Raw genomic sequence first — 144,179 nt, forward strand, 5'->3', positions numbered from 1 at the left:
TTTTCTGCTCCATTAGCAACATGCCCACTCGAAGTAAAACTACTTTTAAGGGCCTTTTAGACATGCTCTTCAATTTCTTTTTACCCTTAGTACATCATTATTTTCCTATTTTGAGAAGTGTTCACTTGAGACTTACAATCTGCTTAGGTGAAACTAGGTAATTATACTAGGTAATTATACATGTGCATAGTCAAGTTTGAAGCAGCTGTAAATTCCAATAGAATAGCATGAGTCTAGACTAGATTTTGCTTAGTGATTAACTGATAAAGGTACCAGAATTAACTCTATATCGAGGTTTGTGATGACAACCTAACAATTTGAGCTTCCTAAAATTTTAAGTCAGAGAGGATAAAGAAATAGATAGAGCAGAGGATTCTGAGGAAATGGAATGCAGCTCCATTTCTCTCCACTAATGATCCCAATAAAAGAGATGCCTTGGTTCTGTGAAAGTCCACCTGAGACTGAGCTTGCAGCCCCTGGCATAGAACCTTAAAGCTTGAACACTGGGGAAAATTACGCATTATGAGATCTGTGCATGCCTAGGGAATATTTGAGATCAGCCTACTATTAATATGTTTTAATATGTCCTATGTCTGTATCCCTCACCTCCAACATACCAAAATGGTGCTGAAAGATTGGTATTAGACTATTCTTCTGCAGTATGTGAAGCTAAAAGAGTGTAACTATATCCACAAGTCATAAAAAGGAGGCAGCAACTTTAGAATTCCACACTCAGCCAATGTATCATTCACCTATCTAGGAAAAATAAAAATACTGTGGACATTCAAGAATCCAAGGGAAACAAGAAAGGATTCTGACCAGATAACAAATGAATCAAAAACAGAGACCTTACCATAGATGAAAATGAAGAAATCAGAGAATAACAGTAAACAATGGCCCTTGATATATATATATATATATATATATATATATATATATATATATATATCTGTCAAGTGTGTGTGTATTTATATATAGTGTATATATAGTATATAATGTACTGTGTTTATATAGGGCATATGTTTTTATATATATAATATATATTTATAATATACCCAAACACATATGTGTATGTTGTACAATTAAATTTGAGTGTATAATCATATATTGTCTACAGGTATATAACTAAAGTATCAAATAAGAACACCAACATTTTTTTTTTTTTTTTTTTTTCTGCGGTACGCGGGCCACTGTTGTGGCCTCTCCCATTGCGGAGCACAGGCTCCGGACGTGCAGGCTCAGCGGCCATGGCTCACAGGCCCAGCCGCTCCGCGGCACGTGGGATCTTCCAGGACCGGGGCACGAACCCGTGTCCCCTGCATCGGCAGGCGGACTCTCAACCACTGTGCCACCAGGGAAGCCCGAACACAAACATTTTAAAGGTTTACTAATAGGAATATCTTCATCAGTTTGCAATATTATGCATTTCTTCTTTTAACTGATCGTTGGTCTGTTTATCTGTGGTTCCTCTTACTGAAAAGAGGCCTTTTATTTTCGTATAATCAAATCAACTATTTTTTCCACAAATTGCACATTTTAAAACATCTATTAAAATGCAGATGCTCAAAGAATTGTTCTATAGCATGTAATTGTTCACTATTTATACCACAGCAAGAAATGCCTAGCTAAGGATTCAAGGTGTGTGCTACAGATCACGGAGTGGTGGTGTGCTGTATCAAAATCAAGTGTGAAGATTTTTTTCCCTCTGAATTCCATTCCACACACGTACTATGAATTTTTATATACCTACCCCTGAAACCCAATCAAGAATCATAATCTAGTTAGCACTGATTACAGATAAAATCCATTATTCCTCACATTTGTCAAAACGGAAAAACAAAAGTTGCATCTGACTGGTTTGTGAGATGATGTCATAGTGTCGTAAGGGAAACCTACATGAGAAAGGTAAACAAATTTTGCTCACCAGAAAAGGAGAGTACATGGGAAAAGACACTGTATGGGGTGGAAGGTAGCATGATGGTGATGGCCACTGTGCAAGCTGCATGTTCAGTTCAATATGACAGCTAAACGAGCCACAGGAAGAAAGTCAGAAGCAAGGTGTTAAAGGCAAGAGAAGCAAGAAACGCTGAGAACTCACCTTGCTATTTGTCCTTAACCTGATCTTGACAGTTAAATGTCAATAGTATGTGAAGCCCATCAGAGGTACAAGAACTTTACTTGCTAAATGTTTTAAAAACTGAATTTTCTCTCTAGCTGGAAGTCCCATTTCATCTAGAAGTGTAAAATATAATCTTGCTAATTAAGGCTGAACTCGAACCCTTGAAAGTAAACTCAGTTTGTTCACATTGCATTTCCCTTCTTCTTCCTCTCTCAGTGTAGCATCTGCTTTGAGTGTGCTTATGGAGCACAGGGCCTAGAGGAAGAAATCTCCTTGGCAACTGTGAGAAAAGACCTCTCAGTTTCTCCAGCATCTCTTTCCAAGAGACCATTTTCAGTGCCTTACTCTTCTGTTCCATCTTTCCTCTCCCTCCTGAATTCAGAGGATCTTCATCTCTCCTGAAAGGAAAGGTGGTTCTGCTTGACTGCACAGTCTTCCAGTCTTTCTGTCTGACACCTGGACCACCGTTTTACAGCATAAAAGTAAAAAATGTGATATCTTTCTTCTCTGGTTATACAGTAATAAGTTTCCCTAAAGCAAAGGATCACTCATGTGTAACATCTGAAATGAGGAAGGGTCAAGGGACAAAAATGGAATGTGAAGAAGAAAACGAAACACCCCAAGTAATCCACAGAATATTTACACTATTATTTAGCCACATTCTCTTTACCTTCTACCTTAAATCTTTGCATCATGGTAAAGAAATTGTACTTTTCACTGAGATGTCCCCCTCTCCCACTGCCTCCCTTCAGAGAAAGTGGGGAAAGGGTCTTTCTCCAAATTCCATTGTTTCTGAAAACGCAATTTCCACACACAAACTAATACATAGCAGTATGGGTGTTAGGTCTTCCAGATTGCCCCCAATCATGTGAATAAGCCTGGATGCTGGCTAAAATGCATACTTTCCTCTAAGCATGCCATTCCAGGGGATGATACAAATAGCAATATGATTTGTCCATTGGAATAGACAATACGTACAGTAAGTTATGTTGTCATTACATAAAATGATGCCCTATGTAACATATTCTTTGTATGTTTCATTTTAAAAAATCAAATATATTTTTAAATAAAGTTTGATGAACTTTCATCAATTGCTCTCATGAAGCAGTCATAGTCATAGCATTTAGAAATTGGAAAAATTAAGGTAGGAAAATTAAATGATATCTAAAGAACAGTGTTGAAAGTAAAATTTAAAACCAGTGCCTAATAATACCTCGGGAACATTTGTATTAAATCATTTGGCTATTCTTGGGGAACAAGATGGAGAAATTCCAAAATAAGTCTGCATAATGACCATGTTCAATGTGAAGTATTTTTTTTCAGCTTGTAAAATGCCCTTGATAAAGAAATGTGGGTAATTTGATGTGAATAGATACACATAAATAGATTTTGAACAAACATCATGAACTTCCACAACGCTGTAATTTCTCTATTATGTTGTCTTTTTACTTATTCAATTGGTGTTAAGCCAGTCAACGATATATTACTTAAATGCCTAGTCAGAAAATACCATTATGATTCTTGAAAAAAATTCTCTTAATTTTTTTTTAGAACCAGTGTCTTTATATGACAATATGGTACCATTTTAATACAGGCATTTTTTGGAATAAAGATGACAAAATCAAGTCAAATTGTAAGCACTTGCTAAATGGGACTCAATTACCACATAGCCAATTTTACTTCTTTTATGCAGGACTCTGGGCCTGAAACTATCCGAAGCAGAATTATATATATCTAAAACTTGAAAGAACTCCATAAAGGAAATTCCCCAATGTCTTACAGAAGAGTATTCTAGCAAAGCTTAATTGGCGAAGCCAAGCCCATCAACAACTCAAACTCTATAGAAAGTAGTTAGTAAGACCACTATTTATAGAAACCCCCTGTCATCTGACAGCACTCTGAATGCTTATCTATATGAATGACCTTCTGGACTCTGGACTTTCTGACTTCTTTCAATTTTTATATATGCATACAGGATACTCTTATCTTCCAAATACTTCAAGATTCAGCCTGATTAAATCTTACAAAATTATAAATAAATAAATAGGTATGTAGGTACGTAGATAGAGCAAGCATGGACATGGTAGTAAAGCTTTCATTACACAGTAATTATATAAAAACTAATCGTACATTGCATAATTGGTTTTTCTGGAAATACATGGAAAATAAAATACTATAACTTTGCAGGAGGTACACTGGTCACTTTTCTGACATATGCTTAAAATTTATTAAACTTAAATAAGCTTATGAAGCTTAGAAGTCCACATTTTTTTCAATAGCTAGCTTTTGTGAAACCTATTAAGTACCAGCATTGTGGTGAAGACAAAACATTCAAGACATGGTTCCTACTCTCAAAAGCAAGATAAGGAGATGAAGATGCAAATGAAAATAACTTTACAGCAAATCAAAATATGGCATTAAAATATTGGAAACAATAATAAAGTACTGTAAGAGAACAATGAGAGAAAAAGAGAAAGTGCAATTAATGCTACAGCAGAGGTAAAATTGAGTTGGGTCCCGAAGACCAGGTAAAATTTCAACAGGCAAAAACAAAGGTGGCAAATGTGCCCCTGGCCTAATGAAATCTTCTGAGCCAATGCACAAAGAATGCAAAATGAAACATATACTCTGAAACTACCAAGTAGTCCAGTGGGGGTCAGAGCAGATTTATATTTCTAGCTTTTGCCTAAATCTTAAGGGAGTTTTCATATGATAGTTAGTAGCCAGTCATGCCAAACTTCAAATTCTGGAAACAATTATGTAAATTATTTTGTGGAATGCTGTGGTGATAGGGCTGCTGGTAATTTTTACCCATGTTTCACTTATGACTCTCCCAACTATCATTTCTTCTCATCTGTTATCATTTTGTGATTTCTTTTCTGTTTCTTCAGATAGTGCTCATATTTCAGTGTAAGTTGCTGGAAGACCATGGTCATAAATTTCTACTCTTCTGAAACTTTAAGAAGAAAATAAAACCAATTGAAAACAAGCAAACACACCTAGAGTATTCATCCCGCCAGGCACTGCCAACAAATGACCAACATTCTGAGGTTCCTAGTAACTTATGCCTTGATTCCTAAGCTTTGGACCAGAAGTTAAATATTATATGTTATGAATGATTCTTAGGCCTGAATCATTAAATGGTTTTAACGATTAAAACCATTAAATGGTTTTAACACCATTTCCAGCCCTGAATATCCCTGATGAGAAAGCATAGTGTATTATCTGTGTTCTTTAAAATCTCTATCTAGATGGATAATGGTAAACTAACAAGTCATATTAAAAATGTCACATTTATTTAAAAATCATAAATTAAGAGAGTAATAATATTTTAACAGTTTCCATACGCCGTGTAACAAGATGTTAAAAATGGAACTTACACTCTCTCAATTTCAACCAAAACCCCAATAGCCAAGAACAATATAAAGGATGCCAAGTACAACCACATTCTATAGCAAGGATCAGTCATTTTTCTGAAAAGGACTAAATAGTAAATATTTTAGACTTTTCAGTTCATAGCGTTTTAATCACTCAGCTGTACCATCATATGGAGAATGCAGCCACAGATAACATGCAAATGAACAGGCGTGGCTGTATTCCAATGAAAACTAACAGACATGGAAATTTGGATTGCTTATCATTTTACATATCACAAAATACTACTCTTTTCATTTTTCTCTTCTACTGTTTAAAAGTGTAAAACTCATTCTTGGAGCACAAGTCACACAAAAATACGTAGCAAGCTATATCTGGCCAGCAGGCTAAAGTTTGCCAACCTCTGTTCTACAGTGAGGTGCTAGACCGCCTATCTACAACATGCTAACAGACTATAAAATAAATTTTAACAGCACTTATGATCTCCCACCTCCAGAATATATGTGTTAGAGGTTTGACAGAGTGAGAAAATACACACACACAATAGCCCCACTTACCCACCAGGGATATGTTCCGAGACCCCCAGTGGATGCCTAAAACTGCAGACAATATGGAATCCTATATAGATTCTTCCTATACATACATAGATATGATAAAGTTTAATTTATAAGTTAAGCACAGTAAAAGATTAATAATAACTAATAAAATAAAACAAAACAGTATATTGTAATAAAAGTTATGTGAATGTGGTCTCTGTTGTTCCTAAAATCTTACTGTGCAGATTGAATGCCTTTTCGAGTTTAACTAAGCACTTATCATGAACCGTGGCTGTGACTTTTGCAGTTTGTGGGGCGACAGCAAAAGTAACATGAATTCTTTTTTCCTTCTTCACAATGTCATGGATAGAAGATTCATTCTTACTAGAGATTTTAGCAACCTCAGCGTACAATTATTTTTCCTTCCTTATTAAGTCAAGAACTTTCACCTTTTCACTTTGGGCTTCTGCTTAATGCCCTATAGGTTGCATCTTGTTCAATAAAAGAGTCAGAATGGTAATTGCCAAACTTCTTAAAATAATGTAATTATTTTTTCATTTGTACTTTTCTAATCCTTCATAACTGGCATGGAAATGACTGAAGTTCTTGAAATCAAGTAAAAAATTATCAAGTTATATACACAGTCCAACACCTTAATTGCACTTTGATTTCATATTGACATAACATGTTCCTCTCGAGTCTGGTAGTACACATTGATTATTTCAGAAGCAATTTCAATACTCTCTAAGTAAAAGTGATAAAAGAATCTAATGAGTTTCTCAAAAGCAGCCCATTTTTCAAAGGTGACTGAACTATCAAATATTTATTTTTCTGAACTTCACAGGTAGAAATGATTCATCCCTCACTTAGCATTACTGATGGAAGAAAATATGTAGCATTTTCAAGATCTTATTCTGACAATATTTTCAAACTATTAAATTTACAGTAAAATATAAATTTGCTAACAAGTTGTGACTGGCACAACTGTAGTAGTAATCACATTTTCCTATATTTTGAGAAGTTGCATAAATTCAGGAATTCTTACCATTCCTAAGAGAGCAAGTGTTTGTATGAGGGGTCACTTCACAACACGCCCTTCAAGGAAAATTAAGCTGATCGACTATCCAAATTCACAAGTAAGATTTATTTTGTCACCTGCTAGCCTGTATCAAATATAATGCACACTTTCTATACCTAAGTAAGATGAACACAGAATTAATCTTTTAAACCAAAGTGAAAGGAGGACACTACTAATTATTACATCAGAGACAACTTATGTAAATGGACTTTGCTGGACAAACTGTGTGTATGGTCACCTTGACTATAATGGACAGGCCATATGTAAGTTTCCCAAATGTCTTTTAAACAACTCACAATCTGCCAATAATGTATTCATAAATAAGCATCTTAAGAGTTCAGTTCATGAATTTCCAAATAATAAAACTGTGGACTTTATACATCTCACCACAGACATAAAATTTTGCCTTGACAAACTTTTTGTTTTGTGTTCGTTCTCTTTCTCCACTTTCAAACTCAGGTCTCCAGACAAACAGCAAGAACCTCCTGATGTGGGTTACTGCTGCTTTTTAATTCCCATAATGCGTGTCGGTAAATACAAGGAGATGGGAGAAAATACGCACTTTAGGCAAAGGGATGGGAGCTCTGCTGCTTCTGCAGCATTTTTCATTTTACTAGATGATTTGGGATTTGGGAAATTAAACATTTCAAAGATTAGCATGACTTGGGAAAACGATTTAATAATCATCAGAATCATTCCCACAACCTACTGCACAGCAAAATGTAGGTCTCATTAAATTCAGCCACAGATGAGTGAGCTGGAAAGACGTGGCTGAGCATCCAGCACAAAGGTGACTTGCTGCAGTTGCAAGCACACAGAATAAAAGCACTTTTCATCAGTTCCAAGTGAGCAACACTGAGACAAATTCCTTGCACTGAAATTGTGTCTAATTAGTTAATGGATACCTTAGAGGCTGATGTTACCAATTTGTTGATATAAATGGTTTTCCCATTTCCTCCCCCGTTGAAGCCCTTCCTTTATAACTCACAAACTTTTCAAACTGCACTGAAGGCTCAAGGCAGTTTGAACCTCAGCAGGAAATCGCCCATCCAAACAGACTCCTAGAATTGATCTGTATCTTGTAGGAGAAACTCAGGATTCTGTAAACTGGGTGACTGGGAGCCCCAGGCCTGTGAAAGCCTTTTGATGATCTGACTATTTCAACCTTCAGCTTTTCCTCAATGCTAATGGGCTCCTTACCACCTCCCTAAATTTTAATACTAAATTTTAAAAAAAGCTAGTGTCACACACCGTTCTTTTCATACGACCCCATTCAGCAGCTTTTCCCATTTCCCAAAATGGTTGTTCCAACCATTCATTAATATACTCAAGCCTACCATGTCGGAAAACTCTTCTTTTTACTAAAGAAGAAACTGAGGCCCCAAATTCTTTTCCTGCTCCTACACAAGTCATTATGTCTTCACCCGCAAGCCTCCCTGTTGCTAGTGCCTTCTACATTGCAAGAGCAATTTTTTTTTAACATCTTTATTGGAGTATAATTGCTTTACAATGGTGTGTTAGTTTCTGCTGTATAACAAAGTGAATCAGCTATACGTATACATATATTCCCATATCTCCTTCCTCTTGCGTCTCCCTCCCTCCCACCCTCCCTATCCCACCCCTCTAGGTGGTCACAAAGCACCGAGCTGATCTCCCTGTGCTATGCGCCGGCTTCCCACTAGCTATCTATTTTACATTTGGTAGTGTATATATGTCCATGCCGCTGGGACGAAGAGCAATTGTTTTGCCTTTGCTCAGATCCATACCCTCTGAGACTTACTCTTGGTTACTTTTTCCATCTCCTATAATTTCATGCTTTCTCTCTCTGCTGTATCCCTCATCTCACACTCCCACCACCTGTAAGCATGTGCAAATTTCTTCCGTCAAAAATTTTTTTAAAAATTAAAGAAACACATCAACTGAATAAGCGAAATCTCTCTTAATTTTGTTGACTTCCTGGTTCTCTTGCTCTCTTCCTCATAATAATAAAACTACATTTTCGTACCTACTCTTCAGGTCACCTCTACCTTAACTTCTAAAATTTCTCTTGTCTAAGTCTAATTTCTTTCATTCATTTATTAATTTATTCATTGCTCAAGCCATTGTCTTCAGTGTCAAACATTTCCCTTGACATCTAGGACGGCATTCTCCAGTCATTACATTTAATCTCATTGGTTACTGCTCAGTTTCCCTACAGATTCCTTTCCCTCTTATCACTCCTTCAATGTTTGTGTTCCTTAGAATGCACCACTCTCCATGTATATGCAGGGAATGGCCTCAATTTCTTGTTCTCTTCTGGTAATTCCGTACTATATATCCTGCTAAGCTTCTTTCTGAGATTCAAATCTGTATATTATACTTATTGCTGGATGCTTATACCTGGATGCTTCAACACAATATTTCCAACTCAACATATTGTAACTTAACTCATTCTTCCCCCCCAAACCTGTATTCACTATTTCTGAAGTGTCTTAACCAGCAGTCTAGAATCTGAGTTTAGAAACCCACAAGCTATCTGATATAATCTGCTTTAACTCATTATTCTCCCCATATTTAGCCAGAGTTTACCTCTAAAGCATTTCTCCGTTCCTTCACATTTAACCAACCCAACTTAATGCTGCCTTAATCTAGGGTATAATCATCTTTTGCTTGGACTAATAAACTTGATGGTATCCATATCCAAACTCACTCTTAACCCAGTAGCTTTTCTGATATAAGAGGAGGAAAAGACAAAGTCAACTACTTGATCCTTTAATACCAGCAACTCTGCCTGATAACAGACATGGAGAGTCGCTGTCCTGAAACTGTACCCAATCTTATCTACCACTGCTTCTCTGAGTTGAGAAAGGGAGGGATAGTTCTCTCCTCCCTTCAGTACCTTGATGATAAACATGAGGCTGAGCAACCCAGCTTTTGCTTTGTCTTTTGTCTGAATCCAGGTAATCAAGTCTGTATTAGCCTTTGTTATTCACCTGGTGATCATGTTAGTTTCACCTGTCACATTTAGGCAAGTTCCAGGCATGACAACATATTGTAAAAGTGTTCCCTGAGTTGAGTTCCCTATAGAGAATTTTAGAGTCTTCTAGGATTGATTTAAAATTAAGAGCAAGCCTTTGTTTCACTTTTCTATGAATTATTTAGATGACAAGAAACCAGGAAATGGCAGAATAGAAGGAATACAAATGATCAAAATCATGTGATAAAGATTCAGAGAAAACAAGAATGTAAGGATAGGGAGTATGGAGAACCATTTCAAGAGGGAGATGAAAATAATATTGTTCCTAATAGTTTTGAAAAAATATTTCAAAATACCTTAGAAAATTCTGAGAAGAGGCTGCGATGATAGCATTAGCCCTCTCTCACTAATGGAATTACTGCTGTGTTGAAAAATCTGTTAGGGGAAATCTGCTCCAACATTAAATCCAGCTATTCTCAATTATTATGAACAGAATGAAGTATTACTAAGAGAAAAATAGGAATTTGAAAGAAACCATTGGAAATATGAGAATCTGGTAACGGTGACCCCTTTAAATGTTCCTTAATTCATAATTCCCTGTAGTTGTCCATGCCTCTAAAATACAACTGGAAACTGATTAGGTAAAGTCCTGAGAAATTCTTCCTAAGACCTGGAGGTCATAAATCATTGTTCATCGTGCTGGAGCAAGTGGGGAACATGTAAAAAACTAAAAAGCCAATGTCTGCTTATAATGTGACACAATGAAAACTTGAGCGTAATGTGAGTTTGAGCTGTAAAGTCAATACCTCTCAGAAAGAGGTATTATTGTCCTCAGAGTCCAACAGAAGAGGTACTCAGAAGTCTGTAAGGCAGCACTCAATCTGTGTGATCATGTACAAATGAAGAAAGCTCTTGATTCTTTAGTTTGACTCAAGGGAAACAATAAAAATGTAAAAACAAAAATTAAAATGGGCATTTAAATGCAAGAAACTGTACGAGGCTGACTGACACTTAATCTAGTTGCATCCTCAGTCTCATGTACACAAAGACACTGAGTGTAAGAGAATTTGAAGAACGTGATTAGCTTCATACAGCTGTTAAGAACATGGCCATGGACCACCTTGGATGATGATGAGAGCTGTTCGCACTACTTCCAAGATATACCATGAGTAGCAAAAGAAGAAACACATAGAGATGCTAGCTTCCATTTCGTGTTCATATATATATATATATATATATATATATATATATATATATGAATATCTTCAGAGCATTGCTTGGTTTCAAAAGGAAAAGTTCATATGTTAAAAGCCAAATCCTTCTGACAGATCATTTTTTTACCTGAATTTTTTAAATTAAGCTAAAATTTAAATGTTGGGACATTATATGTAAAATTCCAGAGCACGGGCTACTCTTGAAATTTTAGCAGGGCTGGAGAATTAGTGCTGTTATTTCTACATGAAAATCATCACTTGGAGCTAAACAGTGACTTTGCTATGAATGCGGCATAAGGTCGCCACTTGATCCCCACCTGAGCAGTCTCCGTACTCTGTAGGATTAGAGTTTGTCACATCTTTTCCATCTTTGCCTACTATGTTAAGCACTTCATGAACTCTTTCATTGTACTCAGCGTTACGCTTTTTTTTTTTTTTTTTTGGCTACACATGTTTTTAAGGTTACACGGAAAAACATGATAAAACAACACAAATAGAACAGAAATAGCCACCTATCGCTAACTTCACAGGGAATACTTATTCAAGAACTAACTGGGAAAGAGATGAAGCAGAAATATCAGTAAGATCTAATGTGAACATTTCACTCGATTGCACTGACTGAATGGTAAGACATACCACATGATGACAGCAGGTGGAGCTCCCAAGAGCACTGTCTCTGAATCCAACAGAGGATGCGGCACACAAGGACTTCACCAGCCCTCTGAAACATCAGCTCAAAGTCTCCATTTGTTTTAAAGGAGAAAAACCCTGCAGATTTTACAGCATTCTCACCACCCCCAGAAAAAATAATCCTCCAGAAGCTTGGAGTTAGGAGGGTTCTACTCATTTTCAAGTGAAATGGTTTTGAAAACACAATCATGAGCTTCGACTCTGTGGGGAGCAACATGAGAAATAATAGAGAAAAACTGGTAGGATAATTTGAGTTTTTGCCTACATGTGTTTTTTGTTTGTTTGTTTAGACAGATGTGGAACTAAAATGGTAAATTAAATTGGGAAATTATAAAACAGATTTTAAAGATCATTTTATAGCAAAAGTATTTATTTTTTATTCATTCAGAAGAAAGACATCCTAAGAAATTGACATCTATTTTATGCTAGATATAGATGTTCTTCAAAAACTGTCATATCATCTTGGGATTTAAATTTTCTGCTTAGTATCAAATGAATGAATTATTGATATCACCTAGCAACTGCATTGCCTTTTATCTTGCTTAGCACTGGTCACTGCAAAATACCAAACTGAGTTTATCATCATCATGGAAAGGGGAAAATGATTAGAATTTATTCATTAAGGTTATACTAATTTGGGGCCACTACATGCATCTGTTTTTCTAAATTGATAACCTTGTTATTTCTCTCAGTAAGAGGTAATCTGAATCACACATATATTTATACTTATATTTATATTATTAATACTGGAATCAGAAGTTCAGGCTCAATATCTGTATACACTGACAATTCTGATAAGGTGAAAGATAACAAATTATTTAAAGTAATGGATAATTTTTAAGCACAGCAACATAAATTAAAATCCTTTGCCTTCAATTGACTCATTTTTGCTTCTAGTTTATAATTTTAGATATCAAGTATCTTTATGCTTAATTTCTAAACACACACACATACACACACAGTTACACACACACAAACCAGGATGACATTCGGAGTGCGGAAGGTATTAACGCAACCATACCACAAGCATTCACAGAACGACACGGACTGGATGGGTCCAAGGCTTCATCTTTAAGGAGCAATACTGTTGTACAGCAATACTGTACAACCACCGATCTGTTGTACAAACAGAAAAACTTTAAAATGTCATAAGTGAGAGAAACTAAAAAGTGTGTCAGTTGTCAGTAATGTGTTAATTTTTCAACACGAGAATTTAATTCTCTTACACTCTATTTTCAGGTTTCCTTTGAAGTTAATAGCAACCAAAATGGAGTAGTTTTAATATAGAATCAGCACATATTGCAATTGTTAATGCAGAGGATTTGGAGTACAAAGGAAATTAATGAGTCCTTTAAACTAACACAATTTTATGTTTTGCTTTGAACATGTCGTCACGTTGAAAGGCAACGTTTGTGCTAAACTGGTAAAAACAAGAAAGACAGAGCAAGTAGCAGGGTGTCTGTAGTTCAAAGAAATTCCACAGGGATCCTGCTTCAAACCACAAAATTCCTACTCCTCATTACCCATGTAGCAAAGAACTATTATTTGGGGGAGTGGAAAGCAGGGGTGCACACTGATGCAGGCTAAGAAGGAAGATAACTTACTTTCTGTTGAAAGAACGTCACAGTTCTGACACAGGGACAAATATCATATACCAGTGAACTCTTCAAAGTATCAGCCTACTCTCACACATTCTCATCTCTGTTTCCGGTAGTGTCTGCTTCACTACTGACACCCTAACTGGTAACTAATAAATTTATATTACGTTTCAGTGATACACCGAACATACCAACTGCTGGCTGTCGGTATTAAGAGCACATCTCCCTGCATAAAATTATTGCTTTTGAATAAGCCAACATACTCTGTCATATTACAACTCCTTTTGATTATTTTGGGGCCAACATATGTGACAAAGACTCAGTGAATTGAGATAAGTTGTCAACATCCTCAGGATCCCTTTTTGTTATACACTAAGAAATGGTTCCAGGTTGATACTCTGAGGTCTGTTTTTGTACATCTTTTATGAGAATTATACCTCCTTATGAAGCATCTTCTATTGGCCATACTCACAAACTAGCCCAATATATTGGGTTGGCCAAAAAGTTCATTCAGTGTCAATAAAAATAAAAGACACATTTTTAATTTCCACGAAGAACTTCATTGAACGTGTTCACTAACTGAATGAACTTTTTGGCCAAACCCATGTTACTAATTCCAATAATGTTGATCTCATTTATTGGAACATTCTGGTTCATTGTATTATGTTCAGTTCAGGAAAGCCTCCATCAGGATTCATTTCAAAATGTAAATATACCAGGAAAAATGGGAACCTGGAAAAACATTCTGCTTACTCTTCCTTCATGTTCATTTCTTGCACTGACCTAAATTAGTGATCAGCTATTTCTAGATAATTTCACATTAAATCAAACAACCATTTTTTTCTATAATTAGGTACTTGGCTTTGTTTATGGTATATCCAATAACTTAGTACAGTGGATCTTGACACTGTACGTTAGAATCTCCTAGAGAAATTAATACTAATGCCTGGGCTCCGACCCCAGAGACACTGATTTAACTGGTATAGAGTGAGATCCAAGCACCAAAATGTTTTAGAAGCACCCAAATTCACAGAAGCTACAGTCGGTGTTGATATCCTCTGTAAAAAGGGACATACTTGCTTATAGCTTGTGTAGCTGAGTAATCACAATTTTTATAATAATAGAAACAGAAATTAATAGGTGGCTACAATAAGCCAGAATGAATAACTTATTGCCATTATCGCAATAAATTCTCTTACCAACCCTGTCCATCAAGGGGGCAAATTGTTGCTGGAAACTCATTGCCCACACACCAGAGAGCACACTAGATCAAGGCTGAGTTGAAAATCTACTGAGCTTCAGGTTTACAACAGGCAGGCTTGACATCTAGAACAACAAGCAATAACTATAAAATAGTTTGAGCTGTCACCCAGATATTCTCAGTACTCAAAGGTCCCTTATTAAAAGTCACAACAGCATTTCTTTTCTTCCCAGTGTTTTCTTGCTTTAATGTTCACTTTTATCTGAAAGTAGAGTAAAAAGTGAGATGCAAAGGTACTTTAGGTTTCCTTTAGTGATTTTTTTGCAAAGAGCAAACCTACTTTCTTTTATTTCAGAAACCTGTTTACCTCCACGCAACACTCAAGTACAATACTTGGCACAGGAAGGTCAGTGATTCAGGATATGTCAGTGTTGACATATTCCACCCATAGTCCCTCCCCAGTAAAGAGTGATTCTGCACACACAGCTCCCTCAAAGATATGTAGGTTGTCACAGTCAGCAAGACTCTAAGGAAGTATATGGTTCGCCACACCACATGATTCCTGAATTCTTACTAAGCCCCTCAGTTTCTCCTTAAAGCCTCCAGTGACAGGAAACTCACTCACTAGTTTATGGTGAAATAGTCCATCTACAGAGAGCGCTAATTATTAAACAGTTCTTATTTGTTTTGAGGATAACTCCACTTAGTTTAATTAGAACCACTGGTCCTCATACTTCCTCCTCAGAGCCACCCAGAATCCTATTTTCAATAATACTTGAAGATGGTATTGTATTCCATTACTAGGTCTTTACTTCACGAGCTGGATTGAGTAAAGGCTTTTCCATACCTCCTCAGCTACTGTCTTCAGACACCTAATCATCTGAGTCACATTCCTTCAACATGCCTCACTGTGCCATCACTCCTCCTAAAGTGTAGCACCCAGAACAAATACAAAACACGGTGTGGTATGATGAGGGCAGAGTCACGTGGGACCATACTTTATAGGAGACATCTATTAAAAAGAGTTTTCTTTTTCCTATAAGCTTCTATTTAAACACTTTTCCCACAATCTATCTAAATAGTAGATTTCCCTTTTGTTCTTCTTCCTTATTACCTTACTTTCTTCCTTGTGCATCCAAGTTCAGAAGTATCCAAAATTAAAATTTGCTTTGAAAGTTCCTACAAAAATGGTTTATGATTTTCTCCCAGCCTAAGCATTTTCTCAGTTGGTATTTCTTGCCTTGGTGGCAACTGAAGAGAAGTTGCAAAAAACTTGAAGCCTTTTCCCCTTAGCAACTTGGCCAAATTAGTGTAAACTACCCTAAAATGGAGGAAAATCAGATGTCTATTAAGGGAGATACTATTTTTCTTCAAATTTTAATTACACTTTATTGTAAGAATATATCTGCGAACAGAGAGTCCTGTGTTAAAATACTGCATATACCGATCATAATTGTTTTATTATCCTTTCAAATATCACTCAATAAAGATGATATTGTTTCGTGGAAAAATACATTTCTATTGTTTCTAAATTCTCAAATCAATTGTTGGATTTAGAACCACATACATCCTGACTGGAAAAAGAGAGGTTTTTTTCACACTTTGATTGAATACTCTCATCAGAAATGAAACGGGTATTCATCTCTGAGGAGGAAATTCTGGAATCATACCAGACTGATCTATCTTCCCTGGTGTTTAGATTGTAAGGAGCTAAATGCACCACAGTATTAAAATGAAATGAATTATGCAGAACCTTTGACAGGCAGCATGTGTAATTTCTTCTTGAAAAACTCTTCAAATCATTCTGTTCCATCTTTGATTATGTGCTAGTTATGCTGAAAATAACTAACCCCTCAAATGTTTTAAAACACACATACATATGGATTGCATAAAATTATTATCTTTACCTTTACAAAAATCATTCCAGAAGCACATTTGCCAGTAAAATATATTTAAGGCCGTTTCGACACTTCCACTAAACTCTATTTTCAGAGGTTTATAATATGGTCATAAAAATTCATTCCAGGCTAAAATTCAGCACCAAAGAAAATGTGCTTTACACTTTGTAGATAACCATTTCCTCTTCTTTCATTTCTCATGACTGATTTGAAACAAACAAGTTTCCACTCAGTGTCTTTCAAAAGTTGAGACATTAGCCAAACTGGCAGGAATCAAAATCACAACTGACATGCTAGTCATTTTTTAATTTATTGCAAACTTTCCCCCTTCCTTCTCCCTCCCTTTCCCACCCTGCTTCCAAAACACACAGGTTGAAGAATTTTTCACATAAACCTGTATGTTTAAAGAGCATACATCAAAGACTACATGGTACCATGCTTCAGAAGGTTGGTATGGGCAATGTCCAGCTCTAACGGGCATTACGAAGACAAAGGTGCTTTTACAAAGATTCATTTCAAATTTTGTTAACATCCAGCCTCCATATGTAGCAAAGAAACACATGAGGGGCCACAGTTAGAAAATCATAAGTGCTTCTTGTTCAAAGAAGAATGAAATCATTTTCCTAGGCCTCTGCAGCTCATGAGTTGAAGCATAACTAGAACTGTGAAACCCATGAAGTAAAGATGGGTGTCAGCTGGAGAGGGAATGCCGGTCTAAACCCACACCATTTCTGGAACGCAGAACCAGATGTACCAATTCTTTTTCTAAAAGCTCACCTAGTTCATCTGATCCTAAAAGTAAAATTAAAGATCTGAATCTGAACTCTTTTCTGAGTCACCACTGGTTTTGTTCTCTCAGCAATAAAAAATTTTGCTCTGCTTTTGTTTATTTTTAACTGCCAAGCCCTTCCTACCCACAATCCTTGGGAGGATCTCTCTGAGTATATTTGGGAGATACTGTTATGGCATTTTCACCCTTGGTAATAAATGTATTAACCAAATGTGTGATTTTAAAAACTGCTGTCACAATATTATCTCACATCATCCTATAACAATTCTATGAGGGTGATTTTCCCAGGGTGTGTCTGGAATCAGAGTGATGAAGTTTTTAGTGACAGAAGAAAAAGTATAGCTCTGGTGTCTACTGAGGCTGAAGGACTTAAGGTGAGAACAAGTCGGCTCCCTTTCCATTCCACTGGAGGAAGACTGGACAGCCTCTCGCTTCATGCAATACCAGTCCCAAAACATGAAGCAATGCACCCATGCTGAAAACACGTTCAACCTCAACTGCCAGAGCTAGAAGCTGACCCACAGGAGTAAAAAGCTTGATAAATGGATCCAGAGATGGAGCAGAGGAGCAAAAATAAGATCACGGACTCAGTATTATTCCTCAATGTTTATTGTGCCCAGATAAGATTGATAAGTAGAGGTCCAATCTATTCAAAATGATACAATTTTAAAATATTTATTGAAAAAAATCTAGTCGCGTGTTATTTTCACATCAGTAACAATCAGATTTAATCCACATTTGAAACAGCTGGAGAGATCATGCTCCTTGACTTCAGAGTATACTACAAAGCTACAGTAATCAAAACAGTATCATACTAGCACCAACACAGACATATAGATCAGTGCAACAGAACAGAGAGCCCAGAAATAAACCCACACAAGTATGGTAATTGATTTATAACAGGAGGCAAGAGTATACAATGTAGAAGAGACATTCTCTTCAATAGAGGTGCTGGAAAAACTGGACGGCTACATGTAAAAAAATGAAATTAGAACATCTTCTCACACCATATACAAAAATAAACTCAAAATGGATTAAAGGCTTAAATATAAGACTGGAAACCATAAAACTTCCAGAAGAAAACTTGGGCAAAACACTCTATGACACAAATCTTAGTAATATTTTTTTGCCTCTGTCTCCTAAGGCAAAGGAAACAGAAGCAAAAATAAACAAATGGGACTTAATTAAACTTAAAAGCTTCTGCACAGCAAAAGAAACCAATAACAAAATAAAAAGACAACCTACTAAATGGGAGAAAACATTTGCAACTTATATGACTCATAAGGGGTTACTATCCAAAATATATAAACAGCTCATACAACTCAATGTCAAAAAACAAACAACTCAATTCAAAACGGGCAGAAGACCTGAATAGACATTTTTCCAAAGAAGACATACAGATGACCAACAGGCACATGAAAAAGTGCTCAACATCAGTAATCATCAGAGAAATGCAATTCAAAACCACAATGAGATATCACCTCACATCTGTCAGAATGGCTATCACCAAAAAGACCACAAATAAGAAGTGTCAATGAGAATCTGGAGAAAAGGGAAACCTTGTAGACTGTTGGTAGGAATGTAAATTGGTGCAGACACTGTGGAAAACAGTATGGAGGCTCCTCAAAAACTAAAAATACAACTATCATATGATCTAGTAATTCCACTCCTGGGGATATATCCAAAGAAAATGAAAACACTAATTCAAAAAGATACATGCACCTCAACATTCATAGCAGCATTGTTTACAATAGCCAAGATATGGAAGCAACCCGCATGTTGCAATCTATGAATAGATGAATGGATAGAGAAGACACAGTATTTATATACATGGAATATTACTGATCCACAATAAAGACTGTAATTTTGCCATTTGTAACAACACGGATGGACCTGGAGCATATTATGCTTAGTGAAACAAGTCAGACAGAGAAGGATAAATACTATATGTTATCACTTATATGTGGAATTTAAAAATAAAACTAATAAATTTAAAAAAACAGAAGCAGACTCACAGAGATAGAGAACAAACTTGTGGTTACCAGTGGGGAGAGGGAAGGAGGGAGGATCAAGACAGTGGTAAGGGAATAAGAAGTACAAACTACTATGTATAAAATAAGCTACAAGGATATATTGTACAGCACAGGGAATATAGCCAATATTTTATAATATCTTTAAATGGAATATAATCTAGAAAAAAATCAAATCACTAAGTTGTAACCTGAAACTTATATAACATTAGTATAATATTAGTATAAGAATATATTTCAATAAAGAAAAATAAAAAATAAGTAAATAAAATAAATAAGCAAAGGTATAGGTGGAACTCAACAAGGCATATTTGTGTATATCTTCTCACCACTGATCAAAACCAGACTTCAGATGGCAGACTGCCTAGGCAACCATCTCAGGTTTCTAACCAGTTTGGAAGCCCTGATAATTTTTTTCTCACTGTTAGTGTTTCTACATATTGCCAGTTAATGTCCTGCTCATGGGGAATAGGCACACTTGAAAAATTTCTCCTTTGTTGAACACATTCAAAAGGAAAAATAAAGGACAGATGTATCTCTGTTTTTATTACTGCTTAATGCTTTTCTTCCCTTAAAATGCCCATTTTTATGTAAACAGCTTTGCTTTTCAGTTATCTTTATACTAGACAATGGTGCTATTAATTTTTGAATGTCATTCCTTCTTTCCCTAGACAGTAAACTCCTGGGTGTCACTTTTAGCCATCTACCAGATGAGAATATTAATTTAAACAATGATAGGAAATTGATTTTCATAATCTCTGCAGAGTAGAAAACAGAAGGGGAGAAATCCCCGCTGCACTGCAGATTTCAGAGTGTGACAATATTTGTGCCACTTTACCCCCGTCCCTGTGTTATGCCTGTTTATTGTTGCTGGGTCACTGTTGATATACTAAGGATATGTGCAAGCAATATCCTCTTTTCCCCACCCTAAAAAGAACACATGAAATGTTTCTACCCATATGTCTTACTAATTAAAAAATAAGGATTCTTGCATAGTTATATTCCATTGAATACTGCTCACTTTAATCATATTGAAATGCTTGTGTGATAAGTTTTCATTGTGGGCACTAATGGTGGTACCACAGGTCGAAGGTTAATTTCTCAGTAGCTTTTCTGCTGTATTTCAGACTGATCATTTTTCCCCATAAGTCCCGTGAGTTATAGAGAAATTCTGTTCAAATCACCAAGCAAATGTATAAGAAACATTTGTTGAATATATTAACAACTGTTATGTAACTCTTCTGAATTTCTGTTAGATAACTTGATAGTTATTTTCTACAACTTAATTATTTAGATAATATGTTGAAATATAAAGCCACACAGTAAAGGCTAAACTCCTTGGCATGAAATATTGGGAGCTCCCAGAGTCTGCCTTCGTTGACTTGGTCAGCTTTGTATACCACTGCTGGCCCATTTGAAGGCAAAGTTCCATCCAACTAAAATTACTTAGTTTATTCAGTATTTTATGTTGATGTATTCTTCTCTGTATTAGCCCCTGCTATGTACTTCTTCTAACGGAAATGTTGTCCTTTGCTCAATCCACTTGGAAGATTCCTCTTTTTGTTTCAAAATCTAACTTCTGCTCCCTAGCGCCCCCTCACCTCTTTTGAGCCCTTGCTAGGATGTGGTGAAGTCATTTGTATATGTGTCTGTCCACTAGAGGGCTTGTGCTTTCCTCTGGGCATTCCCTGGGACTACCCCAAGGTTACACACAAATGGCAGGTACTCAGATACTCAGTAAATGCATCTTGTGTAAATGACTCAGTACAGCAGTGTGCAAGTGGAATCTTCATTATCTGCAATCCTTTGATTAATGTTAACATATTTTACTATAGAAAGAGTGTTGGCCCATTTTGAATTTACCAAATGATTAGAGAAATACTTGTTCTACTTTTTTTTTAGTTCTATCATAATGACTTCCAAAACAAAATATAACTTTCATGGATTACATAACCTTATGGGTAATATAAAAGGCACCAGACTAGATGTCAGGAGATGAGTTGTGGTTTCAGATGTGCCACTGACCAGGTGAATTCTGAGCAAGCAGCTTGATCTCTCTGGACTTCATTTTCACCACCAGTTAAATGTGGGAGTCTGTACAAGCTACAAACTCCGAAACACTTTTCCTCTGACATTCGGAACATCTGCCATGGGAAAGCTTCCAATAGGTCCCAGGCAGCACGTCTGCTGTCTGTTCAAACTTAGCTGAACATCTATTACTTGCCTGGCATAGTAACAGAGACCACAAGAGGGAAGGAACAGCACTAGTGCTGCCTCATTTCTAACCTCATAACCACCCACCCTATGGAGTAAATGCAGCTATTCTGGTTGCCAGATGAGAAAATGGAATCTTAACGTAGTTACATAAATGCACTAATTAGATGTATCTGATAAGTAAAAGAGCTCGGACTAAAACTCACATCTTTTGAATCACATGCTCTCCCAATCTACCTAAGCTGCTTCCATTCTGCCATAGTTTATTAGAAAAAAAAAAAAAGAAACAATGATGCTGTGCACTAGAAATAAACAGAAGTATTTCCAGGATATAAAATACATGTGTAAATCAAGTTGTTGAACAGGTAATGGAATAAAATTCTACTTTTTTTCCATTATGAATCCATTTTTGTAATGAGTTTTTATTTTCTGTTTTTCCAGTATAAAAGTGCTGTTAATTCAGAATGTTAAAAAACAAATGAATGAAGGGTGTAGTTTATTCATTTTTACCATACTATAATTTCTTCTACATTAATAATCATTTTTGGAAATTAGAGTTTAAAATTCCAACATGATTGTACCCACATATGCAAAGTGAAAAACTGAGACAAATATTGGGCTATAAAACTAAAAAATATATGTTTGGGGGAAGGAGGGGTGCATTGGATTATTTAGATTATTTAATCTAAAACATTCTCTCAACATTTCAACTCATTTTCTGGGCATAAATACGGCTTATGTGTTTTAGCCACTGGTATACTCCAGCTATATACTTGAGATAATGTAAGTAAAAATATTAGTAACAAGATTCAAGAGAAGTGTGTTCTTCCTGAATGTGTAGTCAGGAGCAAGCCCCCGAAAGAAATTGAAGAGGAACTGTGCAATTCAAACTGCAGGAAGATAAATGGTCAGGAGAGATTTTTTGTTTTGTTTTGTAAAGGCATTCAAACTTCGACAAAAAAAAAAGAAAAAATGCAACAAGGTTTTTGAAAGCTTTTGCTATGCCAATTAGAACCTCATACATCACCATAACTATGAACAGAGAGCAGGAGAAAAGAGAAGGGGTCAGAGCTATCTATTAGCCTTTAAACAAACACATCTACATACTACAGGTAGAACAGTACATAACATGAAGTACAGTCACAGACCTGCTGAAGTGCTGCTGCTCAGTACTTAAAATAAAAACTGAAGATTTATATTATACACTCTTCTTATCCTGCCACCTATCTATCTTCAGCTTTTCAGTCTGGGCCAAAGAAAATCACTTTATTTTTTAATCTATGAACAGAGATAATCTTCATTTCAAAATTTCTAGAGACTAAAAGATTCTAACGGGGATGGTTAAAAACCTTAAGTTCTTTGACCTGTTCAGAATTTGATCACACTGTTCCACCCAAACCGTAAATAAATCTATGTCTATAGGTATAACCAAAACAAATTCTATGTGCAGTTATAGGGTTATTCCCAGACTTTCATCTGGTTAACATGCGTCAATATATATATCTGGCATATATCTTATCAGATAATCTTTATTAGTAACGACAACTATTAGATAGTAATCAGCTAATTAGAAAATAGAACTTCAAGTTTATTGATAGAAATTCTAATAATATTTACGTCTGTCCCAGGAAGATGAAATTACAAATAACTGTATTTTTTCTTTCAGGAACTTTTAGACAATCTATTTACCTGATTCAACTAGGCATCATCAGCCCCTTTGCAGACAAAAGACTGCTCAGTTGGGCTTATCAAACAACTGTTGAGTCTTCAAGGTTTATTTTCAAACTCTCTCCTCGCTGTGTCCACTAGTCCTAAATTATTACATCTAAAAATGTGCACACAGGGAGATCAGCTCAGTGCTGTGTGACCACCTAGAGGGGTGGGATAGGGAGGGTGGTAGGGAGATGCAAGAGGGAGGGGGATATATGAATACATATAGCTGACTCACTTTGTTATACAGCAGAAACTAACACACCATTGTAAAGCAATTACACTCTAATAAAGATGTTAAAAAAATAAATAAATAAATAAAATAAAAATGTGCACAATTCCAATCAGGGTCTGTCCACTCCACCTCATATGAAAACACCTGCCTTAAACTACCAATAAACATTATGCATGTATCATCCAGTGATACCTCCTATTTTGGAGTCATTACTCAGACTCATCAGGGAACTGCTCTCTCTTGTTTGAGCAACAGGTTATTTTGGTGACCTGTCTGGAGACCTAACAGACACAATCTGTTAGCTAAAAGGGTAAGATATATGTTCTGCTCTTCTACAGATTTTAATAGTAAAATTAAGACAAAGGGATCATAATCCCGTACTTTTCATGTCAAGTGGGCTCTGGTTCCCAACAAAGTTTGATTCCAATTGACAGCTGGGTTTAGAGGAATCTGGTTTTGCCTTCTAACTTTATGATTTCCTTTCCCAACATATTATGGTTAATTTAAACAACTCATTTATGCCTGATTAAAAACCAGTCAGCTAATTAATATGGACAAGTTGGTTAATGTCTGTAGAAACAGCCAATAACTTTTTCAAGTGAATATTAATTTACAGTTATCATTAGGGGTGAATAAATTTATCTAAAAGAAAATTACTAAAGTGAAAAATTTAATACTGAATATAACTAAGGATTTATTTTACTGTCATTTGCTCTCAGTGGAATCTGCAAAAATATTTTAAGTTAAAAGTTAAAACTTAAGTTAACTTAAGTTTTAAGTTATCTTTTAACTTAAAAGATAACTTTCATCATTATATATGCCTTTTTAAAGTTAGCATGACATTAAGTTATGATCCTAAAGATTATCCTGATCTGTTTATCTATAATTAGAAAGAGAAGAATTTGTGATTTTTTTTTTAAACTCTTTTTCCCAGAGGCCCTGTTCAAAACACAATTTTGCTTTGGTGGAAGAATATCACTGAGTCTTTTATGTTTCACATTTCCAAATGAATACCTATTAGTTATTTATTTCTACTAAAAAGGAAAATCCCAGAAGGGAGTTGACAAACGGCCATTGGAATTAAATGGATTTAAAAATTTTATATATTGCAAAGGATGCAATAATTAAACATGCAAAGGAAAAAGATAAACTACTATGATTGACAAAATATTCCTGATTGTTTGAAAATATTTTCCCCACAGTATTGTATGCTCATCTACACTATTTTGTCAGATTCCAGAAAATGGTCAACAGAGCTGTGTAAAGGAGACAAAACACTCTATTCCATTGTTTTACAAGTCAGGTCCAAATAATCAAAGGGATATAAAAGTAAGAAAAATAAATCACATTGAAAACATATTCTAGCCTTACTTGTGTACATTATTAAAGAGATTAAAAGTTTCATCCACTGATGAGGGGTAAGTAGAGGGTATTTTAGGCAGTACCCTTCGTTTTTTTCAAATCTCAAGACAATGATTCTCCACTAGACAGGGCAGGAGAGGCTCTTACATGTCTATCCTTCACATAGCCTGACACATAACAAGCAATAATAAATGTTTCCTAAGAAATATTTGTTAACTATCATAGAGCTTTGACATACTCCAGTATTGTATTTTATAATTCCATGAAAAGTAATGATTTTCAAACTGTATGCAGAAAACTATAAGGCACTGATGAAAGAGATTAAAGATGATACAAATGGATGAAGAGATATACCATGTTCTTAGATTGGAAGAATCAATATTGTGAAAATGACTATACTACCCAAAGAAATCTACAGATTCAATGCAATCCCTATCAAACTACCAATGGCATTTTTCACAGAACTAGAACAAAAAATTTCACAATTTCTATGGAACCACAAAAGACCCCGAATAGCCAAAGCAATCTTGAGAAAGAAAAACAGAGCTGGAGGAATCAGGCTCCCTGACTTCAGACTCTACTACAAATCTAGAGTAAATAAGACAGTATGGTACTGGCACAAAAACAGAAAGACAGATCAATGGAACAGGATAGAAAGCCCAGAGATAAACCCACGCACATATGGTCACCTTATTTTTGATAAAGGAAGCAAGAATATACAGTGGAGGAACGAGAGCCTCTTCAATAAGTGGTGCTGGGAAAACTGGACAGCTACATGTAAAAGAATGAAATTAGAACACTCCCTAACACCATATACAAAAATAAACTCAAAATGGATTAAAGACCTGAATGTAAGGCCAGACACTATAAAACTCTTATAGGAAAGCATAGGCAGAACACTCTATGACATAAATCACAGCAAGATTCTTTTTGACTCACCTCCTAGAGAAATGGAAATAAAAACAAAAATAGACAAATGGGACCTAATGAAACTTAAAAGCTTTTGCACAGCAAAGGAAACAATAAACAGGACGAAAAGACAACCTCAGAATGGGAGAAAATATTTGCAAACGAAGCAACTGACAAAGGATTAATCTCCAAAATATACAAGCAGCTCATGCAGCTCAACATTAAAAAAACAAACAGCTCAATCCAAAAATGGGCAGAAGACCTAAATAGACATTTCTCCAAAGAAGATATACAGATTTCCAACAAACACAGGAAAGGATGGTCAACATCACTAATCATTAGAGAAATGCAAATCAAAACTACAATGAGGTATCCCCTCACACAGGTCAGAATAGCCATCAACAAAATAATTTACAAACAGTAAATGCTGGAGAGGGTGTGGGGAAAAGGGAACCCTATTGCTCTGTTGGTGAGAATGTAAATTGATACAGCCACTATGGAGAACAGTATGGAGGTTCCTTAAAAAACTAAAAATGGAACTACCATACGACCCAGCAATCCCACTACTGGGCATATACCCTGAGAAAACCATAATTCAAAAAGAGTCAGGTACCACAATGTTCATTTCAGCACTATTTACAATAGCCAGGACACGGAAGCAACCAAAGTGTCTATCGACAGATGAATGGATAAAGAAGATGTGGCAATATATACAATGGAATATTACTCAGCCATAAAAAGAAACAAAATTGAGTTATTTGTACTGAGGTGGATGGACCTAGAGACTGTCATACAGAGGGAAGTCAGTCAGAAAGAAAAATAAATACCGTATGCTAACACATATATATGGAATCTAAAAAAAAAAATGGTTCTGATGACCATAATTAAGACAAAGACGTAGAGAATGGACTTGAGGACACAGGGAGGGGGAAGGGTAAGCTGGGACAAAGGGAGAGAGTGGCATGGACATATATATACTACCAAATGTGAAATAGATAGCTAATGGGAAGCAGCCACAGGGAGATCAGCTCGGTGCTTTGCGACCACCTAGAGGGGTGGGATAGGGAGGTTGGAAGGGAGATGCGAGAGGGAGGAGATATGGGAACATATGTATATGTACAGCTGATTCACTTTGTTATACAGCAGAAACTAACACACCATTATAAAGCAATTATACTCCAATAAAGATGTTAAAAAAAAAAAACAATGATTTTCACCATTCAGAATATGGTACAAAAAAATTTCACATGTAACTCAGTTCAGGTAGTCCTTAGCTATGTATTATAGTAAGAAAAGAACTAGACTGAAAGCTGGCAAACTGAGGTTTTTGTCACTATTAACCATTCCCTTGAGTAAAGTTTACCTCTTATCGAATAAGACTGGATAAAAGAGAATCTTTCAGCTCACCCCTTCAGCAAGGGAGTTTGGCTCCTAACAGCTCTAGTGAAAATTAGGCTGTTTCACACTAAACTGCTGTCAAAAGCGACAGTTAAGTAGTGATGTTATTACTGGTACCTCAAGTGATTTTAAGTACTTTTTAAACTAAGTAAGATTCTCAAAACTCTCCTAGTAACCAAACACAATATAAATGGCTTAGTTTCTATACGGGAAAAAAAAAAAATCTATGTTCAAAATTACAATCTAAAATCTATCAACATAATATTTTATTCTTTTGCAATTGTATATATTCCCATGTAGCTCTGTCAGTAGAATTTATAGCTAAATAAGTCAAAAATCATAAAATCATTTCCTTAAATATCAGTGACCCAATCAAAATTTCATCCTATTTGTTGTAGTCTACGTAATAAACTGTCCTTTCTTTTTTTACTGAAATATAGTTGATTTACAATATTGTTTTAGTTTCGGGTATACAACATAGTGATTCATGTTTGGTTTTTTGTTTTTGTTTTTTGTTTTTTACAGATTATATTCCAGCATAGGCTATTACAAGATATTGGGTATAATTGCCTGTGCTATACAGTAAAACCTGGTGCTTATCTATTTTACATATAATAGTTTATATCTGTTAATCCCGTACTCCTAATTTGTCCCTCCCCCTGTCTTTTTCCTCTTTAGTAACCAGAATTTTTAAGCTGTCTTTTCTTAAATGAACAATTATGTTCATATCATAGAGGTTGAACAGGCTCAATCTACAAACTTAATACATATTTAGTTAGTATTCTATCTGTTAGGATAAAATGGAAAAAATTTATCATTGTACTTTTATGAGCTTTTTGCTTGATTTAGCTAAGAAAAGGGGCTCAGTCTAAACTTTAATTCATAGTCTTTTCTAGATTTAAACATTTTTATGATAAAAAGTTTATTTTTTAAAACTTTTGAATGTATTAATGTATGCATTTCACAATAAGAAACTAATCTCTAGTCAGAGCCTAATAGTTTAAAATAAAAAATCTATTTTTCTTTTAATAAATAAATAAAATATACTTTGAAAATAGAAATGTGAGGTTAAGATGAGTTTTCCATGCATCTACTTAATTCAAAAGATACTGAATACCTGTACAGGCTAGGCAGTGATGTGGTTCAAATCAGAAGGATGTATTTTACCTAAATTAAATTGCTTAGCAACTCATTACTAAGAAGGTATGATATGCAGACATTATAATGAGCCTTTGGTCATGTTAACTTGGAGTACAGAAGCAAAGATCTAGAGGTATGCTAAGCTGATTTTAAACTGAAAACTGACAAAACAGTACATTCTTGAAGATGCAGACACAATTACCAAGATATGAGATATTGACCTGTAACTCTAAGTAAGAGATAAAGCCAAATCTTCATAAAACTGGACTGCCACAAAATTCACAAGACCCCCCCCCCCACTTTGGGGAAGTGAGGGATAAAAATTTTTCTGGGACTTGCATTTTTAAAAGTTTGCCAAGTCCTGCGAAAGTCCTAGGGCTGGGCTATACCAGCCTGTTAGCTAGCAGTGGTGAGCAGATGATTACTAAAGGTGCCAGCTGTAAGGGATGCACTTTGAGAACAAGAAAGGTACAGAGATTCCAAGCATCCTGGAAAGCCCTGCTGAGCCACAGAAATGGCAGTGCTGAGGCTTTGAATATGTGACCCAATAGTTTTCAATGGTTTGGGGCAGGCCACCCTGATGTACGACAGCCTCCATTCCTAATGTCAATGCACAGAGAAGGTTGATACTGACAGAGTTGATGACTGCCAGGGAACCCTAATGGTTGGACAAGACTCCTCTCATTCACATGCACCCAGCAAGCCTTTTTAAATTAAAACATCCCAGGGAACATTTTTCACAAGTACTGAAGCTTCCGTTCCTCTTGTTTCCGACCACAGAGGGTTCATGGTTGTTCATTCATAATGGGATTCTGTCTCAAAGTTTTTCAGATCACAAATTCACCCTAAAATCAAGGGGCCCACTTTAAGTTGACATAAAGCATTTCTTTCAATCATACTATAAAATGTCACCCTCAGTTTTTCTTCCTTTCTTCACTACAGTTTTCTTTAGGTGGAATGTGAGTTTTATGTTGAGACAGATTTACACAGATACTGAGATAAATTAAGTGAAAATAGATTACAAATCTGAATTTAATACCCACTAATATTACTGAAAAAAGAACATTTGGGTGATGTCATTTTGTCTGCTTTCAAATCCTGTTTTGACAGAGATGAGTAATGTCAAAGTGGGAATGTGATCAGATTAAGTTCTTTCAGAAGTTAGTTTTCATTTAATTTTTTTGTTAAGACTGTATACATTTATAATCATTGACTAAAAGTTTTAAACCTGAAGGGAATTTACCTGTAATTTAGCACATAATTTCCTTTCTACCATTCATCACTTTTCTGCTGCATTATCTAGAATAGTTGAAAATTTGCCCCACCTTCCACTGTGTTAAACACAGTTTGATGTTACAATGTCAGGTAAGGATTTGAAGAAGACACTTGAATATCAGCAGCGACGGCTGCTCTGAGGCAAGATAAAAAATACTCAGGACATCTAAAATGCTGAAAAAGTGTTCATGTATCAAGAAATCTGTTTTTAAAAACAGGTTGGCAAGTTTGACACATAATATTAGATTAAACAATTTTATTGGCTTCTTATTTAATATTTAGTTGCATCTGTGTATGGGAGCAAGACATGGCAGGTGTACTGGAAGGCTCTTAACGTGAAATTAGAGAGAGAGGATCTTATTTCCCAGAAAAATGTATGGGCAGGGAAGGCAATCGGTTTCCACTGGCAGAGGGTTTTCAGATTCAGTGCTTTCATGACATTTCATCGTCACTACCTCCAGCCGTTAAGAGAGCATTTCATTGGCAAATGTTTACGCCTACTGGTATGTCTTCGGGGAAAGTTTTATTTACACTCTGAAAAGGTATACGTTTTTTGTGTAAAAGGCAATAGAGTATTTCTCAAACAAAATGATTATGGAGAAGGTTATCTATTGCTGAAGCTGGCTGATGCTGGGAATTACTAAGGATGACAAAGATCATGATCCAGCAGGGTTTGTATCTTATCTACGTCAGATAAATAGAACTGAAATGACTATTATAGGGTAGAATTTTGCTCCAAAGCAGAAATTCAATACTAAAGGGCCCAAAGTGTCAGAGTTAGACGGTAGATAAAGGAAGAAAAAAAGGATAACCTCAAGCTCAATTCCCATTCATCAATATATCATTAGTTCCTCTTAACAGAGCTGTCTCCATGCTAGAAATCTCTCTCATGAAAAGGCTCTTTTCTGAAACTTCAATATAACTCTTGGAATGTGTACATGAAGAAAGTACAGAAGGTACACATGTTTTTCTTTGTGAGTAAAGGAAAACAAAGAGGTGTCCTTTATAAGCTATAGTGGGAGGTTCTCTGGGAAACTAAGGCAGCAGATTAACTGGCCATAGGGCCCTTCGTAATAGTGCTCATGAAATATTCAAATAAATAATAATTGAGAAAATGCCTGGAAACAAAAATTGTCTACTTTAGACAATGTGCCCAAGTCCCGGGTAAGGGCAGGATGGCTGTTCACACTGAATGCACCTCCTATAGGGATTGATTCAAAAGTCCATTCTTTATCTAACCCTCTAGGCCAGGTCTGAAGGGCACTGACCAAACATGTTCCCTAAACCCTGTTAAGTGAGGGAAATATAAGCCCAGCGATTGAGTTCTAGTTCCTTAATGCAGTATCACCACTGCCCAATAAAAGGCTGCTATTCAAGTCCATGCAGTTTATCTCCAGATCAGCCAGATTCTAAGCCATTTCTGCTTCCCCTTGTTCTCATTAATTCTCATCCTACCGTCATTTAGAAACTACAACAGAATTTAATGACTGGAATAGCATAGGAGCACAGCGTCCAGAGTTTATGAATAAAAAGCTAACTGCTGAGTGTTCTGTTGCTTATTTAGGCCAGTGCTTATCAAATTATCTTTTGTGAAGAAACAGTTTATTCATTTTTTAAAATTTCCAATCTGTTTCTGTATGAAACTTTAAAAAATTACAGTGAAAATGAATCACTTGGAAATTAAACTAATCACCCATCATACAAAATAATTTATTTTAACTGTTAGATTCAACAGACATAAAATTCTTCTAATTGTGATTTTAAAAAAAGGTTTCAAAACCTTACTTTCCATTTCTTTACTGATCTTTTGTAGACCCTTAGCAAACATTTTACAAACTTGCACCAGTCTGTGAACCACACTTGGAGTAGAACTGAATTAGACAATTCAATACCCAGCACAGGAAAGTCTGTATCAGCCCAGTACTTTTCTTTTTTTTTTTTTAATGCAGTGACCGCTTGGCAGGGGATTCAAGTAGAACTGATGACATCTTCTTTTCCTTCAGGTTTAGATCTGAAAGCCTGAAGCTGTTAGCACCCCAATGGAAAGGAGCTGAGGATACTCCAACCTGCCAGTCTTTTGGGAAGCACTGGGATTAGATAAATTTCTTGCAGAGTATATAAGAAACACTAGGACAAAGGCAAGCAGGATATTTCTCCAAATCTATGAGGAAGTTCAACTTACAAGAAATATGATTTCAGAAGTCCACAAAAAAAAGAGAGAAATAACACAGGTAATTTTCAAATCAGGAACAAAGGGACACAAAAAATAACATGATGAGGTGAAATTCAAGGATTTGACTTAAGAGAAAAACAATAAAATCTGGAGTAAATTTATAATCTATTAAAGTTAGTAAAATGAATAGCTATTGGGGAATAAAAATCGCTATCACTTGTGTTAAGGATAAACATGTGCGTTATTCTAAAGGAAATAAAGAGACGAAAATAAGAGAAGATGAAAGATGTAGAGGAAAAAAAATGCAGATCCAGTCTAGGATTTCCAGATTTTCCTGAGGAAACAATAAAACAGAGGCTTATAGATCCAAAGGGCTAAGTTTCAGGAAACTTTCTAAGTAGGTAGTCAATATAAATATTGGATAAATGGGTAAATGATTGGCAACAGAAAGACAATTCTTCCAGTGACTTAGGTTAATCAAGTTCAAGCAACTATTTAGCTAGTCTCTAGAAACACCCTATTGAAATAAAATAAAAGCAAAGATGTAAGTAACATTCTAGTAATGTATGTGATGTACACCCTATTCCCTCACCACAAGTTAGTGGTGGGGGAGGATGGCCTATGGAAAGGAAATGTGCAAACACACACAGGCTCAACAGGAATGGCCCTCATGATGTCAAAGTACAAAGTGTCCGTTGAACTGTGCCATTTTGGTTTGCTTAACCTTTTTGTTACTTCCAGTGCCTGTAGCCAGCGCCTGGGTCACTAGAGAAAGCTCCAGAATTTCTTTAAGAAGCAGCTTAAGAACAGACATATGGGCATTTTTAGATTAGTTGCTGGTAACTTATAGAGGAAGGACTAATGGAGACTTTTTGTGGGCACCTTCTTTACCTCCCTCAGAGCTTTTCTTTGGTACTGTCACTGGAAGAATGATGGAGACATATTCTGACCCATCTCCATTTGTCCATGTGGGACACCCTTCCTGACTCTTCCACACTCAGGCCCCAACGTCTCCCCAATGTTTACATGGTTCCTATTTATTACTACAGATTATCTGAACACTAGCCCATTTGGTTATACTTCAAACCATTTTTATTTCTGACGGCATTCAGTCAGTATGCAACATTCCTCTAGGTATTTCTTTTCATAAAAAGTATATATTACAAGGTAAAAGTAAAAACAAAGGAAAAAAAACAACAACAAAGACTTGCTTACAGGAAGTCATTACATGGGCTTTTGGGGGAAAATGTGTGTGTGGGTAATACTGATTGGCCCACAGAATATGCTGCAGCTCCCCTTGGACCAGGAGCCTGCACACCTGAAAAAGTCTGAATAAGGGTAGATGTGGCCTGACATTGGTGTTTCCTGCTGGAAGTTACCTGGCTCATGACATTTACTTCATCACTGCTCTTCTTGGCCCCTTGCATCACAGGTATAATAGAAAAGAGAGAGGATAGTGGAGGGTCTAAATGGGAAGAAGAAATTTTGTAGAAAGAAAACATTATTAAAAGTATAAAATTAGGGTGTGGTCAGGAAAACCAAGTAGTCCAACTAGATTTCATCTGGATTACTGAGAGGCAAAACAAATAAATGATAAAAAAGACATACTGGGAAAGTGGCATACTGTACAGGCCATATTCAATGTCACACCAAGGAGTTTGACACAGACACAACAGAAGTTTCTGTGCAAAGAATCTTTGGACTAAAGTGAATTTAAATGAAGAAATTCCTAAAAAAAATATTACCCTTTACATAAGACTACTTGTGTTAAAAAGGAAGGAAGTGAAATATTCGAAAGGATTTTTTTAAGTGAGAATAAATAATGATGAAATTCCTTAAAAAGAAAAATGTCTATGAGCACATGTCTTATTCACAACACATTTACAGGGATAGGGTGGAGGAGCCCAAGTTTTAGTAGTATCTAGTAACATCCTTTGATAAATAGCCTAAAAATGAGATCTCTGAGGAAAAGGCTAAATATATTTAGCTATTGTGTCCTAAATGCTAAATATGACTAAAGGCCAAAGGTAAAATATCTTGTATAAATGGAATTACAAAAGTCTAAATGAGAAATAATAAAAGCTAAATCAAACTACTCTGGCAAAAACTGGACATTTTAAAAAATACTAAACAAATGAAAATGGCAAGATTAATAGTAGCAGAAAAAAATGCAAGACAAAAAATAAATAAAAGAGAAGCTAAAAATGAGCCAAGACAGATCCATGGAAATGGAAGGATTTGCCCATCTGACAAACAGTGCTGGGAGAAGACAGAACGTTTAAAGAACATGAAAAGAGAGTCTTTGTATTGGCATTTAATTGAAATTAATTAAATCATGGTGGAATAAAAGCAAGAGAAAATGATAGATGCACAGAATCTAAAGTTCTCTAGTATCTAGAAGAAAAGAAAGTTAACATCATCCGTAAAAAAATTACTTAAACTATATATTAAAATTAGATTGTGTAAAGCACAAGTGAAAAATTTCCAAGGCATTCATGCTCTGAGCCAAAGCCAATTTTAGAGACCTTTCCAATGTCCTTCCAACTACAAGAGCCACTCATTGTATTTAACTGTACTATATGAGGAGTCATTCTCTTCTGAAGGGCAGATTATATCCAAGTAGGCATCTCACACATTACCTTAAAAAGGGAAGAGAATGTGACCCATAGAGATGACAGGATCAAATTCCAAAGTAAAGAACTTCAGTATGTAGCAGGAAGTCCTTTAGCTGTTACACCAAATAGCAGAAGAAAGTGTCTGAGTACCCAACCAGTCCAACTATTTTATAGCGAAGACAATTTTTCCTGCCATTTTTGTTGCCACCCTTAAACATGTTGCATACACAATAGAGCAACAGAGCCCAACCAATTAACACACCAAAATGATTGGAAACGTGTTTGACCAATGAAATCAAATAAGACCACTTATTTGTGATCTAACCAATCATTTCATGATTATCTTGTAAACTAGCAAACAAAATAATGATGTTTAGTTAAGATTCTTTCATTAAACAATGAAAACAACTAAGTATTATATTGAGAAAAATGTGAAAATAAACCATGTGTCTTCAAACAAGAAATAAATATAAACAGCCATGTATAAAATTAAGAAAAGGAGATGAAAGGAGGGCAAACATTAAAATATCAGGAATTTAATATAACTTAGTCTAAAATTTAAGAGTACCTGAAATGATAATAAGATGAATGAAGACAGTGACAGGAAGATATTAATGATCATAAAATCAAATACAGAAAGAGGAGGTTTTAAAGGGTAAGCGTATTTAAATAGCTGTATTTTAGTGACTGCCTCTCAACTCTGAGCTCTATTTCAGACACTCTGAGCAAATTAAATGACTCGATGAAGCCAGAAGTTAAGACTGTATCTTTAGTAGAAAGCAAATTTTAATGACTGAAAAATAATCAGAGTGAGATGCAGCTGTAGCAATCAAGTAATTTTTAAAAGTAGTGCTGTTGTCAATGGAAAAGCAGTCCATAACTTGCAGGGAGAACATAGCAAGAGAAAGCTTAATTTATAGTAAAGCAGAAGAAAAATTACAACAAAGACAGTAGTCAAGAGGAGAAAAACGAGTGTAACAAATAGGGTAGGTCCACATTTCTAAGGGTCTACTCACAGAATAGTAAAAAAGGAAAATAAATATGGTCTGAAATTGATAACCTTCAAGAAAAACAAATATATTTAAAACTACACATATTTAAAAATTTACAATCATTTTCACATCGAGTTCTAGAAGGTTCAAAATTCAAACTAAAAGGATACAATACATATGAGCAAAAAAGATGTACAGAGAACTACATTACCAATTTTAAAGTGAAATTCAAAGTTTTCATTCTGCAATTATATTATGTGCATGTTTAGAACATTATCAATAATGGAAAATAATACCTCTAACTTTCTTCCTCATCACCCAATCATACACACTGGTACAAAGCAGATAGAGTTTGGAGGTGGTGAGAACTTAGTGGATAAAGCAAAGCACAAGCTTTGGCATCAGACAGACTGGAATCAATCTAGATCTGACACTTACTAGTGGTGTACTCTGAGTACATCAGTTAAGTCTCACTGTTCTCATCCTTAAAACAAAGATGATAACCCTACATTGTAAGACAGCTTTATGGCTTAAAAGAACTAGTATATGTAAAAGAGCTACAAGCCATGCCAGGCACATGGTAAGTGTTGCAAACCCATGACCAGCCAACCTTACCTCCCTCTCCTCTTTTTAGAATAGCACAACTGAGGAGCAGACAGTGACCCAGCATTAGGCAAAGACCCTTCCATCCCCAAGATTTAAGACTGAAGCACATGTCTAGGAGGCTAGGAACAGATGGGGTAGATAGGAGGAGGTAGCACAATTCCTTGGTGCAACTGGGGAACCCACTACTAGTAACTTTTTTGCTTGGGAACGCCTCAAAAAACACAGAGCATCGTAGTCATAAGGGAATGAAATTCTACAAAATCTGAGCTTTCAAGTCTCAGCCTCTAGCAGCCCACCTGTGCTCACAGAGAGGATCAAAGCCATGCTGCACTCTACTCAGCATTCAGTACATGCCGTTGCTTAAATCCCATCCCTGAAAAAGCTAACTTTAAAAAAAATTGAAATTAAACATCAGTGTCTGTGCACGCAGTAAAATAAATTCTGCACTTGCTCTGCTGCTTTCCAAAGCTCATCTGGGACTACAGCTCAAACTGAATTTCAACTTCATACCCAGATTAGGCCTTCAGCCTGAAAGGACAAGGTGAGAACTTGGCCCATTAAACATTATGGAGTAAGTCAAGTAGCCTAGAGTTGTACTCCAAGCATCTCCAGAATGGTTTCAGATTTTTTCAACAAAGACCTCTGAGGTTTGATTTCAACCCGAGGCTCTGAGTGGCGTGAGTTCACACTGCCACATTAGGAAAACATCAGGCGAACACCAGGGTACTCAGACAAAACCCTACTGCTTCCTATTAGGGCTCAGTGGTGCCTGTTCTCACATTACAATGGTTAACCTTGGATTAAAGAACATTTGGATAATAATGGCATAGACTTTTCACGGTTCACTTAAAACTTTATAAGGACTTGTTCTTTGTAGAGGAAAGTGCATTAATATATAAAACAAGCATGTTGTTTAGTTAAACTACTTGCCCATGTGTGTTTTCAGGGTCACTATTTCAGGAAAATATAGGTAATTTCAATGTTTTTTTTAATAAAGTGAGAGAAGGCAAACCTTTACAGTTCACTTGAATAAAGCTGTATGACCTACATACCATGTATTAAAAACAATTATTATGCTGTTTCCAGACAGTATGGGGTATATAATCAGAGCTCCCATCATTAGGCATGCCTCAGCATAGCTCTTAATCCAGATGGTGGTTTTCAACTTTATCTCCACAGCGTCCCCTTGAAGTATGCATTACAATCACAGTCTCCTTCTTCCTTCAAAGTTTTGTTGAGCAGACCCTACAGGAGAAGGGGCATCCTGCTGTTATTGGTGGGCTGTAACTGCACTGGCTATTACCCTAAACAGCCACCAAATGCCAGAGAACACTCCTGATCCACAAGAGCAAGTTTGTAGCCCGAGGGCAAAATTGGTACCTAGAGGAATTTCTCACATAAGGTAGACCTCCTTTTTTTTTTTTTTAATGACATTTTTGCTGCAATCCAAAGAAAATGAAGGTGAAGGACATGAATTTACAATTTGGTTTTTGATAAAAATGATTTCTAATCAGGTTTTAGTACAATGAGCAAAGAAATACTCCAATGGGAAAGAATGCTAAGATGAACTAAACCAACTGTGGGTCAAACTTGGGCCGTCTTCAGGGATAGAGTTAAGTTGGAAACATCTCCTGTGTATCTAAAAAAGGATTCTCACACATTAAGTGTAACTTTCTAAGTGGAATCATAATGGCACAATGGTTTCAGCTTGGAAATCATGGTGGAAGCTTTTCACTCTGCTGTGAAGTTTTGTGATATCTGTTTACATAGTTAACTTTGTACTGAGTTAAAACTATATGAGTTTGAGCTTTGCACAGTTCTAATATTGGCTTCTCTCTTAATTGGATTCATCATCAAACATTTGTGTCAACTAAACCTATAGAATATTTCATTAGATTTTTAAAACTATGACATTGTTGAATTAACAGTGTCAAAATTTTAAATGCACATGTTCTTTGACTCCAAAATTCATTTCCAATAATTCATACTATGCATGCTCTTTCACTTGTACACAAAACTATGTTCAAGCTAATTGAAATATTTTTGTTTGTAAAAAAAACAAAACAAAAAACTGTAAATAGAGAACTAGTGAAATTATTACGGAGCCTACAAATGAGTTAGGTCTGTATGTATTAATATGATAAGAGCTCCCAGATATAAGTTTTAAATAAATAAGATATAAACAATGGTGTATATAATATACAGCTAGCAATATTTCCTAATTGTTTCATCTGTAAATATGTTTACATCTATTTTTGGTTATGAATTAATTTAATATTTTTATACCTTTATTTCCATGGAATCCAAAGAGAGACAAGAGATGAATAATGGCAGAAGTGAGTACATGTATGAGTTGAAATCAGTTCACCTTAACTGTGTTTTCATAATATTAATTTTTAAAATAATTTTATTATTTTCCCAACTAAAGCATGAAAAAAAAGATGTGGTTTTTTTTTTTTTTGATATGTTATGTGAGTAGGATCTTATTTGCTATTGAGAAATTACATGATGACTCAGCATTAAGTCATAAAGCAATTGTCTGCACTCTGACCTCACAGGCCAGTGACTGACCTTTTCCCTCTTTTCCAGGACAGGGGAATTTAAATTAGGTCTTTCACCACATATATTTTAAAATTTATTTTTATTTATTTATTTTTTATAACACAGTAAGGTGATAAATTTTCCTGGTTGGGACAACCAGAAGACATAAGTATTAATAAGATTTCAGCACATCCCAAAGTTTTTTATTAATAATATAATGGGAAGAATTTAAAAATATTACAAAAGGGGGGAATCATTAACAGTTGTGTATAATTTCCTTTTTAAAAGATTATTTTCCAGGAGTTCCCTGGTGGTCTAGTAGTTAGTATTCTGGGCTTTCACTGCCACGGCCCAGGTTGAATCCCCGGTCGGGAACTGAGATCCCCGCAAGCTGAGCGATGTGGCCAAAAATAAAAAAAAGTTTTTTTAAGATTATTTTCCATTAATTTTTAATTAATTATTTTAGAGCAACTTTAGGGTTACAGAAAAATGAGTGTAAAGTACAGAGAGTTCTTATACACTTTCCCACCCCCATACACACACATACCAGTTTTCCCTACATCAATATGCTGCATATGTGTGGTGCATTTGTTAGTATTAATGAGCCAATACTGATATATTATTAATTAAAGTCTATAGTTTACATTATGTTTTACTTTTCGGGTTGTAAAGTCTATAAGTTTTGACAAAGGTGTAATATGTATCCACCATTACCTTTCAACAGTCTATTCATTTTTTTAACTTGCTCTAGCTATCTACTCAGGATTGACCTCAGAGCAAAAGACTGAAGTAGTGAAGACATTAAATATTTTTTTCTTATCACGTTCTGTCTAAAGTGCTCAGTGCTCTTTCACAGCCACAGGCTCTGCTGTCATAGATTACAACAATTTTGATTTATGGTCAGGAATCATAGCATCCTAATACATCTCTCTCCTCAGGAGAATCTGCAGTAGAAACCATTGTCTAGAGAGTTGAGCATTTAAGCCCAAAGGCAGCAACAACTTATATCGTACTTATAGGTGTATGAATTTGAAGGTGGCTGGGCCCTTCCATGCGGATTTACAAGGTATAGCACATTATCAACAAGCTCACTCTAATTGTAAACTATTTACTGCTGTTGATTCTTTTAAAATAGGCTTTAAAACCATCCAGAATCACTTTTCTATCAATAGAGATTTATCTGGACTCTAGTTGAATTTTTATTCACCAATTTCCATTTAGGAAGTTGATCCATTGTTTCCACTGTGTGACCTTGGAAGGTTCATGTTTTCTTTAACCATTTACTGTCCAACCATATTTGAATTTTGTGTTAAGAAAATAGGATAAATTATAAACTCAAATCATGTGGCATGAGGTCTACTCTACATGCACATCAAGTTTAGCAAACAAATTTGTTTTGGGTAAAAAAAAGAGAAAAGAACAAATTTATTCCTTTCTCTAACATAATATATTTACCTAGAATGACATGAAAGTCACCCCACAATATTATTGGAAAAATCTCATTCCTAAAAGTAAATTAGGTTTGGGATTTTTAAAGCAAACATAGAATAAAAATTAAACTTTGACCTGAGTTCTACTCCAATCACCAAATTGAGGCAAAATATAGTGCACAGTAGTATATAGACTTGAATGAAAATAAAATCTCAACTCAGAACCTGTAATTTAAATGAAATCACTTTTTACAATATAACTCATAGGACCTATGAATTATAATCCAGCTTAAAATGTTGTCAAGATGTGCCACCTTTGCCATTAAAATTTCATTGTGACACTCTACCAGAGCAAGCTGCTCATTTTTGAAGGGTGTTACTTAAGAAAAATGGCTAATTTTTGTTTGGTTAATCAAACAGTGGGAAGCCTTGTAACAGATAATTGGGCTAGCTGGGTCATCTTTATAATCTGACACTTACACAGGTCTTTGTATTTTCAAGTTCTTCTACGACCATTTTTCTTGGTTCCATAGATAAAACTTGGAGAAGTAAATTAATACTTCAATTCACGTTTTACAAGTGAGCACAAAGAAGCAAAGTAAGATTAAGCAAATCAGATGCAACGCCAAGATAAGAAATTTTTGCCCTGGCAGGCCTAATCCACTGCTTTTTGTCCCTCAAGGAATCCTAAACCTTTCTATTTGAAAATTTCCAAAGAGAATGAAGCTATCAAATACACACTCACAATCCAGATCCCTCACTTTTCTGGTCCAGGTAGTCCAGTTATAGATTTAACCTAAAGTAAGTTCAGATATTCAGATATAAAATAATATGGCAAGTAATAGTTACTACAGTATTAACAGTCTCTTATTTTAAAACAGCCTTCAAAGTTTAAAAATAACATGACTTTACTCGTGAGTAGATTTTCTTTCCAACTCTCCCCCTTCATTCTTTTTCTGTTCTCACTAGAACAATACTACCACTGTGCAGGTTCTGTTTGCAACACCCCAGGAAGTTCTCTGGGTCTGTCTCAATGTTACAGAAAAGAAATGAGAACAATAAAAATAGCATATAAATGTGGGGAAATAATAGGGCCATTATCTGACATTTAATTGAGAAACTTGATCAGAGGGCAGAATTCACATTATGTATATTTCCTTGCTCTCTAAATTGACTGAATAAAAACTGTTCTTTTCCATCTATTTGAGTGGCAGAGCTGTTTTCAGAAGTGGAGTGACACAGTTCCTTGAGTCAGCTAATGAAGCTTATATTTTATGGAGGCATAACTCTGATTTTTACTAGCCTTTTCTAAGTACATTAACAGTGTAAGCTATATTTTTGAAAGCATCTATAAATTATAAAATGGTATAGATGTAACAGTGTGTGCCTACAGTTACATACCTAAAAGCCTTAAGAACATACTGGTATACTCCCCCATCCCTATAAAAAAGCCAGAAGGATGCCCTTGAAATTCATTTTAACTCCTTCAAATTGACATGCACTGCATGTCAAGAATGAAAATCAATGGCAATTTATTTTATATGCACAAAGCACTATGCAATTACAAGGGCAATATAAAATGATTATCAATTTGTCATTTTCTCCCTTTTTTATTTTATCTTTTTGAAATTGCTTCCATAATATATCAAAGAAATGAGATAAGGGTAAATGTATAAACATTCAGGATTAAATGTTTCTAAATTTTAATAAGGATATATAGAAACTGATGTACTTACAAATGAATTCTACCACAAATTCTACCAGGTCTCTTTACCAGTCCTTTTCCCCACACTCCATCCTCAAGAAGATGACTCTAGTTCCAGATCCCATCTGCCATGCAAATAGTGTCTTCGGATATGAAGGGAATGAAATCTACACTCTTTTAATTTCTCCCAGAGTACTCCTTACTATACCCAGCACTTCCATAAGCTCTAAACTATGCTGCTGGTATTGCTAATGATGTGCATTGTTCATTTCAAAACATTCTTTTTGCCTCCATTTTGTAATGATATAATAAAGGTATTCAAGATGTAAAAGTCCATAATCATGGAAAGATAACACTAAAAGAGACCTTAGAGGTCACGAAGTCTAGAGTGGTGTTCTTCACCCATTCTTCCATATCACTCCCCAAGGAGACTTTCTAGGCATTGCTTTCCATGTTGCCCCCAGTTTTAACATTACAGATGTACTGTATATCTGTTTATGTATTCTATGTATATCTGTGCTTTATACATTAAAAGAGTAGGATTTCTGTCCCCCTAAGAAAAAATTTTTACCCCCTTGGGTAAAATCACCTAAGAGTTGAATATATTCTTCGGTTAAGGAAATATTACCAAAAAAGAGCTAGTAAAATGATAGTATATCCTGTCAAAATGGTATTAGTCAATTATAGTGAGGCAAAAGTTGTAGTTCCCACCTTTGAACATCATTAATGTGATACTGAGATACGTCATCTCTGGAAGAGAATCTAAGGGAAGAAATGATACTACTATTAATTATGTCTCCCTATCTAATATCTTCCCTTATTTCTCTTTCATTGATTATATGGACACTATTTCCTTTTGTCAAGCTGGTAACACTAAAAGAACATGTGGGCTTCCCTGGTGGTGCAGTGGTTGAGAGTCTCGCCTGCCGATGCAGGGGACACAGGTTCGTGCCCCGGTCTGGGAAGATCCCACATGCTGTGGAGCGGCTGGGCCCCTGAGCCATGGCCGCTGAGCCTGCGCGTCAGAAGCCTGTGCTCCACAACGAGAGAGGCCACAACAGTGAGAGGCCCACGTACCGCAAAATAAATAAATAAATAAACAAACATGTAACTTCTTTCTTTCTCAAACCTTTTATGACTTCTTTTTCATTTAATTTTTCTGTCTGTTTATCACAACAGTACCCTTTCATAGCATCTTTCATCAATAGCAAATCAGCTTAAAGATACATGATCATTCATAGTATGAAAGAACATATACACACATGTATAATACACACATAAATATGTGCACATATGCCATTCCAAAGTGAAGAAAGGCCACACATGGTGACATTCTGTATTGCTGAAGACCAGAGGCCACGGTAATATATAACAGATTGTAGAGATTGTTCATGATGACATTTAAACATTGCAGTTTCACACCCAATCATGACAAATTTGACTAATGCCATTCCTTTCAGTGCAGCTTATGGAACTAAACCAATTAATATTACAACAGTTGACAACGTAATAGTGAATAGTTCAGAAGCCTAATCAATAAAAATAGATCCTCAACCAGGGCAAAAAGCAATCGAGTAGATTCAGAAGTTTGTTTTAAAGCATGTTTCTGAAGGTTAAATTAGACTTAACAAATGAATTTCTACTTTTTAAGATGACAAACTACACACCTTCTCCTTGAGGAAAGAGTCAAAATAGAGCTTCCGATGAAGATTTCAACACAATTAGGTGGCATGTCTTTTTCACTGACCAAGACACTCTAGCTCATCCAAATTAGGTTCAACGTTAATTTTGCTTTTAGTCATTAATTTATTTCTTACTTTCTCAATTGTTCTCATTTCTTAATTGCTAGCAGGCAAAAGACTTCTGTGTAACCAAGTGTTTTTGACTTTGAGAAGCTAGACGTGAGAAGGGCCCATCTGTATGGGTCAAGCTGCTCTTCACTTGTCTTCTCTAGTCGGAAGCTTCTGATCAGTAGACTTAAGAGTTATTTCCAGTGACCTAGTGTAGAACTGAAAGTTGGAAGTTCTTTCAGCCAAGAGTGTCCAACAGGAATTCACGGACTGTAAACACGGTCTATCGAGTTGTCCCATGCTTCAGCAGTTTACAGGAAGCACAGATTATTAGAAGAGAGTCAGGCTCGATTTTTGCTTATGCCTCTGTCACAGTTTGTTGCTACTGATTTTTTAGAAGGCACAGATACTGTGTCTATCCACCCAAGTGATGGTTTAGGGGCATGCTTGGGCTCTATGAAGAAATGATCTTAATGGCTGATGCCAATTTTTCTCTAAAATATGTTTTATGTAACATTGGTGGTACCCAAGATAATTTTACTTGATAAATGATAAACAATGATTTCTAGTGTTGTTGTTATGTGCTCATTTTAATGTGTATTAGAATTATGTAACCAGCATTTCAGACCTATATTTCTTCTATGTCACTCTTCAAGACAAGGCTAATAAGAATACTTAGAAATGGCAAAACTATGTCTGTGATGCAAGCATAACCATTTTTTTGTCTTTTCACTTTCCAATATAACAAAGCTAATTATCAGGATATTCAGCTTGAGATCAAGATAAGTACATATGAGATTTTCAGAAAGAAAAGTTCCAGGGTGTTAATCAGTTCAAATGACTTGTGGATTTAGATTCAGCAAAGGTCAAATCATTTCTCCTGAAACATATCTGCATGCAGCAAAAAAAAAAAAAAAAAAAAAAAGGATATAACATAGTTAACCTATATACAGCTATAAACTTTGTTTCCAGGAACAGCAGCATAAAGAAGTACAACAGTCTTAGTCTGGTTTACCAAAAACATGAATATATTTCCAGGAGGCATTTTTCTAAATCTGACTCAAAAGAGTGGATATGTTGCTGAAAAAATAACTATATTTTAACTTAATTTCTGATTGTTTCACAAGGAAATGAGGACAAGGCCTCACTGCCGTATTTTTGTTCTCCTCCAAGAGCTTTCCTCTGCCCTTGAATAAAGCCGACCTCCATTCCATGGAACATAAAGCTCATCTGATCTAGCCTCTGTCTGTGCTCCAAGCTCACCCTTCTCCATCTTCCTCTTCATTCACTATAACTTGGACACCTGAGCTTTCTGCAATTCTGGGCTAAAAAACTCTTTCTCTAGGAACTTTTCACATACTATTCCCTGTGCCAGGAACACTTTTCCCTCAACTCTTTGCGTATCATTCTCTTCTCATCTTAACATATCAGCTTAAATTCATTCTCTCAAAGAGCATTCCCTATCATGCTATTCAAGAGAATACCTCCACTCTGTATCACTTTCTCTCTGTTTTTTGTCCATGTCCTTCATAAGAAATAGGTATTTGCTATTTTTTTCTTTAGTTACTTTGTGTATGTGTATGTATGTGTCTGTGTGCGTCTGTGTGTGTATTTCACTCTCTCTTTCCCTTGAATTAAAGCCATTAGGGCATGAACTGGTATTGTCTTATCCATCATATTTTCCCCTTAGTAGCATACCCAGTGTCTGCACACAATAGGTCCTTATTAAATATTTTTGAAAGGTTTAATAAGAACATATCTTATTGGTAATTTTCTCTATTTATTTTGAATATTTCAATCATCCTATTGATATTCTTCGAATAAATTCTTTTTTCAATGCAATATTAAAACATAAAATAGGGCAAATTATGCTTTGTCTCTTTTTATTCATTCAAAACTAAACTCGAGGCATGATTCTCAACACTCAGGTTTTGCACCTTAGCTTTGCATTGGGAGAGTATGATGAATCTCTCGCTTGAACACAAACTCATACCAATTTAAAATCCTAAACTCCAGGATGGCGGGAGCCATCCTCAATTTATAGTCTTAGCAGTGCAGTTTTTCTTACTGCAATGTGTTCTTTGATTAATTACCCAACTAGTAACTAACTAGCCAGTATTTTCTTCAGTTTTCTTTGTTGAAATCTATTTTTCTCTTTGACATTTAGGTTTTTCTATCTTCCTTGTGTGATTTTTCCATCGATCATTTTCTCTTTTATTTTCCTAATGAGTCACTTGAAAAGATCTTTTATCCGTCATCTTCCAGCACACGTGAAAGAAAATGTGTAGCATCTCAACCTGTGTGTTGAATTCATTTTTTTTCAGTTCCAATTATGTTCTCTGATTTATAAGTTGTGCATGTTTTACATGAAAATGTCTTCTTTCTTCACAAAGCCATACCATTCCAACTACCCCTATTGTATAAGTTAATCGCTTAATCAATTCAACAGATTTGTTCAACACCTACAACATGGCTGACACTGTCCTAGGCTCTGGGGAACAGCTGAGAACAAAATATTAAGTCCATGTTTCCATGGACTTCCAGCTGAGCAGGGACCTTCTAGTTAGAACATGTGTTCATGTACACACACACAAACACATCTACACACCTCTATCCTGCATGGGCCTGCTGAAATGTATGGATCCTATACAGGGGAAAAGGAGAGAATGTATATTGAGAGTTAATCAGCAATACTTGTTACATTATTATTGTATTTTATTAACTAAATCCAGGAAATAAATTATAAAAATGTCCAAATAATTAAGAATATACTATGTAATCTCTGGGATCCAGGAGCATATAATCCAGTTAGAAAGAAGAAACATAGGGTGATTTAACTAACAACATGATTTCTTATCATAGTATAATCCCCTTCAAAGCAGGATTTCCTCACTTCTGTCTCCAACCTCAATTCCAACTACTACGAGGACTTTATGCTCTAAGTGTTGACACTTTTCTGGGAAGTACCATGCCCTTTCACCATCCCATGCCTTTGCAGATGCTGTTCCAACTTTTTGGCATTGTATTCTTACCTGAAAAACTTTTCTTCATCCCTCAAGACCAAAGTCTAATGATAATACTCAGCTCAGACCCTGGTTCATAGAGGTTCTCAGTAAATGGTGTTGAATGAGTGAGTGAATATAGAAACAAACGTATGGTTGCTATGAATGCTGAATCAATGATGCAAATGCATAAGTCCTCTAGGTTCAAATTGAGAGAGAGAGAGTGCTCAGGATAAGTATACAGAAAGGAAAGGAACTATTCTTAAAAACTGTGTAAACAACTTTGTATGTCAGAGAGTGAGAAACCATTTACAGGAACAACACGAATGTGATTTAGAAGCATATGACAACATACTTACTTTCTTCACTCTTCGTATTTGTACTCTGCCTAATACCCATGATGAAATTACAATAGCAAGTTTCCCTTTGCACTGAAATGTCACTTAGGCTACCTACGGTATATATATATTAAGAAAAGGATCTAGTACGTAAAGTTTGTGACCTTTGTTTCCTTCTTGGAAAATACATTTGTTTCCCTCACCGCTAAGTGAATTTTCCAAATTAAAGACTCCTGATACATGTTGATAGGTTCAGTTCCAACTCTTAATCTTTAACACCCTTCCTGGTTATTTATAAAGAAAAACTAAAGAATAAACTTAAATATTTTAGATTTATCAATGCAGCCCATTTTGAATATACTCACCTCAACATATAATTAGCATAAAATGTTGAGGATGCCAATATTTACATATCACAGAAGCAACTACATGAATAACATAATAGAAATAAAGTCACAAAGTTATTTCAACCTTCTCAAGGTAAAAGCTTATGAAAGTGGAGGCAGATTGGTGCTTGGGTTGGGTCAATGTGTTCACACAGTTCTCTATCAGCAGAATGCATTTTTTGTCTATTCCAAACATTCTCTGCTTAGATTTATAAAATTTCTGTATTTTCCACTAACATGTAAAACTCTAGTTCAAGCCAGAGTTTTCTTGCTTTAAGACTGAGACCTAATTTGAGCCTTGGAATTGCCTCCAAATCTGTAAATCCCATGCTGGATGATTCTGAGCTTGTTAGTGGAGCTGCTGCATCCTGTGCAATGTGAGGAGAAGTATGGAGGCAAGTCATGACCTCTGGAGTCTGCTCATGCAACTCCAGAATTCTGTGGTTCTGTGAGTGGTTTTATAAGCCCAGATCAATATGTTGTTAAATGATTATTTTCCCCAAAATGGTAATGTCATGACTCATACAAATATATAATGAACACTTATAAACATTTTAATTTATTCATTAATGTGGGATTCAGCAAGATGTTACTACCAATAAAATGTTGACCTCATTTATATAGGTCAATCAAAATTCTGAAACACATTAATAAAAAGATGCAAGACTGTCCTTCCATGGGTTAATGATCAATTGCATTCCATCAGACAAGACTGACTTATATTTCTATGAACAAAAGTTATTTGCATTATTATTAGTTTTCCACAAATATCATTGTAAAACCACTGAAAGACAATAAAAGGTGGAGACAGAAAGATGCTCAAGATAGAAGACTGAGTATTCTTTGAGAATATATTTCACAACTTTTCCATACAGAGATCCCTCAACTTAATTAGAAAATCACATCCCTTTTTTTATCCTAAGTTATTCAATCACCTTGCAAATTTTAACACATATGCTTCTTATCCAAATAGATATTGTCAGAAATTTCAAATTTGAGAGATGATAGAATATTCATTTCATTTAAAGTATCTCGTTTCAGATTGATTTTAGAAACAGAATCTTTTGTTCAGGCAAAATGTAAATCACTTAAAGATGGAGCTCCCCTGGTTAAAGTGGGGGTTTGGAGAGTTTTTAAAGCATATAAATAGCCAAAAGGTGGAAACCACCCAAATGGCCATCAACAGAAGAAGAGATAAGCAAAATGTGGTATACACATACGATGGAATATTATTCAGCCATAAAAAAGGAATGAAATTCTAGTACATGCTCAATATGGATCAATCTTGAAAACATTCTTCTAAGTAAAATAAGTCAGACATGAAAGTACAAATATTATATGACTCTACTTATATGAGGTATCCAGAACAGACAAATTCATAGAGACAGAAAGTACAATTGTCATTATTAGGGACTGAGGGGATGGGGGAAATGGGGAGTGATTACTTAATGAATACAGAGTTTCTGCCTGGGATAATAAAAACAATTCTGGAAATGGATAGTGGCACTGGTTTCACAACATAGTGAATGTACTAATGTCAATGAATTGTACACTTAAAATACAGTTAAAATGTAAAATTTTATGCATATTTTACTACAGTAAAAATACCAAAAAGTGTGGTTATAGTTTTAAATCCTGACTCATAATAAGGAGTGTATAAAAGATATCTCATCTTTATTGACAGTTTATTTTACTTACTACTACTACTAAGTCCAACACACTGCCAGTTAGTTACAAACCTAAATCCCTCCTTGTACCCAGATTTTCTAACTCCTAACCTTTATTCTTATTGAGATCCTATATAGATCTTAACTTTTTTTACTCCAGATCTCAAGGCTTTATAAGACAGTAATAAAAAATCCCATGTATCCACCCAATATTAAGGCTTACTATATAGCCATAGTAACCATATAGTACTATATAGAATAGTAGTATTGGCAAAGGGATAGACATGTAGGTGAAAGGAACCAATACAGAAATAAGAAACAGTCCCACACAAATGTGCCAAACTCATTTTCTACAAAAGTAGAATAGCCGTTCAATAGAGGAAGAATAACCTTTTTTACCAAATGCTGCTGGAACAACTGCACATCCATAGGCAAAAATACAAACACTAACCTAAACTTCACACTTCATTCAAAACTCAAAATGGATTACAAACTTAAAACATACAATATTTTTAAAAATTATAGAAGAAAATCTTCAAGATCTAGGGCTAGGCAAGGAGTTCTTAGACTTGACACCAAAATTATAATCCATAAAAAGAAAATCTGACAAATTAGACTTCATCATTTGCACTTTGAAAGTCCACATAAAGAGGATGAAGAGGTAAATTATAAACTGGGAGAAAATTTTTACAAACCACATATCCAAAAAGGAGTAGTGGGCTTCCCTGGTGGCGCAGTGGTTGAGAGTCCGCCTGCCCATGCAGGGGACACAGGTTCATGCCCCAGTCCAGGAAGATCCCACATGCCGCGGAGCGGCTGGGCCCATGAACCATGGCCACTGAGCCTGCGTGTCCAGAGCCTGTGCCCCACAACGGGAGAGGCCACAACAGTGAGAGGCCCGTGTACCGCAAAAAAAAAAAAAAAAAAAAAAAAAAAAGGAGTAGTATTTAGATTATATAAGGAATCCTCAAAGCTCTACAGTAAGAAAACAAACAATCCAATTATGAAGTGGGCAAAAGACATAAAGAGATATTTCAATGAAGAAGACTGCCAACAAGCCATAAAAAGATGTTCCACTTCATAGTCATCAGGAAAATATGAAACGAAAACCACACTGAGACTGCACTGCACACCCATTAGAATAGCTAAAGTAAAAAAATGGTGACAACCCAAATTCTGGCAAGACTGAAGAGAAACCAGATCACTCACATGTTAGTGATCCAAATATAAGACAGTAGAGACGCTCTGAGAAACAGCTTAGCAGGTTCTTTTCAAATTAACAATTACCATATGACCTAGCAATTACACTCCTAGGCGTTTATCCTAGAGAAATGAAAACTCATATTTACATAACAGGCTGTACATGAATGTTCATAGGAGCTCTATTTGTAATAGCCAAGAAATGGATTCTTACCAGGTGCCATTCAACAGGTGAATAGTTAAGCAAATGGTGGTAGAGCCATAGCATTGGATACGACTAAGCAGTAAAAGGAATGAACTACTGATACACACAATAACTTGAATGAATCTCAAAGGCATTATTCTTAGTGGAAAAGGTCAGCCTCAAAAAGATACACAGTGTATAACTATATTCATATAATTTTAGAAATGGAGGTTAGAGAAGTAGGGGGAGATAGGTTTGGTTATAAAAGTGCAACACAAGGCATCCCTGTAGTGAAGGAACTTTACTGTGGAGGTACTATACATGTGAGAAAATCTTACAGAACTAAATCCACATCCACACAAGTACAAGTAAACCTGAGAAAATCTGAATTCACTGGGTGGATTATATCGATCTTAATATCATAACTGAAATTATTCTATAGTTCAACAAAATATTACCATTGGAGGGAACCAAGTAAAGTGTGTATGACAACTCTGCAGTTTTTCTTACAACTGCATATAAATCTACAATTATCTCAATGAAAAATTTCAGTTTAAACATAAGAAGAGACATCTACAAAAAAGAACATTCAAAATAAGGGAAGTATCTAGGAAGTTACAAAAGCAGTATCAGAAATTAAAACAAAAAATCAACAGAAAAGTTGAAGTAAAAAATTGGGGGAAAAGTCAAGGAATTAACAGTTCTGTCCAGAAGGTCAAACATCCAAATATTATGAGTCTAGAAAGAGCAGAGAAAATACAGAGAGGAAACTATTAAATAAATAACAACAAAAAAAATTCCCTGGACTGAAAACCTCAAAATAATTCAAAACAAATGTGATGTATAAACACACAGAACAATAAGTAAAAAATACCAGCAGCAAGGCATGCCCTGCTGATTTTTCAGAAATATCAAGAATAAATTCAGGATTCTACAACACTTTATCGTGAGAAAAATTAGGTCACATACAAGAGACTGGGAATCAAAACACCATAATTCTCACTCAAAAGTAAAAAACAAGTAATACTACAAAATTCCAAGAGGAAATATTTTATCGTCTAAATTCTGTACCTAGTTAGACTATCAATCAAGCATAAAAGTAAAATAAAGGCATTTTCAGGCATTTGACCTAACAAAAAGTTTAACCTGTGGTACAACCTTTTTTTAAGGAAGTTACTGGAGAATGTGCTCTACTGAAACAAGGCAATAAGCAAAAGGAAGTCACAGGAACCAGGAAATAGGCCCCATCACCAAAAGGAAAAAAAAAAAATGGTGAAGGAAATTGCCAGGATGCTTAGAACCCACCACAGAAGAAAGAGTCCAGTCCAAATTGGAGCAGAAGGAAATACTCTGTAAACATCCCTCTAAGACATCCCTCTAAACAGACAGTTGAACTGATATGTTTGACCCACCCTGTGAGAGGCTTACCATTCTAACAGAGTTCAGGAATTAATTAGCGGTAAGTAGAAATAAGCATAAGCCAATGATGACAAGACAGTTAATACATTCTGGTACACTAGAGGATTGAGCTTTGAACAATACAGACAGAGACAGTATACATAGTCATCACAATGCAATCCCTGTGTAGGCATTTAACCAAGACAAACAAATGAAAGACAATCACACTGGCAGGCTGAAAGGAGGGAAAGTATGAGAGGGTGAGAGTGTGTGTGTGGTGGTGGGGGGAATGTGGGGTGAAGGTCATGGTAATAATGCCAAAGCCTCATCTTTCATATTTAGCAATCAGTAGAAAATAGCTGCAACTGAAATGTTTTTCAATAGCAGTATAAATATATTTTCATGTTTTAAATATGGATGTAAATAGAACAAATAGACAAATGTGTTGGGAATGAAGACTTTGAGGATAGCAATGTGGAGTGGGGAAGTGTGGAGCAGAGGCTACTATTTTTCATTATCAGCCCTTTAGCATCATCTTAATTTTTAACCATTCATATGTCTTACTTTAATAACACAATAGTTTCTTTTAATATAATGCAAATAGTTTTGAAAGTTTACAAAACACAGAAAAAAATTAAAATTACTGCTATAATCCTGCAACCCACAGGGCACCACTGCTAAAATTGGGGTCTATTTTCTAAAATGATGGTACAAACTTAGAAAAAAGAAATAGCTGATTCAAACAAACACAAAACATTCAATTATAGGATTTTAAATCTTCATTTGGAAAATAGTGCTTAATCTTCAAGCACTCTTCTGAAAACACTAACAATTACAATTGACATTGTAATTGACACTAGGGAAATCTTGGCAGGAATTGAACTGAGTAGCTTGGAAAGGAATCACCCACAGCTGTCCCTGCCTGCATGTATTCAAATTTGACCATTAAACATGAGAAAAACGGAGGACTAACTAATTGAGAATGATAATGAACAATCTACCTTAGGGTCACTTTTGTGGAAGCTAATTCATTTTGATTAAACCTCCAAACTATCAGTGTTAAGCTTGAAGCAATACTGCACACACCTGCTATTTCCCTCTAATAGATTATATCATGACATGTTTTTTAGTCTTTTAAATTCAAAAATGTTATATATATATATATATATATATATATCTTATAACCAGTTACTTTTATACCATATATTTAAAATGTTCCAACTTACTGCAATATTACTACACCCTAATATCCCATCTGCACAAGTAACAGATCTTACCTCATCTTATCTTTTTTTACAAGTAATTTATAAACATATTGGCTGCACTTTTGTTCAGATGACCGCTGATTTAAAAGTGCAGTTAATATGCCCCATTCTTTCCCCTTTAACAGAATTTTGTCACTTCCTTGCCATTAGTTGTAGAATAACCTAACTTATTTTCCAGCCTCAGGTTTAAGATGTTAACTTCCTTACTTAATGTTGCCATCAGTGATCATAAGGTAGAAACTTTTTTTTTTTTTTTTGCGGTATGGGGGCTTCTCACTGTTGTGGCCTCTCCCACTGCGGAGCACAGGCTCCGGACGCGCAGGCTCAGCGGCCATGGCTCACGGGCCCAGGCGCTGAGGGATCCTCCCGGACCGGAGCACGAACCCGCGTCCCCTGCATCAGCAGGCGGACTGTCAACCACTGCGCCACCAGGGAAGCCCAGGTAGAAACTATTTTATCCCTGTCTACCAGTGCAGATATTTCAATCTAGGCAGGGCAACTTTATTGAGGATTTTGGGACTTTGGGGCCATTTCTAAACATCTCCCATAGTCCTGAGAGTGAAAACGTGTTTTTAACAGTACAAGATCAACAAAACACCGAAAAGTTAGCCTGCCAACATTTTTCTACTTGTTAGATTTGTATTTGATTGCTGCCTGGGGATACTGTATAAATTTCCTTAATTTATGCAAACAATGCTAAACAAATCACACAACAAAAACAATCATATTAGGGCTTCCCTGGTGGCGCAGTGGTTGAGAGTCCGCCTGCCGATGCAGGGGATGTGGGTTCGTGCCCCAGCCTGGGAAGACCCCACATGCCGCGCAGCAGCTGGGCCCCTGAGCCATGGCCGCTGAGCCTGCGTGTCCGGAGCCTGTGCTCCGCAACGGGAGAGGCCACAACAGTGAGAGGCCCGCGTACTGCAAAAAAACAAAAAAAAAGAAAAAACAATCATATTAATGATAAAATAAATTTTCTTGAGCACTGGCACTTGGAATCAATTTTTTATTACTGGATATATAAACGTATAGTTAAAGAAGTATATAAGCACACATAGATTAATATTTGCTATTATCAGAAATATACTTTCTCATCCCAGAAGTTATATCCTTTGATTAAATGATAAGGTATCAGTCTGGTGGGAAAGGGATTCGGAAGTAGGTAAGTTTATCTACCCACAAGCTAGTCCACCTAGCAAAGTCTTGGTTCAAAAATGTACCTAAAAGGACATTAAACAGAACAGAAGAAATTTATTACCACAAAGGTCCTATATGTAGAATATCTTTGAGTTTCTATCATAAGTCCTATTCTGATCACATTTTGAACACATATGATTTTACCCAATTTGAGGAGTCCAGATGTAACTTTTGTGAGAATGTTATACTTTTGAGGAATTTGTAACACACAAGGGGTCCTATGATGACTCTATATTTCTGTACGCCCAGCCCTGGGCTATGTTTTTATTGCCTACTTAGCCCAGAGAAATAGAAATAAAAGCTCAATAGATGTTTCCCTGACCAAAGGTACAGAATGGTACTACAGGGCTGCAGCAAACAAGGTTTCCATACAAGCCTCTTCACAATTAAAGCCCAAGGGTAGCCACATCACAGAGGTTTCTCAAATAACCTACAAATAGTCAGAAATATACCATCAGGTCTTTTCTGTTGTTTTTGTTCATTCTGGGCGAAAAAATAAACTAGCTTAAAAGGACCACTTGCATACCCATAACTGTCTCTCTTCTTGGCTCCAGACCAGCATAGCCAGCTGCTGATTCAACACATACCTCAAAGTCAATGTACCCTTAAAATTTAATTCATGAGTTCTCCCACCCCACCCTGGCCCTCTCCCTGTGTCCACTATCTTATTAAATGACAGTCTCTGAAGTGGAAACCTGAAAGTCATAGTGATTTCTCCATTTCCCAAAACACCCACATCAAATTAAATCCATCCACTATACCATCTTCTCGCTCATTACCAAAGTCCAGGTCACCACTCAGTTTCATGTGGAAAATTATAATAACTGTCCCTTTTCGCTTGAAAAGCCTTCAATAGCTTCTATTGTTCCTAAGAAAATGCCTAAAACACTAATAAAACCTGTTGATGAAAAAATTAATTGACAGTCAATGTAAGAAAGAAATGGAAAATTTTATTTGAGCCAACCTGAGGATTATAACCTGGAAAACAGTCTTTCAGAAAGCACTGAGGACTGCTCCATCCACTAGAAGTCAAAGAACAGTAATATAAGTTATTACTTATATATATGTATAAGGGTTATACATATATATACATATATACACATATACATATATATATACATATACATATATATATACACATATACATATATATATATATATATATATGTATAAGGGTTATACATCAAAGTAACATACTGACAGTTTACATAATCCAACAAGGTGAGTAGTGGGTCATCCAGACACCTTAGAGAATTGAGAAAGGAAGAGGATTGAGAAAGGAATGTTTTCTCCTTAGGAGTTACCTTGCTGGCTTCAGGAGGAAATTGTTTTTGGTTTTGAGTAGGCATTCCTGTATCTTCCAAGGGGCTCTAGTTAATGTATAACACAGATACATAATGCACACTAAAGGGGAGGGTGTAGTGGCTCAAATGGGCAGAGAGAATTTTATGTTTAAAAATTTTCTTGTCCTGCCTTAAAAATAATTTTGTTTCATCAAAACTAATAACCTTTGTGTCATCTGGCCCTTGCTTACCTCTCTAGCCACATTTTGTGCCATTCTAACTTTCTCTACTTCAGATACAGGATCCTTCTTCCTGTTCCTGTATTGTGCTAAGCTGACCCTTTGCATGTGCTGTCTCTTTGCCCCAAATGCTCTAGTGAACATTTTCTCTCTCCTTCCCTTAACTTGTAAGACTTACACATTCCTAAATGCCCATTAAACCAAAAGCCATTCCCTCAGACAAGAAATACCTCCCATGATTACACTCTGAGACCTTCAATTCTTGCTTCTCAGAGACCCTACTTAGTTGAATTTTTGAATTTAAGCGCTTAAGGTGTCTGTCTTCTGTTATACCTTTTCTATAAATGACTTGTGAGTAAATATATTAGGATTTGCTGGGCATATGGTCTTTGTTTCAAATATTAAACTTTGCCCTTGAGAAAGAAAGCATCCATAGACAATAAGTAAACAAATGGGTGTGGCTCTGTTCCAACAGCTTTCAGCCATCGTTTGCTCATCCTCTCATTACATGGTGTAAACGCCATGAAGGTACTGGGTGTGTTTTGTTTCATTCACTGTTGTATCTCAGTACTCACTGCAATACCCACAGTGGTATTGGAGGATGTAAATATATTATCAGTTATGAGGGTGTAACTGTATTTTCAGTTACGCTTCTAATCTACAAGACAAAAATTAAAAAGAAATTGTTTGACAAAGGAGGTTCCTCCTAAATGATCTAGTGATTATTCAGACTTGCTCTTGATATGCCTGAGTCTCATTAAAATTCAAAGCACAAAAGTTTAACTAATTAGTGAGGGTACCTGTACCTGTCCAGAAGGTCCTTAAAGAGAACAGAAATGGGAACTAAAGAAAGGAACTCTGTTCCAATATTCTGTTTTCACCTAGCAGGAAAACTGACTGGAGCAACTAGAGAAATCTTCCTTTTTTAAACTACTGGACTGAACACAGAGATAGTAATTGTAAAAAGAACAGCTACAACAAAGAATCATAAAGACATTCACTCCAAAGGATGCCCAAAAACTTCAGTAGTAGTCATTAGGCACTTAAGCTTCACTTTAAAAGTTTTGTTTTGTTTTCCCAGAAGATAATAGTTTCTGGGATTACCAGTCAAGATGATGAATTGAGCTAACACAGGTATATCCATCTCTTCTCAATTAAGGCTGTTTGGGGGAAATATACAAACAAGCTTGAAGGTAAAGGAGGAAAATATCCATGTATCAGAAACCCAGCAAGGACCGAAGCTATGTGAACCATGGAGAAAGGGGACTAGATATATGCCCTAGGGGCTGAAGTTTTAAGCCAATCTTGAAAGACAACAGATTCAGAAGATCTTATTTCTCAAGTCAGGGAAATAGCACTTGGCTCCCTCTATAAAACTGGGGTCTAGGAAATGGCTATTACTTAAGTGAATGGTGACTTGAAATTTTCTTTTCAGCCACCAAGTTCTAGCAGCCTGAAACGTGTGTGAACATGTGTGGAAAAAGAGAATGCCCTACCCACACCAAATAAGAACCATAGGACAAGCAGTGAGCAATGTTGGGGGTGGGGCACAGGCAGGCAGTGGCAGGTGGGGTGGTGTAAATTGACCCCACCCTTCAGTTACAGAGCCCTTAAACTGAGAAACAAACCTAAATATTGGTTCAGATCTGATGAAACCTATAGGGTCACTGGCAAAGGGAATGAGGAAATTCTCCAGAGTATACCTATGGAAGAAAACTACATATTAATAAAACAAAATAGAGTCCATAGAATCAATAAACTAGAAAATTTACAGTCAAAGAACTAGACTACAGAACAATTTGAAAGGGATTTTTGAAGTTAGTAGGTTTCTTTCTTTTTTTGTTATTTTTATTGGAGTAGAGTTTATTTACAATGTTGTGTTAGTTTCAGTATATATATATATATACACATATATATATGTATGTATATATACACACACAATGGAATATTACTCAGCCATATAAAAGAATGATATAACGGCATTTGCAGCAACATGGATGGACCTGGAGATTATCATACTAAGTGAAGTAAGTCAGAAAGAGAAAGACAAATGTTATATGATATTTCTTATATGTGGAATCTAAAAAAGGGATACAAAAATAAAATAAGTAGGTTTCAAGAGAGCAAAAATAGAATCCAAAAAAAGAGAATGTTATAAAAGGCAGGCAGATATAAAAAATAATCAAGGAAAAATAATATATAAAACATACTTATTTAAATAAAACATTCAATAACTACAACTGTAGAGATGCTGAAGAATTACTATAATGAAATAAAAAATCACAAGTCACTCATAGAGTAGCAGAAAGTTATAAACAGTATAAAAAAGAAGGTAAGAAAAAGAGAATAAGTAGAAATTCCAGAAGGAAATATTAGTGAGAATGGGAGAAAAATATACAGATAATTACAGAATAAAAATGTTTAATAATTGGAAATATAATTCTTCAGACCAAAAGTACTTTGGACTAAAAGAATTCCAACGATGAGTTTTTATACATTGACCTAGATGTAAAAATTATTAGCAAAAAATTCTTAACATTTTCCACATGGGGAAAAAAAGGCAATACTCAGAAATGGGTACCTGAGGACCACACCTGTCAGAATGAACACAGGTCCATTCAAACTGGATAGCAAATTCATCATCAAAACCAGAAATGAGATAACAATAAAATAATAATACTGTCAAAGTGCCAAGGAAATATGTATATCAGCCTAAAATCCCAACAAACAAGCATGAAAATAAAATGAAGATGTGTTCAGACATAAGATATGCCAAAGAATTTCTACACACTAATGTGCATGCACTGAAGGGATTACTAAAATATATATTCAGGAAGGATAAAAATTATTCCACAAATGGAGACTGAGAAAAAAAAAGAGTATAAAAATAAAATTTACCAAACATCTAAGGAAGGAATGATACCAATTCTCTATAATCTCTTCCAGAAAATAGAAGCAGAGAGACTTGAGTTACTTCGTAACTCAATCTATGAGGCCAGCACTACCCTAAGTCCAAAAACAAAGATATTACAAAAAAATTAAAACTACAAACCATTCTCTCATGAACACATGAAGATGCCATCAGAAACTTACTAGAGCTAATCAATGAATTTGGCAAAGTTGCAGGATACAAAATTAATGCACAGAAATCTCTGGCATTCCTATACACTAACAACGAAAGATCAGAAAGAGAAATTAAGTAAACAATCCCACTCACCACTGCAACAAAAAGAATAAAATACCTAGGAATAAACCTATCTAAGGAGGCAAAAGACCTGCAGTCAGAAAACTATAAGACACTGATGAAAGAAATCAAAGATGACACAAACAGATGGAGAGATATACCATGTTCTTGGATTGGAAGAATCAATACTGTGAAAATGACTATACTACCCAAAGCAATCTACAGATTCGACGCAATCCCTATCAAATTACCAATGGCATTTTTTACAGAGCTAGAACAAAAAATCTTAAAATTTGTATGGTGACACAAAAGACCCCAAACAGCCAAAGAAATCTTGAGGGGAAAAAAATGGAGCTGGAGGAATCAGACTCCCTGACTTCAGACTATACTACAAAGCTACAGTCATCAAGACAATATGGTACCGGCACAAAAACAGAACTATAGATCAATGGAACAGGATAGAAAGCCCACAGATAAATCCATACATCGATGGTCAACTAATCTATGACAAAGGAGGCAAGGATATACAATGGAGAAAAGACAGTCTCTTCAATAAGTGGTGCTGGGAAAACTGAACAGCTACATGTAAAAGAATAAAATTAGAACACTTCCTAAAACCATATACAAAAATAAACTCAAAATGGCTTAAAGACCTAAATATAAGACCGGACACTATAAAACTCTTAGAGGAAAACATAGGCAGAACACTCTTTGACATAAATCACAGCAAAATCTTTTTTGAGCCACCTCCTAGAGTAATGGAAATAAAAACAAAAATAAACAAATGGGACCTAATGAAACTTAAAAGCTTTTGCACAACAAAGGAAACTATAAACAAGAAGAAAAGACAAACCTCAGAATGGGAGAACATATTTGCAAACGAATCAACGGACAAAGGATTAATCTCCAAAATATATAAACAGCTCATGCAGCTCAATATTAGAAAAACAAACAACCCAGTCAAAAAATGGGCAGAAGACCTAAATAGACATTTCTCCAAAGACATACAGATGGCCAAGAGGTACACGAAAAGCTGCTTGACATCACTAATTATTAGAGAAATGCCAATCAAAACTACAATGAGGGATCACCTCACATCAGTTAGAATGGGTATCATCAGAAAATCTACAAACAACAAATGCTAGAGAGGGTGTGGAGAAAAGGGAACCCTCTTGCACTGTTGGTGGGGATGTAAATTGATACAGCCACTATGGAGAACAGTATGGAGGTTCCTTAAAAAACTAAAAATAGAATTACCATATGACACAGCAATCCCACTACTGGGTGTATACCCAGAGAAAACCATAATTCAGAAAGACATATGCACCCCAATGTTCACTGCAGCACTATTTACAGTAGCCATGTCATGGAAGCAACCTAAATGCCCATCAACAGGCGAATGGGTAAAGAAGATGTGGTACATATATGCAATGGAATATTACTCAGCCATAAAAAGGAATGGAATTGGTTCATTTGTAGAGACGTGGATGGACCTAGTGACTGTCATACAGAGTGCAGTCAGAAAGAGAAAAACAAATACTGTATATTAATGCATATATGTGGAATCTAGAAAAATGGTACAGGTGAACCAGTTTGCAAGGCAGAAATAGAGACATAGTTGTAGAGAACCAATATATGGACACCAAGGGGGGAAAGCAGGGGCAGGGGCGGTGGTGGGATGAATTGGGAGACTGGGATTGACATATATACACTAATATGTATAAAATAGATAACTAATAAGAACCTGTTGTATAAAAACTAAATAAAATAAAATTCATATTTAAAAAAAAAGTATTACAACATGTGTAACAGCCAAAGAATTGGTATCCATCTCTTTAGTTCAGAGTTAACACATTTAGATTTTCTGGTGATATCTGCAATCTTATCTACATCACATACCATCTAAAGCTAGGGGAGCATCAGCTGAGCTAGATTCTTCAATAGATCAAACAATGTGTGGCATCCTCTAGAAAATAACATTGACATTTTTAACTGCTGTGAGACTCACCCCTAGCCAAAGTCAAATTCCTCCCTAAAGTGGGCCCAAAGCCACTGGGAGAAAGGGAGCTCTAGAAGAGAGATGGAGATGTCTATGTTAGTTGGTGCCATTTTCATCACTGATGCGATTCATGCCACCACCAATCATGCCGGCTGAACGTAATCAGCTTCATCCCGAGCTAAGAAGGAACCAGAATCTGTATTGCTCTTGGCTTTCAGAGCCAACCAAAATTAGTGCTGCTTTCTCTATAGAATTAATCTGCAGAAGAATGAAGAAAGCTATTTGAAATAGTTTTATCACTATTCTAATAAACTGATGTATTGATACTTTAAAAAAAAGAAAGAAAAACTTAAACCCCATCCTTATTAGTAAATAGTAGCTCCTGCTTCTAGTTTCTCAAGCCAAAAGCATTAAGACTTATTCCTTAACGCCTCTAAACTCTAGATTTTGTAAAGAGCACCTACAAATCAATAATTTAAAAAATAGTCAATCAGAAAAGAGATGAAAAGTGGAAACCAGAACAGCCAATAAATTATGAAAAGTCATCCAACCTCACTAATAATATTGAAGAAATGAATTATTAACACAACAACATTTCACTTAATTTACTGAAATAGTAAAAACTGGTATGTCTGATAATATCAACTATTGGGAAGATCTGGGGAAAAAATGGTACTCTCAGATATAGCTTGTAGAAGCATAAATGGATACAGTCACTTAGAGGATAATTTGGCACTCAGCAGTGAATTTAAGAACATGTGTACCACATGGCTCAATGCAGCATTTGCAATCTGAGTGCATACCTAATAGAACTCTTACACATGTATACAAAGAGACACACACAAAGCAGCATTTCTCCTTAACAGCAAAATTAAGGGAATAACCTCTGTGTGTACAAGTAGAGAAATGGATAAAAACATTCATATGTTAGGACATGATCTCAGGATGGAACATTATAAAGCAGAGAAACTATGGATACATCTCAAAAATATAATGCTGCAAGAAGTAAAATGATCTATACATCATCTTTTAATGTGTGGCAATTAAAAAATACACCAAAAAGAATACTCTTGGATTGTTTGTGAATGCATTCCTCTATGGGTGAAATGGCATAAAATGATAAATACTAAATGTATGGTATTGGTTGCCTCTGGAGTTGAAGAAGAATAGGAATGTAGATGTTGGTAAAAGGAAAGGTTAGTCATATCTATAATAGCCATAGTATATAGTAATAATAATCTCTTTAGATTAAAAACATCTAGAAGCAAATATGAAGAAATGTCAACCACTATTAACTCTAGGTGTTGGATATATTATTGTTTGTAATTCTGTGTACATTATCTTCCTCAAAAAATAAAAATAGTACCTTCTCTACATAAAATTTACTCTTGCTTTTGTATTCATTGAGCCTTAAGAAATAAGCATCCTTGACTATTATCAAGTTTTCCTTCTATCACATATGTATTTTTATGTGTACTCATTTCCCTATAGATGACAGATGTAAAAACAACACAAAGTGAATACTGAAGGTGAATGTAAAGCACAATAAAATGAATATTAAGATAGTGTAATTTATCTTAACTTACTGGTGTGAATCAGGCAGGTGTGAGAGAGAGGGGTGAGGGAGAGACCTAATCAATGATACATCTATATATGGGACATGGAAGGGCAGTTTCTTCCCCCTGATTGCTAAGTTTTCAAGGACAGCAGAATCTTCTACTGTGCTTTGAGTCTCAGTATCAGAGAAATTATTGAAGAGCACAGACTCAATAACCACAGGAAACGGTTGTGCTGTGCTTCTCTCTCACCCGTTCAGGGTCTATTTATGCACTAAGCGCTCTTCTGCAGAGATGGGCCCAGAAACCACAGATGGGAGATGACTCAGGAGAGCAGGATGGGCAAGAATTGCCTCATTTAAACTATGTGCTCAATCAGATCCCACAGTTCTCTCAGGCTGGAAGAGTAAACAAGCTTCTCCAGGAGCTAGCCTGTTGTCCATGAAGTAGGTTATTCTCATTAAGGTTTTCTATGTCAGTATAAAGGACCAAACACCAGCTGGAAATCAATACAACTGGTGTGCCAATCTGACATTGCTCGTTATGCAAACTCTAGCCTCCCTGGGCTCAGTTTTTTCTTTATAATGACAATTAGAAGAGTTGATACTCAGTCTGCAATCTATTCTCAAAATGACAAGAAGAGAGTTTTCATTTTGTTTCTGTTATTAATATACTGTGAGAGGAGGATACCATTTTAGATCATTGATCATTTAGATCATTGATTTAGATCACTGATAACAGACTGATGATAGATCAACATATGTATGTGTGTATACACACATATATATGTAAGTGTACATATATGCATGATTGAATGTGTGTGTATATATCTCTATTGTAAAATGGATGTAACAATGAATGATGTACCTTCTTTGGTAGAGTGTGATGACAACAAAATTAAGTAACAGTTAAAATGCTAAGGAACTATATTGAAATAGTACTTTTGGCTGGATTTTGTAGTATAAAAATTGGTCTGGAGTAATATTTGCTAATCAGAAATAGTTTAAAAACATGTATACCGGTTTTTCAATTACAAAAATAAGCATTTCATTTTTATCAGCATCTTCACATTAATTATTCCTTTTACATGTGTTTCTTACCAATCACTTGAGAGAATTTTCCATTTGATTTCTGCTTTTTCATATGACTACAGAAAGATTCATATTTCTCATGTTTCTCCAAGTTTCCCTTCCTTCCCTTCCCCCTCCACCCTAATTTTTCTCTCCTCCTTTACCAATATGTAGACTTAGCTATAGGAGATACTGGGAATACTTTTCTTCCAGCAGATTTCCTAGAATAAAAACGGCAGTATTCTGGACTCCTGAAACAAGATGTAATTCTTCGCTAAAATCTTTTACTAAAGTATGAATTTGGATACCTATCTAGCTTCCCTTTATGTAATCCTGCTTTCTTTCCCTTGCTTTCTATCACAAATCAACTCTCAGGAATACGTTTGATAAGTTCATTGATGGATATAATGGGTAAACAATATATAAAAGGGATAAATACATATGTTCACTGCAAGGGTTGATTCATCTGTTGCTAATATTCACCCACAGTAGTAACTTAAAAATAATTCTGAGCTTGTATCCATGCTCACTAGGATTTTAAGACATGAGTTACAATAACTCCTTTCACGGACATTGGCTGAAGTCATCCTCTCCCAACAGTGTTTGCATTCTTTCAAGGTAGCAATAAATGGTGTGTTAGACCCCTACTAGCTGATGGAGAAGATATTTGAGAGGAAAGAACTTTCTTAGGTTCTCCCATCCTTCCTAATCTTTTTAAAATTCTGGTTTCTTAAACACACAAATCTTTCCTAAAATAAATTAACTGTTTTTCGTTTCCATAAAATTAAATCACTAATTTAGTAAATATTCTTCCTAGCACCTTTATGTAAAAATAAAGATAGAAATCTCATAACTTGTAAGCCCAATATGACGGTCCTCCAAGTAAAGCAGCTGACAGGCTACTTCACCGTCGTTCAGAGTTTTATATGTTAGCACTGGCATCTTTGACGTTTTTTGTCTGTCTTATAAACAGCTCCAGAAAAATACTGCTTTTAGTCTGACAAATACGCTCTCCGAATGCTCCACATCATCTTCATAATTATCTGAGCCAATAAAGGGAAGCGAGTTTTAAGCAAAAATACCGCGGCATCACACATATGATGTGTTCAAGATGCAACCATATGTCAGGTTGTCTAACTGAAAACCATGAGGTTATAGGGTTTATTAAATGTCCCTGTTCCGTGAGGCGTTCCCTGACCAACATATCTCAAATAGCACCCAGGCAACCCTTACTATCCATCCTCGCTGGCACGTTTTGCTTTCTAACACAAATCACTATCTCCATAAATATTCCATTATTTAACAAAATATATTATATTCACTTATACTATTAATTATCTGTCTACTTGGTGAGAATATAAACTTGCATGACTAGAGCTCTGTGTTTTGTCTGCTCTTGCAGCCACAGCACCTAGAACATTAACAGTCAGAATAGGCTTGTGGTAATTTTTTGTTAAATGAATGAGTCCCATCAACATTATTAAAGTATTATAGTCTGGCTCTTAGCAGAGAAGCCCTGGATCTCTCTGTTTCTCTTTCTCTGTTCTTATCAGGATTCTGGCAAAAATAAGGTAGTAATCAAGGCTGCTTCCTCCGGAATAAGCCCCAGACATTTCTTTTCATTCTTGGTCTTTCCTCTTCTCTGAAATGAAAGCCTGGCAGCTGGGTCCTGGCTTAACAGGCCTGGGCAGCTGACTTAGCTCCAGAGTATATGTGCACTTGAATGCTCCCTTCCTGTTTCTTCATTCCTATGTTTTTGACACTCGCAGGTGTGTTCTGGACTAGCTTTATGGTCTCCAATGATGGCTGATATTTAGGTGTTATTTTAGAAGGAAAAAAATGGTCATTATATTTTAATTTATTTAAGCCAAACGGAATACGGAAACAGAAGTCTTACCAAAAGTCCAGCATAAACATTGGGGTTCTCTCTGGCATTTAGAATGAAAGCCCAGGCAAGGATAATTTATAAATAACTTAGGGTTATAAGTGTAAAAATATAGCATAAGAACACCAGAGATAGCTTTTTTGTCTGAATTTGGGTCAGGAAAAGCCCTCCAAAGTATTATTTAAGGCCATCAATGAAAAGACTGGTGGATCAACTAATTAAAATTTTAAATTTCTGAGGAGTAGGATGTATAATGAAAGCACGATTAGAAACCTGGGTAAAATACATCAATGAGCAAGTCTCAAAAAGATATACTGTGATCAATGGAAAATAAAATATGTTTAATCTCACTAATAATTGAATACATCAAACTAGAATAGCAGTGAAATATCAATCTTTTAAATCTTTACACATCCAGAAAATAATGATAAATTTCAATGCTGACTTTGATATAAAAGGGCACTCTCATAAACTCTTTTCTGGTCAGACTGTAAATTAATATTAGCTTTTCTAGAGGATAATATGTAAGTATGTATCCAAATTAAAATATGTATATTGTCTGAATTTAATCTATAAAGAAATCACAGATAAGAACAAATATGTATATATATATAAGAATGTTCACTGTAATATTGTTTACATGAAAAAAATGTATGTAGCAACTTTCCAACAGCAGTAGTGGGTGGGTTAAAAATTAACTTAGTACTTTTATATAATCAGGTATCATTGCAGCCAATATAATGAACAAGAAATGGACATGGAAAGATGTTCATGGTGTTGAATAAGCTATCAGCTTATAGTTTACACCTCTAGGTATGTTTACAGATGAATTAAAAAGTCTTGGTAAGGTATTTACAAATATGTACAGGAGCAGGACCCTACGGGGCTGTCCCAAGAAAGACTCCCCCCCCCCACACACCCATGTTCTCCACCTTCCTCTTGTCTGTAGAAAACTTTAGTCAAAAAATAAATTTAATCAAAGAAGTGAGAAAATGCAGAAGCAAAGGAAAGCAGGCAAACATGACTTAGCCATTAAACAAAGCTGAGGACCTTTAGTTCCTCCTCAAGGGCTCTAGAGAATATTCTGAGCCATCTCCTTGGAGCTGTTTTACAGAGATTGAAATCCTCACCAGGTGAAAAAAGTTAACTCTATGATGAACAGACTGGAGCCATGACATAAGCTGCTCCATCTTACACCATTCCAAGAACAGGCCTCAAGGAAATGGGAACAAACCATCCCCAGAGTTGAAGATTAACTGTACCTAAAACAATCAAGATGACACTGATCAGACCACTGCATGACCGATTTCAAGATGACTGTCAGAGCTGACTATGTTGTTCTGCATGTAGCCTTCTCTCCCCACTTATATGCCCCCGAAACTCCCCTGTAAAAGCTCTTGTCCCCTGATGGGCAGTGAGGAGTTGATGCTATGGGACATGAGTCCACCTTCTCCCCAGGACTGCTGGCTTCCTCAATTAAGTGATCTTGCCTTTTACCCAATACTTTGTCTCTCAGTATTGGATTCTTGAGCGATGAGCAGCCAAACCTGAGTTTGGTGACAAATATACATGTACTAGTAATGGCTGTGTCTCAGTAAAAAGATCAGTGGTTGCCAGGGATTGGAGGGGGGAAGCAATAAATAGGTGGAGCACAAAGGATTTTTAGGGCAATGAAGACCCTCTGTATGACACTGTAATGGTGCATACATATCATTATACAGCTGTCAAAACCCACAGGATGTACACCACCAAGGGTGAACTCTAATGTAAACTCTGGACTTTGGATGATAATAATGTGTCGGTGTCAGTCCATCAATTGTAATAAATGTATCACTCTGATGGGGGAATGTTGATAGTGGAGAAGGCTATGTTATGTGTTAGGCAGAGATATGTAGGAAGTCCCTGTATCTTCTCACTCAATTTTGCTGTGAATCTAAAACTGCTCACAAAAATAAATTCTCTTGGTGATAATAATAATAATAATAATGGTTGTCTCTGAGGAGTAAAGTTATGGGGACTGGGAGAGAATTTAATTTTCCGTGTCGAATATTTTTGGTTGGACCTAACTTTTATATCAGACATTTATACTTTTAGATTTTAAAGGATATCTCCATTTTGAAAATATTATTAGCAGAAGAGGACAAAAGGCAGATGACCTAAGTGAGAAACCAAATCCAGGAGCAGGTGAAAGCTGGCTTGTCCATGTGTTTCTTAATACTATTCTCATTTCATGCATGTCACCTAAATGTCAGAATCTACTTCCCCTATAAATGCTCTCATTAACATCCAGCAACCCTTTGTTTTCTGAGACTCCTGAACTATTTGCCTTTGTTTTGCACTAGATTTTCATTCTTTCCCCCTCTCTCCCTCCAGCCAGCAGCTGCACAATGATTCAGACAGGAACAAAGGAGGTCTCCCCCAGGAGAGCCAAGCCAAAGGCAGCTCCTCTATGTCCAGGGAAGGGGGTTGCTAAACACACTGCAGTTTGGAAGCACTGGGCTTAGGAGGAATGAGCTTGTCAGTAGTTCTCTGATTGCCCACTTACAGTTAGGCTGGATTCTTTGGAACAATGAGGTCGTCTAGTCTCTAGAAGGTAAATCCTAATCATTCCTGAGCACACATGACATATTCCTTATATTATCCAGTGGATGTGAAAATTGGGCTATATCTTTTGGTGGTGTCTTTTATTTCCTAGAGTTTTTTTTTTTTTTGTTCATCTTGTATTTCTAACTCTTCCTTTTATACTATATGCTATAGGTAGGTTTTTCTTGCAAAAAAATAATAGCTCCAAAGTTGCTTACGAATGTATTTCTATTCTTTTATCTTCAGATAAACAATCCTTTGAAAGTAAGCAAAAGAACTTCCCACTGTTATGTTTTTAGCTTTCGCTGTTCCTTAGTAGAGAAGCTTGACACAAACCCTTCAGTCAGACATGTAGGAACACAACATGAAATGAGGCTTGAGAAATCTGGCTACTGTTGAGAGATTATAAAGAACTACCATACAGTCCATTTTTTTTAAAGTGGTGAGCTATAATATCTGGGGATGACAAATAAACTTCACAGTGAATATATCTGTAAAAACCATATAGAGGTATAATTATATACTTGTGGATTAATAAGAATACAGACAGGGACTTCTCTACTTAAATTGTCAACTTCTGGGCTTCCCTGGTGGCGCAGTGGTTGGGAGTCCGCCTGCCGATGCATGGGACGCAGGTTCGTGCCCCGGTCTGGGAGGATCCCATGTGCCGCGGAGCGGCAGGGCCCATGAGCCATGGCCACTGGGCCTGCGCGTCCGGAGCCTGTGCTCCGGGACGGGAAAGGCCACAGCGTTGAGAGGCCCGCATACCGAAAAAAAAAAAAAAAAAAATTGTCAACTTCTACATTTTCATAAATACCAACCAAATTATATTCATTTCACTCTATCAGAAAAGGAGGTCAATCTGCCCACTTCCTAGAGATGGCATTAGCATTAGTGCCTGTAATTTCAGAATCTTTATAGATTTGTACATTGGTCCTTATCTACAGAATACTACTCAGTGCTTGGCTTCGTCTTGAGATGTTTTGCAAGCATTATTTGTCCTATCCTTTGTAACTCTTAGTAAAACAAAACAAAACAAAAAGACATACTCAGAAGATGTAAAGTTCTACTAAGAGGAGGCTTACAATCTCAACAGGAAAGAGAGCTGGTGAAAAAATAGCAAATACCTTCCATGTATATGGGGATAAATCTTTCAGTAGTGAGAATGACTCTTAAGGACAGCAAGCAAATCTTTGAACAAGTATGGGGCACTGTGCCTGTGCCACCAGCAATGGCAATAAGGCCACAACCTCCCAATCTGTCCTCTTCTGTGTTTACCTCCACCCTCCATTCTCATTCTGAACACAGCAACAGACTGATCCCAACACAATAACACGTCACTCCCCTACTCAAAATCTTCCAGTGTCTTCTTTTCTCATTCAAAGATCTAATAACTGCCCCCCAGCCCCAGTTGCCCCATCTGGTACTTTTTGCCCCACCTAGTACTCGGCTTCCTCTTGCTCAAGCTGTTTCGCCACACTGGTGTCCTAACTATTCCAAGAACTCACTGGGCACACTCCCACCTCTGTGCCTTTGCACATAAGACTTCCTTTCCTTGGACCAATTTTGTTCCACATACACACATGGCTTGTTCCCTTACCTACTTTGAGCTTTTCCTCTGATATCATCTTTTCAAAGAGGCTCTGACATTCAGTCAAAACCATATTACTCCTTTCTTCCCCGTCTAACTCAGTGTATCCTCTCCACCTTCTTGCTTTAGTCTTCTCCACAGTGCTTACCAGCACATGGTAAATGATATACATTTACTCATCTATTTGGTTTCTCTCTCCTTCCTTGGGAAGTAATTTGCCTGAGGGTGAAATTCTGTCTGTTTTGCTTAGTCCTAGATACCTAGCACACAGTAAGTAGACACTCTATAAATATTTGTTAGAGGGATAAATATTTGTTGAATGAGTTAATTAATGAAGGATGAGTCAGCAATAAAGGAATATGATTTGTGAACTGGATTTTATGAGTAGAGCTAGAAGATAAAGGGCCATTTGAGCACCTATTAGCTTAATGATAATTTAAGAGAGGGCTACGGCTCTAAGGAAGAGCAGGCCACGTGGCGAAGGTCAAAGAACAGCAGAGATCATCTGGGGGTGTTTACCAAGCTTAATAGATTTTTCAGAGCAGACAAAACTACTCTATTATATATTTTTAAAGCCTAAAAATATATATTGGCTCAAGAATAACAACATCTGAAAATACTCAGCTTGAAAATATTGAGATGGAAATTCTCAGACTATTGTCAGTTGCCAGTCTCTAACCCACATCCAATCTACCAACAAAATCTAATTACTTCTTACCAGTTTCACCATTATCCCACCAGTCGAACCCACTACCATCTCTAGTTGAGATGTACATTAGTCTCCTAAATAAAGTCTGTGCTTGTACTTTTACATTCCTAAACTCAGCAGCCAGAGTGATAACACTTAGAATCCTAAGCCCTCACCACGCCTAGAAGGACCTACATGATACAGAGCCTGACTACAGCTCTGACTTCATTTTCATACCTTTTCCCCTTCCCTCACGGCCATTCAACGCGCTAAACACAGCCATGCCTTAAGCTGTTCACACCCATGGTTTCCCTTCTCTGTAACATTAATCCTCCAGATATATACACAGTTAACACCCTCACTTTATTCATCACCTCACTCATGTTTTTGTTCAAATATCACCTCCTCGGAAAACTCTTTCCTGACCACCAAATGTAAAACTACAGCCCCTATCATTCTTTAGGTCATTCCATATTTTACTTTTATTTATAGTCATTCTCATTTCCTAACATTAAAGATAGATCTCTTTCTATACTTTTATTGCTGTGTCCTCAATGGCCATGACTGTACCAAGTTCAGAGTAGATGCTCCAAAAATATTTATTGAAGGCATGAGTACTGAATGTAACTCATGGAGCACCAGCAAGGTGAAGTTCATTTTAGTCACTATTCATAGGAATAAATGAACTTTAAAAATGGATTTATAGGGCTTCCCTGGTGGCGCAGTGGTTGAGAGTCCGCCTGCTGATGCAGGGGACACGGGTTCATGCCCTGGTCCGGGAAGATCCCACATGCCGCAGAGCGGCTGGGCCCGTGAGCCATGGCCGCTGAGCCTGCACGTCCAGAGCCTGTGCTCCGCAATGGGAGTGGCCACAACAGTGAGAGGCCCGCGTACAGCAAAAAAAAAAAAAAAAAAAAAAAAGATTTATAGCTTTTCAGAGCCCAACATGGTCATAATTAGAAAACTTTTTCACATGCTTAGGTTCACGATGACTTCCTGCTCTATGGGAAAACATTCAGAACCACTATAAAAGTTGCTGGAGCTTTCAATTCTGCAGGATTACTGAAGGGTCATATGGGAACGTATCTACTTTTTCCTCAGTCCTAGCTTAGACTAAGTAAAACTGACTCAACACAAGCAAACAAAACAAGCCAAAAAACTTCACATTCCAAATTAAACAGTCTCTCCTCATCTGTATTTAAAAACAACCTTGTTTGTGACCAAAATCTTATCCATGTGTTTCCAGAAAAATGTGCATTTATGAAAAGACAGAAATATTCAGGAGGAAATCAGGCATTTAAATCCCAAAATCTCCTTATAGGAAGCATTCTCTAATCTTATATAACCTACATAAAATGTTCCCCTAATCTCCTACTGTATAATGATGTCTTACATTTAAGGTAATAAAAAGGGAATTAAGTTGCATGTTTTCCATACTAATTTGGGTCTACTTTAAAAAAGGAATCAGAGAAATAGAATACTATACATATCTAATGTGTGTTCTTTCTTAAATTGCTGTTTTCCTATATTCTAACTTTTACAATAATAAAATAAATCTGCATATTCTTTCTCCCCAATCTGAATAAAAAGTTCTGTGCAAGTACTTAAGGAAACTTCTGTGACTGTAAAATGTCAAGATCTCATAAAGCATGTTTCCAAAGCAGAGACAGGCGTTTCTGAATATGTTTGAACTAGGGCAGAAATGAAAACACCCAGATTCCCCAATCCTTATAAAACCTCTCTAGTCAGTGAGTGCTGCTGCTATTTTTCTATCACAAGTAGAATTTCCAATAGATTTTTCCCACTGGAAAAGAAGAGCAAAGACATCACTGTATATCATGTAGCTGGCTCCAGCTACACTTGCATGGACTTTAATTGATAAACAGCTACATTGTAAACGATCTCCGTGTTCATTTTACATAAAATTATTGATGATGCTTTTATGAGTACTCTTTAAAATAAATTGCAACGTATTGCCTGAATAGTAAAACATTTTCCACGCAAGTTCTTCTTCTGCTTTTAACCAAACATTCTCAGTATAATGTCAAAATAACAAGGTCTGTCATCATTCAGTTTTTACAGTATCACTTCTAATAAACAGGAACGTAAACAACATAAAATCCATAAGGCAAACATTTACACATTTGTCTTGACCACTTCAGGATATTCTTGGAAAATCAGGACAACACTGTGACTCTCAACTATTAATATAAACTGGTGAATTGACAGGTAGGCTGACATTGCCTATCCATAGAGCCTGAAGGGTTCAAGAACACCACTTGCAAATGTATTTTCCAAATTTTCATAGGTGCTTACTACATGCCACGCCCAGTCGTAGGCATCAAGACTACACTACTGATTGAACAGACATGGCTACTGCACTCAAGGATTCCAAGCCATCACTGCATGACTTCTCATTACAATTACATGTAGAGACAGACAGACAGACAGACACACACACACACACACACACACACACACACACACACACCTCTCCACACAGGTGTTTTTTGATCTGTTTCAAAGGAAAGAATTGGGCAGTTTCAAAGTCAATGCTTACTGCTCAGAAAAGCAGAGGTCATGAATGTTTCATTGATACAGCTCAGATGTTATCTTTTATGAATGAAGTGTTTCTGTGCAACTTGACTGTGAAAATTATCTGCCTACGGGAATTCAGAGAAAAATGAAAACTATTTTAAGTGGGTGTTTCCTGCATGAAAAAAGGATTATGATGCTGCATTGTCAATTTCAAAACTGCAGTTTTTGAAAAAGTCACGCCCACAACCACAGCAATGAAAATGCCATCAGTCATGTACTCTTCTTACACCATGAAACTTGGCCTGAAATTAATTTTTGGCTACATCTACATTTCTGATTAATTTTTCCAATGCAGAAAGTGTACACTCATGACATTTAAAGAAATGAACATTGACGCATATTGCCTCAACTTAGAGAAACAAGTAAGAGCAAATTTCATCATGTTATAATATATATAACAAAACAGTGTTTTTGTGTGAATGATCAGTTAAAGGGTTTCCAAATGCATTTTACTTTTCTTTGATATGCATTCACAAACCCTGTTGACATTAATGAGAATTACTCAAGTGTATTGAGAAAGAGTAGGCCTTCTGTGTATACTCATACACTGAAGCCATAAATTTTCATACTTTTAAAGAAACCCATTTGATTGTTTTAGTGTGAAGCTGAGTTAAAATCACTGGCACACATTGCACGAGGTAGAGAGAAAAATATGGTTAACAGGGAGAAAAGGTTCAAGGCATTAAGTACCTCAAGATACACTTCCGTAAATTGTGAGTTTTCCTTAACCACCCAGGACAGGAACTGGTTCCTTAATTATTTTTTCTTACTAAATGAGAATTATGTTGTCACTGTGTGGAGAGAGGAAGGACCACAAGATGGTCTCAGTGGCTCCTTCCTGGCTGTCTGGCAAGAAACTGCAGCAGGAGAGACTGCCCATGGACTCAACTTTCCACAAGGTCTCCAGGTGCTGGAAGGAAGCTCCATCTGCAAGGCCCCTGTCTTGGTTTGCAAGACTCTTCTCATGCTTACAAAGACCTCCTCTTTATGCCCATCCTATAAAGAAATGGAGTGTAACGAGAGCTGGATATATCCAGCACATGGGCCTAAGTGCTCCTATCCATAAGACTATGAGACCACGTGAGCTTCGGGCATCCCTGACCCCTCTACCAGTGACCCCAGCTGGTATCACGGGACAGTTGCCCAAGCCTTCCACTAACACCACCTGCCTCAGAATCTTTTTCCAGAGAATAGTTAATTTTTCTTGGTGAGTATTTTACAAGTTCATTAGATGAAAGTTCGTCTGTAAACAGAGAGAACTTTCAGTAGAAAAATAATTATACCTAACTTGGTTTTCTCCATCCTAGGAAATCAGAGGCTCTGCCACCTACATATTTTTAATCAGGACATAGGCTTCTAACAGAAGGAACAGTGAGAAGAGAAATTGGGGTGAGTGACAGCAAGCATAAAACTAAAAACTTACACATTTGCCGTTACATAGGATTTGCTTATTGCAGTTTTTAGCATCTTTGTGATGCAAATAGAAACAAAAAGATTGAATGCCAGGCAAGCTGTTGGAGAGAGTCTGGGACAGTCAACGTTATCTACAAATACTTTTGAGATAAATAAAATTACTTCAAATAAATATATCTGAACCCTTTAGAATGAATATCTCCTGTTCCATATGCAGAATTAAGATGAAATACTAATCAGCCTTTCAGGTTTTCTACTTAATTACTCAAAATCAAAACAAACGGCTAATCTTTGATTAAGCAGAATTCAGCCGAGCAGGATTTGACACTGATGCTTGAGCCACATGTCTGAGGACACCAAAGCCACAGCCCTCATCTAAAACAATTCAGTATATTCATTTATTTCAGTGTGCCCATTTGGACAAATGACTGATGATCCTTCAGCTGCCGTTTTAAATCACAGCATTTCACGGTACAGTATGATGGCAGCGTACATCTTTTGATAGAGTTTTCTACTAGGAAGACCTACCACAATTATGCAGTTCCCAAGAAATGCAGAGGAAAGATGTTGCTACATCCCAAGGCAGAGCGAAACTCTGATGCACCTATGTGAAAACCTGCCAGTACTTCATGATTCATTATTTTACTAACTACAAAATTAAGTCTTAGCACCTAAATGGCCATATGATGTTTTATGCATTTGGATTCTCCCTTCCGCACTACATACTAAAAACAGGAGAAAGTCTCTGCTGAAGGCATCTGTAGATTCAGTACTTTGAGGCTGATGATGGCTACTTTGGGCTCCAATTGCTGTGGTGATACGTAGTGATCCCCAACCTTCTCAGCCATCTATGACTATTCTACTATCTGCTTTAATTACGAGCACGGAGAGGAATTACTTTTAGGAAGGTATGTGCTAAGAAACCGTTATTTCCTTCAGTTTCCAACATCTCAACAGTAATGCAATTTGCTGCAGTTGCCAGTTTCCCAAGACTGTAAGCAGAGAAACCTGGAAGATCATCACATCTGCAGGCATTTGAACCATGAAAAAGTTACTATGTAGCAAAGTGCTGAAGAATCTAAAGAGGTTGATAAATCCAAGGGACTTCTGCCCACATACAGACAGATAATGGCAGTGCAGTTTATTTCATCTACTAACTGAACTGAATGTATTAAAACTAGAAAGATTGTGGCCTTGAAGAGTCAGACACAACTGGGGAGACAAACTCACTCTGCTACTCATGGGTTAAATGACCTTGGGTTAACCAAAGATGCAGTTTTCTCACCTGCAAAATGTATGTAAGTGTATTTCTTTCATGAAGTTTTTTAAAAAAATATGAGGGATAGGGATTCTGGCACTAGAGAAGGTGAAATAATTCTGTGCAATAAGTAAACTCAGACCCATTGAAGCTAAGTGAGAGATTGTTTACGATGGAGCCAGAGCAAGATCCCAGATCCCTATATGGGGTATAGTCCTCCCTGTAGTATACAGAACTACTGCATGTGTGCATGCATGCGTGTGTGTGCATTTAATTCAGAGGACCTGAGGCTGGTGCCACTTCTACTTAGCCAAGATGGTTATCTCATCCCCAGCACCACTTCCTCCTTTCTCTGAATCTTTTGGATTCCCTTTGTCTTATAAGGAAACTTGAGATTGTCTTGGCTAGGAACACTGACACTTGATCCTGTTCTGAAACATGTATGCTTTTCTTTCTTGGACATCTCCACAGTGGGAAACCCTCCTGTCTATGGTGTCATGACTAAGCATCGCCATATTAACAATAAACAACTAATTTGGGTAATTTTGGTCAAGTCCCTTGGCTTCTGTAAGCCTTGGTTTCCTCATTCTTAGAACTCAGGGATTTTTTTTTTTATAAAATCCATCATTAGCCAGAAAAATTTAATATTAATACACCATATCAAATTTTTCACTACAGGTGCATCAAAGAACTACATATAAAAGGAAAAAATATAAAATTTTTAAAATAAATCTAGGAGAATATTTTATAACCTTACACTTCAGGAGATCTTAAATAACAGTAGATACTCATAAGCCAAAAAAGAAAATGTAGATATCTCTCCATGAAGAAATATATATATATATAAGGCCATAGACCCCATAAGCAAAGTCAAAAGATAAATAAAATATTAGAGGAAAACACTTTAAAAACCTACAATATCCCAAATAAACAAAAAAGTTCTAAAATGGATAAGCTACCCACTATAAAAATGGACAAATGCTATGAAAAGGTGTTTTACATATCATAAAATGCTAAAGAATCACAATCTCAGTAATAGAGAAATATGCAAATTACAAAAACAAGTAAGTACCAAACTTTTGTCCAATAATTTGACAAGATCTTTAAAGACACAACATTCAGCCCTGGTAAAGGCATAGGAAAATATTTTCTCCCAGACACTCTTATTAAGCTTACAAATTGTGACAAATTTTTGGGAAAAATCATCTGGAAATATCTATTAAACTTTAAAATTGCCTACCCTTTGCACCAAAAAACCTACTCTGGGAAAGTATCCAACTGAAATGAAAGTACAAGTACTTCAAGATAGGTAGATGGATGGATAGATGTATGGATAGACAGGTAGATAGACAGATATAGATAGATTTATAGTAGCATTATAAGTAATAGGAAAAAAACTGGGGACAGTCTGAAGTACCCATTTATAAAGAAATATTTTGATTAATTAGGTCATATCCATTTAAAAAATTCTCTGAGCTCTTAAAGAGGATTAGACAGATTTGTATGTATCAACTGGGAAAAAAGATTACTGTTGTTGAAAACAATACAAGTTTATATATATATATTATTTGATCATGACATTGTTTTTAACTATATGCGTAAATGTATTTTATATTTTTATAAGCAAAGAATATAATAATGGAAATTTGGGGATTTGTACAAGTCAGTCCCTAAGGAATTCCCTTTGAGAGGTAGGCTTAAAAGAACAAAATGGGAACATATCTGTTTACAGCAGGCATTCCTATATTGTTTGGATTTTTGCTACAAGTGTGTAAGACTTTGAAACAAATAATTTGTAAAAAACATACACATAGTGTAGTAAGGACTTGAGCAGATATATGTGCAGAAGGCTAATGGAGCACAAGAGGAGCGATTCACATTTCTGGAGAAGTCAGGGAAGTTATCATACTGAAGGTAGCCTTTGAGCTGAATCCTAGGAAAACTTTAGGAATGTAACTTTCATTGGTTTATAATTTTGGAGCTATGGGATGCAGGCCTGACCCTCTCATTAACTCCTTTGATATTTTGATTTTACCTTCTAAATATCTCTCAAATATACCCCCTTCTGCAATCCAATAACTTTTAAGCATATATATATATATATATATATATATATATGTACTCAAACTCACTCATAATAATCAAATTCAAATTCAAATGGTATATCACACATCCAATTCAGATTGGAAAAGTCTGATCATCAACATCAAAAAGTCTGAAGGTAACAGTGTTTGGATAAGAGATGAGGAAAAAAAGGCAATCATATCCTGTGGGTGGGAGCATAAATTTATACAAACTCTATGGAGGGCTGTTTGGCAAAATCTGGGGAATTTAAGATTTGATACTACATTCAATTTCTAGGAAAGTATCCCACAAATATACTTACATAGGTATACAAATGCACATGGTCAAAAATCTTTGTGGCAGAACTCTTTGTATTAGCAAAGGGTTAGAAATAATGTAAATATCTATCCTTGTGAATAAGTTAAGTAAATTATATCCGTAACAGAATACTATCTAATCTAAAAAAGAAGAGGAAGGCAGAATTATCTACTGATGTACTACATAAAAAACAAAGAACAGTGTATAGTCTAATTTTAAAATATATATATGTATATCTATACTTATCTATTTCTAAGTACATACACAAATACCTACATATAAACATGTATACAGAAACATTTGTATAAACATAGACTCTCTCCCTGAATAGATTTATAACAACCTATTTACTGCTTAAAGAACTTCAGTAGCTTCTCACTACTTCCGAGGAAAAAAACAGTAAATCTCTACCACATTAGCATGATCTCTCATGTCTTGATAACTGATAAATATCAAATTAAGACACTACTCAGCAATCGTCTTTAAAGAATTTCAGATATATTCAATACATTGGAATATAGACACACCAATCTCCCGCAGACCTCTACTTCCCACACAGATTTGCTCTCTCCACCGCTATTCTGTTCTTTATTCATCCACCCTCTATCATGTCTACTTCTGATGACTAGACTTCTGAAAGACTGGTTTATAAACCAATAAACCATATAAAACTGCATCTTCATTAAACAAACCACAATCGCTATCATAATGTCTATTTTATTTTCTTACTGCTATGTATAACTATCTGAAATTAATGTGTTTAATATCCTCACTGGCCACTAGAATGCATGTTTCATAAGGGCAAGGACCGTATCTGCATTAGTGTATCCCCATTGCTTAGAACAGTGTCTAGCAGATGGTAGATGTTTCTTCTATCTTTACTGAATGAATAAATAGGAATAGACCAAAATTTTTTAAAGAACTATATAAAATAATTTGAGCAATGGAAAGAATAGAAGCAGGAAAAAATGAAGGCTAGAATGAGGTTTTTAGTGGGTGATGAAATAAAATTCATATTTTATGGCAAAACAAGAAAAATTTAAAGTTTTTCTTTGCCCATTTGGGACTCCTCCCTTCCCTTTAGTGTATATTGTGCATCCGCACTAACCAGATCTCCTTAGGAGATAACCTTCCTTCCACGATGACCCATGACCCACCACTTGCTTTGTATGTGTGGATCTGGATTGTGGAAACTGTCAATAACGTACAGCCCTCTGTTTCAAAAACTTATATAACTGTGCTTTCACCTCTAAGGGGCAGAACGGTTCTCACAGCTTTATGAAAGGCAGTTCCCAGGTTATAATCCTCAGTTTGGCTCTAATAAAATTTTCCATTTTGTTCTTAGGATCGACTGATTTATTTTGCATCTACATGGGTGATGTTTTGCCCAACCAGATTCCCTTTACCAGGCCAGCACACCCATCCCTCACCCTGCTACAGATGTTGGTTGCTCACAGCTCACAGCTGCCTCTTATCCAGAGTTTCACCCTGACTAAACGGGAGCCAACAAGCTACTTGACTCACCCCAGGGCAGTCCACAGCCAGCCTCTGGCCCTTTTGCTCCCCAAAGGATCTGGCTAAAGCTAGAATCCAAAGGAAACTACATATGTGTTTAGCTCCTTGCCATGCCCTTTCCTAACTTCTCTCACTCTTTTTCTTCTGAGGGCTCTTGAGAGTCCCGAGAATAAAGGAATGGGAAATTTCAGAAAGGGTTATTTGAGAAGATGCACTTGAGAAACAAACTGCAGATTCACCTGAACCCTCTGTTCATGCGGAAGTGAACTAGCTTTCACCTCTTGTTAGAAGATAAAGTCATCTCCCCTCAACCCCACCCTTGCTTGAAGACGACTTAAATACCTCAAATGAAGCAAGGTTGCTCCTAAGACAAGGCGTGCCCTCTGCAGGATTTGTCCCTCCTTCCCCCTTGGCCATCAGATCCATAAATAGGGTAAAGTCATAGCATGGCCCAAATCAGAAATGCTGGGTGTACCAAAGAAGGAGAGGATTACATGTTGAAAGATCTGTAGGACCTAACCTGTATCTAGCAACAAAAACCAGGAGAGTATCCCCAGGAGTGAACCTTGAGGATGCTAGATCAAGAGTGAAGTACTATAAAAGCTGGGTAAGAGAGTTTATCAATTAGGGATTCTCTTCCATGACACTGCCATTAACATACCACCCTCTCAGTTTCTTACTGGGCCATTTTTCCCCTTTCATCTACCTATTTCTCCTAAGGGAATCATCCTGATCAAATGAATAAATGAATGAGTGGCCTACAGCCCCTATCAATGGTGGTTCAATGGAGACTACCTAGAGCCACTGAACATGGGGAAGAATGCTCCCTCAGGAAATATCCTTATAGAGAGAGTAACACAAATTAAATAGTGCTTGATAAACCTATTTAGCAACAGAATCCTTTCCTACACAGCAAACGCATTCAAAATCTACCTCAGTTGTCACCTTTTCATGGTCCTTATTCTCAACCCCTGAAGAATAACTTGTTCTTTCATTTGGTTTCCCACAGCATTTTATTCTAACCTATTTATACCACTTAAAACACATTATATAGTTACAGATGATGTCTAATCACCTTTATATTCCCAGCATTTAACATGGCATGTAGAAAGTGTCATATACCTTCTTATTAAATTGAAATATATGCCCTCATGTTATCAATAATAACAAAGTTAACATGTGTCAAGAATTAATAGGTAGGTTTCGTTGTTGTTTTGTTAGATATCTCCCCCACCCCCAACCTGTTTTTTTTGCATTGATACTTTATTAGAGTTACATGAGTTTTTAGTTCATGACCCTATAATGTATTAACTGGTAGAGTTTGACCAACCATGTTGGCAGCCTTTTCTAAAGCAAGAAAAAAAAAATTATTTTACCTATTTTTTGGAATTTTTTATTTGAAAAATTTCAAGCATTAGCAAAGGTAAAGAGAAAATTATGACGACTGTCCTTCTTCAACAATGACCAACTTCTGGCCAGTCTTGTTTCACATATTTCCCAATTACCCCCCCACATAGTTATTTTGAAGCAAATTACAGACGTCATATTATGTCACCCATAAATATTTCTGTACATACCTCTAAATATTAAGGACTATCTTTTTAAAAAAACTGCTAAAAAACAGAATTCAACTTAGTAAATTTTAAAGATCATATTGGCTTTATTCAGTAAAACATGAATCAGGCAGCATTTAATCTAGCATATAGAAAGGAGCTCCCAGGAACGGTACAAAATGAAACACTTTTATGGGTAGAAAGGAGCAGGAACAAGGAAGTTACACTACGCAGAAAAGAAGATTGGTTATGGCAAGATCACTTTCCTTTAGGGGATGACGGGGTCTATCAGGCCAATTACCTAACTAGTGCTGATGAGATGATTCCTGACCTATGACTCCATTTCTGAGACAGCCAAAACTATAATTAAGCATCAGTTTGGTGACATAGGATTTAGCACAAGCAACTCCATTTGGGGCACGTTGTCTTGTTTTTAACAAAACATAACCGCAATACCATTATCACTTCTAAAAAGCATACCTCAGTTCATTCTTAATATTATCAAACATTCAGTCAGTGTCCAATCTTGGGGGGTACTTTTGGACATTTCAGTTATATAATGGAGAGAAGAAGGTAAATGTCTGCTCATTTTGCACAAACTAGAGTGAGAATATATTCATTGTAGCCAAGGACGTAGCTTATTGAATTCAAATAATTCTGCAGTGGAATTATTCACAATAAGAAGTTAATATACCACTTTCATTATCACATCAGAAAGAGAGAAACAAGAATAGAAGTGAATGTTCGAGGTTCTCAGCTGGGATTTCCAGGGAGTCCCAGAGAGATGGTATTCAAACTTCCCCCTCCACTGATGATCACAGTCAAGGGCTGTTTATAATACAGGAATGTGGTAGTTACATATTTGTGCTAAACACCCAATTTGACCTCTTTATTATGTAATTACTGATTATTGGAAACTAAAGCTAATAAAGAAATGCTAAGATTCTCTTCCCCATAGGAGTATAGTAACAACTCTGAATTATGCAGTATTTTAGAAAATGGATTAAAAAATATCTTATTTGCAATTTAAATACTCAACAGTCCTCACATTTCTATTGTATGATGGAGTAACAACCATCTTTACAATGAACATACCATAAAAGAAGGAATTAACACAAATATCTTACCTCCTCGGATTCTTCCTCGTGGACGTGCTCTGGAGCTGAGAATGCTGAATCTATTACTCCCCTACCCAAAGTAATATTTTAAGAAAAGGAAAGCCATTCAATTAACCATGATTAACTATATGTTCCCCTAATAACAAACAGAGTTATCTGAATATTCTACTCTTCAGCCTTTTGTCTTGACATCAGATGGACACAGCTCAAAACACAGGTAGGAATAATGGCTTTCCAAGTGAGAAAATTAGTTAAACAAGTAGAAATAAAAATAGTATCTGGTGGTGGTGGGAAAAGAGAGCCAGAACTGCAATCTCTTCTGTTCTTTGCTACTTACCAGTTTTGCGATTCAACGAAGTCTCCTCTGGATCTGATTCCTTGCCTGTAAAACAATTGTAGGCAATGAATTAGGTCATTTGTAAGGACTATTTCAACTAAGGAGTTTTAGTTAGATTTTTGACTCTATTATCCATAATTCTTTACTTCTCATTTTCTTTCTCAATATCAAAAGATACTCCATTAGAAAAGCTGTTAGAATATCATCTTAAACCATACTCAGGACTCGCCAAAAAAGGAGGATCAGGTTGACTCATCCATTGGACTAGAAACTTCATCTATTCTTCTAATTGGCATATTTGAATAACATTGTTTCATAAAGAATCTTGTTTCTTGTCACTGTCAAATGATACACAGTACAAAGACTCATTAATATAAGTTCTAGGTGGGCAGCAGAAAAAAAAATTATAATTAATGTCAACCCTTTAAAATTGATTGCTGTACTAGTTCATCTCAGATAGCAAACTGACTTACTAAGGGTGCATAGATTCCCAACTACACAGAACACTTTTCCAGATTAAACTTTTCTTCTGCATAATGGTTTTTCTTTGTTATTTTTACTGATATATTTTTCATATGGAAAAGATATTTTAATAAGAAAAAGTACAACCCATCCCACAAATATGAGTCATTGAATAAAACACAACCACACTGACTTTGAATTATGATTACAAAGCAAATAAAATAGTACACGGGCTTAAAGGAAAGTTTATACCCGCTTAATTGGGAAGAAAGGGAAAAAGCAGGGAAGGAGAAAATCTTCACAGAGAAAACCATGCTTGAGATCAGTCTTGGCAAATGAATAAAAAAGCAAAACTTAAAGATAGTTCAAGGAAAGGAGTGAGCACAGGGAAGAAATGATGGAAGAGAGAAAAGTAGAGACATCCTACTAGATATTTTCAATAGATACTTGTTTTATATTCACAGCAATCTAGGTATGATTATTATAATTTTGTAGATGAAGTAACTGAGGTGCAGAGAGATTAATTAACTTGCCCAAGGTTACACACCTAAAAAATAGCAGAGTCAGCCTTCAAGCCTAGTTTAAATAACTTCAGAGCCACATTATACTGGGATATTCATTTATTCAAAAAACCATTTATTGAGCACTCACTGTGTATCAAAGAACATATTAAAACCAGTGATACAAAGGGGTCTAAGATATAGTCTCTGCTTGTAAGGAGCCTGTTGGGCTCTTGGACTGAGTTGGGAAACAGTGAGCTGCCGAGTTGATCTGCAGTAATCTCGCCAGCCTCTTGATTTCTGCTCTCCACAGTACTGCACAGGGTACCCTAAGTTCATTCTCACTGGGACCAAACTGCAGGTCCCTGTTCTCCACTAATCTGGCTTGAGACAAGGATTTTTCTGGTGCAAGTAGGAGCCAGCAGAGGGCTGCTTGGAAAAACAGCTAAGAGATGCTTCTATCTTGAAGGAGTTGCCACCGTCCCTAGAGAAAAGTCCAGACTCAACTGTCTTGCTCCTCCAGCTTCCTACATAGACCCTAGACACCTTGAATATATACTCAGGAGCAGAAATACCCCATTCTGTTTCCCTTTCCTGGAGCAAAAGTGCCCAGAAAAAGGATGAATCCCCCTCTCACCCTTGCCTGGTGAAGATCTAGGAGGCCAAAGTAAAGTAATAGCTCCTCATAGCTTTCTTCTCTTTTATTTTTTTATTTTTATTATTTTTATTTTTTTTGCGGTACGCAGGCCTCTCACTGTCGTGGCGTCTCCCGTTGCGGAGCACAGGCTCCGGACGCGCAGGCTCAGCGGCCATGGCCCACGGGCCCAGCCACTCCGCAGCATGTGGGATCTTCCCGGACCGGGGCACGAACCTGTGTCCCGTGCATCGGCAGGCGGACTCAACCACTGTGCCACCAGGGAAGCCCGCTTTCTACTCTTTGACGTTCTCTTTGTCCCTAACAATGCACTTCTCCCCACTCCTTATTTTCATGTTTCTTGATGTGCTAACAGATAAAGCAAACCGCCCTCCTTCTTAAGAATGCTAAACTAGAAACACCACTGTGTTTCCTAGTCTTGCAAAGCTTACTCACCTCCTCCGATCTCAAAGCACATTGAGTCTAGCGTGTGCCCAATCTCTGTATGTCTTGAGCATTTCTCGGGACCTAAGAGAACAAGGCTTGTCTATAGGCTTTGAGCACTGAGCAGAAGGGATGTCCAGATCTCAGAGTCTAGTGATATAATATGGAGGTACTTCCCATTCTAGATGACCATTAATAAGGATAATTTCTGCAGAACACTGCCCTGCAGTGCAATTATCAACCGGATAGGAAACCTAATTGTCCCTTATCATCTTTAACTGGATTTGGAGAAAAGAAATGCCTCAGCCAGAGACTAGGAAAAGACTGCATAAACTGAGTATTTAATAAAAGATATATACACACACATTTTTAATCTGTTTGGCAAATACCTTACTATCATGCTTTTATCTTCCTTTTTTTTAGGAAAATGGGAGAGACCTTCAATATTGCTCTTAGGATACGACTGTGAATGTGAGGGGGGCGAGAGTGAGATTAGAGGTGGTCTACAGCCTAAAACTAGAATTCATTTAAATTTTCCTTTTCATTCCTTAGATGAAGCTTAGGTCACTTCAAAAAAAAATCTGTATATACCTGTTTCTTCCTGATTGATTTATTAATATATATTGGAAGAGCTTGATACATTTTGATTGCTAGAGGTGCACTACTAACCTATGAAAAATCAAAGTCAAAATCACCTTAGCAACTGCTTAAAAATGTCCTGAAGTTTATTAGCTGTAAATATTGCAAAGCTGTGTTTATTTGGTTTCTAACTTTTAATATAGCCCAAAAAACAAATTAAGAGCTATTAAACCCTGACTTATTTTGAATCTCTCTCAGAAGTCCATTCTATTATCAAAATAAAATGGGACCCAACAGTTCAAAGACATAAAGTTTGCCTTACCTCAAACAAAGATAGCTAAAATATTAGAAACGAGGAAGAAGTAAGAATTTTCTGGAAAGGCTTAATATTTTCTTACCAGCCAGCACACTTGCTTTGCAAAACCTTTCAACTGAACAATGGTTTGTAGTATCCTCAGCCTTCAGTTTTCTTTCAAATGCTCTTTTGTAGGCATTTCCTAGCTCTCTCAACACTGCTTGACAGTTTTGTTGTTTCAGGCTGATTTTCTGCAATTTTACTTCTCTGCTGTCTGGATGATTTTATTATTTGCCATATTCTCTCTTTCAGATTGGGGGTTTTATTCTGGTTTTGGCTTGCTGGGATTTTGGCAGGCTACTGCTCTAAAATACAAGAGCTTTGGAAGCTATGCAGATGGCAAATGTAGTGTTTGTGTGCTCTCATTCATGATGGGCTTCCGTCTTTCTATAACACGTGGGAAAACTGCCAACTCTTATTTCCTGTGCCCACTTCTGACATATTTAAGCAAAACTGCAGTAGTGACTCACAGAGCTGAAGGCTTTTTAGTTTGGGTAGGCTCTGGTGCTTGGAATCTAAAAGAAAAAGTTTCTGTTGATACTTAGCATTAATCTTCTTACATTTGTTTTCTATCTCAGTACGTATTTGATGAGTCCATTTACCTTTGAAGTTAACATCTTCTTCCTTTTAGAAGAGTTAAATGATTATCTAATATTTTCTTTTGGTTTTTACTGTTTGTTCTTCCCTAAGCCAGTACACAGAACAATTACATTTATTTTCCAAAGACCATCTTGCCAAGTATTACCATTAAAATAATAAGACCGACTCTCTCAATTGAAGTTTAATGACCTTGTTTCCAGAAATGGCACCTTGAAGAAAAGTATTCATTTTGGTATGTAGATTCAAAAGCATAAACTTAGATAAAATATTCCTTTTCAGAAAAGGGTGAACAATTTTTCCACACCATGGATCAGATATTTAGGACCCGCGAGCAAACCAAGGGTGTTCAAAGTACAATCTCATAGCAATAGTGAAATACTGTTTGGAATTCTTAAGCAAAGGCCATATTTTTGCCATGTCACTACTGCAGTGTGAGAACTGGAAATAATAAAGTTCTGCCAATGGCTCAGTTTCCCTTGACTGTGGCTTTTTTCTCCTGCAGGAAGATGCATTGGGGAAAACATAATTTTAATTAATTTCTGTTCAATCTGAAAGTCCAGCACAAAAATATATAAGCACTCAGCATAAGAAAACAGACCTTCACAAATATAACTTCATATTCTCTGGAATACTACATAGTGTTTATTGATTTATGGACTCTACTATAAAAAGGCACACAACTTTGCTCCTGGTCACACATAAATAATATGACAAATAAGCAACTGGTCTGATTTGAATTATGCCCTCACTCAATAGGAATCTAAATTCAGTGGGAATTCTGCATGAATAATTAATGGAATCTTAACCATGGAACACAAAAACAAGGAATCCAGATATCCTGAGAGACTTCCAATACCTCACCCAGAACTTGGGCAATACAATTCTCCATCACGAGGACTCTCCTTCTAGCAAGACATTTGCTTTCCTAGTCTTGTCTACAAAATGGTAACAGTGCTCTCCCCCCTGTTTATATGTCAAACAAAAAAACACCTCTACCTACTACCAGATGCCCCATGAATGGCAAGGTACCACTCCCATTTGAGAACCACTGTACACAACGCTGCCCTGGAGGGTCTTCTAACCTAGGACACCAAAGTGACAAAGACAGTTCTGTTACACATTAAGTAAAGGAGCCCAACCACAAGGCCTGCACAAGCTTCAGGTAGGTTGTTTTTCTTTTGTATGAACTGACATTTTGCATTATTAAATATTCAATTTATTTAACTTGATCAAAATAATACAGACGTTTATGCAGATAAAAATATAAGGTAAAGAAAATAAAACTAAATATGAACTTTTGCTCAGGTTCTGATGCATTTTAAGGCATAGATACTTGTATTTAATTGCACGTGCAGTGAAATTGAAACAAGGAATGGCAATACAAGGGCTAAAGATTACCTTGAATATTTTTCAATAGAAACTTACTTATCATGACAGACATCCATTGACTTCATATCAATCAATGTGAATATTTCAAGTTAGAAAGTTCAGCTCACTTGTCAATATAACTAAGGAAGTGTGGCTATAGTAACATGTTTTATTAAATGCTTTACTTAAAATAATATTTTATTGTAAAACATTCCTAAAATACACAAAAATATATGTGAAGAAGGGAAAATACATTCCATGTTCTTGAACAGAAAAACACATTACGAAGATTGTAATTTTCTCTAAATTACTTTATAAATTTAATACAACCTCAATAAAGATACCATAAGAATTGTTTCTAAAGTTATACAAGTTCATTTTAAAGTCTGTATGTAAAAATAATCAAATAATAGCCAGAGAAATCCTAAGAAGTGGGGGAAGGGTACTTCTTCCAGATATTAAAATACATTATAAATCTTATATAATTAAACTATATGGTATTGGCACATGAATGACCAGACTTATTAGGAGAATGGAACAGAAAGTCCAAAAATGAATCCTAGTCCATAGGGAAGCTTAAAATATAATAAACACAGCAACTCAAATCAGCTTAGAAAATTGTACAGTCACATGGAATAGTATATATTTGGATCATTCCTCACATCATGATAAATTTCAAATGCATCAGAGACTGAAATGTAAAAAAAAAAACTAACCATACATGTGCTAGAATAAAATGGGTAACTTTCTTTATAATCCAGACTGGAGAACACTTTCCTAATTATGATCAATGTCTAAAATCAATATAGAGATGTGACTAGTAAATTTCTGTAAATTTAAAAAATAATGTCTGCATAGCAAACACACACACCCCATAAGAATAAAAACTGTGACTAGAAAATAAAATATCAATAACATATCATAGATAAAAGTTTAATACCCTAGGAAATACAAAGAACATTAAACATTTGAGAAGAATAAAGACCAAAAACTCCCTTGAGAATTTGTTAAAAAAAAAAAAAGAATGAAAGAATAAAGATGCTCATCCTCATTCAAATAAAAAATGCAAATTAAACTTATTCTCAGATATCATTTCTCACCAATTCAATTGGCAAACATCTAAAATTTTGACATTCTCTGTGGTTGTCCTGCAGGGAATCAGGCACTCTCATACACTGCTGGTGGGAATGCAAAATGATATAATCCAAGGGAATTTGATGTCTAGCAAAATTATGTATACAATTACCCTTATCTCAGCAATCCCACCACTAGGAAGTTTCTTAAAAATACACTGACAGTAGTACAAAATGTCATATACAAAGATTATTCATTGTAACAGTATTTGTAATAAGCAAATACTGGAGAAAAATCAATGTCCATAATTAGGAGACTGCTTGAATAAAACACTAATGGAGTACTCCGTAGCTAGAAAAATGAATGAGGACAACCTCGCTCTACTGTCATACAGTGATCACCAAGACAAGTTGTTGGGTGGGGGTGGGGTTGGAAGAGTGAGTGAGTGTGTGTGTGTGTGTGTGTGTGTGTGTGTGTGTGTGTGTGTGTAGGTACAAACATACCCACATGTGTGGGTATTGAGTCAATGCACACGTATATTCACATACATATATACTATATATACTATGTGTGTGCATACATATTATTTAAAAAAAAAGAAAGATATACCAAAGCTACCAAAAATTGTTACATATAAGAGGAGCAAGGATAAGAATGAAAGTTGTACTTCTATTTTGAGTTTTTACTTGGGAGCATTGTAAATGTTTTACATAACTAATAAAACTAAAGTTAAACAACAAAAAAGCATCCTTGTATTTTGAAAAGAAATTGAAGCAAATGAATTTACCTGTATGTTAGGTTGGTGGAACAACCATACAAAGCAATGATATTGAGAGATTAAAAATAAAATGTTTTCGTTATACAGTCCTTGTGGGTTATATCTTAAGGACACAAAGAATGAGAAAGAAATCTTAAATTGTACTCAGTGGTCTTATTATTAGTAGAAATGCTGGCATGTTATTTTGAAACTATTATGAGCATATTGTAGGATAAAAGAACCAAGTAATTATGCCACTAGGAACCAAGATTTTCAAACTAAAAGGAGAAGATATGAATATAAAAATCAAAGCTAAGTAACCTAATATCTGAAATTTGAATTACCACTATTTCTATGAACTCATGAAATATTTTCTCTATACAGTAGTCCCACCTTATCCATGGAGGATATGTTTCCAAGACTGCCCAGTGGAAGCCTGAAACTATGGATAGTACCAAACCGTATACATACTACGTTTTTTCCTATACTAATGAATGAATAGTGTGTACAGCATGGGTACGCAAGACAAAGGGATGATTCACATTCCAGGTGGGAGGGAGCAGGACAGCGTAAGATTTCATTATATAATTTAGAATGCCACGCCATTTAAAACTTACGAATTGTTTATTTCTGGAGTTTTCCATTTAGTATGTTCAGACCATGGTTGTCTATGGGTAACTGAAACCATAAAAAGTGAAACTGCAGATAAGGGGAGACTACTGTATAAAGAAGTTCGGGTGTCAAGTCCTGTTCACTGAACAGGAATTAAAAAAAAAAGGTAATTTAGAAACAATGGGCAAATTTAGCGTCCTCATTTTCAAATCAAACTCTCATTTCCTACAAAAAGAACAAAGGTTATTTGGTAAAAATGGGTGATTCCAGGTCCGGGAATATCCAAAATGAGGCTGGGACATCTTGTGGCAAAGAACAAGAAAGACTGTAAAGATTATTGGAGACTAGAGACATAAAAAAAGATACAAGAGCCAAAAAGCTCCTCTTGGTCCAAAATTGGGTAATTTGAGCACCAGAAAGAAAAATGTCTGAAACTGATTAGAGCACATCAAAATTTTTTTTAAATCTCTAGTCAACTTTAAAGATGTTAAAGTATGAACTCATTACACTGCAAGTTGATAAAGACGTGTAATCAAATCTTTATTCTGCATTCTTGTTAAAACTGTATTTTGAGGTAACAATATTATATGAAGGAAAGTTATTCTCTACAGAGGAATTTTAGTGATAACTGCAGAAGAAATTATAAAATTAAAATCACCATACTGTAACCTCTAAAGAAGAAAAGGATCTTGGCAGTGATTATTAACGGGTAATCATTAGGTGAAAGGCTGATGAGAAACCTTATAATACACTTATGGGGATGAGAACACTAACCCATCTTAGCACCACTAAAAGTGGGGCTTCCTCTCAGCGTGATGCACTAGAAAGTTCACAGCACTTCCTAGAGTACCATCTGAAGTTCTTTAGCTAAAAGAAAAAAAAAAAAGGGAGAGAGAACCTAATCAAATTAATACTTTAGATTGACCTTTTTTTTTTTTTTGACTAGGAATTGAACCCACGCCCTCAGCAGTGAAAGCATGGTGGAGTCCTAACCACTGGACTGCCAGGGAATTCCCTAGATTGACCCTTTACAGGAAATACAGAGAATGAATGAAAAAGATAAATTAGTAAATGATGTCACAAAGGAACAGGCAGTCAAATCCAGAATGTAAAAAATTCTTCCAAATCTAGTTCATTTTTCCACAAATAAATGGCAAGGAGAAAAAAAGGAGAGGAGAAACTGCCATAGAGAATAAAAAATTATAAACATTGAGGATGTGTAATGTATGTACTTTGTTTAAATTTTGACTTAAACCAATAGTAAAAAGATGTTTTAAGTAATTAGGCAAATTAAACATGGACTAGTTATTAGATATTAATATTATTAGTCATGATAATTGCAATATATTTATGCAAAAATGATTACCCATTAGTAATAATATTCTAAAGAATTTATGGTATCTGGAATTTGTTTTTAAATAATTTAGAAAAAAATTGGGAAGACAGATGAAACAGCATTGCAAAACGTTGATGACTGTTGAGGCTGGAGGATGTGTACATGGCAGTTTATTATGCTATTTTCTACTCTTGTTTGAAAATTACAATAAACATTTATAGAAGTCTATTGACTCTGGCAATTTCTATCTTATGTAACTACTAGTTACTACTCCCCTTGTGCAAGGACTGCAGGAACTATCTTCCAGCATGAGACGCAGATTACATAAATTTCTACTGTTTGTTTTTAAAAACTGGTATTTATTCTTTGATCAGGCCTGGTGCGTTTGCCGGCAGAGTTTTCAATAAGTTCTATGTCTTAGGCTTTCTTAATCCATTAAGTAATATTATACAGGAATTTTCTGTATTATCTTTGCAGTGAAACATGAAACAAAATCTGTGAAGGGTCCCCCGTTTTTATTCGATATTTTATCTGAGCGATTCCCAACCTGCAGATCCTGAACCTCTGGCAGACCAGACCACAGAGAAAACCATGAGACTATGAAACACTGTGTGTAGCCTAAATACTATTTACACATAAAAGTAGTATTATATATAAAGTTCACTGAAATACCTTTATGATTGATAAAATTAAAAATTTCAATTAATGAATACTTAAATTATGACTCCTTTTATGTAGATTGTAGGGTTTTTTTTATACTAACAAACAATGCCCTAATTCTTGACAATACTGAGGATGTCTGTCTACTTGGTTCTGATATTACACAGTGTTTAATTGTCATGCATTTTAGGAACAGCAGCAATTTTTTGTCTTTGAGGAGAATAATTTCCAAAGGGTCCTTATTAAAAAGATTCCTTGAGGATTCATCATCAGTGGTCCCTCATTCTCCCTATGTCTAACTCCTCCCTATAAATTGTCAAGAGGTTGAGAAACCCTGCTCCAGTCTATATAAGTAGAATATCATGTGAGCGGGGCCCCCTGGAGTTATCCAACATAATCACTGAACACTGGAACTTTTGTCCCTATGGCTACAGAATGCAAAAATACTATCCTATTTATACCACATATAGTATAAAACCGTGCCCTCCTATGGCATAAACAATCTCTACTGGATTTTACCTAAATCTGACCTCCAGGGTAAGTGACTATAGGATGTCAGAGGAACAGGACTGAGAGAAGAAAATGTGCTGGAGCCAAGTGACTCCACATGCTGGTGGCTGGCTGCATATTTATGATGGTTGAGTATTATTTATACCATATGAAACCCTGATTCGCTTTTCTACATGCTTAACTGTTTTGTAAATGTCAACAGTGAATTGTTTATACTGTTCTTAAGAACACGGTAACTTCAATTTGAGATTTTTCTTTTCCTTTGATACTCTCTTCCAAATGTTTTCCCTTTCTTAAAATGAGACTTGTCAGGTGTAGTTATGAGTGTGTGAAGGCATAATGCTTTACCAAATAAAATGCTGGGTTCTTGTTCTTGGTCCTTCATTTTTATGAAATATTAAATCAAATACCATGGGTGGGTGATATGTGTATATGAGGGGAGGATGTACATGAGCTTTACTGTGGAGCTTCCTCTCTCCATAGGCCAAGATAATTTTGGAGAAATCCTGGGTCTAAAACCTTACATGCCAATGGCACCATTGCAATCAGAATGAAATGCAGAAAAATATTGAAGTTAGATAAAGAGATAGGGACTTCCCTCGCGGTCCAGTGGTTAAGACTCTGCACTTCCAATGCAGGGGGCGTGAGTTCGATCCCTGCTTGGGGAACTAAGATCCCACATGCTGCACAGTGCAGCCAAAAAAATAAATAAATAAGTTTAAGAAAAAAATAAGATAAAGAGAGAAATCTATCACTATTTCAAAGAAATCTGAAAATAGAATATTGGTACTATCACTGAGACCCATATTAATTCTCTCCCTGGTCCTCTGTTCATACTTGTTATACTGTTTTGCTTAAACAATTCTTTGCCTGGGTCTCTGTCTATGCTTGGTTTTGTTTGTTTCTTTGTTTTTGAGATAGTAAAAGGTAAAGAAACTCATTACTAGGAGATATCTCTAGATATGAAAATCCTTACTTCATCTGTCAAGAACCAGTTATCTATCTTTAATTTTGTCTGTAGCCAAAGAAATTTTTAACATTTAATATTTATAGCTAAATTAATTTAAGATCATAGATGGAAGGGAAGTTTTTCTAGAGACAGAGCAGATAAGAGACTCAGCAACATACCCACTGATTTTACCTGTAATGACCAGACCTCTGGGTCACTTTGATAAACCTGATAACTATAAATTCAGAGGTAAAATGAAGAGTGATAAGAAGAGTAACATGAACCTAAGATTAAAGTGACTACCTAAGAGACTAGTTAAAATAGATTAGTTCCCCTGTAGCACTCATCAGTTACATTTCAAAGAACAGATAGACCAATGCTGTCTGATAGAGGTGACACTTAAGATGGGTTTTATTGTTTTGGTTTTGTCTCAGAAGCAAAAACTCTCTGCTCATACCCATTTGTGTCATAACTGACTAAACCAATAAATTGGCACAGAAAATTTGAAAGAGATGGAGGGACTGGAGGAGTTATCTGATCCAATACCCCTATTTTACATCTGAAGAAATGGAAGGTCATCAAATCACTTCAAGGACCAATTCAAGATCTCAGAAGTACAAGGTTATTTTTCCTTCACTTCAAGTTAGTGACAAACATGATTCACCTTTGCCAGCTTTAGCAACCATGATTTACCATCCATTACCTAAGATGATGTGATCCTATTGCCATTTGGAAGAGTAGAATGGGTCAGTCTGTTATTTATAAGCCCTCACAATTAAACCATCAAGCATACACAAAATTTTATTTTTGTGTTCTTTTCTTTTTCTCCCCAGTCATCCCTCAGTCCATTCAGAGCCCACTTCTGCAGGCCTCAGAGAGAAGCTACTCTCCAACATCATCCCCCACCTCTGTCCCCTATATGTGCCCTCAAGACTTTTCACTGCCCAGTCCAGAGGGTCTTACTCCTTTTGTCCTCACGGCCGTTGCCCTCAGCTGCCATTAAGGCTGGTTTTTTGCCCAATGGAATGGGTAGGAGTTGGGGCTATTCCAGAATCTCTACACAGATGTTATTTAGGAGCAGTAATCTTTTAAATGATGGTGGAGTGGGAGGTGGAGCCTAGTAGACCTATTAAAGCTTCATTTATGAAACAAGCATTTCATTAACAAACAGGGTTTTCTTGCTTGTTTGTTGTGGTTTATTGCGGCTTTGAGAGTAGGGGCTGATGGGCATTATGGGGTTAGGATTACTAAAATGCTCATTTGCCTCCTTTTGGCGGGGGTGGTCCACCTTTCAGGTCTCACCTATAGGGGGAAGAAATGAAGAAAAATGGTCCTTTCAGACCTAACCTCAAAATGAAACAGCTACTACAGAAACTCATCTTTCTCTGACTAATATTGTCTATCACTTTCAGTAAGACTCTGGTATATCATGCTAAAACAATCTATTTTTTTTCTCTCTAGCAAAAGCCCCTTGTATTATCTTATCTTCATATGGACTGTGGCCCCAGAGAAGAGGGGGAAAGGGTCTTATTCCAAGAAGGGTGAAGCGAAGAGAAAAACATGAGAAAACAACAGAAACAACATATGCAAAACCCGTCAACCATACCACACTACATAATGTAAGGAAAACATCATATAGGCCCATTGCTCCCTGAAAGTTTTTCTCTAGTCAAATGGTAACAGGAGTACATCTGCAAATAAATTGCCAAGTTGCTGTGGGTTTATGGGAGCTAGGGAAGACAGGGAGGGGGAGAATCAAAGGATTATCTCCTGGAAATGCTTTTATTGTCTTGAGAGGAGGGACAGTACGTAGCTCTGTTCAGGAAACTGAGCTCTTCTGAGGATCTTACCAATTTATACTCTATCTCTCACCTCTTCCTCTCTGGGGTATTTCATAGGTAGCTTTGCTAACTGCCTGCACAACTACAAATAGACTCTGTCGCTTTAGATATGGGGCTGTCCTTTTACGGGCACATTGATGGACTAGATGTCAAGGCTTTAGAACAGTAGCATGACTGGGACAGACACCATCCCCCATAAATCCAATATTGACAAATGTCCTACCCAGTCCAGATGATTCTGTTTCTCAAAGTTGACTTTATCAAGGCATAACGGCAAAGCAAAGGACACAGAAAATAATTGACAAGTTCTGGGAAATGAGCTATCGAGCCCATCATTTAAAGAGGAAAATATTGATGAACAATTGAGTATTACAAATTATTGTTAAGAATCTCTTAATTGCATCTCTCAGCCTCCAAAAAAAATGCCAATAATTCTTGACTATCTAATAAACAGAGATCAACCTGGGTCTACAGATTCTTAAACTGGAGAATTTTTATTTGTAGCTTCTGTTTCATTTCTCAGTTCACTGAAGAAAAAGTGAGTTAGCAATGTTGAATAAACTGTAAACTCCGCAACATAATCAAAAGCTTGAAATGCATCTCATGGGAATTCAAACTTAAGAAGACTGAATGAAAATTTTTTGAGAAAATAATTTATATGTCATTATAAAAACACTGCTTTGGGGTCCCCCCCAAAAAATATGGGTTATTTATCAAAAAGCATCACAATCAAGGAATGCCCAACCAACAGTTCTTATTTTATAACCCTAACTCCAATATTGGCACTAAATGTCCATTTCCCTTTTCCACGTGATGGCCCTTTACCTGTTATTAGATGTTAGCCCTGTTCACTAATGATTTTCAGCAATATAAAGTGTCATCAATTATAAAATACACCATTATTTTACATACTACTAAGAAAAAACCACAATGACAATTGTTAAGACACATTCCCATTTCAGAGACATCATTACAATATTGAAAATGCGCTTCCCCAAACTGAAGAAAAAGTATCTCTGGATCTTCACAGAACATTAGTATTAGAAGTAGCTAAGGAGATAAAGTGGAGTACAGTAGGTGACATTTTCTTGCTATTTCTCATATCAAAGTGCATTCATATTTTAGAATTCAGGAAGAGATGTTTATCGGATTTCCGCTTTCCATAGAAAAGAATAAGTAATATAAGGCAAGCCCAACACATCCTATCTACTCAATGTTGAAATTTTGCTAAATGTTTGAAAAACAAATTCAGATTAAGGGAGAACCATCCAGGCATAAATAAACAAGCTATAAACTAGGACCTCATGAAAATAATCATTGCCCTATTCATGCCACAGGACAAAGAAAATCCCCAACTTTGCACTGCCCATTTTAAATACGCTCAGTTTGAACTCTCTTTGAAAATACCATTTGTGTTTGGGCAGCTGTCATCTTTCAGAAGTTCGTACTCACCTTGCACCCTTCCTGTTGCCAAGGGCAGACTAAGCTGAACATGCTTTAAACAACATTCTCCTTGAACTTCTGTAGAACTGTACTGACTGATGTCAGAGCAATGAAATCTTAGAATGTGAGATCCTGTGGCTGAATGTATCCAAAAGAAAAAAAGCCTAAGAATGGACTTCTCCCTCTCCTGACACTAGGAAGGACATTTCATTAGAAACATAAACAATTTTGTTATTTTCTGAGAAGAAACACATGAATCCCTAATGAGTCTTTAAACAGCAGAAACTCCCCGTTCAGGCTTCTACCACAAAAACAAACTTTGGCCCCAGATTTATTTATGGAAACAAACCTCCACCGAAGCCTTTGGCTAGTGTGCACACCAACATTATATAACTTCTCCTGTGAGTTCTGAACTTCATATATCCATCTTTCTACTTGACATCTCCCCTGGGATGTCTAAAACATGCCACGATTTTAACATGGCCAAATCATTGTGTCCTAACACGTTCCCGTTGTCTTCCCTATCATTTACTGTCATATAGATGACACTGCCATCCACCTAGTTGTTCAAACAAACCCAGAAGTCAGACTTAACTTCTCATTTAATTTCACCTATGTCCACTCCAGTAGAAGGTACAAAATATAACAAACCCTTTCGTTCAATTTCCCCTTTTATTAATAATACCCTAGAACGGTCTACCATCGTCTCTTGCCTGGATGTTCTAGCTGGTTTCTCCCACAGCCCCTAATCTATTTTCCACACAGAAGCCACAGTGCTATTTTTAAAATCAGATTGTGTTACTCCTCTGCTCTAATTCCTCCAGTTGTTTCCCACTGCATTCCAATAACTCGTTACTTTACTCTCTGTGCTTTGGTTTTCTCACCTATAAAATGAGACTAGTAATGATACTACCTCATTCGATAGCTATGAAGATGAATGACATATATAAAGTTGTATCAACAGTGCTTGGCACACAGATAGTGTCATATAGAGCTGTGTGGTGGTGTTGTTTACAAATGAAATGTCAAGCCCTTATCAAGTCTGACCCTCATGCCCCTCTCCCACCTCATCTCTTACCATTGTCTCGTTCCCCCGCACATCTGGTCTCTGTCTCTCTCAAGCACGCTAGCTTCATTTCCTTCTTAAGTCCCCTGACCTTCTGTCCTTCCTATGAGACTCAGCCCCCAACCCTCTCTGACCTGGTTCCTTTTAATCGACCAAGTCTCCGATTCTGTGCCACTTCTTTATGAGATTATCTTGACCACCTGAAGTAAATTAGCACTCCTTCCAGGGATGCTATCACATCACCTTGTTTTATTCCCTTCATAGCACTTTTTAATCTCTGAATTTGTTGCTTATGTATCTGTAAACTTCTTTATCACTTCCAGCTTTGTATAAGTCTATGACAGCAGGGCACATTGCTGTTACTTGCTCTCTGACTTTGGGCAAGTATTTAACCTCTTTGGGTTACAATTCCTCACATGCAAACTGGGTTAATGAATACCTCCATCTTAGCATTATGAGAGTTAAAGCAGTTAGTCCATGTCAAGCACCTACTAGTGCCTGGCAAATAGGTAGTCATCACACACTGTGTTCTTTAAAAGAAAAACTAACTAAAGTGTGTTGTATAAAGCCAATCTACATCTGAGGAGAGCACTCAGAAGTGGAGACTGATGGAGCATTGGCCTGGTACCCAGAAAAGGCTGCTCTGAGAGCAGCTTCACATGTTGGGGCAGGAAGAGTACAGGACCTATCTGCCAGAAGCCTGAGAATTTCCAAGTCCACGTAGTGAATTATGATTTTAATCCAGTAAGACACAAAATGTTGGTCTCAGAAGAAAACTGATGGGGACTTTTTGATCTCCTTCCCTGAAGCCTGCTCCAGCTAGACTCGATGGCTAGAGAAATACAGCAAGGTCTCTGGTTGATGTTAGTGACCTTGGTATAAAACTCCCAAAATAAGCTCCCAAAGTCTCCCAAGATTGTCTTATGGGCCTGGAGATAACCTGTTACAACTACTTTTACTTAGTAAACTGTTTCCTCCACACCCACTTGGACTAGTCTAAACCTCTGTAAGTCGGTCAATGCAGGGGTAGGGTTCCCCTATTGGAGGGCTCCTTGTAGCACATCCAACCTGCTGGCGGGGAAAACGTTCTTAGATGAACAACAACCCAGGCTTGAGCTATCTCATTCCTCCTGCTGATACTCTGCTCCTAAGTCAATAAATCTTACCATGGCTCACACAGCATGTCATTAGTGGTGTGGGACATTATACTCTTGCACAAAGCCCAAGAAAATTTTACCACTTTTCAATATAGATCTTTTGACACAACTAGTGAAGCCATCATCCATTTATGCCTGAGATACAGCCAACACTACAAAAAACAGATTGCAGTGGGAGGTCATTCATTCTAGCATAAGCCTGGGATTGCTCTGTGATATCTCATTTTAATTACAGAAGTCATAATTAATAAATTTGCATCTTGGTTACTCTCAATCTGTCCATGGTATAAATTTTCCCTTTGACTTGTGTCTAAATGAAAGAGCAACTTTTAGTAAGGAGAAACTCTGTATTCAGAGGTAAACACATTCATCTTCCCATTAGTTCTGATGAAATCTATCCACAGGCAGGTTATATGCCAGGACACTGATATATACCATGAGGATGCACTGCTATGAACTCCATCTCAGCAAAGTCTTCCAGATGGAAAATAAATGAGAAAGCTTCCTCCAGAGAAAAAGAGCTAACAGGAAAGATTTGAGTCTCTTAGTTTAGGAGCTTTGCCTAGAGTTAGTTCCTCTTGGGGAAATTCAGTGAATGTGTTCTTAGCAATTCTAGGAAGTCTTGAGATCTTTCAAGACAAACATTATGGTCTTATGTAAATTCAAGTAAACTTTCTTTGGGAATATAGCCCAGGGAAGTAGATTTGCAAATAAGTTTTAAGAGTTCATTGCAACTTGACTCTTAAAAGGAAAAATACATGCATATTTACTCTTCCTTGACTTTAGATGAATTCTAACTAGGAATACAGAAGATGTGTAAAATAAAGTGACGAAAAAACTGGAAATTATCTTCAAGTTTTAGGAGTACATAAAAGTAGCAACGTCATGCAAGATGGTCTCAGAAACATAAAGAAGGATATATTAGAATATTTATACCCTCCAAGCAGGATCTAGAAACATGGTCTAAATCAACAGTTACCCATGAACAAGGAACCCACAAGAATGTCATTCTAAATGAGTGATTCCTTAATGTGTCAATGCTAAATTCAAGCAATGACAACCTTTTAGCAGGAGCACGCCATTTCACCCAGTTTTACATCAGGTTGATAACAAACACTACTTCTTCATACAACCTCTCATGTGTTATCTGACTCAAACAGACTCACATTAGGAGCCCACAAACCAATTATCTCTATTTCTATTTGGCAAGGTAACAAAATGCCTTTATCCTCAGAAATAACTTAACAATGGCATCGACATCAATGACATTTTTTATATTGACTGCAGCATAAATTCAGCACACAATTAACAAGGGATAAGCAGAGATTTAAAATGGAAAAAAAAACTTTCAATAAAAACATATTAAAGGAGAAAGATGGTGTAGATAATACTTTTCCATATTTCTACTGCTAAGCATAACTAAAAATCCTGGACATTGTATATAACACAAACATAAGAAGACTGAAAGCTGGAGAAAATAACGTAGACGGTCTAGGGACCTCAGGGCCCAGAAATCAACAGAATCGTGAGTTTCCTGGTTTGTTTTGTTCTGTTTTTACTTCATATATCCCCAGACTTGGAACTGAAGAAGCCATTAAACCAGAAATGCCACCAAGCACAGGCAAACAAAAGCCTGCCCTCTCTAGCCAAATAATTAGGGAAAGGATAGCTTAGCAAGATAGAAAACTTTATAGACAACAGCCACTCTAACCCAGCCAAACAGCACAGAAAGAACTGTGACCCCACCCCCACGCATGCCAGCCAAGGCTGGGTGGAGTGCCTAGACCCCCAACATGGTCAGGCGATAATGAGGCACCACCATCCCCTGCTGGATTGTGAAAAATGAGGAAGAAGCTGGAACTTTCACCACCAATGGAAGGGAACCAGTCCCTCCCCAACAGGGTTGTTGTCAGCGGAAATCATATGCGGGTCCTGGACTTCCACCTCCATCTGGCATTGATGAGGAGCCCCCACCTTCCAGCCCTTGGGTGTCAACAGAGGGCTACTGGGGAAACTGGACATTTATCCACACTTGAAAAGAATGAGATGGCATGCTTCCATCTCAGATGTAGTGTCAGAGAAAGCCAGTTAAAACAGAAGAGTTGAATAAAACTGAGGTACACATAATGTAACACTAAATTGTGTAACTTTTAACCAAAAATCACTCCTCGTACCAAGAATCGGGAAGATCACAAGCTTAACAATAAAAGACAATCAATAGATGCTAACACTGAGATGACAAGATGTTGGAATTATCTGACAAAGATGTGAAAACAGTCATGAGGGAAAAAAAAAAGGTCTTCAATAAGCAATTACCATTACACAATAATCAATAAACAAATGAGAAAAAAAAGTAGAAAGCCTCAGCAAAGAAATAGAAAGTATCAGCAAAGAACTAAATGGAAATTATACAATTATACAACTGGAAAATACAATAACTGAAATAAAAAGCTTAGTGGAAGGACTCAACAGTAGAATGCAATGAACAAATGAAGCAGTGAACGTGAAGACAGAACAATAGAAAGAACCCATTCTCAAGAACATAGGAAAGATAGACTGTGAGAAAGAAATGAACAGCACATTAGGGACCTGTGTGACATAAATATATCATCAATACTGTCAGAATATATTATGTCATAAGAAAGGAGAGGAGAAACAGAGTAAAGCTAAAAAGTACCCATACAAATAATACCTGAAAATGTCTCACATTTAGCAAGAGACATAAACCTACAGATTCAATAAATTTAGTGAACACCAATAGGATATTACAAGGAAACCCACTGCACGACACACCATGAACTGGGGAAAATTAAAAAAAAAAAAATTTTGAAAGCAGCAAGAGAAAAAGGACACCTAAACTACAGGAAAAAAATCAATTTGAATGACAACAAATTTCTCATTAGAAACCATAGATATCAGAAGGCAGTGACACAATATTGTTCAAGTGCTGAAGGAACAATTTAGATATTTACCCAGCAAAAATATTCTTCAGGAATAAAGGGGAAATCAAGACATTCTTAGATGGAAAGATCAACGACGACGGTGGAGTAGAAAGACCCTGAGCTCACCTCCTCTCATTGGCACAACAAAATTACAACTATTTACAGAACAACCATCTACCAGAAAAGATCTTCTGCAACTAAAGATATAAAGAAGGAACCACAACGAGACAGTAGAAGAGGCAGAGTCGTGATAATAGTTAAGTCCCATACCCCCAAGTGGGTGACCAATAATTGCAATTGCACAATCTTCCAAGAATGAATCAGGAAGAAACAGAAAATAGGAACCAACCAATTACTAGTAGTGAAACTAAATCAGTAATTAAAAAATACCCAAAAAACAAAAGGCAAGGACCTGATGGCTTCACACACTAAACATTTAGAGATGAGTTAAGACCTATCCTTCTCAAACTATTCAAAAAAATTGCAGAGGAAAGAACACTTCTGAACTCATTCTATGAGGCCAACCCGTATACCAAGTATATATATCACAAAAAAAAAGAAAATTATAGGCCAATGAATATAGATGTAAAATTCCTCAAGAAAATATTAGCAAATGGAATTCAAAAATATATTAAAAGGATAATACTCCATGATCAAGTGGGATGTATCCCAGGGACACAAGGATGGCTCAATATTTGCAAATCAAACAATGTGAAACATCACATTAACACAAGGAAGGATAAAAATCACATGGTTATCTCAATAGATGCAGAAAAGTTCACCATCCATTTATAATAAAAAGTCTCAATAAAGTGGGTATAGAAGAAACATGCTTCAATATATTAACGGTCATAACAAACCTACAGCCAACATCATACTCAATGGTGAAAAGCAGAAAATATTTCCTCTAAGATCAGGAGCAAGACAAGGACGAGCACTCCTGCTCCTTTTATTTAACACAGTATTAAAAGTCCTAGCCACAGTAATCAGACAATATATGAAATGAATCTGAATTGGAAAGAAAGAAGTAAAACTGTCACTGTTTGCAGATGACATGATACTATACATATAAAATCCTCAAGATGCCACAAAAAACACCTGGAGCTCATCAATGAATTTGGTAAAGTTGCAGGAAACAAAATTAATATACAGAGATCTGTTTTATTTCCATACACTAACAATGAACTATATGAAAGAGAAATTAAGGAAATAATCCCATTTACAATTGTATCAAACAGAGTAAAATACCTAGGAATACACCTACCTAAGGAGGTAAAAACCTATATTCAGAAAATTTTAAGACACTGATAAAAGAAACTGAAGACAACACAAAGAAGTGGAAAGATATACCACGTTCATGTATTGGAAGAATTAATACTGTTAAAATGACCATACTGGGGTTTCCGGGAAGATGGCGGAGGAGTAAAACGCGGAGATCACCTTCCTCCCCACAGATACACCAGAAATACATCTACACGTGGAACAACTCCTACAGAACACCTACTGAACGCTGGCAGAAGACCTCAGACCTCCCATAAGGTGAGAAACCCCCCAAGTACCTAGGTAGGGCAAAAGAAAAAAGAATAAACAGAGACAAAAGGATAGGGACGGGACCTGCACCAGTGGGAGGGAGCTGTGAAGGAGGAAAGGTTCCACACACTAGGAAGCCCCTTCGCGGGCACAGACTGTGGGTGGCGGAGGGGGAAGCTTCGGAGCCCCGGAGGAGAGCACAGCAACAGGAGTGCGGAGGGCAAAGCGGAGAGATTCCCGCACAGAGAATCGGTGCCGACCAGCACTCACCAGCCCGAGAGGCTTGTCTGCTCCCCCGCCAGGGCGGGCGGGGCTGGGAGCTGAGGCTCCGGCTTGCGTGAACACAGCCTGCAGGGCGTTAGTGCACCCCGGCTGGCTGGGAGGAACTCCGGGGAAAAGTCTGGACCTGCTGAAGAGGCAAGAGACTTTTTCTTCCGTCTTTGTTTCCTGGTGCTCGAGGAGAGGGGATTAAGAGCGCTGCTTAAAGGAGCTCCAGAGATGGGTGCGAGCCGCGGCTAAAAGCGCGGACCCCAGAGACGGGCATGAGACGCTAAGGCTGCTGCTGTCGCCACCAAGAAGCCTGTGTGCCAGCACAGGTCACTATCCACACACCGCTTCAGCACGCCACTGCCAGGGTCCCGGGATCCAGGGACAACTTCCCCGGGAGAACGCACGGCACGCCTCAGGCTAGTGAAACATCACGCTGGCCTCTGCCGCCGCAGGCTCGCCCCCCACTCCGTGCCCCGCCCTCCCCTGGCCTGAGTGAGCCAGAGCCTCCGAATCAGCGGCTCCTTTAACCCCATCCTGTCTGAGCGAAGAACAGACGCCCTCGGGCGACCTGACCTACACGCAGAGGCGGGGCCAAATCCAAAGCTGAGCCCCAGGGAGCTGTGAGAACAAAGAAGAGAAGGGGAAATCTCTCCCAGCAGCCTCAGAAGCATCGGATTAAAGCTCCACAATCAACTTGATGTACCCTGCATCTGTGGAATACATGAATAGACAGTGAATCATCCCAAATTAAGAAGGTGGACTTTGAGAGCAAGATTTATGATTTTTTCCACTTCTCCTCTTTTTGTGAGTGTGTATGCTTCTGTGTGAGATTTTGTCTGTATAGCTTTGCTTCCACCATTTGTCCTAGGGTTCTATCCGTCCATTTTTTCTCTTAATAAATTTTTTTATTTTAATAACTTTATTATATTTTATTATACTTTATTTTATTTTACTTTATCTTCTTTCTTTTTTTCTTTTTTTTTTTTGCAGTACACGGGCCTCTCACTGTTGTGGCCTCTCCCGTTGCGGAGCACAGGCTCTGGACGTGCAGGCTCAGCGGCCATGGCTCACGGGGCTAGCCGGTCCACGGCATGTGGGATCTTCCCGGACCAGGGCATTAACCCACGTCCCCTGCATCGGCAGGCGGACTCTCAACCGCTGCACCACCAGGGAAGGCCTTTCTTTCTTTTTTTACTTCCCTCCCTCCCTCCCTCCCTCCCTCCCTCCTTTCTTTCTTTCTTTCTTTCTTTCCTTTCTTTCTTTCTCTCTCTCTCTCTCTCTCTCTCCCTCCCTCCCTCCCCCCCCTTCTACTAATTCTTTCTTTCTACTTTTTCTCCCTCTTATTCTGAGCCATGTGGATGAAAGGCTCTTGGTGCTGCAGCCAGGAGTCAGGGCTGTGCCTCTGACGTGGGAGAGCCAACTTCAGGACACCGGTCCACAAGAGACCTCCCAGCACCACATAATATCAAACGGCGAAAATCTCCCAGAGATCTCCATCTCAACACCAGCACCCAGCTTCACTCACCGACCAGCAAGCTACAGTGCTGGACATCCTATACCAAACAACTAGCGAGACAGGAACACAACCCCACCCATTAGCAGAGAGGCTACCTAAAATCATAATAAGTCCACAGACACCCCAAAACACACCACCAAACGGGGACCTGCCCACCAGAAAGACAAGATCCAGCCTCATCCACCAGAATACAGGCACTAGTGCCATCCACCAGGAAGCATACACAACCCACTGAACCAACCTTAGCCACTGGAGACAGACATCAAAAACAACGAGAACTACAAACCTGCAGCCTGCAAAAAGGAGACCCCAAACACAGTAAGATAAGCAAAATGAGAAGACAGAAAAACACACAGCACATGAAGGAGCAAGATAAAAACCCACCAGACCTAATAAATGAAGAGGAAATAGGCAGTCTACCTGAAAAAGAATTCAGAATAATGATAGTAAAGATGATCCAAAATCTTGGAAATACAATAGACAAAATGCAAGAAACATTTAACAAGGACCTAGAAGACTAAAGATGAAACAAACAACAATGAACAACACAATAAATGAAATGAAAAATACTCTAGATGGGATCAATAGCAGAATAACTGAGGCAGAAGAACAGATAAGTGACCTGGAAGATAAAATAGTGGAAATAACTACTGCAGAGCAGAAAAAAGAAAAAAGAATGAAAAGAACTGAGGACAGTCTCAGAGACCTCTGGGACAACATTAAACGCAACAACACTCGAACTATAGGGGTTCCAGAAGAAGAGAAAAAGAAAGGGACTGAGAAGATACTTGAAGAGATTATAGTTGAAAACTTCTCTAATATGGGACAGGAAATAGTCAAGTCCAGGAAGCACAGAGAGTCCCATACAGGATAAATCCAAGGAGAAATACGCCAAGACACATATTAATCAAACTGTCAAAAATTAAATACAAAGAAAACATATTAAAAGCAGCAAGGGAAAAACAACAAATAACACACAAGGGAATCCCCATAAGGTTAACAGCTGATCTTTCAGCAGAAACTACAAGCCAGAAGGCACTGGCAGGACATATTTAAAGTGATGAAGGAGAAAAACCTGCAACCAATACTACTCTACCCAGCAAGGATCTCTTTCAGATTTGATGAAGAAATTAAAACCTCTACAGACAAGGAAAAGCTCTAAAACAACTGCTAAAGCTCTAAAACAACTGCTAAAACAACTGCTAAAACAACTGCTAAAGCAACTGCTAAATGCTAAAGGAACTTCTCTAGGCAAGAAACACAAGAGAAGGAAAAGACCTAAAATAAAGAACCCAAAACTATTAAGAAAATGGCAATAGGAAAATACATATCGATAATTACCTTAAATGTAAATGGATTAAATGCTCCCACCAAAAGACACAGATTGGCTGAATGGATACAAAAACAAGACCCGTATGTTTGCTGTCTACAAGAGACCCACTACAGACCTAGAGACACATACAGACTGAAAGTAAGGGGATGGAAAAAGATATTCCATGCAAATAGAAACCAAAAGAAAGCTGGAGTAGCAATTCTCATATCAGACAAAATAGACTTTAAAATAAAGACTATTACAAGAGACAAAGAAGGACACTACATAATGATCAAGGGATCGATCCAAGAAGAAGATATAACAATTGTAAATATTTATGCACCCAACATAGGAGCACCTCAATACATAAGGCAAATCCTAACAGCCATAAAATGGGAAATCGACTGTAACACATTCATTGTAAGGGACTTTAACACCCCACTTTCACCAATGGACAGATCATCCAAAATGAAAATAAATAAGGAAACACAAGCTTTAAATGATACATTAAACATGATGGACATAATTGATATTTATAGGACAATCCATCCAAAAACAACAGAAAACTCATTTTTTCTCAAGTGCTCATGTAAATTCTCCAGGATAGATCATATCTTGGGTCACAAATCAAGCCTTGGTAAATTTAAGAAAATTGAAATTGTATCAAGTATCTTTTCCGACCACAACGCTATGAGACTAGATATCAATTACAGGAAAAGATCTGTAAAATATACAAACACATGGAGGCTAAACAATACACTACTTAATAACGAAGTGATCACTGAAGAAATCAAAGAGGAAATCAAAAAATACCTAGAAACAAATGACAATGGAGACACGATGACCCAAACTCTATGGGATGCAGCAAAAGCAGTTCTAAGAGGGAAGTTTATAGCAATACAATCCTACCTTAAGAAACAGGAAACATCTCGAATAAACAACCTAAACTTGCATCTAAAGCAATTAGAGAAAGAAGAACAAAAAAACCCCAAAGTTAGCAGAAGGAAAGAAATCATAAAAATCAGATCAGAAATAAATGAAAAAGAAATGAAGGAAACAATAGCAAAGACCAATACAACTAAAAACTGGTTCTTTGAGAAGATAAACAAAATTGATAAACGATTAGCCAGACTCATGAAGAAAAAAAGGGAGCAGACTCAAATCAACAGAATTAGAAATGAAAAAGGAGAAGTAACAACTGACACTGCAGAAACACAAAAGATCATGACAGATTACTACAACCAACTCTATGCCAATAAAATGGACAACCTGGAAGAAATACACAAATTCTTAGAAATGACCAACCTGCCAAGACTGAATCACAAAGAAAGAGAAAATATGAACAGACCAATCACAAGCACTGAAATTGAAACTGTGATTAAAAATCTTCCAACAACCAAGAGCCCAGGACCAGATTGCTTCACAGGCGAATTCTATCAAACATTTACAGAAGAGCTAACACCTATCCTTCTCAAACTCTCCCAAAATATAGCAGAGGGAGGAACACTCCCAAACTCATTCTACGAGGCCACTATCACCCTGATACCAAAACCAGACAAGGATGTCACAAAGAAAGAAAACTAAAGGCCAATATCACTGATGAACATAGATGCAAAAATCCTCAACAAAATACTAGCAAACAGAATCCAACAGCACATTAAACGGATCACACGCCATGATCAAGTGGGGTTTATTCCAGGGATGCAAGGATCCTTCAATATACGCAAATCAATCAATGTGATACACCATATTAACAAATTGAAGGAGAAAACCCATATGATCATCTCAATCGATGCAGAGAAAGCTTTCGACAAAATTCAACACCGATTTATGATAAAAACTCTGCAGAAAGTAGGCACAGAGGGAACTTTCCTCAACATAATAAAGGCCATATATGAGAAACCCACAGCCAACATTGTCCTCAATGATGAAAAACTGAAAGCATTTCCACTAAGATCAGGCACACAACAAGGCTGCCCACTCTCACCACTCTTATTCAACATAGTTTTGGAAGTTTTAGCCACAGCAATCAGAGAAGAAAAGGAAATAAAAGGAATACAAATTGGAAGACAAGAAGTAAAGCTGTCACTGTTTGCAGATGACATGATCCTATACATAGAGAATCCTAAAGATGCTACCAGAAAATACTAGAGCTAATCAATGAATTTGGTAAAGTTGCAGGATACAAAATTAATGCACAGAAATCTCTGGCATTCCTATACACTAATGATGAAAAATCTGAAAGTGAAATCAAGAAAACACTCCCATTTTCCACTGCAACAAAAAGAATAAAATATCTAGGAATAAACCTACCTAAGGAGACAAAAGACCTGTATGCAGAAAATTATAAGACACTGATGAAAGAAATTAAAGATGATACAAATACATGGAGAGATATACCATGTTCTTGGATTGGAAGAATCAACATTGTGAAAATGACTCTACTACCCAAAGCAATCTACAGATTCAATGCAATCCCTATCAAACTACCACTGGCATTTTTCACAGAACTAGAACAAAAAATTTCACAATTTGTATGGAAACACAAAAGACCCTAAATAGCCAAAGCAATCTTAAGAACGAAAAACGGAGCTGGAGGAATCAGGCTCCCTGACTTCACACTATACTACAAAGCTACAGTAATCAAGACAGTATGGTATTGGCACAAAAACAGAAAGATAGATCAATGGAACAGGATAGAAAGCCCAGAGATAAACCCATGCACATATGGACACCTTATCTTTGATAAAGGGGGCAGGAATGTACAGTGGAGAAAGGACAGCCTCTTCAATAAGTGGTGCTGGGAAAACTGGACAGGTACATGTAAAAGTATGAGATTAGATCACTCCCTAACACCATACACAAAAATAAGCTCAAAATGGATTAAAGACCTCGATGTAAGGCCAGAAACTATCAAACTCTTAGAGGAAAATATAGGCAGGACACTCTATGACATACATCACAGCAAGATCCTTTTTGACCCACCTCCTAGGGAAATGGAAATAAAAATAGAAATAAACAAATGGGACCTAATGAAACTTCAAAGCTTCTGCACAGCAAAGGAAACCGTAAACAAAACCAAAAGACAACCCTCAGAATGAGAGAAAATATTTGCAAATGAAGCAACTGACAAAGGATTAATTTCCAAAATTTATAAGCAGCTCATGCAGCTTAATAACAAACAAACAACCCAATCCAAAAATGGGCAGAAGACCTAAATAGACATTTCTCCAAAGAAGATATACCAACTGCCAACAAACACATGAAAGAATGCTCAACATCACTAATCATTAGAGAAATGCAAATCAAAACTACAATGAGATATCTTCTCACACCAGTCAGAATGGCCATCATCATAAAATCTAGAAACAATAAATGCTGGAGAGGGTGTGGAGAAAAGGGAACCCTCTTGCACTGTTGGTGGGAATGTAAATTGATACAGCCACTGTGGAGAACAGCATGGAGGTTCCTTAAAAAACTACAAATAGAACTACCATATGACCCAGCAATCCCACTACTGGGCATATACCCTGAGAAAACCATAATTCAAAAAGAGTCATGTACCAAAATGTTCATTGCAGCTCTATTTACAGTAGCCAGGAGATGGAAACAACCTAAGTGTCCATCATCAGATGAATGGATAAAGAAGATGTGGCCCATATATACAATGGAATATTACTCAGCCATAAAAAGAAACGAAATTGAGCTATTTGTAATGAGGTGAATAGACCTAGAGTCTGTCATACAGAGTGAAGTAAGTCAGAAAGAGAGAGACAAATACTGTATGCTAACACATATATATGGAATTTAAGAAAAAAAATGTCATGAAGAAACTAGCGGTAAGACAGGAATAAAGACACAGACCTACTAGAGAATGGACTTGAGGATATGGGGAGGGGGAAGGGTAAGCTGTGAGAAAGCGAGAGAGAGGCATGGACATATATACACTACCAAACGTAAGGTCGATAGCTAGTGGGAAGAAGCCACATAGCACAAGGAGATCAGCTCGGTGCTTTGTGACCGCCTGGAGGTGTGGGATAGGGAGGGTGGGAGGGAGGGAGACGCCAGGGGGAAGAGATATGGGAACATATGTATATGTATAACTGATTCATTTTGTTGTAAAGCAGAAACTAACACACCATTGTAAAGCAATTATACGCCAATAAAGATGTTAAAAAAAAAAAAATGACCATACTACCGAAGGCAATCTACAGATTCAATGCAATTCCTATCAAAAGACACATGACATTTTTCACAGAACTAGAATAATTTTTAAATTTGTGTGGAAACACAAAAGACACAAATAGCCAAAAATAATCTTGAGAAAGAACAGAGCTGGAGGTATCACGCTCTCTGACTTCAGACTATACTACAAAACTACAGAAATCAAAATAATATGGTACTGGCACAAAAACAGACACATACATGAATGGAACAGAATACAGAATCCAAAAATAAACCCACACATTTATGGTCAGTTAATCTACAACAAAGGATTCAAGAATATACAATGGGGAAACAATAATTTCTTCAATAAATGGTTCTGGGAAAACTGGGCAGCTGCATGTAAAAGAATCAAATTAGAACATTCTTTCATACCATATATAAAAATACACTCAAAATGGATTAATGACCTAAAAGACCAGAAACCTTAAAACTCCTAGAAGAAAACACAGTGGAACACTCTCTGACATAAATCATAGCAGTTTTTTGGATCTGTCTCCTAAGGCAAAGGAAACAGAAGCAAAAATAAACAAAGGGACCTAATTAAACTTAAAAGTTTTTGCACAGCAAAGGAAAACACTGGCAAAATGAAAAGACAACCTTTGGAATGAGAGAAAATATTTTCAAATGATACAACCAATAAGGGGTTAACAGCCAAAATGTATAAGCAGTTCATACAGCTCAACATCAAACAAACAAATAATCCAATTTAAAAATGGGCAGAAGACCTGAAGAGACATTTTTCCAAAGCAGAAATACAGATGGCTAACAGGCACATGAAAAGATGCTCAACATCATTAATCGTCAGAGAAATGCAAATCAAAACTGAAATAACACCTCACACCTGTCAGAATGGCTATCATCAAAAAGACCACAGATTAACAAATGTTGGTGAGGATGTGGATAAAAGTGAACCTTTGTACACTGTGTTAGGAATGTAACTTGGTGCAGCCATTGTGGAAAATAGTATGGAGGTTCCTCAAAAAACTAAAAATAGGACTACCATATGATGTAGCAATACCACTCTTGGGTATATATTCGAAGAAAGCAAAAACATTAGTTTGAAAAGATATATGCACCCCGTTGTTCATACCAGTATTATTTATTATATGATAGCCAAGACGTGGAAGCAACCTAAGTCTTCATCAACAGATGAATGAATAAAGAAGATGTGGTAAACACATACACAACACACACACACAACAGAACACTACTCAGCCATAAAGAAGAATGAAATTTTCCATTTGCAGCAACATGGATGGACTTGGACAGTGTTAGACTTAGAGAAATAAGTCATACAGAGAAAGACAAATACTGTATGCTATCACTTATCTATGGAATCTAGAAAGATAAAACAAACTAATGAATTTAACAAAAAGGAAACAATCACAGATACAGAGAACAAGCTAATTGATAACTAGTTTGGGCAAGATAAGGGTAAGGGATTAATAGGTACAAACTACAGTGTATAAAATAAATAAGCTACTAGGATATATTGTACAGCACAGGGAATATAGCCAATATTTTATAGTAACTATGAATGGAGTATAACTTTAAAAATTGTGAATCACTTTGTCATACACCTATAATTTATATAATACTGTAAATCAACTATACTTCAATTTTTAAAAAAGCAATGCCTACAGAGAAATAAAAGACATTCTCAGATGAAAGAAAAGTAAGAGACGTTGTTATCAATACACCTACAATGAAAAAATGGCTAAAGAAACTTTTCTAAACAGAAATGAAATTATAAAAAATGAACATGAAAAAGTGAAAGAACACAATGAGAAAAAATATTTAGTAAATACAATAGGATTTCCTTCACTTCTTGTGTTTTCTATATTATGTTTCATCATGGAAGCAAAAAATATTACACTGTCTGATGTAGTTCTAAATATAGATTGATGAATCATCTAAAACAATTATATTATAAATGGGGGAGGGTAAATGGCAAAAAGGAAGGGAATGTTTCCATACGTCACTCAAAATGATAAAATAAGAACAACGTAAGCTTATAATTTTTATATATACATAGTATAATACCTAGAGCAATTACTAAAAATGCTACATAAAAAGAAACACTAAAAAGGTCTATAGATACATAAAAATGGAATTCTACAAAAATGTTCAAGTAACCTACAGAGAGGTAGAAAAGCAGAAACAGAAACCAAAGAGAAAAAACAGAAAACAAAAATTAAATCACACAATAACCTCTAAATACCAATAATTACATTAAATGTATATGGTCTAAATACCCAAATTAAAAGACAGATATTGAAAGAGCAGATTAAAAAATATTACCCAACTTTGCTGTCTACAAGAAACTCACTTCAAATATATATAGGCAGGTTGAAAGTAAGAAGACAGAAAAAGGTATATCATGCACACATTAACTGAAGGAAAGTAGGAGTAAGCACATTAATACCAGATTAAGTAGACCTCAAGGCAAAGAAAATTACCAGGGTCAAAGACGAACATTATGTAATGATAAAAGGGTCAAATCACCAAGATGAGATAGTAATTTTAAATGTGTATAACCAAACAGAGCTACAAAATCCGCAAAGTAAAAACTGATGGCACTGAAGGGAGAAATATACAAATTCACAATTACAGTTAGAAACTCAACACATATCCCTCAACAATTTTGGGAAAAAATAGACATAAAATCTGTAGTAATACAGAACTCAACACCATCAACTAACAGAACCTAATCACCATTTAAAGAGTACTCCACATAACAACACTATACATATTTTCAAGGGCCCATGGAACATATAGCAAGATAGACTATATCCTGAGCACAAAACAAACCTAAACGAATTTAAAACACTTGAAATCATGCAGAGTGTGTTCCCTGACTAGAGTGGAATCAAACTCGAAATAATAAAAAGATAACAGAAAAATCTCCAAACACTTGGTAAATAAACAACACAATTTTAATTGACCCACAGTCAAAGAGAAAGACTCAGGTAAATTTTTTAAATTACATTAAGATGAGGATAGAGTCTATGAAAATTTGTGGAACAAAGTTAAAGCACTGCTGAGAGGAAAATTTATAGCACTAAATGCATACATTCAAAAAGATAAAAAGTCTCAAATCAATAATCTAAGCTCTCATTTTAAGAACCTAGAAAAAAAAAAAAAGAAAAAGAAACCCAAAGCAAGCAAATGGAAGGAAATAATAAATGTAAAAGTGGAAGTTTATGAAATAGAAAAGCAATTAGGGGAAAAACAATAGGGAAAAAAATTAATAAAACAGAGCTGGTTATTTGAAAAGATCAATTAAATTCATAAATATATTACAAGAATAAAAACAGAAGACCCAAATTATTAATATCAGGGGTGACACAATGGATATCAGTTCAGATTATGCAAACATCAAAAGAATAAGGGAATACTGTGAACAAAGGACCAGCTCCAAAAGCAAGAAAGCTTTGAAAAACCTCAACGTCTTTTGTCATCCTTCTCTCTGCAAAGCTACCTCATTTTTTTCTCTCTGAAGGAGAAATCATTAAGGCCTGAGTTTTCTTATCCTCTGTTCCGGTAACCAAACATGAGTCTCTTGATTCTAACTACAAATTCACGAGCGAGAGAATCCCACTCAATTTGGTTCAGGTGTTTATGCCTGGCCCAATCCACTAAGACCAGACAGGTGAGCCTGTAGTACCTATATAGCTGCAAGAGCCCACTTTGATGAATGACGGGCATCACTGGGCTAGGTAGCATTCGGAGAGTCCGATACACCCTTACTTCTAAGAGGAGCAAAACATTTGTGATGTTAGAACTTTATTGCTCACCTCTTTTGAATGTTCTTCCTATCTTTGCAGATTATACCCATTCCTCAACTCTGCCCAATCCCACCTCATCAGTAAATTCCCATCTGCATATGCAAGTCCTCATTGATCTCAGCTCCTTAAAATTCCCACAGCACCAATGCAATGCGCCAGGTCATCTAGGATGTAATGATGCATCGCCACATATGGTTCACTATTATTTTCTATCAGAGTCAGCTCAGAAATCATGCTTAATACTTCTAAATGCCCATCTGTAGTGGGTACTTTCTTATGCACTCATTAGCACAATGGGTGCTCAATAAATTCTTATCTAATGCATGATCACTGACAAATTTCTATAGTCTTTTCCAAAATGGGATCTAAGAAGCTGCATGTCTTTAAGGTAATACAAAAACATGGAATATGTTGATCTAGATGAAAAGTAATACTTAAGAAATGAATTGGTCTTTTACATACTGAGGTATAAAAACAAAAATACCAGAAACTTAGAGTTATTTACCACAGTCATTGAATTATTTCTCACAGAATGCATGAATGGGAAAAAAAAAGTGACTTAGTTGCTTTATGGCAAGAGAATTAATGTGCAGGGTTGCCGAGGGAATGACTTGTGGTTGAATGGAAAGTCAGCTCTGAGGCCGAGGCTCAATATTATGCAGGTAATAATAATAATAAATATTCATTTATTCCTTCTTTATTGATTGTGTGCTAGGTGCCAAGAAAAATACCAAGAAATAAAAGGTCCCACCTTCAAAGAACGCATAAATCAGTGAAGGAGACGAGATGTATAAATAAGTTAAGACATAAAACAATATAATATTATCTTGAAATGCTTCATCTCTGGAGTCTTCAATTCCATTACCCTAGCACCTACTTGATACAGGCACTATCCCAGGTGCTGGGGTAAAACAGCGAATCAAATCACATGTCCCAGTACTTTTGTGACTGAGAATCAAACCATCCCCTCAGCTTCTCTTGTACGTTCTGACTTAGCTCCACTAAAGAAAAAAAAAAAAAAGCACACAATAGGATGTATTGATGCAATTAGAAGTGCATGATCTTCTATCTCACCTAGTCTTTAGACTTGACTAATGAGCTCTTTGTGAATCTCCCTCTGTCTTTTAACCCAAATGTTTCCCCTTCTCCTCAAATCATTTACCCCCTCAACCCCACTCTTGGCTAGTGGCCTTGCCTCTTTCTTCACTAAGAAAAGCAGGCCTATCTTGTGAGAATTTCCTCAGCTCCTGCTTCTTTCCCCTGCATTCATCATCCCTCCTGGTGTCTGGATGTTCCCCCTGCAACACAAATCCCTCCAGTGTGTTTCATGTCTTGCCCACTCATGTCTCCCAAAAGATGCTGCCCTGTTTACTAATCACCATGTCTTTCTCGTGCCTTCAACCTCTAGAAGTCTTTCTCCTTTGCCTGGAAACATGCTTCAGTCTCTTTTACCTAGAAAAATAAAAATAAAATCCCTCTTCTGCTTTCTTCCTCTAGTTATTATTCTCTATTTTCCTTCCCTTAAAAACAGTAAATTAGTGAACCCTCAATGATGAGAAACTTTAAAATGGCCAGGATCCTAAGAGGTCTTGTGAAAGAAAGACCACGAGGTCAGAAAAGCTGTTTGTGAAGATTCACTCTTTGTGATGTTAGAACTTTACTGTTCACCTCTTTTGAATGTTCTTCCTATCTTCCTATTACACCTATCTATGGGTGTAATATTTATAGATGGTAGTATGATCATCTCGGTGATTTGTCTGCAGTTTTATGTTGCATTGTTTGTTGTGAGAAAACCCCTGGTGTTGTCCTCTGAGTGCTGGTAAGTTGTCTGTGCTCAATAAAGCCATGGGCAGCATTTCAGGCCCATTTGCCAAAGCTCGAAAGCCCACTATGAGGCATATCTAGTGAGCCTGATGAAAGGCACAGCTCAAGGAAGCACAAAAGTTGGGGAAAAAAAGACTCATGCCTTTCAACACAGATGAAGCTTAGGAGAGACCTCTAGGCCAAAATGATGTGTGTCTCCATTGAGTGAGCAGGGCAGAGCTGGCTGGCCCTGCACCCACTCCTTTCTCAATCTGCGCTCTCTTCAGAGAGGACAGCTTTCTCCTTGGAGGTTACCTTGCTTTGGGTTCCCAGCAAGCTCTGCTTCTACTCTCAACATCCGAGTATCATAATTCTCCAGCCTTTCAACGCCAGGAGAACATAGAAGGTGGAATTATCTGCTGGAGAAACAACAGAATCCCCTCCACAAAAAATAAATAAATGAAAAATAAAAAAGAGAACAAATCGGTATTTGATTTTGACAATATCTACAAGATCCAGAGAAGCAATGGCTATAAAAAGTTCTAACCCTTTTTTCCACCAACCTCAATATCATTTCCATTATTTCTCCAGGCTCCCATTCAGAATTCAAAGCAATTTATCTGAAGTTCAGACACTGTCACTGTGATTTAGTTTCAGTTTAATGGCAACTGCAGGTCTCTAATAAGTATGCTCCTTTCATTGATTTTGTTCCCCTTCAGCTGCTGCTGTAAATGTAATTGAAATTTTTTTTGTTTTTTTCACCTGACCTAACTTTTTTTTTTAGCTGACAAGAGAGCAATCAGTGCAGTGTCCTATGAGTTTCATGTACTCCATTAATAAGAAATAGTTTCTCCTGGAAACAGAATTTCCCTAACATTTCCCTTTAACAAATTACACGTTAAAAAAGCCCAAGCATCCCCACCACCGCTGCCACCTCCCTTAGAGCATCAGTTAATTTCAGGAGTTAGAGTAGAGGATCCTCTTAAATTTGGGGGTCGTAACATGAAATACATTTAGTAGGCTGACTTTTAGGCAGTATTTTTCATTTGTTTAAGTCATTTTTCAGGGCTGAGATTTTTCTCGGTTGATGGACTAATACATTCACATAAGGCTGGCCTGCTTCCTATCCAGAAGATAATTGGAGACCTCAGAAGTGAAAGGAACCAAATATGGTTCTCTGGCAAACACAAGCACTTCCCAAGGAGAAGAGTAGTTACCCTTGACACATGGAGACTGACAGTCTTGTCTGTCATAAGCCAAAACCCAGATAGCTCCTGTCTCTCATGCATAATCTTTGGAAACATAGACTAAAAGTGACAGACTGAAGGACCAGCCACATTTCACTCATTTCCTTTTTTTTTTCCTGAACTTTCCACCCTGATTTTAAATGCCATTTTCAATATACACTATATTCTCATATGCATTTGGTTATTTTTTGGATATACTCTACTTATCTACTTCAGTTTAATTCTGTACTTTTAGAATATATTTTAGAATCTGATAAATTAAATTTTCTCCATTTTTCTTATTTAAAAATATGTGAGGTTTAATTACATGAGTCCTCCAAATTTTGTAGAAATGTTATAAAATACTGTAAAACTTCCCCTTAGTATGTTTAAAATAAAAACAGTGAATTCTTCTATACAAATAACAATCTGCCATTTATTTAGGAATTTATTTATATCATGTAACAGTTTTTAATACTGTATTTCATCAAATCTAGCACATCAGTAGTAAGACACCATTTACAATTAAGAGAGAGAAATCACTGCTAATTATAATAAGATACTACAAATCATTATGTATGCTTTAATTTTAAAGATGATATAATTTGAAAATAAGTGCACTGTAAAAATCAATAAAGTATGATAACCCTTACGTCATGGCATTCTAATTTCAAAAGACTATTTTTGATGCCTAAACTTCCCATCAGTAAGTTTGTTACGTGTTTAGTGGCTTGTTTTATTTAGATTGGACTATTAGTGAACCTGAATTGAAGAACCATAGATACAGAAACATGCACAAATTTTGACTGCACAGCTCGGTGGATTCTCACAAACTCAACACACCCATAATATCAAGCACCCACACCAAAGATCAGAACATTAGCAGCGCCCCAGAAACTCCTTTTGTGCCTCCTCCTAGCTGCCATTCCCTTCCCAGAGGAAATTCCTATGCCGACTTGCAACCGCATAGATTAGTTTTGCCAGTTTTTGACCTTTGTATAAATGGAACTGTAGAGCACGCACATTTATACACTGTGGACTCTTTGGTGTCTGGCTTTGTTTGCTCACCATCCCACTGTGAGATTCATTCCTTTTGTTGCAGGTGGATACAGAGCTTCTTTCTATTTGCTGTGTGGTATTCCACTGCATAAGCATAACACACTTATCCATTCCAGTATTTCCGGACATGTGGGTAATTTCCAGTTTCACATATTTTCACCGTAAGTACCAGCTTTCCTGGAAAATGATTATTCTAGAAATAAACGATCACCTCATGGTGTGTTTAGGAAATGAAACACGCAAAAATATTTTAACAAAGATGAATTAATTTCATTCTGAAGCTTCTCCTGATATATAGCAATGATGGTATTTTTTAAACATGTGTATTTTCCAAGATCAAGAAGAGAATACAAGCAAAGCCATGGATTAGTCTGGGGTTAAAGCCACAAACGGAAGAGGCTTTGTTTCTAAAATACTGCGTGAAATCAGATGATTTCTCAGTTTAGAAACCAGTGCTACCACCTTTGATTGTTTTATCTCTGCTTAGTTTCTCTTCTTTATCTTTTCCTCATAGTCTCCTTTACTTTCCCAATAATACCGTCACCTGGAAAGTGTTCTCAAACTGTTTAATCCAGTGATGAAATGTTCCCATAATTCAAAAATCTCTACCTGAAAAGATCTGGTTTGATAGACTGAGAAATAGCAACGATCGCATTTTAATACTAACATTCAAGATTATTTCAAATTTCACAAAAATGAAGAATAAACCACTGAAGAAACGTTTACCCAAATGATAAAATTAAAGTAGGAAATCAGTGTAAATGTTACTTTACTAAATTCTCCAATTTGCAGAAATATCTGAGGGTCTATATTGATTTCTTAAAGGTTAGTTTTCTGATTAGGGACTCATAAGACAGTATTTCTAAATAAATAGGAAATGTAAGAGAAGGTGAATTCTTCAAAAGTCATCCTCCAGACATGATCTCCATCTTATTCTCACTGTGCCCTCCTGGAAGATAAGGGCCACACCCTGCCTTCAGGCCCTCAGTCATAGGTACTTAGGGGAGCACGGAGGCCACGTGGGACTATGGAGCAAGCACAGGCTTTAGAGTCAGGCACCAGTGTGGACAAGTGATCTACTTCTCTAAGTTTCAGTTTTCTCATCCAGAAAATGGGGATAATCATCCCTACCTCATAGGACTATGGTGAGGAATCAATGAGAAATGGAAATGGAAATGGAAAGCATCATAGCTGTGCACACGGTTTTCATTTCCTTTAGCCAATGATAGGTAAATTCTTCCACCTCTCATTTGATTGGTAGATGTGAAACACTTTATCAGCATAACCCTTCCATCAAATGAAATTTTACACACAACTATAGACAATTAAACTAGTTAAAAGCAGAGTCTAGTTTGAGGTCTGTACCTAGATGGTTCCTCCACAGGTCACAGGAAAAAAAGAAATCCAACTCTTTTGTCGTGAATGGAAGAGCAAGATGCTCTTCCTCCACATCAGAAAGACTGTGAGTCTTGTTTTTAACAAAACTCTTTTGAGGAAGAAATCTCACAGGCTCGCTTGTTAGCTGAATTCCAGTCTCTGCTACCCATTACAGGCAAGAACTGCATCTTAAAGTTGCATCCAAATTGTGTTAGTATTGAAAAGAAGCCCCTTTCCTCTCCCTTTGAAGGGAAATAGAAAACAGCTATTCACTGGCACATGTATGTTATTTATTGGAGGTTTGTTTTGTTCCCTATCACCGTTAAACTCTTCTCATGAGATGCAATAATCAGAGTGCCTTTAGACTGTCTTTAAAGATCAATTTAGTCAACCCTTCATCCTTTTCATCACTTTCATCACTTTTCTTTGAGACATTTCAACTCTCCATGTCTCAATTTATATTCTTTAACTTGGAAGAAATACTCCTCTCCAAAGAGAGAAACCCTGCTATTAAAAAAACAGCAGCCAAACATCTACAGCCCATACTGAAGTCGATGTGGGAGTGGAGGAGGGGATGATACCTAATAAGACAGAAAGAGATGCGATCTAAAATCTGTCCCTAGACACAAACGCTTTGTTAGCCTTGGCAGCCCATTTGTACTATGTCACACCAATAAACTTATAAACATTGAAGCTGAAATTAATCTATTTCCTCTCAGCTCTGAGTCTGTCCCTTTCTAATCTTGTATAAAGGGTACTTTGATTCAGAGCTCCTGTTATTCACATTGTCAGTATCCTAGAAAACACACTGCTTAGAACAAATATGTTACAAACAGTTTTGCAGGGTCAAACTGAGCCAATCACTAAAGATTAGACTAATTAAAGGTGGAAAGAGACTGCATGTATTCAGTACCTCCTGTGTTTCAGGCCCTAGTTTAGACTTGTAATCTTATTTAAAACACACACACACACACACACACACACACACACACACACACGAGCTCCATTTTGAAAATAAGTAAACTGTGCTCAGAATTGTAATGTTATGTCCCCTATGTCACACAGCTATTAATAGGTTTAACTAGAAAACAAATTACAAGTTAGACTGACTCTAAAGTCCATGATTTGGAATGGGGCGGGAACTAAAAGAATGAAATTGTACTCATATTTAAGAATAATTTCCAAATATTTTTCTTTCCAGACCTCTCCGAGGACTACCCCAACTGTAATAATTAAGTCCCGTGTTCCTACAATGCAGTGCCCTCTTTGCAGCTGCATGATGAAATGCAAAGTGTCATGTATGTGCGGGACTCCCCTAGCCCCACCCCTGACAACCAGTCCTGAAAGCCACAGCGTTCCCCTGGCATGCTGTACAAGGAAGCGCTGTTTTCAGAACAAAAGTCCCTGCAGTAAGCTGATAGCTGCTGTCAGCAGGCAAGTAAGAGTTTTAAACAGCCCCCTGTCCTGACGCCCTGGCAACCACATGCCACCCGCAGGCAGCCTAGGGAAAGCCACTCCCCATTTTATAAGAGATGAGGTTCCATGGATGGCTCTGCTTTGCCCCTCATCATGGGCCTGATGAATACATCCCAGAGACCCAGTCAGTAGCCATCATTCACTTAATGTGGCTTCTGTCTTGGTAATCTCATGTAATCAGATTTTATCTCTATGATATTAATAAAATGCCAAGTATCATAAAGGGGGTGCAGTGAAGCAATGTTCTTCTTAATTCAAAAGCATTGCTATACATCTGTGCTTTACAATTGTCTAAAACAAATTGACTCATCAGTTAATTTCCTGCACTACTAAAGTAGTACATAAATTAAATTAGAATCTCAATGACTAAGGAATAATGACATCAGTGGTATGGGTTTAACCATTCTGTTGACTCAAAACAGGTCTTTTCCTTGGGAAATAGCAGTAGATAAAACGAAGACTAAGACGAAAATAATAGCAAGTAATGCATAAGGTCAGAGACCAAGTCACTTTTAGCCCCATTATTAGCATTTCCTGGCTACTAGTTTGATTTTGACCTTGTTAATATAGACGTGAGAGAGCACAAGAGTACACCAAGTCTATTTAAAATATAGCTCCTTAGAGAAATGAAAATCAAAACTACAAGGAGGTATCACCTCACACAGGTCAGGATGTCCATCATCAAAAAATCTACAAACAATAAATGCTGGAGAGGGTGTGGAGAAAAGGGAACCCTCTTGCACTGTTGGTGGGAATGTAAATTGATATAGCCACTATGGAGAACAGCATGGAGGTTCCTTAAAAAACTAAAAATAGAACTACCATATGACCCAAAAATCCCACTACTGGGCATAATTCGAAAAGAGAAAACCTGAGAAAACCATAATTCGAAAAGAGTCATGTACCACAATGTTCACTGTAGCACTATTTACAATACCCACAACATGGAAGCAACCTAAGTGTCCACTGACAGATGAATGGATAAAGAAGATGTGGCACATATATACAATGGAATATTACTCAGCCATAAAAAGAAACAAAATTGAGTTATTTGTAGTGAGGTGGATGGACCTACAGTGTGTCATACAGAGTGAAGTAAGTCAGAAAGAGAAAAATAAATGCCATATGATAACACATATATATGGAATCTGAAAAAAAACAGGTTCTGAAGAACCTAGGGGCAGGACAGGAATAAAGACACAGACATAGAGAATGGACTTGAAGACACGGAGAGGGGGAAGGGTAATCTGGGACTAAGAAGTGAGAGAGTAGCAGTGACATATGTACACTACCAAATGTAAAATAGATAGCTAGTGGGAAGCAGCCACATAGCACAGCGAGATCAGCTCAGTGCTTTGTGACCACCTAGAGGGGTGGGATAGGGAGGGTGGGAGGGAGATGCAAGAGCCAGGAGATATGGGGATATATGTATACATACAGCTGATTCACTTTGTTATACAACAGAAACTAACAAACATTGTAAAGCAATTATATTCCAATAAAGATGTTAAAAAAACAATAAACCAAAAAAATAAAATAAAATATAGCGCAAGCCTAAATGGCCCTTCACCAGGAAATAGACAAAAAGCAATTAAGTTGTGTATTCTGACAACTTCAGCTGGTGCTTTTCACAAGGGAAGCTGATAGAGTTTACTTCTGCATTGCTTTTTTTTTTAAATCAAAGTTGCTATGGTCTGAGTATTTGTGTCCCCCCAAAATTCTTATGTTGAAATTCAAACCCCTAATATGATGTTATTAGGCAGTGGGGTCTTTGGGAGGCACTTAAGCATGAGGGTGGAGCCCTCATGAATGAGATTAATGCCTTTAAGAGACGCCACAGAGCTCCCAAGCCCCTTCCACCTCATGAGGATGCAAGGAGAAGTCAGCTACCCTGCAGAGGGCTCCCATCTGACCATGCTGGCATCCTGATCTGGGACTTCCAGCCTCCAGAACTATAAGACATAAATTTCTATTGTTTACAAACTATCCAGTCTATGGCATTTTGTTACAGCAGCCTCAGATAAAATAAAAGTCACTGATATAAATTATCTTAGATTGAGCTGAAAGAGAAGGCACAGGGTAAGGTTAAGTTTTCAGTGGTAGCACATGCTTAACTTTAAATGGGCAAAATAGCCTTTAGCTTAACAAGACATTGTAAAGACATCTCGAGAAGCAATAGTGGCAGTGTTACAAAGAGCGAAAATAAGGCGTTAAATTAAACAATGTCTTGGACAAGAAAATCCCCAAGAGTAAAGTGTTACTGAGGGCCCAGAAGAGAGAGATGTTCAGGCAGCCCAGAGCCTTCACACACTCCTGCAGGACTGAGCAGGAGAACACTGGGAGTGTGAGGACAGGATCTCACAAGAAAAGGAGAACAATTTTCTTCCCAAAAGAACTTGATGAACTGACTCAATAATCTCAAAAAACAAAAATCACTAATAACTATCATTTATGTGGCTCTTTGCAAGTGAACACACACATACACACACCCCTCCTCACTGTGAAGTTAGTATAATTACCGTCCCCATTTAACAGATGAGGAACCCAAGTGGTGGTTAATTCATTTGCCCAAGGTAACCCAGTTAGAAAGAAATGGAATTATTGGCTTAAGCCCTGGTCCTCTGACACAAAATACCATGTGTTATCCTTTACAGCACATTATTCTTAATTAGCAATTCTTTGTGTGGCAGAGATCAGAGAAAAAAAAAAAAAATGCTTGCTTTTTCTGCCTCTCCCCTGCTAAGGGGTAAGATTTCTTCTGCTGGACCAGATCCAAGATGTTTAAATTCCAGAAATGGGGGGAAGGAAAAGGAAACCTTAAGATTCACAGAGGCTAAGGTAATCTTCACAATAAAAAGCTGAGGTGGGTGTAACTGAAAGGGAGATCGAGGAGTTCAACTGTAGGTGGAAAATAGGAAGGCAATAGAGAATCTTCTCCTTAAGATAACCAGGACTTTAATAATGTTTGGAATTAAGAGAACCACCTTTAGGAATTTTAAGAAGCTGTGCTGAGCATTAATGTACTAACCTAGTTTGTTGTTGTTGTTGCTGCTATAGTTTTAAACAGGTTGGTTGGTTAGATGGATAGATAGATAGATAGAGATAGAGATATATATACACATATTTCATTTTTCCTTACTAGACTGCTGTTACCTGGCTTCATGCTAAGATTAGACCACATGAATTCCAGGTTTATATGGGATTCATCTGTGTAACGATTACTGTTGCAGTCTAGTAGTTATGGTAACATGTAAAAGTCAATTCTGGACAATTTTACATATACATGGTTAAAGCTGTGCTATACAGCGAACCAAACTCTCCAGTCTTTTCTTCACAGACACACTCTACCCTCAGTCAAAATGGATGACTTTCCCGCCTTGAATGCTCTTTTCTGGCTTTAGATCTTTGCCCTCACACCCCTTCAGGAAAGGCTTGCTGTGCTTTTCCAGACAGGCATCACGCGTCTTATCCTATAGATTTCTTTGAAGGAGAACTCCCTCATTCTTTCATTCATGTGTTCATTTTATAGAAATTCATTGCTTTAGGGGGTTGCACAAAGTAAGAGATGAGGAACATAAATAGAGTTTATTACCTATTTAGAGAGATATAATAAGGAATTGGAGGGTAGGGAAAAGCCAAATCCATTTTCAAAGTAACCTACTTTAGAGTAGAAATCTGAAGACCCCTTGGATATGTGAACCTTCTTTAGGTGTTTTGATCACTTCCACTGAGTACAAGGCAGTTGGAAAGGTGATGCAAAGGCTCATTAGCTGATTGTCAAAGCAAAATCATTCCTGGCTTCAGCCACTTGGAAATCAAGCATGGGAACTGGGAAGATTGCCCAGCAGGCTGCTGGGAGATGTTTCTACCATGAGACCGTGCAATGGAATTTAACATTACAAACTTAATTGTAGTCCTGAGTCTCCTCCTAACCTTGGACATCGAAAGAATTGGTCTTATCAATGACTTGAGTGAGTCGAGTTCCTAATAATTCTCAAGTAATTGAATGATGTATCCTAAGTACTTACTTTACATCAGGCCAAGAGTTGAGTTACTCAAGGTAGTGCTTTGAAAAGGTGACTCTGACAAAGAAACAGTGTGAACAGCGTAATCACCCACCACGACAACAGGAAGATGCTCTCTTTTTCCCTTATGAGTTCAACAAAAACTTGCCCAGTGTCATGCCATCCTCTGGGCTTCATTTTCTTTGCGTCTGGTACAATACATTAGACTCTATGGATTTTTAAGTTACAGACAAAGGTAATAGTACCCTTCTTCTGATGCTCTGAATACGGAGCTACCTATTTGATCTCAGAAGGAAGGGGAATCAAACAGTTGAAATCCACACAAAATGATATGCGCTGGAGTACTCTAAAAATGAACCAGTACACTAGTGATATGGGCACAGAATCTGGAAATTTCTAATAATGAATAAGCACTCTGGTGAAGGAAAACCAAAACTTTATGTATACTACTCGTTCCAGGAAAAATATGAATCTTGGACAAATCTGGATTTAAGACTGTTTTTAACATGGTTACCTATCTTCATTTCAATTAAAATAGGGCTGCTATTGCTATTTTACTGGTATATTAGTTTAAAGTGATTGTTTAATTTAGAAAAGATGCAGACACATTACAGGTGTTATTTATTTTTCTTGTTACCCTTGTGCTCTATTTAATTCTGTATTAAACTGTTTGCCTGGTGTCTAATATCTGTTCTCTACCCCTCCAGCTCTGGGCTCTTAGCAAAACTGACTTATGTGGAGATCAGTGTCTTCCCTTTTCTCTGCCCACCCTCTAAAAGGCTGAAAGCTAGTCCATTCAAAAGAGGAAAGGCAAGTAAAAGGCAAAGAAACGCATCAACTAAATTTTTAACCCTCAACGTTTAAACAAGAATTATAGGGCTTCCCTGGTGGCGCAGTGGTTGGGGGTCCGCCTGCCAATGCAGGGGACGTGGGTTCGTGCCCTGGTCCGGGCGGATCCTGCGTGCCGCAGAGCGGCTGGGCCCGTGGGCCGTGGTCGCTGGGCCTGCGCGTCCGGAGCCTGTGCTCTGCGACGGGAGAGGCCACAGCAGTGAGAGGCCCGCGTACCAAAAGAAAAAAAAAAAAAAAGAATTATAGCTTCCACCAGCAAATGTCCTCTGTAACTAGGAACCCAGACATTTGAAAAAGTAGAATAAAATATGACCACATAAAAATGTCCCTATTTAAATCTGTTATAAGTAATTTGGAATTATTTGGGTCTGTAATGTTTATGCTTCTGTGTGCATGGGGAAAGACAAAAGTAATATTTCAAAAAATCAACAGTATTATTTCTGCATGATAGGGTAATGTGATACACCTGCATATTTGCAAGGGGTATGTGTAATTTTTAAATCGGGGGGAAAAGCTACAGTAAGCCTTTTTTTAAAAAAAGAACATATTGTACTTCTATAAAAGATACAGATTTTGTCTTTTGTGAGCAGCTCCAATGAAGAACTATAATTTTACTTGATTCCAAAAGTGTATGTTCCTTTTGAACTTAATAACTAGCATTTATGACAAGATCTACTTGAACGAGAGAAAAACAGCTCAATTTTGCCTTTGAGAAACAAAGTAGGTTTTCTCCACAGACGAAGTGAGTGTAATAAAAGCCAAACGTTTTAACAGATGAGTAGAGTGTTCATGATAAAAAAAACTACAAAAACAAGAACCCAAAGTCATCTTTTAAGTAAGTAGTTTCAGAATCATATGGTGTATGTAACAGACAGTTAAAGAGATTTTACTCGAGTATAACCTAGTTCATGCAATGAATCTTTTCCAATGAAAATAAACTTTGCCTAGGATCATAGATATGACGTATTTAATTATTTTCTGGCTACTCAATAATGCAATGATCATCTCTGATTGTTGCAATGATAATATAGATAAATGCCCAATAAAATGATGCCACAGTAGTTTAAATTTCAGAGGGTCTTCAGAGCTTTAAATCAAGCCTAATGTTCTTTGAAGATGAAATTATTCCAGTTAGCCTTGGTACCCACAGGTCTCCAAATTCATCACAAGGAAAACACAACTTCAATAAATTTCAAGAAATATTTACTTTTCTAATTGCCAACATGTTTCTAACTTGGAGACACAAAGTCCGAAGAACAATTTTGCTGGCCTTAGTTATGTCAATGGGATTCACATCAGTGGTATCAAAGCATTTATTTCATGTTTCTTACCAGACTTGTAGCACAATGAATATCTCCTCTGGTTAGTATAGATAAAATTTTTAAACTGAAATTGTCATATAAAACAAGTCTAAGACAAGAATGCCCCTAAAGCTATCCCCTTTGTGGGTTCCTAATTCCAAAGGCAAAAGTTACATTTACATAAGATCTGATTAGAAAAAATTAGGAAACGAAAAAGCTAACAGTTCCTTCTGTCACATGTCGAGCACAATCTCAGTGAACGCTTGTGGGATCACATGATTAGGTTCCAGGGGTATCACATGTGGGAGAAGGTTGGTAGGGGAAGAAGTTGGGGCACAACAACAATAGCTCAGAAAACTTAAATATTAGGCATTTTATATGTATTATCTTATTTAACCTTCCCAACAGCTTTATGAAGTAAATGCCATTTTTTATTACTGCATCCCTTTTTTTTTTTTGGCCACACGGCATGCGGGACCTTAGTTCCCTGACTAGGGATTGGACCTCTGCCTCCTGCAGTGGAAGCTCGGAGCCCGAACCACTGGACCTCCAGGGAATTCCCTATTATTGCATCTTTATGGATGAAGAATCTGAAGCACAGAAGTAAGAGTGATGAGATCAGGTCAGGTGATACAGTTAGCAAATCTGTCTAACGTTGAAGTCAAAGCTCTCAATTTACCAACCCACCTTTCAAGATACTTTACACAGTGCCATTATTTTTCTGTTTTAAAAAAAAAAGAACATTAGAGATCATGTTGTCCTAGGGCACTGACATGTCTATGAAACTTGAATCTCCCTCTCAGATCTCTAGTCCCTGCCCCAGTGCCTAGCAGAATGGAGAAAGGAAGTATGGTTTAATTTATATCAAATTTACACTATCAGGTGCAAAGAGATGGAGAAATAACTTCGTCCATGACCTCAGGTAGCTCCTAGAACAACTGGAACCAGTCCAAAATACTTAGCGTTGTCATGGATCTTGCACAATCTACCTGTTTTATAGATGAGGAAAGAGAGGGTAAGTGCCTCACTCAATGTCACACATTCATGTGTAGTGTAGATGTAATATGTAGTTCATCATATTACTAGGATCCACACTCGGGTCTCCTTCCTCACACGCCATTGTCTCTCCACTACCTGCTTTCACCTCACTTCCATTCCAAAGTTCAGGAGTCGCAAGCTCCATCTGGCTGTACTGTGCATTCTTTGATCCACATGTTTATAAACAGTAGCCCAATATTTTTAAAGATACTTCACATAACAATATATATCTCTAGCTTCTCCTGAAAAGGAAGAGGAAGAGGAAATCTAGCAACCGGATCAAGCATTTCTGTGTGGCAACAATGTGCAGGACAATGGGCATGAAGACTGTAATTCACAGCAGTGGTGTCACTCAGCTACTGCCCCTGAAGTGTTTGATCCTCCACTGTTAGTCCCGTGGGTAGCATTTTTATTGGATGTGAACCTATGAATATTGTGGTAGTCATTCATACGTTCCATCAAATTTTTCCAGTTTGTTTCCCAGGGACATTGCAGCCTTGTATTTCTCTCTACACTATGGAGGTTAAATATGGCGATGAATTCACCATAGGAAATGTGAGTATAGATGACATGGGGCACTCCTGGGAAGAAATTTTTATGCCAGGATGTGACTCCCTGCTCCTTTTTCCCCTTTGCTACAGTGAAGAACTATTTGTTCTAGAAGCCTAGATCCAGGAGTAAGGATGATGCAAAGCAAAGCCCATAGTGAGCCTCAGCAGATATTGAACATGAGAGAGAAATAACCCTGTTGTCTTAAACTAAAGAGATTTGGGAGCCATCTGTTACCACATATAATCTAGCCTGTCTGGATTAGCACCACCACGTTAAGAGTGGCAGATAATGTCACTTTTACAAAGCTAACTTTATGGTTCAGGACAAATGCCCTTTTTCTTTCAAGACAAAAAAGAAGAGGAAGAGGAAATAAAAAAGAGGAAGGGAAGGAGGAAAAGGAGGAGGGGATAGAAGACGAAAGGCAGTGGCTATTGGTGACACTGCAGGATGCTTATCACAGAATTCTTCCAAGTTTTATTTGCAACTGTTACTGGAATCTTCATGGAGAGTTGAGCAAAACACAACCTAAGCTTACCCGTCCCAGTATGAGTCGTCATCAAACAAGTCTTAGAATATTAGACTAAGAGAAACAATGGAGTCCCACCCTCTTATTTTACAGAGGTAAAAAGCGAGGCCAGAAAATTTTCAATGCTGTCAAATAGAACTTTCTACAAAGATGGAAATGTTACTCTGCATTGCTCAATATAGTAGCCATATGTAACTAATCCACTAATGAACATTTGTGGGTAATGCAACAGAAAAACTGATTTTTAATTTTAAATTTATATTGATTAAAATACCATGAATATTCACATGTGAATACTGTCTACTGTTTTAGACAATACAAGCTTACACAGTTTTTCAAAGGAATAAAACTAGTCAGTACCAAGGTCAAGATTCAAAATCAGTTCCCTAAATCTCAGTTTAGAGGACTTTCCAAACTCCTTAAATGTATGGATCAAATTGGCCCTCATCCTAATACACATATAAAAAGTCACATCTGTTTTCCTGTTACTACTCCTTCATACACGAAGTCTCCTAGAGCTTTACACTAACATCCAAAAGTAGCTTACTACTCTGACATTTTCTCTGCAGTCATTAGAGCACACAGCTCTAAGTATGTCTGCTCCTGACTATGTGGGAAATGATCTTTAAACAATGACTTTCTTATCCCACTGTAAGCCTCAGGTATAAACTTGGTGGGTGGCTTGTGTCAATTAACACGATTTCAGGAATTCTCTAAAATGCCTATGTACCTACCCTCCCTTTGTATCAACACAGGTTCTAAATATTCTTTTCATCTTCTCACTGTAGCTGGCAAACTTTGATAAAATGATAAATAAGATACAAACTAATTAAAGTACTCTATATAAAAGATAATAAATAGATTTAAATTTATACCAGTGTATTAAAGAGTGACCACTGGTTTATTCTTGTGATCTGACACTGATAAGAGATAGAATGTGATCCCAGGGTTACCATTAGTAGCAGAATTTACTCAAAACTGAGCACTTACCATGCACACAATCTCTTTACATATATTTAGTTGCAATGTCCCTAAGAGGTAGATTCTGTTTTTATTTCTGTTTCATACACTTTCAAGATCACATATCCAGTAAATGATAAAGCTGCATTCAAAATCAGGCACTGAGTCTATGCTGTAATTTCCTGGGTAAAATAGATAGACAATGTAAAAATTGTAAATAACTAAGAACCAGAAGAATGGATTTCTGTCCTTGGTCTTTCATGAATTTGCTTCACAAAACTGAGCAAGAACTCAACTCTCCCAAGTTCATTTCTAATAAAAATTTCTTAAAAGTTGTTCTAGGTGTTCTCTAAGCTGGCTGGAATACCAAAGACTATGGATTTCAGATTTCAGTCCAAGCTAAGGTCTTCTTTAGACCTTAGGCGTGTTTCTTAATGTGCATATCTTGGTTTGTAATGTTATCTGTAAAACAGTACTAATATTGCCATTTTATAGAACTGCTGTAAGAATTAAATGAAATACGCCACTAAAGTACCTGGCATGGTGCCTACCACCATAAAAGCTTAGAAATTATAGTTTTCCTTCTCTCTTTCAGCAATAACATCCCAATATTCTAAGCGAAGCTGTCTACATAAACCACCCCTTACCTTTCAACAAACATTAATTAACTGGAAACACTGTGTGTGATTCATTTATGATCAAGCCATGGAATACAATGACTAGCCATTATCTGTTTTTTGTTGTTTTTTTTTTGAGGTACGCAGGCCTCTCACTGCCGTGGCCTCTCCCGTTGCAGAGCACAGGCTCCGGACGTGCAGGCTCAGCGGCCATGGCTGGAGCCAGCCACTCCGCAGCATGTGGGATCTTCCCAGACCGGGGCACGAACCCGTGTCCCCTGCATCGGCAGGCGGACTCTCAACCACTGCACCATCAGGGAAGCCCCTATCTGTGCTTTTGATGTAACAAACGTTATACCACATCAATGCACAAATCTTAACGTATATCCTTCATCTAAAAGAAAGAAAACTATTTGCTGAATAACAATAAGGTCTTAATAAACTAGGAGTGTAACACTTGTCAATTAGAATAGCAATGAAACAAATCAATAAAGTATATCATATGAAAAATGGGTATCACAAATTACATATTATTTCCAAACATTAAAAGATTTAGGGGCTATGCTATGCCTAAGAAATGAAAGGAAGTACGAAGTGATGTCAGCATCATGGTGGCTTAAGGTGGTTTAAGACATTCCCTTTGTCTCCCCTTCAATCTGAAACCAGTGAAACATCCATAACTCAGCAGAGCTTCCTCTGCCCAGCACACCAGAATGCCAAGAGCTCTGCACATCTCTGCATCTAAAGGTGGATGGACTGGAACACGTCGAGGAGGTATAACTGGGGGAGCAGCAGAGGTGGTGCCTGTAATCCCAGCCCCCTGTCAGTAACATATTGATTGATTCATGAATATTGAACCATCCTTGTGATCCCAGAATAAAACCAACTTAATCATGGTGTATTATCCTTTTTATATATTGTTGGATTTGGTTTGCTAACATTTTTGTTGAGGATTTTTGCATCAATAACATCAGATATTGGCCTATAATTTTTTTTTTTTTTTGCAAATTTGTCTTTGTCTGGTTTTAGTATCAAGGTAATGGTGGCCTGGCAGAATGAATTTGGGAGTGTCCCATCCTCTTCAATTTTTTGGAATAGTTTGAAAAGGATAGGTATTAGCTATTCTTCATATGTTTGGTAGAATTCCCCAGGCCATTTAGTCCTGGGCTTTTGTTTGCTGGGAGTGTTTTTTTGTTAAGTACAAATTCAATTTCACTTCTAGTGAGGGCAGTAACCCCACCTCTCCAGCTTCCGAGGAGCCAATGAGTGACCCCAATTCCCCTCCCAACCTCCCTCTCCCCCGATGGTGGGGCAGCCCAAGACGAAGGCAACCCCAGATGTAGGTGTCCACCATCTCAGCAACAGTAGTGACACCTGCAGCATCAAGTCACCAGCAATCCCAGAGGAACAAACAGCAACAACAGGTGCACTAGACTACACCTCTGGTAGAAGCAGTGGAGGGTTTAAACTGTGAATTCTCAAATATAGCCAGAGGCAGCTCAGGTAAGAGAAACCAAAAATTTGTGCTATTGTGCCACCTACTGAAAACCAAAAAAAAAAAAAAAAAGAACCCTAATTACTAACCTGTTGTTAGAAAGGTGTTCACTACTTCAAGTGAACCAGCAGAGGAACAACTCATCAAGGACCATGAAAAACCAAGGGAATATGGTGTCACAAAAAGAAAATGACAATTCTCCAGAAACCCAAATTAAAGTCATGGAATATTGCAATGTGATAAAGAATTCAAAACAGCTGTCATGAAGAAACTCAACAGCCTTCAAGAAAATCAGAAAGGCAGTTCAATGAGCTCAGGAATAAAATTAACGAACAGAAGGAATACCTTACCAAAGAGACTGCAACTCCAAAAAAGAACCAAACAGAAGTTCAGGAGCTGAAGAACTCAATAAATGGAACGAAGACCTCATTAGGAAGCTTTGTAAACCGAGCAGACAATATGGAAGAGAGAATCAGCAAGCTCGAAGATAGAATTCTAGAAATGATAAGGGTAGAAGAAGACAGAAAACTAACATCTAAAAAAATGAAGAAATTTTATGAGAAAGTATCTGACTCTATTGGGAACGATCTGACTCATAAGGATAACAGGTATGCCAGAAGGAGAAAAGAGGGAAAAGGGAACAGAGGTTATTTAAAGAAATAATAGCTGTGAACTTCCCAAACTGGGGAAGGAACTGGGTTCACAAGACCATGAAGCTAAGAGAACATCCCTAATTACCACAATGGAAAAGACCTTCTCCAAGACACATTGTATTAAAACCGTCAAAAGTCAATCACAAAGAATTTTAAAGGCAGCCAGGGGGTGAAAAAAAGACAGTAACCTACAAAGGAAACCTCATTAGGCTGTCATAAGATTTCCCAGCAGAAACTCTACAGGCCAGGAGACAGTGGAATGACATATTCAAAATTTTGAAAGATTAAAAAACTTTCATCCAAGAATACTCTATACAGCAAAGTTATCATTCAGATATGAAGGAGAAATAAAGGCTCTCCCAGAAAAACAAAGTGGAAGGAGCTCATCACCACTAAACCTGCCTTACAGGAAATGTTGAAATGAAAAGGCAAAACACACAAAACTTTGAGAAGATGACAGAATCTGAAAACTGCAACTCTATATCAAAATAGGCAGTCAGACAATTATAGCAGAAAGTTTAAATGGGAACAAAAAGCAGTAAAAATAACTATAACTACTTCTATTTGGTAACAAAATTACAACATAAAAAGGAATAATTTGAAACAAGAAAACTATAAAGGGGGAAGAGAAAAAGGATGAAGCTGTATAGGTAAATGAAGATAAGATGCTATCAGAAGAAAAAAGACTATTTTATCTATGAGATGTTTTATACACACTTCATGGTAACCACAAAACAAAAATCTAGAGGAGGGACATGAAAAGTAAGAAAAAGAGGAAAATAAGAAAAATATCATAGGAAACCACCAAAATAAAACAGCAGACAGAAACACAAGGAAAAAGAAAAAATGAAGATATAAAGCAACCAGAAAACAAAAGATAAAATGGCAGTGCTAAGACCTTATTTATCAATAATCATCCTAAATGTAAATGGATTTAATTCACCAAAAGACACACAGTAGCTGGCTGGATTAAAAAAATAAGACCCAACTATATTTTGCCTCCAGAAGAGTCACCAGCATTATTTACTACAGCCAAGATACAGAAACAACCTAAGTGCTCATTGACAGATGAATGGATGAAGAAGATGAGGGGTGTGTGTGTGTGTGTGTGTGTGTCTGTGTGTGTGTGTGTCTGTGTGTGTATGTGTGTATGTATGTATACATACATATATGTATATATAGACACACACACACACACACACACACACAATGAAATGCTACTTAGCCAGAAAAAAGATAAAATCTTGCCATTTGCAACAACAGAGGTGGACCTAGAGGGTATTAGGCTAAGTGAAATAAGTTGGATGGAAAAAGACAAATACCATATGATTTCACTCATATGTGGAATATTTTAAAAAATAAATAACAAAAGAAATGAACAAACCAAACCAAACCAAAAACAAACACAAAGATATAGAAATCAGAGTAGTTGTTACCAGAAGGGAAGAAGATTGGGGGCAAAATGAAATGGGGAAAGGGGGTCAACTGTATGGTTCGAAATGGGGAAAGGGGGTCAACTAAAAGGGAGAAATTAAACTTCTGGTGGTGAGCATGCTATAGTGTATACAGAAGTGGAACTATAGTGTTGTCCACATGAAAATTATGTAATGTTATAAACTAATGTTACTCAGTTTAAAAAAAATAAACAGAGGGAAGTATATATGATAACTCAGTTGATGATGCATTTCAATTCAAAAAGAAAAGAGGATTTTTCCATGAATGGTACTGAGACAACTAGGTAATAATTTATGAAATATATCTAGATATACATACATATATATCTGTAAAAAAATTAATTTCCTAGCAGAAAATATTGGTAAAGAGACTCTCTTTTCACTTTTTGTTCTGCCTGTGTTTCACTTGAGGAGCATTAAAAGGGCATTTTGAACTGCAAGCTAAAGCATTAATGACTGCTAATGGGGCTGATAGAGCCAATAAAAAGAGCAAAACAAACAAGTAGTTATTCAATTGCAATTCTATTTTTCAAAAAGTATTGGATACAAGTAACTTTGTTACTTTTGGTAAGAGTTCTATAAAATACTGGATTACTATTGATGAATAGACTGCAACCCAGTGGGTGTCGCTTCTCATTTCTTTCACAGATTCAGCAGGAGACCACGCAGTCTCACTGCTTTCTCATCACTGAATAATAAGGCAATACAATCAGATGCTCAAGATGGTCTGCAGCAGTCGAATGGTTGGTCAAAATTCTCCTATAAATGGTACCTAAAAAGGTTTAAGAATTCTCTTCTGTAAATAGAGACTTTCTAAAACATTTGGCTATTAAAAAGCACAAGAAAGGCAGCAAAGGAAGGTGTCACTGAGCGGCCTTTACATATCCCTCCTTCCAGAATGGAATGGTTGGACTTTTCAGAACCCACTGGATGAGTGAAATGACACAGGCAGCCTTGTACATAGAGATAATATAACAGAAAAGATGTGACGAAGTGACCAGGGAGGGTCAGCAGCCCCTGAATTCTCTGTGCACTTGAAGTGTGCTGCTGCTCTGGCCTAGCACTGGATGCAGGTCTCTTTCTTGTTCTGTCTTTGATGCGTATTGAGACTCATGCCAGCTATACTCATTGTGCTCTAAAGTCATACTGCAATTTCTGGAGTGACTGATGCTATACAGAAGAGATACCATTGTAATGGTTCCCACTGACCTTCGTGTCATCCTTAAGAAACTATGTACTTTAACTATTAGGGCTTAAGATGAAAGTAAAGATAACCTAGCCCAGCATTTCCCAAATGTCCTTTCTTCATGATTCTTACTATATCTGTATCCCCTTGCTACTATTATTTACTAAACATTTTTTTAATTTCTCACTTTTTTTCACTTAGCAGTAATATCTGCATAATTATATACTTTACAGACAAATTATATTTATTCTAATATACATTGATCTGCTAGATTCTTAATCATCACGTGGGGTCTATACAGGTGTCTGAGCAAAAACAAAGCAACCCTACTGCCCACCACACCCCAAGAACAAATTCTTCCTCCTCCAAGCTTAATGGTTTTAGCAGATATGCTTCCCCTGTCCTGAGGTTTTTATCCTTAATCTTCACCCTCATCAGTGTTATCATTCACTTTCTGTCACTGCTAGTGACCTCTTCAAAGTTGGAGCAAAGGCCAACATGTACTTGGCCTGAAAATAATCATCACTGTACCCAGTATTTACAAAGTGCTTCACAATTTTTTCAAAGCACTTTCCCAAGCTTTATCATTTTTAATCCTCATAACCCTGTATGGTACATACTTCAGCTGCCCAAGTTTTTTTTCCAGGATTGCATGCTGAGATGAAAAAAAAGGCCTCTGCCACATTTGTACTAATAGGAAGAAGAAAGATTAAAATTTACTAAAGAACATAAAAACATCACGACATATCTGTGAATATATCTGTGAATATATCCCCCCCTGACCACACATTTGTATTGCAAACATAAGTGATGTAGTGTATTCATGCTCTGCTAAGAAATGAATCCTGCTTCAATAAAGTGTTCCATTTTATCCATTATCTTAAATGATGGGCTCGTGAAAGCTGTCAGTGAAGTCGGCTCAACATTCCAGCCTTCAATGAACAGAATAAAAAGTGACATCCTCTTGATTAGAATTTCTTTGCCATGGAAGAACATGCAATATCCATCTCCCTAATGGTTCTAAAGTCCTTGGAATAATGGATAACACAGTGAAAGTAAATAAACAATGTTCCCAGGAGGGGACAAAATTTTTTCAAGCTAAAGTCAGAAGAGCTCTGGAGAAAAAACAACTCCTAAATACATACCAGACAGACAATGTTAGTGGCGAAAGGCACCATCTTCAGTAATCTGATCATTTTTAATGCTGTTAACCCAGGATATGGGATCCAAAAAGCTAGTGTGTACAGGCCACACACTTACCCCAAGCCCCATTGGGTGGGCTTGAGTAAATCTCTCTTTAAAAAAGACATCTAAAAGATCACCTTCTTTTAAAGGTTACTAGTAAATTTCAACTGCAGGGTTCAACCATGTGGAAGCTTAATGACCTTAAGAGTTAATGTACCTCTCTAACCATCCGTCACCTTAATCACATAGAATAGTTCACTCACCTTACCTGACCTATCAATCACATATTAACCTTTCCTACCACAAATTACTGTTTGAGGGGGGAAATTCTTAATGGTTCTCGAGTGGTTATGTAAGAAAATCCAGTAAATTCTTTGCCTCCGTCATATGAGTTCAAATATACAAATGTCAACTCTGGTCTTCAACCACTTCTCTTCATTCCTCTATTCTCCCATGTCCAGCACATTCCTTGGCTTCTTTTCCCAAATGCTGAGTCACTGTGCCCACCCGTTTTAAGGTTATCCTAAGTAAAAGGTAGAAAACAAAACCTTCTGGGAAATGCCCCTTTCTGAATCACAAAATGATATTTTAATATATATGACAAAAAGATGTGTTGATATTATTAATATATAAAGAGGTCTTAAAATCAATATGAATAAAGCAAATATCCTGTAGGAAAGACTTGAGCAGATGACAGAAGCAGACAGTACACTGAATAAGATGTGTACATTGCTGATAAGCATGTGAAAATCATTCAACATTTTAAGCAATCAAATGTGAATTTTTTACAGTGAAATAGCATTGACTCTCTATTAATTGGCCATTATTTTTTAAAAAAATAAGAATTCTCAGTGTTGGCTATAGTACGGGGACACAAATTCTCATGATATGTTTGTGAGAATGAAAATGGGTATGACCTTTATGGAAGGCGACTTGGCAATATATATAAGAATCACTGTAATGAGCTACTCAGTTGTTAAAATACTTCTACTCTTAAAAATCATCCTGAAGAAGCAGTAGATTGCACAAAAATTTCTATAAATGGTTATTCATATTACAGCATTATTTATTATGCTATAAATTTGGAAACAATCTAAATGTCTATAATTAATGAATTGGTTAAATAAATCAAGTTATATCAACATGGAATGTGATAAAACAAAAACAGTAGTGCAGAAATATACTCATTAATAACTAAAACATAAAAATGGAAGGAAAATCAGAACTTTAAATATATAAATTATATCATAATATATAACATATATTTCTGATATATATATATAAGCTGTAAGAGTTTTCCCTTTGTACTTTTCCCACAGGTTCCAAATTTCTATAATAAACATATACAGTTTTCATAATTAGATTCAAGGCATATATAGCATGTTACTGGAGCAGCATCAATGCCCCAGACACACATGCATTAATCAACTGTTTAGTACCATAGCTATTTTTAAAATGCTATATCATAGGAATGCTAAACCAAATTAATGCACTCCTGTGTTAGATTATCAGAATTGTACTCATTTCATTCCTAAGAATGGTCCACCTAAGCTAATGATGAGTACTATAGTGTAGATGTAAGGTAAGCCCACAAGTGCTAACCTGACACACCAAAGCTGACTGCCCAAAGCAGCGAAAGAGTATGAGAATAATCTCTATGGAAGATTCTGATACTTAAAGGATTCAAGCATCTTCATAAACGAATCAACAGGTCACTGGATGCAGATGTCCTTCGGAGTCAGAGTCATTCATTCTACACATATAACCCATGGCTTGAATACCAGACCCGACTCCAGTCTTAAACTCTTTTATTAAGGACCTATATAATCTGAAGCAGTGATTCAGATATATGGCCATAATGGATGAGTACTGGGAGACCACGTACTCAATTTCCTTGTGCCATTTCTCCATTAAAACCATGCGCTGAGTAGTTTTCTAAAGGGCCCAAGAGAATTGGGCAATTCATTGAATTTGCTCTGCTTCATTAAAATAGCAGTCCATTGGGTACCACTTATATTTCATTGCAGAGATCAACAGAGCACTCCATTCAACTCAGAAGAAATCCAAAGTCATCTTTCTTTTGCACCGGACTTTGAGTCAGAGGTCAGTTTAAATTTTATTCCCAAGTATATGGAGAATTCTTCATAGGATCACCTAGTCTTTGGACACTGGTCAGACTGTGCCACAGAAAGAAAGGAAAGGAAAGGGCTGCTATGGTGCTGCTGTCCTTTCCGGAAAGGCAAGTACGGTTTAGAAGATTGAAACACACCACGCACACAAAAATAATCTGCTGTCCTCTTGTTCTTCAAAACGATTAAATTTACAAACTGCTATATGTGATGACTTTGTTAAAGAAAGAGTTGGGGATATAAGTAAAAGTCAATAAATGCCTTTAATATCAGTAGGACTCTTTTTGAGCTTGAAGCTGATTAGGCAACTGAATTTGTTTGGGCCTAACGGTGCCAGTTTTACTTGTCCAGAATAACTGGTCATGCCTGGAAGAACGGATGGTACATTCATTCTTAAGTGTGGTTGTAAATGGTAGCCAAGTATACATGCTGATATCTGTGTCTATTTAAAGTAACATTCTTGATGATTCATAATCTCTAAACATGTCTCATCTTTCCTCTTCAATACTAGTCTGGTTTAGAAAATAAAACCAAATGTGAAGCAAAATGGAGACCAAAAAGAAAACCATGTCTTAGAGAATCAGCTAGTTCTCAAACACTGCATTCTTTCATTTCAGCTAGTGCTGATCTTGGTTTTGACATTCAGATAGGATGTTTTTCAATGATGGAGATCTGAGGCATGAATACTTGAGCAGCGACAAACCCCCAAATACACGTACACTATGCTGTCAATTGTGTATTTTGCTTTCAGGCAGCAGCTCTCAGCAGCCCATCTTTATTTCAGGGGAAATGGCCGAACCCAATTTCACAGGTAAAACAAAGTCAGTTTTCACCACACTGTACCTATTTATAAACAGGATGACCAACCTTGAAATAGAAAGTGCTTTATTCTTTCACAAAAGGTCAGAGACATCTGGCATCAATATTGTTTCATGTTCTGTTGGCAATAAAACATTTTCTCTCTTTGAAGACTTAAACGTTGAGTACAAGTTAGGAAAATTACCAATCTTGTCCTAGTTAACTGAGCTGAAATTTATTCCTAATATTTGTTCTCTTATAATTTAATAGCAGTCTAACAATATCCAACTTCCTCTTAGCATTTTGTATCAAAGTATAATAAAAAGATATGGTAAAAGGCTTTTAGCAGGGGATAAAAACTTTATGAGCATGAAGTCTCTAGTTAAATGCTTGTGGTTGCTTATTTAGCTGTTTTTCTTCATTAAATATGAATTATAGCTCTTTAAATGCTGATTTGGAAATCAGGAAGGTTTAGTTTTACTCTACTGCTTTATATCCACAGGCAACATAAATCTATTTACAGGCTGATTTAAGAAAGCAACTTGGGGAAGCGAATTGCTGGTGATTTGATCCCTTGAATTTTGAATGCTGCATAATCAGAATCAGGTTGTACTGAGTACCAAAAATATTTATTTGAATGTGACTGAAAAAGACAATTATTTCCTGAAAGGCATAAAATGGGTAGTAGTGGAGTTCAGGGCCTCCTTGCAAAACTAAACACATGTGGAGTATTTAGAACTCAAGCAATGTCCCATCAAGGACACACAGAGTTAAGCAGAAAGCCTAATGTGAGACAATCTACCTGAAGGCAGGTTTTTTAAAATATCCCTATGCTGGCTCCTTTATTAGAAAATATTGATAGCTCGTAAAATTACAACCACAAATGCAAAAATACATCTGAATTATAATTTTAATACTGAAAGCAAACCGTTTTTGTTGTTGTTGTTAATACAGCATTAAGCTAATAGTTTAAAATAGGACAAGATTTTATTATCACATACCATACTTAGCAATGTGGTATCTTGGAGATCAAGGTTAGCCTAACTCCCCAAGCCACTACCTTCAAATCTTCCACAGGCCAAAGTAAAGAAATGAGGACACACATCACGTTGAGACTACCCTACAATAACATACTATCCAAAGTGACATCAAGAATTGATGGAATTGGGGACTTCCCTGGTAACACAGTAGTTGGGAATCCACCTGCCAGTGCAGGGGACACAGGTTCAAGCCCTGGTCCAGGAGGATTCCACATGCTGCAGAGCAACTGGGCCTGTGCACTACAACTACTGAGCCTGTGCTCTAGAGCCCATGAGCCACAACTGCTAAGCCTGTGCGCCAGGAGGCCATGCTCCACAGTGGGAGATGCCACCACAATGAGAGGCCCATGCACTGAAGCGAGGACTGGCCCCCACTTGCCGCAGCTGGAGAGGGCCTGCACACAGCAGTGAAGACCCAACAGAGCCAAAATAAATAAATTAAATAAATAAATATAGAAAAAAGAATTGATGGAATCGGAAGGTATTCTATAGTATCCACAGTGCAGTTCTAATGGTTTTCTCAACCTAAGTGACACAAACTTATTCACTTTCCATTTGCCTGCAAAAGAAAAACTGACTTTCCATGCAAAATGTACTAACAAGCAATATGTCTCCCCATTTTGCCACTACAAGCTGAAATAAACACATGAAAACAAAGGAAGAGAGATATTTTTTAACATATTTATTGGAGTATCACTGCTTTACATTCTTGTGTTAATTGCTGCTGTATAAAAAACTGAATCAGCTATACGTATACATATATCCCCATACCCCCTCGCTGTTGTGTCTCCCTCCCACCCTCTCTATCCAACCCCTCTAGGTGGTCACAAAGCACGGAGCTGATCTCCCTGCGCTATGCGGCTGCTTCCCACTAGCTATCTATTTTACATTTGATAGTGTATATATGTCAGTGCCACCCTCTCACTTCGTCTCAGCTTACCCTTACCCCTCCCCATGTCCTCAAGTCCATTCTCTACGTCTGCGTCTTTATTCCTGTCCTGTCCCCAGGTTCATCAGAACCATTTCTTTTTTTTAGATTCAACATATATGTGTTAGCATACAGTATTTGTTTTTCTCTTTCTGACTTACTTCACTCTGTATGACGGACTCTAGGTCCATCCATCTCACTACGAATAACTCAATTTTGTTTCTTTTATGGCTGAGTAATATTCCATCACATATATGTGTCACATCTTCTTTATCCATTCATCTGTCAATGGACACTTAGGTTGCTTCCATGTCCTGGCTATTTTAAATCGTGCTGCAATGAACAATGTGGTACATGACTCTTTTTAAATTATGGTTTTCTCAGGGTATATGTCCAGAAGTGCGACTGCTGGGTCATATGGTAGTCCTATTTGCAGTTTTTTAAGGAACCTCCATACTGTTCTCCATGGTGGCTGAATCAATTTACATTCCCACAAACAGTGCAAGAGGGTTCCCTTTTCTCCACACCTTCTCCAGCATTTATTGTTTCTAGATCTTTTGATGATGGCCTTTCTGACAGGTGTTAAGGTAATACCTCACTGTAGTTTTGATTTGCATTTCTCTAATGATAGTGATATTGAGCATCCTTTCATGTGTTTCATGCCAATCTGTATATGTTCTTTGGAGAAATGTATATTTAGGTCTTCTGCCCATTTTTGGATTGGGTTGTTTGTTTTTTTGATATTGAGCCACATGAGCTGCTTGTATATATTGGAGAATAATCCTTTGTCAGTTGCTTCATTTGCAAATATTTTCTCCCATTCTAAGGGTTGTCTTTTCGTCTTGTTTATGGTTTCCTTCGCTGTGCAAAAGATTTTACGTTTCATTAGGTCCCATTTGTTTATTTTTGTTTTTATTTCCATTTCCCTAAGACGTGGGTCAAAAAGGATCTTGCTATGATTTGTCATAGAGTGTACTGCCTATGTTTTCCTATAAGAGTTTTATAGTGTCTGGCCTAACATTTAGGTCTTTAATCCGTTTTGAGTTTATTTTTGTGTATGATATTAGGGAGTGTTATAATTTCATTCTTTTACATGTAGCTGTCCAGTTTTCCCAGAACAACTTATTGAAGAGGCTGTCTTTTCTCCAGTTTATATTCTTGCCTCCTTTATCAAAAATAAGGTGACCATATGTGCATGGGTTTATCTCTGGGCTTTCTATCCTGTTCCATTGATCTATATTTCTGTTTTTGTTCCAGTACCATACTGTCTTGATTACTGTAACTTTGTAGTATAGTCTGAAGTCAGGGAGCCAGATTCCTCCAGGTCCGTTTTTCTTTCTCAAGATTGCTTTGGCTATTCGGGGTCTTTTGTGTTTCCATACAAATTGTGAAATTTTTTGTTCTAGTTCTGTGAAAAATACCAGTGGTAGTTTGATAGGGACTGCACTGAATCTGTAGATTGCTTTGGGTAGTAGAGTCATTTTCACAATGCTGATTCTTCCAATCCACAAACATGGTATCTCTCTCCATCTGTTTGTACTATCTTTAATTTCTTTCATCAGTGTCTTACAGTTTTCTGCATACAGGTCTTTTGTCTCCTTAGGTAGGTTTATTCCAAGGTATTTTATTCTTTTTATTGCAATGGTAAATAGTAGTGTTTCCTTAATTTCTCTTCCAGATTTTTCATCATTAGTGTACAGGAATGCAAGACATTTCTGCACATTAATTTTGCTACTTTACCAAATTTCCTGCTACTTTACCAAATGCATTGATTAGCTCTAGTAGTTTTCTGGTAGCATCTTTAGGATTCTCTATGTAGAGTATCATGTCATCTGCAAACACTGACAGCTTTACTTCTTTTCAGATTTGGATTCCTTTTATTTCTTTTTCATCTGACAGCTGTGGCTAAAACTTCCAAAACTATGTTGAATAAGTGGTGAGAGTGGGCAACCTTGTCTTGTTCCTGATCTTAGAGGACATGGTTTCAGTTTTTCACCATTGAGAATGATGTTGGCTGTGGGTTTGTCATATATGGCCTGTATTACATTGAGGTAAGTTCCCTCTATGCCTACATTCTGGAGAGTTTTTTCATAAATGGGTGTTG

This window comes from Pseudorca crassidens, chromosome 3, assembly GCF_039906515.1.
Source record: "Pseudorca crassidens isolate mPseCra1 chromosome 3, mPseCra1.hap1, whole genome shotgun sequence".
Taxonomy (NCBI): domain Eukaryota; kingdom Metazoa; phylum Chordata; class Mammalia; order Artiodactyla; family Delphinidae; genus Pseudorca; species Pseudorca crassidens.